Source organism: Dysidea avara, chromosome 3, assembly GCF_963678975.1.
Source record: "Dysidea avara chromosome 3, odDysAvar1.4, whole genome shotgun sequence".
NCBI classification, from domain to species: domain Eukaryota; kingdom Metazoa; phylum Porifera; class Demospongiae; order Dictyoceratida; family Dysideidae; genus Dysidea; species Dysidea avara.
In genome coordinates this window covers 25,356,156-25,500,334 of record NC_089274.1, presented here as the reverse complement: position 1 = coordinate 25,500,334, position 144,179 = coordinate 25,356,156, and the positions used below count along the sequence as shown (strand labels likewise).

Genomic DNA, 144,179 nt, shown 5'->3' with positions numbered 1-144,179 from the left:
TATTATGCTTAAACATATGCTCAATACTTACCCATTATGCTCAAATTATGTCCAATTATTTATGCTTCAGTTCCCATGCTCTAGTAATAATTTCAAATTTATGGATAAATAGTAAGTGGCTGAAGCACAAACTTACTTGTCAAAATGTATATCACAGAAAAGATCGATATACTCTAATAGAACAGTCAGTTATATGATTGTTCTATTAGAGTTACTGACTATCGATCTTTTTGTGATAGCTATTTTGATAAGCAAGAATTCATACTATTACACAAATATTCTACCTATTATGCTAGCATTATGCTCAATGCTTTCAGACACCTATTATGCTCATAATTATGCCAGCATAATCGGCGGGTCCCTAATTAATTTATGTCCATAATCGATTTCAGTCAGAGTCTTCATATAACAAACAGGGTGGTATCACTATACCTCATCCAAATCAAGGCCATGCTTGCTTTGATGAAAGTGGCTTGCAATTGCTCTTTGAAGTGCAATCACTTTCCCAGGATACATCTCAATGTACGCCAGTGTGTCTCCCTGTGAAGAGGTATTATGGCAAAAGTATCCTCTGGAATTCCTTTGATCTGAGGTGTGGAAGTGTTACTGTCTCCCTATGAAAAGGTATACATGGCAAATGTATAGTCCTCTGGTATTCCTTTGATCTGAGGTGTCAAAGTGTCTCCCCAGCTATGAAAAGGTATTCAGGGCAAATACATCCTCTGGTTACACTTTCAGATGAGTCAGATCAAAGCAATTCCAGAGGGAGATAGTAACGTTACCTTTTTATATATATGCCATATAAAGTTACTGTCTCCCTATTTTTATATGCCATGAGGTATATGCCATGTATACCTTTTCACAGAGAGACAGTAACTTTTTCATACCTCAGATTATTGACTCATGTCCTTTTGTACAACCCACAAAATTGATAATACTAATATCATTTATTCATTATAACAAATGTAGCTACAAAGTTATGTGCTGCCTTGCCATAGTTGAATCTTTTAGGCATGCGTATAAATGAATCCAGTGGTTACACTACTCACCCTGACAGGATAGTACAAATGCGGTTCTAGCATTTTAGAAGAGAGGTGCTAACAGAATAGTTGGTTGGCTAAGAAAAGCAACAACTGGTTAATACAACTAGCTATAGTGTGTAAAGCACTGGGGTCTGGGGGCATGCCCCCACAGAAATTTTGCAAATTTAGCCTATCCAGTATTAAAAATTGACAAGATTTTTGACTGAAAAATGATGCCACTTTGTTTAAGTGATTCACAATGCACAAGCATTGTGAGTCACCTAAGTATAATAATGATGAAATGACGCCATTATTCCAGAACAGTTGTAATACTAGCTGTCATTTGCATATTAGGGCACAGCCAGTAACTAAGAATATATTCTTTACATAAAGAACAGGAAGGAGAAGGAGGCAGCTACACATGATCAATGCTTGCCATTAATTTTGTGTTTGAAATACCTTAATTTAGTGGTACATTAAATTTAACAATTTTATAGTTTGGTTTTTTGCTAATTGATTACATTAATTCACAAATTAATAAAATATATATATCAATATACAAGATCGCTAAATTTAGTGTATTGCTTGGCTTAAAGTATAGCTAGTGTGCTTTACAGTCTCATGGCTCAAACTATAATGTCCAAACAGTAACAATGGGGGTGATGCTTCCTCAGGAAATTTTTGGAATATACTGTAGCTATCACAAGATTGAATCTGGAAGCTATTTTTAACCAAATACTCTATTGTACTGAAAGATTGTGGGAGGATGCATTCAGTTGTAAGCAATTCTAGAAAAACAGAACTACACTTTTAAATGCTATTGGATTATAAGGCAATACATAATAGTGGATTGTTAAAGACATACACAGGATTGGATCTTAAGGTCACTGCAGAGATTTAAAATGTTCACAAAAATAACTTCAACTTTGTAGCATATATAGCCACAGCCTGTAAGTTCTAGTCCTATTTCAATCTGACTTTTTGCAACTATATGACCCCATATATGCATCACCATATTATTTTTTTACAACCAGAGTCCAAAGTCACTTATATATACAACTTATTTTTGGCCGCAACTAACCCCTTTATAACGTGACAGTGTAAATGCTGTGGTATCATTTGAACTTATGAAGTTGAGCTTCAAGGGGTTTGGTAGTGCAAACCCTGTATTACATTAAATTTTATTAGCTTCAAATTGATGCTAGATTCAGATAAATGTAGCATGGAACTTTGGTACTGATAAAGCAAAAACAACAGTTCTCAGATACTACAGCCTTGCTAACTGTATACATGCTAAGAAATTAACTGTTTTACCTAAGCATGTCAAACCAAGTATCAATGTAGCAACAACAGAAAATACTCACTATAATATTAAACTATTTGACAGAAGTTGTTCTCAGAAAGTGATATAGTATATGGAAGGATGTTTGGAGGATTTGTAAGATAGCAGTGCACAGGTCAAGAAAACACACTGGTAACTTCTTGAAAAAAAGATATTATGATGGATGTTCTATTAGAGTATTTCGATTTTTAGCAGCTTTTAGATTAAGTCTCACACCAAAAGTATAATTTGAACCCCTCTTAGTAATTCTAAGTAAAGATTAGCTATTCTCCCTTCTCTATCCATCTTTTCATTGCCCATGCATGCAATTGCATCTGTACTGCAACTTCTAGAGGCTTCCTAGCTTGCACATGGTAAAATTATGGAGGGGTGTGTGCTTCAGCACCCCCCCCCAAATCCGCCCTTGTATTAGCCTGAAATATAATTATTAGCTATAACATGGGCACTTGGGATTTTATGCCCTCAGCCCTCAGGCTTAGGGCATGCATATCAGGAAAATCCATGTTACACATATATTTGTACTTAGTCATCATCTAATAGCAAAAAATAGGTATGAAATCTAGCAAATTACAAGTAAACCAAATGTTCAGTGGAACTTCTACCGATTTCATCATCCAGATATGCGTTGATAGGACTTTTAAAGTTATCAGACATGAAGAACCAATAAAATTGGTTGAAGACCATTTTGGTGAAAATATTAACGATGGAAATGATAACCCAGAATCCTATAAAAACCTTGCCGATCTGATGGATAATGTTTGTGATGAACTTCAATCAGTAATCTGAAATGCTTGTATGCCATGGCCAAATAGTAATGAAGATCTATATGAAATAAAGCAACACTTAGAGCTTCCTATTGAAGTTTATAAAAGTTGTCAAAATGTAGAAGCAGCAATAAAAATAGCTAACAGAGATATGAAACAACACTTAAAACAATTGATTAAACTGATGGATAAGTTATCTGCAGCAAGAAACCCACAAGTGAAAATTGATATATCAATAGATACCATGTTACAAAAACTCCATCTTCAGGAAGGTGGTTCACATAACATAGATCAACTTGTGCAAGCTGTTAAAAAATTAAACAAATCATGTGCTACAAGTTCTACATCACGATGTGATGTTATGGAAAAAAGCCTGGAAAAATCATACATCGGTGTAGTTAGCCTACTGCACTTTCTGTTTGCAAAAATGAGCAATACATTTGCCAGATATTGATTGAAAATATACTTCCACAAGAAAATAACAAGTGTGTTTACATGTGCACATGTGGTATATAGCTACAATGTTAAATTTGTAGTATATAATTCTGATTGTATGAAATCACATAATGCTAATTAGGACACATGCTATACAGTTTCCCTTTTTGAATAGCTACCTGTATCAGCGAACTGAATATTCAATCAAATTGTATTATTAATAATATTTCTCGTACCTCCAATTGCATCAACACACACACACACACACACATGATCCCTGTCATTATTGAAAAAAACATGATTCCTTTAAGTTAACAGTGTTCAAAATGGTACCAATAGTTAGTTACAGTTTTGTGAAAGTGCTAACAACAAATTTGCCTGACATTACCTGAGTGTTGAATTTGGACCACATTCATTGTGGTTTTTCAAAGAATAGAAATGTTTATAGTACGGCATTTACCATTTCCTTGAAAGATATCTTGTATAAATATTAATGCCAGGTGGCTACCCATAGTGGTACAAAATGTGACCAGTCAATCAATGGATGTAGAGTCACTCATCAAAAATGCTTGCAAGTGTCATTGAGATTGAATAATGGCAATTGTATTAAGGTTACAAGTAAATGTACCCCTATATGTAGGAAAGGGAAGGCAAGTACATGCTATAGTGCAAAAGAGGATGTCAATTAGAAGTGAGTACATAAGCAGGCGAATATCTACTCATTCTACTACAATATATATAATGCATTCATACGCACACACAAACAGTTATCTAACGTCCAGTGATTATACATAAACTTACTAACAAACAAAACTGCTTGTATACTCGATACCACAACAGAGCTCATTTACACTGACCAGTACCACAAACACTACACAACAGTTATTGCATGGTAATGACAATAGGAGAGTCTATACAAACCATACTTGGGGCTGAATACAATTGTATACCATGACCTTGCCTAGCCAAGGTCTGCCTGTTAAGCGTAATTACTTTGAAGAGTTCAAGGAATGCTAGTGTTGCACACTCTTACTAACTTTATCTCACCCAAGATCCCACCACAATCTAGTCAAAACTTTCCTTCATACAGCTATAGTGCATTTGACAACCTAGTGACCATACTGCACCACATGCAACTTCTTACTTTGGTAGCAATAGTTTATGAGTTCAGAGTTTCCCCAGAAAAATGAAATAGGGCAGTACAACTATCAATTTTCCACTAATATCAAAGTTAATTTGTTAATTATACACACCCCATTTACCACATTAAAGTAGAGCAGTGCTGCACAGCTCTACTGCTCTTTAGAGAAGACCCTGGAGTTACTGGTATCTTTGATTTTATTCATGAATTCATTGATATAATAAGGTATGTACATGTATGATAGCTAATGTGTTTGAAGATATCAACTCCACCAGCTTGTCAGTCCCAGTCCATAATCTGCAATTGTGCCCTAAAGAAAAAAAGTTACATATATTTGGACTGTTATTTCACTAGACAGGTGGACTGTTATTTCACTAGACACGTAGCAGTATAGATCTACAATCTATTACACTATCCCATGCATCAACGTAGATTAAATCTGTCAGTAAGAAGAACAAAGACATAAATTCTTTGTGATTTCCTTATTTTGTAGCCACACAAACTCTAATCGTGAAAATAATAAAAATCTTGATATGCATAGCATGCATCAATGTCAGATATCCAAAACATTATAACTCTGTACTCTCTGATAGCACACTACAATTGTTCACTTACTGTAATTGTATAAGGAATCTGTTTCTTATCTGGTATAGCCCCACCCACCATACTGGGAGGTTGATCAGAGTTGGGAACGGTGTCCACAAAAGTCTCATCAGTAACACAGAACCTTATCTCCTCATCTGTATCCATGAACATGTCATGTACTTCTTCATCTTCATTTTTGTATTCCCATACCCACAACTGCTCTCTGCCATCACTAAAATCACTAGTTAAGTTATTATTTTCAAACAAATTAATACGCTACAGTAACCATGCAGGTGTGAACTTAACTCACATTATACTAAAAACACAGCATTGAACGCTATATAAAAAAGCTTTGATATGCAATATAGCTCAGTACTAAAAAACGTGACAGAATTTCATATACTTCAATATAGCTAATTTAAAATTACATGCAGTAAGTACAGTGTGTGGATAGATCAAAGGCTGCTGCAAAGTGTTACAAATTAATCATAAAGTGGTTGTAACCATAGATAATATATCTATAGGCATATTATCTATGTTGTAACACACTTATGCAACATTATATAGTTATACAACGGCCACGAGTGCTCTGCCTGATATAAACGCACGAGCCTGAGGGCCGTTAGGCCCGAAGGCAAGTGCGTTTATACAGGCAGAGCACGAGTGCACGTTGTATAACTGTTATGTACCACTCACCTAATAGGTGGGGAGAGTCTCACAAGACAGCTGTAACACTTATAAAGGCCAGGTTTCTAACATCGATTGTGGGTAACCAAGCCGGACGTTGCGATGACATTCCCCCTGCAGTACTGCAGCCACCTGAGATATTGAAAGCTAGTACGCTATGGGTTATATCACTAACCTGCATTCGCTGTTCGACTCTCATCATGTAGTGCTCAGCATGCCAGCGTGATCACTCAATCGCCATATAGACTAATCGCCATAGTGATTCTCTCGAGCGAAAAAAGTAGCTAAATAGACGTTTTAAGTAAACAAAACCTAACTACTAAACGATATTAGTCTAATTCTTACTATTCACACTGGCTAAACTCGAATCTGGTGGCATGACAAAACTGGTTACCACAATCAAACGTATAGGTTAGTATTATTTAGAATATATTTGTTTTATTGAGTCATTGTCGAAGTGGACTACAGTTTAATCTGGCCTAAGATGGCACCAGACTAGTAAGGTGTATAAGTACGTTTATATATATGTAGACTAGAGTTGTGGCCACCCGTGTTGGCTTTTTTGATCGCCATTGGCTGCTTGTAAACATTATACGTATTGGTGACGTTATGGCCCACAATCGACCTTTACATGTCAGGCTATAAAAGAATTCGAGTGATCTGTGAAGTGTCTTTCCACCTATTAGGTGAGGTGTCGTAGTGGTCTTCGCCACTGGCACTTGTGCTATGCTGCACATGCAAAACCGCAGCCAGTGCAATATCTGTATATTGCACTGCGGTCGGTGCATTATAACTTATAATGCACTCGTTGCGGTCTACAAAACCGCAACCAGTGTGTTATAAGTTATAATGCACTCGCTGCGGTCTGCAGCAGTGCAATATACAAATTATGGCACTGGCAGTTCCTTTGAACTTCCCACGCAGAGTGGTACATTACATATTATTATCACACTAACCATGCACCACATTACTACTCAGCACTGACAATTCACTGCTTTGTAGTGAACAAGCTGAATTGCCCATGAAACATACCAAAGTATTAGCTTACAAGGACAGCAAGATTGTTTCTTGGACACAGAACAATACACAGCAATAACGAAATACAGCAACTACATTGGCATTGATATAGTATATGAATACCTATCAAAATCAAAGTATAGCCATAGCCTATTCTGTGTTACAGATGAGTACTGCCTTTGATCTATGCATGCATTACATATGTCCACAAAACAGTTGGTGTCATGTACATGTTTGGATCTGCTGCCCTTAGGCCCGCTGCCCTTAGGCCCGCTGCCCTTAGGCCCGCTGCCCTTGTGTTTGCAAATCAGGCACAAATGCCATGAGTCTAGAGTGTTATATTTGATACATATAATGGTCACCTGATAAACCAATTATATTATTATTTAGGATACAATCTTGATGGATTTTGTAAAGAGCTTGCTGGTATCTTAATGTCATCAAAAAATCCAAGTGACACTGTGTAAATATTTATAAACAGTTAAATATCAATCACTGAATAATACAACATTATTACCTCTTAACCCATCACTACTACTGCTCCTAATCTTGCCTACTAATACTTCTCCAATAAATGGTCGAAACACAATGAACCTAAAATGAACTGAAATAGAGAATACAAATAAAGTCAGGAAACAGTACTGTAACGCATAAAACCAAATTTCAATCTTAAATAGTTAAATAATTAGACATAACAATGATATATACCATAATGTAGCTAAATGTGGTAAACACTGAAGCTTAAATTCAGGTAATGCTAAAGTTTGCTCGATTCTGAATTGACTATTATAGACATTAATAAACAAAACTTAGCTATGTATAGCAGCTATATAGGCATGTCGATGTATTGTCAGTTGCAAACACAACATTCAGACATCAGTTACACAATAAAAATTAAATTGTTGCTAACATCATTACACATAGCAACCATGTGATGAGCAAATGATCAATTGAAATGTTTATGACGTATGTAACTGCATTGTAGGCAATAACACTATTTGTCAGTTAATTGTGTCTTGTATTAACTTGTAAATGCATACTTCTCAATCACTGGTGTTTGTAACACTGTTGAATAGAGAATGAGAAAGGTTGATGGCTTGTTTTGCTCTACTATCCATTGTTATCCTTACTACAGTCAGTAAGGTAACATCACTTCACTGTTCTGACCAACAACTACCAGCTAGTGGCAAAGATGGCCTCCAACAATTCACTACCCTACAATACTGCCTGGTTGATAACTGTACCATCATTGTGATTGATACTGGAGAGAAACTGGACATTGTCTACACTACTGATAGTCTCATTGTTACTACCCCAACAGATGGTCACACTTCTGTGGTGATTGCTAAACTAGAAAATGAGCTGCCTTGTTTCACACCTTCTACTACTTCAGATCATGGTATCAACGGTAGGAACAGTGGTGTTAGCTATACTGATAATGATTGTGAGTGGGTACAATGCTGTCGTTTACCCGGTATTTAAAGAGTTATGCAATACATTTGGGAAGCTGGTAATACTGTATAGCCTGTCACAGTGTTGAAACCGGGTCATTACTGCTGACCCAGATGACCCACTGACCCGGATTAATTAAAGCTGAGGCGTGCGATAAGTGCTGTTTCAGGTAGTACACTTTGAGCGGTCAATTCATGTTGAGTAAACGAGTAGTTATGCGATAACTAAGTCGGTAAGTTTATAACTTAAAATCAGCTAGTGGGTTTTGGTTCACGTAGCTACTGAGAGTTTACAGATAGCAATTGGGTGTGGCTTCGTGCATACCTAGTACAGCGGAACCTGTCTAAAGCGGTCACCTTTGGGCCAGAAATATTTGGCCTTTATAGAGAGGTGGCTGCCTAACTCAAAATCCTCTATAAAGCAGCCATAGGCAACAAACCAAGGTTTGCTTTTATACGAAGATTCCTGGGATTATAGCTATCCTCACACATGCCTACATTTCAATCCATTACTTACATAGCTAAAAGCCATAAACAAAGTAGCAGAAAGGATGACCAACAAGAGCCAGAAGATACTGTATGGAGACATTATCACTAGGCTGCCTTGTTACAAAGCCAGTGAAGGAAAAGCTGTAGTTTAACTTTTATTTTAGACTTGAAAGACAGTTAGCTGGTAACTGCACAATCGTAAATTCAGGAAGTTGTGAGGACTGATGAAGAAAGTTTCCGGAGTGGGAGGATGGAGCAGGGACACACGTGAGCTGCCACGAGGCAGATGGACGTACTTTTTTTGTGTAGCTGTAATTGTCTCAATAGTTGTTGTATTCTGCAGTGATTATATGGTAAAGGAAACTAATAATCACACTTGTTGTGATATATTGAATTCGAAGGCCGCTGAGAGTAAGAGCGACCTTACAAATCAACATATTGTGAGGTGAAATTTATATAGAATCACGCGAAGAGACAAAGCCATGGAGTAGTTATAAGCTTACCTATACAGAACACAACTGTGAGTATAAACTGTTATACTAGTTTACTCACCATCATGGCTGTTGCTGGCCGCTTTGTGAGAGGCTTTTTGTATAATGAAGTGCTATTTGGGACTTAAAAAGCTGGCTGTTATACATGTTATAGAGGTGACCGCTTAATGCAAACTATTTCTGTACAAACTGATTGGGAATCGGTCAGGGCCATAGTCACGTGGCCGTTATGCTGAGGTGACCGCCCAACTCAGGTGACCGTTAAGAGAGGTTCCACTGTATTACAATTTCACAATATATTGAAGTGGGTGTGGCTCACAAAAGAACTTATCCTGCTGCAAGACTAGATTATATACAACTTGTACAATAATCGATTAGTGGGAGTGGCTTAATGTAAGCTTGCAGACAGCAACGGACACAGTTTCGTACTACAGACTGCACTTACTAATAAATGGGCATGGCTGAACATATGTTTGTAACGTGATAAGTGGGTGCGGCTCAGAAAGAGGTACACGACTAACGTTTATAAGTTTCCATGTCATCAAACGAACAATTTTGTTTCTCATGTGATCCAATCTGGGTCAGACCCGGATAATTTGTAAACTGGGTCGGACCCGGATGACCCGGAGAAAATGTGACCTGGTTGACCCGGATGACCCAACCTGGTTTCAACACTGACCTGTCAGTAGTCTCAGTGTGCTATGTTCACCATCATGTTAATACTGCACCATGCTATAGCAGTCCAATCATGGGTAATATGTCAAATCACTACTGTGACTTACATGATCACAACAATGAGTGTAGAATGCTTTGCCACCTGTGTTCTGACTCATCTTGCTTATGTCCTTTACTGCAGTTACAATCATATTTCAAAAGTGTCCACAAGAAGGCACTCTAAGCACCTCTTTAGGAGATACATTACCTATGCAGTCGACCTAATGATATTCTTTCTTGTTATCATAGTAAGCTATGATACATTGACTGGTACTGGTAGAAAAACACTACAGTCAGATAGACACTGTATCTTCTTCGTGAGTTCTTACACAACACTTGTTATCTTGCAGATCAATACTATCACAAACAAATTTGCTCAAATTGTGATGTTTGCCATTTACCTTACTTATTTCTATAAAATCAATAAAACTGTTCAAGGCAACACAGCCACATACAAGCTCTCAATTGTTGCCATTACAATGGGGACAACTATTGGGCTGTCTCAGCTCATCTGGGTAGCCAATGGAATATCTGGCAGTGAATGCTCGGCTACTGTAGAATGTACATGCACACTTTTCTTATTACTACAGCAATGTGTGATTACAATCAATTTTATGTGTACAGATAAAATGTCTCGACTTTGCAAGGAATGATTCCAGTGGCACCAATAAATTAACAGCATACAAACATATTCAGTAAGTGTGCACACACATACACACACACACATGCAAACTCATGTACATACATTCATCTCATATTGTAACCACTGGAGAACCACTTATATATTCCTTGCACATAATACAGAGTATGGGCCTGGGGCCTTGTGATTACAATTATTACAGTTGTTATAGCAATTGTTGTAGTCCATTCTGTGCACCAAGTGTAACATTATTCAAGCAGCGAATTTTATTGTACTTAATATTGTTGTACGCTATAATAATCAATTCAACATGCTAATGATAACAAAGCAGTTGGCATTAATGCCAGGTAGGTACTTCTATTGGGAAGAGAAGTGATCTAGTATGTTGTATGTACAGGATTGTATTTTCTACAATTCCTAGTAATAATATTACTTGAGTTACCTAGTGATGAGTAATACTTTTAAGTATTTACGCAACACTGTGACTTAGATTCATCATCTGTTATATGAACTGTGCATGGGAAGATCAAAGTAAAATGCAGTTCCATATACTAGTTAAAACACTGCCACTCACACAATACGGAAATAAAAGCATGAGGGCATGGGTAAGAGACTAATATAGCACGAGGCAAAGCCGAGTGCTATATTAGGCTCATGACCATGCCTGGGTGCTTTTTATTGTACATGTATAGTGATGCTTTAACTGGTTTAAAGTGCTGTCTTGTCGCCTTGTTCGGAACGTTCATTTCGTTAACTCAAATCGTGTCGGTTTTCAGTCATCAGACAATCAGTAAGTGTTTATGTAGACAAATAAATGATATCTTTTTGGCAACTATATGTAGAAATGTTATGTATGTGACCTTGTTTTTCGTAAATATTTTCGAATCAATGCATACCTGTTCTTAATCTTCCAAACCAACGCATAACTGTACTTTATTGTGAGGCAAATGGAAAATATAGCACACTTGAATGCGTTATGGAAAATAAGCACACTTTTTGCTTTGATCTCGTCCACGCAAATTACTTTAAATTTGCCATATTGTACTTTGCGAGGGAGCAGGGGCGTAGGAAGCATGGGTGCCATGGGTGCTTGGGCACCAATAAATATTTCCAGTGGCGTAACTAATGGGTGTCAGCACACTGCACTACATATTATTGAAACTGAGGACTGAAACGATCGAGATACTCTAATAGAGCAGTCAATGACTCTAATAAAGCAGTCACAGTATTCATTCAGAGAAGTAGTGTAGTCAACTATGTAGTTATAAATATTGATTTTGATTATCAGCAATAGAATATGCAGCCATTGCTATCAGTTCAAGACCTTTTTTTTTGGTCTACCCATAAGTTAAATATCTTCCTATGCCCCTGGGGAGGATCAAAGCGATTCCGTGTACCATATAGTCCATACAGCACTTTCTAGCTGCATAACTGTACTGTATGAGTCATAAAGAACAGTTATGCAGCTAATTGGGCAAATGCAGTACAGTTATGCTGAGAATTTATGCAAGGAATGTTATGAAAACCACACACTGTAAACTGCCAAAACCAGCCAAACTAATCCTACCAGTTCGTAAATAGATTGTGTAAACACTTACTGATCATCTGATCACAAAGCGACTCCACTAAGATGGCATGATTGATCATGTGCATGACATAGTAAATCGCTAAAACTAGCCAAAATAATGCTATTCGTTCATTCTACAACTAGAAATGTTACATAAATAGTTACTGATATCCTGATCACTGAAAATGAAAACCACAGTGGTTTGGGTACTAGAGTAAATAGCTCCAAGCCAGATGACCAGGAAGTACAATATAATACTTAAAGCACTGCCTATGCTTGTGTCGCAAGGCAAATACAGCACTTGGCTTTGCCTCGTATTGTATTAGCCTCTTGATATGCCCCCTTGTGCTGTATTTTCCGTACACACGCACGCGACGGTGCTTTAACTATAACACATAGAATGGTTTATGCAACCACAGTTCTATATCAGGTAGTTGTATGAGCCATCCTATATTCCACTGCAAACTACAAGACAAACTGTTAAGTAGTGTTGAGTGATATTGCCTTTTTGATAATCTAGATTACTCTTTTAAAAATAATTTCAATTTCCGATTAAATCTCGATATATGGTTTACTGATAGTATACAACGTACCCCCTCTGCATCAAGGAATGCCACAAGGTCTCTATCAATCATGATGGTTGTTTTGTTTACCAACAAGCTCAAATTCTTAGTATGCAAAGCCCTTTTCTGTGACTAAAAGAACTTTAACAAGACCAAATCTATTAAGGGTGGGGCATAAAATTTAACCAGCTGCACCGTCATGCTCCACCAGCAAAATTGATGTTCGCTACTTGACAAGATGTAAAATGGTTTAGTGACTAATATCTGGATTTAGTATATAGATTAGTGACAACTATCTAGATTATTTAAAAAAAAATCTAGATTAATCAATTAATCACCCAACACTACTGTTAAGCTGATAGAGTACCTGATTTACATGCAATGGGTCATGGGTTTGAATTCAGCTGGTGGTATAGTTTTTCTTTCTATCTTTTTGCACACACTTTTCAAAAATGAACTTTTAGCTGATGGTTCCTCGGCACCTAAAGCACTCATTGACCAAGAAAATATTCATCATCTGGCAACTCAAATGATGTTGCTGTATGCTTTTGTTCATTCTTTACTACTCTTTAAAGGCACTGCATGGTGTACAGAGTAAAATGTTGAGCTACATTCCTGTCAAAACCACAGAAAACAGCTCTGGTATTTTCACATCACATGAGTTATTAACCAACCTGGAGATATGACATATCACAACATAAAAGTACACAAAATAATACCATGTTTTTCAGGTTTCTTGTGAAAATATAAATTGGAAAAAGATCACGTGCATACATTCACGTGCAATTATTTGAATTTTGCCGGAATGGCTACCATGTTTTTCAGGTTTAGGAACACCATACAAAACTTCTCAATAACTTCCTTCTCCACCAGGAATAAACTTTAAGACGTTCTCCACCTTCTCTAGCGTGCAATTATTCATGTGCTCACACACCAGGGATCATGTTTATGTTTTGATTTTCGCAAGAAACCTGAAAAACATATATTCCTGTATGTTGCAATACATGTGAGGCCATGTGCACAAGTGAATAAGAAAATATGGCTGCTTAGTCCATGGAATTAGAATGACTCGATGGATGCTAATTGGATGCTTACTGTTTCTAGTTATAACCAACTACACATGTACACCACTCATGATTACAGGTGCAAACTATCTGCATGATTTACACAGTAGTACCTGCCCTATCACGAAGGTTGCACATTGTCATTAGTAGTAATGAATTACTATACAACCAAGATCTCATGGTATGTACTGATTGTACATCTATAAACATAGATGCAGATATTCTGGCTAGTATAACTAGCACAAACAAACTTTCACATGCGCATAGTACTAACACACAGATAGACCAACACATATGCAACTTGCCTGCCCTGCTCAGGAATGTCTTAAACAGTCTAATAAAATGGGTATAAAAGACAAAAAGGTGTGTGAAAAAATATTCAGTGAATGAAAAAAGTTGCGGGTATTGCATCACAACTATCGTGGCATTCCTACTCACATCCTAGGATGGTATAAGGTTGGGTACTCCTCAAAATTATAGTACTGTATAAGACTTGCAAATGGTACGGTGTTGATGTTTAATACTTGGGTTTCATGTATAACTGTTGTATATATAGGAATCAACTTAATGTCACTGAAAACTTGATTGTGAACGGACAACCAACCATGCTACTACATACTTTACTGTGCTTTAATATTATCATACATAGTGTTACAGTCACACAGCACATCGTGCATACAAGGTGCTTTCTATGATTTGTTTACTTGCCTCTTGTGTGAGCAGCTCCGGTGCCAGCTATTATATAAGGATCACCAACAAGTGTGACATCAAATAATATTATGCATAGTCCAACTCCATAAACAACCTAGCAGAAGAGACAGCAAATATACCCTGTTACTTTGTTACTATAACTACCCAGCTAGATACATAGAAAATGAAATAACATACAACAATACAATAAACTAGTGGAATTCCAATTTGGTAGATGCTCGTTTTTCCAGCCATCACTAGTTCAATATTGAAAACAACTGTTCAATTCAAAAATTTTCTAAATGTACCCATATATATAGTAGTTAAAAGGAACTACATAGGCTTTATGTACATATCCAAAAAACCGGAACACCTTTTATCATTGCTTTAGAATACCAGCATTTTGGATATCAATGGTTTTGCTGTGTAATACAAATGGAGAGGAGGTGAGTTTTACAAATTTCTCTACCTATAGTCTAAGATATGAGAGCTCTTCCTCAATTCTGAACTACCATTTCACTGAACACCAAAATGATTGCTCCAATAGTGTGTTAAAATTTTTATTTATGACATGCATATGCACAGTAATACAAAATGTAACTTCACTTGGTGTGCTTGCACAAATCTATTACATTTTTTTGTTATGAGCAAGTGTGTGTAGTGTGCATGTGTGTGTATCATGTGCATGTGTGTGTATCAGATGGGTGTCTTCCATAGCCAGATTGCTTTTCCTTGGAGGGGAGAAGGATTTGGGGATTCTCAATAGCCGCCATTATTTGTGCTAACTTTTACAAAGGCACACTGTTAAAAGGTTATGTGAATCAAATTGGCCTGGCCATAGATACTACATCCCCCACGCCAGATCAAAACTGCATCGAAAAACGGTCTGGTCGGTGTAGGTAGGCCTAGCTCTCAGTGCATTTGTGCGTGATAACGTATACTTAGCCAAGCCCGGCAAATTCTAGGTACTGACTAACCTTATTTGCATATTTACTGTTAAGCTGGTGAATCACTTCCTTCTCCATCTTGAACTTGAACCGATCTGGTTCAATGCGTATAATGTCTTTCATTTCTGTTAATATGAACATCTTCACGTCCTGCTTCTGCGCTTCAGATCTTCTCAAACACTCAAGTATCTAACAAACTTTTGATTATGGGTTTCAATTATCATCATTCAATTGTGGGTTTGAGTTTCTGCAAGACCATTCTAGCCATAGATAGTTGGCTCCTATCAAGTTCGGTGAAGATTCAAGATTGAACATTTAATGTTGTTGTTCTAAACTGTCATAAATGGCGCTATTTGCGCGCCTATTGAGAAACTTTGTGTTTGATACCGCTGCACCAAGAGTCAGATGGAGCCGCTGTGTTAGCAGAAATACGAGTACCTTCAATGTATGCGTAGTGGGCAGTGGACCTGCAGGATTCTACACCGCCTACAAGCTACTTAAGGTAATGCTGTAGTCTTGCAGTTTGTATAGGTCTAAATAGCCAAGGCAGAGATTGTGTGCTTCAGATGTCACAGTGCATCTATCAGTGTTTAATAAGTCCCCTTGCTCCCCAATGAGGGCTATGTAGGGCTTACATGGGGATTTGTCAACTTGCAAGAGCAAAATCCTGGGGTGTAAGAGTTTGTCTATTGATCTAATTCCTGCCACAGTCATGGGGGATCCAGAAGTCTTGTACAAGCTCATGTGGGCTGTAGCTTGTACATGAATATACGTGGCTGCACAACTTGATGATTTTTAAACATGGAGTCAAAAGTCTTAGGACCAGGGGAAGACTTGCCTGTCAATCTTCAATATTCCCCTGTTTAGCCCGTACTGGGGACACTTAGGGTTACAAATGACACAGTATTTAGCATCTACCATATAGAGGGAAACTTTGGCGTGGATAAACTTAGGCGAATGGCAAACTAAATCGCATTTGGCAAAATAAACTTTGGCGAATTCAAGCTCAATCTATAGCTATAAAGACACTAATCTCAAGCACTACGAGTAATTGGCAGGTAAAACTTTGGCAAATTTGTAGCAAATGGCCAAATTCGCCAAAGTTTTCCCTCGCCAAAGTTTCCCTCCATACGGTATCAAGAAAAGCTTCAAAGGCTGGAAAGTCACATTGGACTAAGCTCATTTTATGGCCATTTATCTTCTCAGCAATGATTGGGATTGTACTATCAGTTAAGCTATACTATAGCCTATAAGGGAAACTATGCGGGTAAAATAGTGGGACATTTGTGAAAGTTATTCTGTATTGGACTAAACTCTACAAACAGCAATGTAGATAACAACTGAACCAACTCTTCACCCAATGGATTATAAATCAATGATACTGTTTCAGTGCCCACCATATCAGACTTTAGAAAGAGTCTAGATGACTTGTGGCTGGTCACAGGATATGAATTTTGACAAATTGGATAATAAATAAATAATATACGTACATTTTCCTTCACTGAATTGAATTCTTTGTCCAACAATTGAATAGTGTTTATGGTGGACCTCTTATTCCTTCAATTTAATTTCTTGCTTTCTGGGCACTGTCTTGACCATGCTCACGATTGCTATTAATCGTAATAGCAGCAAGTGTTAGTCTGATAAATGATGTCTTGCAGGATAATCCTGATGTTAAGGTGGACATATATGAGAAGCTTCCTGTGCCATTTGGATTAGTACGATATGGAGTTGCTCCTGACCATCCAGATGTGAAGGTGGCTGTGTACATGTACATAGTGAAACTTCATTAATGTGGACACTTATAATGGACCCAAAAGTATTGTACAAATGTTAGTATGCTTCAGCCTTGTTTGGGACCTAATGGAGGTTGCCAGCATAAAGATGTGGCCTTATTTGTGAGGCCTCCTATGTTTGGGTCATACAGATATTTGACATAATTCCACTAAAAATGAAGTTTCATTGTTGCAAAATAGCAAAATAGTATTGTTTGTATTTTTTTAAATGAAATCAGGCATTATGACATATGTATGACATCATCACTGATACGATTTGAATACTAGGTAGTCAGCAATGTGCTGATGATTGGTATGTCTATACCTGCAGAATGTAATCAACCAGTTTACAGAGTTAGCCCATTCTGGACGGTGTACATTTGTCGGTAACATATCCATTGGTACCCAACTGACTGTGGATGACCTCAAGCACTACTACAATGCTATAGTAATGGTACAGGGAAGGTGTTGGTGTGTATGTGTTATCATATCTACCATCATTTAGGCATATGGTGCCAAGGAGGAGAGAAAATTGGGCATCCCCGGTGAAGTATGTATGTATATAGTGTATTCTCAGTTATCCATAGTTTGGTTATTTAAACATCTCAATTATCGAAGTGACTGTTCTCTTATCATTAGTGTACATTTATTTGAATACAGGTATGTACTATTAGAGTATCTGAATGAGCTATGTAGATAAAGGTTCATTTATCCGAGCAAATTCACACTTTACAACTTAAGTAGGTGTTCGAAATCCACTCTATAAAAACTCCTTAATAGAACAGTCACTTATTCCATAGTGCACACCTTTCAGCTTATAGTAAGTAGGTATGTACAGAGACTTGTACTTATATTAGTAGTATTGGCATCTATGGTGGCATGTATGCATTCATTGTATATGGTTGGTTGGAGATAAAACTATCTTTATAGGATCTCCCTGGAGTATACTCGGCAAGAGCATTTGTTGGGTGGTACAATGGTCTCCCAGAAGAAAAGAATGTATGTATATACATACACGTGTGTGTGTGCGTGTGCGTGTGAGCGTGTGCGTGTGGGTAGGTGTGTGTGTGTGTGTGTGTGTGTGTGTGTGTGTGTGTGTGTGTGTGTGTGTGTGTGTGTGTGTGTGTAGATGTGTGTGTGTAGGTGTGTGTGTGTGTGTGTAGGTGTGTGTGTGTGTGTGTGTGTGTAGGTGTGTGTGTGTGTGTGTATGCGTGTGTGTGTGTATGTGTGTGTAGGTGTGTGTGTGTGTGTGTGTGTGTGTGTGTGTGTGTGTGTGTGTGTGTGTGTGTGTGTGTGTGTGTGTGTGTGTGTGTGTGTGTGTGTGTGTGTGTGTGTGTAGGTGTGTGTGTGTGTGTGTGTGTGTGTGTGTGTGTGTGTGTGTGTGTGTGTGTGTGTGTGTGTGTGTGTGTGTGTGTAGGTGTGTGTGTGTGTGTGTGTGTGTGTGTGTGTGTGTGTGTGTGTGTGTGTGTGTGTGTGTGTGTGTGTGTGTAGGTGTGTGTGTGTGTAGGTGTGTGTGTGTGTAGGTGTGTGTGTGTGTGTGTGTATGCGTGTGTGTGTGTGTATGTGTGTGTAGGTGTGTGTGTGTGTGTGTGTGTGTGTGTGTGTGTGTGTGTGTGTGTGTGTGTGTGTGTGTGTGTGTGTGTGTGTAGGTGTGTAGGTGTGTAGGTGTGTGTGTAGGTGTGTGCGTGTGCGTGTGCGTGTGTGTGTGTGTGTAGGTGTGTGTGTGTGTGTGTGTGTGTGTGTGTGTGTGTGTGTGTGTGTGTGTGTGTGTGTGTGTGTGTGTGTGTGTGTGTGTGTGTGCAGGTGTGTATGTGTGTGTAGGTGTGTGTGCAGGTGTGTGCAGGTGTGTGTAGGTGTGTGTGTGTGTAGGTGTGTGTGTGTGTGTGTGTGTGTGTGGCACTATGCATTATGCATGTACGTATGTTATGTACATTTGGGCTAGACATACATACTTATCATTTACAGTGGAATCTTGATTATCCGAACTCATTGGGGGAAAGGGTGTTCATACAATCAAATGCTACATAAAACTGAACTTCCATACATTTATATAGTTTTTTTTTTGTTTTTTTTTGCTCAACTACTCTAATAAAGTATACACCTGTTGACAAAATACCCTAATTGAGCAGTCAATTTGGTGTTCGGTAATCAACAGTTCGGTTAATTGGTGTTCAGATAATCAACAGTTTGGTTACTTGGTGTTCAGATAATCGAGGTTCCACTGTATCATCATTTTCTTCCCCTATTATTGTGATGGTGGCTTTGTTAGTTACATCCAGATCTCAGTGGAGAGAGGGCTGTGATATTTGGACAAGGAAATGTAGCTGTTGATGTTGCCCGTATATTGCTCACACCGGTGGAACTGTTAAAGGTGACTCTTTGTATAATTATGTGTACAGCGATATTAGCCAAACACACACACAACACACACACACACACAAAACAAAAATGAAGCCTTCAGCTGCTGTGCTGGCATGGTCATGTCTACCCAGTGAACCAGCACTGGGACACCTGTGCACTACTCAGGTGCTGGGAGTCAGTGCAGGCAAATCTCCTGGGACAGGACTAGTAACCCTCGGGGGACCCACAGGTGAAGACGTGGCACCAAAAGTCCCACCTGGATTTTCACCCTCTGTGTGAGACATGGACAGTTGACATTTGCTTTCCTCAGTTAATACCAGGTACCCATTGATGTTACAGCTGGGTGGGCTGCTTCCCTAGTTGACACCAGGTCCCAGCTGGGTAGACTGGAGCAATGTGAGTAAAGTTTCTTGCTCAAGGAAATAACAACAACAATACCTATTTGGCATAACCAAATGTCCATCCGGGAGCCTTTCAAGTACCAGGCTGATGCTCTAGCCACTGGGCGGCCATTAATAGCTGTATTTCACATGGCTGCCATAGGCTTTGCTTTGTGTGTGTGTGTGTGTGTGTGTGTGTGTGTGTGTGTGTGTGTGTGTGTGTGTGTAGATAGTGTAGTGTGTGTTAGTTTGCAATTTGTATTCACGTTATTATATCTTTAAAAGCTGTTAAAATTTACTAATCTGTGAAAAAGTCAAAATACTTTCTGAGTTTCTAAAATCTCTAAATTTTCTTAAAGGGGCAGTCATATAGTGTATGGACGAATTGGCAATTTACTAATTTTGACTATATTGCAAGATGTTCCCATTTCTGTCTTCGCGTGTTTTGGTGATTGCACTATTAGAGTATTTAATGCGCACCTCTACTTCCCAGAGAGATACTCTTTAGTTTGTTGTGCCATCTCGTCCACAGAACACGGACATTTGTGCTCATGCATTGAATACTCTGGCACAGAGCAAGATCAGAAGAGTGGACATTGTAGGGAGAAGAGGACCACTTCAGGTACTAATTCTGTGTTGTACAGTTGCAATCAAGGTTTTATTATCTGGCTAAAGTCAAGTCTGTGGTATCCAGCAGAAGTTGCTATTTTAAATGCAATACCTTTATTCAGTAGTTCAGTTATGTAGTGCTGTAATAACTAATGAATTTGTGGCCTGAGAACATATATCCAGTTTGTGTCATACTTGTTGCTTTCTGCAGGTGGCTTTTACTATTAAAGAATTACGGGAGCTTACAAAGTTACCAGGGTGTTTTCCATCACTTGATCCAAGTGATTTTGATGGCATCCAACCTAAACTCTCTGGTAGTATGCACACATACAGCTTTTCAAATGTTTGTACATATTACTTTTTGTAGAAGTTCCCAGACCGCGAAAGAGAATTACAGAACTTATGATAAATGCAGCTAAGTATGTTGTCATGTATGTACAGTAGAATCCCTAAAAAAGGTGTGCTGTGGACACTTTTATAGAATGCTTGTCCATGATATGGTCCCATTTGTATTAATATGTTTTAACCCTGACCACCTCTTTAATAAGGACACCTTGGTAATCAGATCACTTGTCCACAGTCCCGTTTGTATACATACACTTGTAGAACTGGGTGCAACTAAGCATGTTCTCTACATTAGAAGGGTTTCACTATAGTGATGTGTTTTATTTTGTTCATCTGTATCTGCTTCAGTAAAGAGATAATAAACACTGAAGGTTTAAAAGAATGGACACTAACATTTCTTCGTAGTCCAGTGGAATTGCTTAGTTCTACTGATGGTACAGTGTCTAGTGTTAAACTAGAGAAGAACAGAATTGAGGTGAGCTAGTTATTGCCATTATCAGATATGACAACTGCTGTAGGATAGAAATGGTGTGCCGTGTGCTATTGGAACAGGAGAAATGGAAACTAGAGACTGTGATGTGGTATGTTTGTTTGTGCTAGAGCTTGTAGTGTAGCTTTATTCTCCACTTTATAAACGAAATTGTGTGAAGTGTAGCAACACTTTTCAGTGGCTGAAAACTTTTTAGTTATGAATATTTGTAGGTATCAAAATTTCCCCCAAGTATATTTATGCTGTACAGTATTTTTCTAATTACGGTCATATATTTTTAATACAGGTCTTCTGTAGTATTGGATACAAGGGTGTACCAGTGGATAATAGTGTTCCATTTGATAGTGACAAGGGGATTATTCCCAACAAAGATGGCAGAGTATTGAACAGTGAGCTGAACTAATAATTCCCAGCTGTATAATGTGACATACATTTGTAGATGAAGGAGAACATATTCCAGGTAATATGCTTGTATCTATTGATTTGATTGTGCAATGCTTGCTCCTTGATTTTTGATCTAATTTTGATAATTGTTATGTTAATCCTTTACCTCTCTCGTACCCAACAATACTAACTCACAAGATCAGTAAGAGTATCAGTAAGAGTCCATGGTTACAGTTAGGTATATTAAATACTTATTCTAGCCCCAATATTCTAGAAATTCTCATGTGTTTAGTCACACAATTAAGCACCACGGAACATACAACTGTATATAAAAACTTTAGACGGAATAATCATATACGGGTCTCATGGGGGACTCAGTGATTTAGTAATATTTATACATTTTTTTGCTTTGTGCTAGCTAACTCTACAGGTCATAATCACATGGGTAGACTAGTTTTCTCTGTTATAGCATGTCCTTACTCTAAAAAGTGGCTTGAGCTGGTTAGTATTGCCCTCTCATTCTAAAATTCCATCAACTCTTTGCCCACAATCACTCAATTTGTGTTTTGTTTGTCCAGCTTATGCTAATTTTGCTGCACTCACAATGACTGCTAGCACTGCTTTACTGAAGAAGCTATTTCCCTGGAATAGCTGTCTGTCTAAACCAGCTTCTATAAAGCAACTTGCTTAGTTGGCGTAATGGACTAGTGTACTCATCATGCACAATGGATGGCCTGTGCTTAAGTGTAGACAGAAGGTGGTTAGTGTACAGTCTACCTGATCATGTGTAGGTGCCACTAGTCATCAATAGTAAACTTTGGGTGGGTTAAGCAAGAGTTAATAATAGTGGGAAGAGTTGGTACAAACATGCAGACCATGGACTGGGGCCCATTTTTTTCTTCTCCATGCAAGTTTTACTGATATTTATATGTTTATACATTGTACTAGCTAACTCTGCTGGTTTAGATTGCTTGGGTAGACCCTCAATCTAGAGCTCAATTAGTTCTCCTACATAGAATGCCATATCTTGTTATGTACACATATTTGCATTCAGGACTGTACTGCAGTGGTTGGGTGAAGAGAGGCCCAACTGGTGTCATTGTGAATACCATGAATGATGCCTTCGCCACAGCACATTTAATACTAATGGATTTCAATGATGGTATTAGCAACTGTAGACTTGTGAACACTATTATAGCCCTGGCCTACTGTTTTCTTAGGAAAGCTACCAGTTGCTGAATACAGTGGAGAGGCAACTAAGAAACTGCTGCCAAGCATAAAAGGTGATTTATTTTAGATTTTTTCTTCTTCGTATTTGGTTTTCCATTACAGGCCTAGACCCTATTACTTTTTCGCAGTGGGAAAAGATAGATCATCTTGAACAACAGCGAGGTAATGAACTAGGAAAGCCTCGCGAGAAAGTTATATCAGTAGAAGAAATGGTAACTGTGGCAACTACTGAGTGAATAACATGCTATAAAAATTTATCTTGTATTTATTAGCTAATTCTTATCAATTAGCTAGCACACGTGCTATAAATAACTTTGGCTACTGCAAAACTGTTGTTGGTTGTATATTGAGTTCCTTTTTCAGGAGCTCTTGTACAATTTTAGCAATGTTTTCACATCATCATTACCACTATGGTGTCGCCCATCAAGAGTGAGGTTTAGTTTTTTGAACATGCTGGTCATTCCACCAACAATGTAGTACTTCATTATCTTTGCAAACACTTTCTTAATGTTGTCTGGTAAGAGTTTTTTATTGAGGGGCCGTACGCTAGAACAATTTTTATTGCAGGTTTACTGAGGCCAGCTACCACATTGCCATTAATAAATTTTTTAGCTACCTTTACTCTTTATGTTTTGATTTTGTAGTTTACTTTTTGTGTTGTATCTTTTGTATCGTTAGCTTAGTGTACCTATTTTTGTATACAGTATGATAGGGATCATGGAGGTTCGGGTTTTTCTGGCCAAAAATATCACCCAAAGCCAACTTCACAATACCTTGGCAGTATTGGTTAGATATAACCAAGCCCAAAAGTTCTACCCCAATTTATTGCTACAAAATTTTATTCAGTGGAATTTTCTACTGGCTAACTGCCTGCCTGCCTGCCTGCCTGCCTGCCTGCCTGCCTGCCTGCCTGCCTGCCTGCCTGCCTGCCTGCCTGCCTGCCTGCCTGCCTGCCTGCCTGCCTGCCTGCCTGCCTGCCTGCCTGCCTGCCTGCCTGCCTGCCTGCCTGCCTGCCTGCCTGCCTGCCTGCCTGCCTGCCTGCCTGCCTGCCTGCCTGCCTGCCTGCCTGCCTGCCTGCCTGCCTGCCTGCCTGCCTGCCTGCCTGCCTGCCTGCCTGCCTGCCTGCCTGCCTGCCTGCCTGCCTGCCTGCCTGCCTGCCTGCCTGCCTGCCTGCCTGCCTGCCTGCCTGCCTGCCTGCCTGCCTGCCTGCCTGCCTGCCTGCCTGCCTGCCTGCCTGCCTGCCTGCCTGCCTGCCTGCCTGCCTGCCTGCCTGCCTGCCTGCCTGCCTGCCTGCCTGCCTGCCTGCCTGCCTGCCTGCCTGCCTGCCTGCCTGCCTGCCTGCCTGCCTGCCTGCCTGCCTGCCTGCCTGCCTGCCTGCCTGCCTGCCTGCCTGCCTGCCTGCCTGCCTGCCTGCCTGCCTGCCTGCCTGCCTGCCTGCCTGCCTGCCTGCCTGCCTGCCTGCCTGCCTGCCTGCCTGCCTGCCTGCCTGCCTGCCTGCCTGCCTGCCTGCCTGCCTGCCTGCCTGCCTGCCTGCCTGCCTGCCTGCCTGCCTGCCTGCCTGCCTGCCTGCCTGCCTGCCTGCCTGCCTGCCTGCCTGCCTGCCTGCCTGCCTGCCTGCCTGCCTGCCTGCCTGCCTGCCTGCCTGCCTGCCTGCCTGCCTGCCTGCCTGCCTGCCTGCCTGCCTGCCTGCCTGCCTGCCTGCCTGCCTGCCTGCCTGCCTGCCTGCCTGCCTGCCTGCCTGATGCCTTCAGACAAGCATAACTAGATAACAGCTAAGGCTATGGGCTCGATTTTTCACTGTTCGATGTTGTTTCACCTAACATGTGCCTTTTGGCATACCGCAGTACATACAATGCGCATCATAGACTTACCTTTGTCCTCCTTTGTGTCCCATTTCTTTTCGCTGACAGCCAAAAGTGTTGATTCATAATAGCGCGATGGCTTCCCTATGGGAATTGTTCGTATTTTCCATGGTGACTGGACTGATTGCAGAGGCGCTTCTCTTACTGCTCTTCATTTTAGCTCTGTGAAACAACTGAACATAGCTGAAAGCGAAGCGTAATGACCACTTTCACTTTCGAGTCAGTAATTGATAGTTAGGTGGCATTTTTCGTGGTGACTGGATAGGCGTTTCTCCTACCTGTTATTAGTTTGTAGTGCTGTGTAATGGGCTGAACATACAGAGTTGAAAGCAAAGTGTAATAGCCACTTCATTTTTGAGTCAGCGATTGATATTTGGGCCACATGTTCAGTTGAAAACATTACCTTTGGCACCATCCTTTCTTTTGATGCGGTATGCATGAGCTCACCAGTCATAATGTTACAATAAAGTAAACAAACAATAGCATCTGCAACCACACTGTAACTGCATGTAGTTTATGTGCATTATATATAATTAAAACAATTCACTAGCCAGTTAAATGTTGTACCATTACATAATAGCTAATCACCATCCGCTAAAATCCACTAAGAACTATCATCTAAACATGCAGCATTTAAATACACTTACACTATCACAAAAAAACATAGTTACAAATTGATTCCTTCACTTGTGGCACATTTCATGAGGCCAAACTCAAGAATAGTCAACTCTAAACAGCAAAATCATCCTCATTTTTGAAACCAGCACCTTTTTTTATCCTAAGAAGTGCTTAACCTACTGATATAAGTGCAGAAAAGGTCATGAACTGCAATAATTCAATGGTGCCACTTCTCCAATACAAATTTAAGTATGAAATAATTTCTATTGAAAAAGAATGGTAAGTAAACTTTAGCTTAGGATATTTTCGTAATAAATGAGCAGAATTTTACAGGGTAAATTTTAAAACACACCTAAAAAAATTGAAATTGCTAGTACAGCTGAAAATGATGTAGATTTCTATAACTACTAGCACCGTTTTGTATAGGAGGTGTCAAAAAGATAAGTTCAAGGTCACTAATTCAAGGCTTGGGAGTAGTAATTTGTGCTGGAGAAAAGCAGTTTGTGTAGTTTGATCACTATAGAAGTTAGAATAAATTATTATTCATTATTTATCAATAATGTACAAACTCAACATGAGTATATATCATGTAGCTACATATTACAATAATTCCAGTTGACCTATATTATGTAGGGATTGCAAAATGATGTTTTAGTTTGTCTTTTGAAAATTTCAATGTCAGGTGATAAAACAATGTCAGTTGGTAGAGTATTCCAGAGTACGATATATGAGGGGAAAATAACAGTTTGTATGTTTGTAATCTGGCTGACGGAACTTTTAAGTAATGAGTACGGTGGCTGCCTATTGGATAAGGTGGTATGGATTGGATTAAAATATTGTGGGTTGAAATATGAAGGGTCTTTTCTTTTGTTTTTAATATAAGTCCATAATTGCTTGTGCCATCTAGTTGAGTGTGGATCACGGAGGTTGAATATATACTGATTGTGTGCCTGCCAACACTCACACTGACTTATTTTCTTTATGTTCTGAAAAGCTAACCAATGTTGTGGCAGATTAGTGGTATGATTTCTGTTGTAGAGGTGATGTTTCATTCTAGTTATTTGCTTGATGTTAGTATTGATCCAAGGATGGTTGTGTCATTTGGAAGTCAGTCTTCATGGTATCAGATTTAGATATTCTTTACAAATACCTTTAAATTTGTTCCACAGTTCCTGAATTGGTGTTTCATTTGAATTCTGTTATACAAACTCTCTACACTGTTGAAACATAGCATCGTTAATATGGCTGAAATCAGCTCTGCTCCACAAGTAGACCTTTCTCTGGGTGGGAGGAGTTATGTACACTTCCAGTTTTGACTCAATGTATAGAGCCCCATGATCACTGACACCTGGTACAACAATATATACATGAAATAATATGGGATGGTTGATTTGTAGAGAAAATATGTTTATCATGAGTACGGGTATCAACCATTTGGGTAAGGCCACCAAAGCCAATTACATCCAGAAAATGATTGCTATAATAGTTATTGGATAGTAATAGCCACATAGAGACAGCTTGTTCCAGTCAATGTACACCTCATTTTTAAACTTAAATTTTGCTTACTGTTTTACGATTACCAAAAGAGCTTCTTTTTTTTTTTTTACAGAATTGTTAAACAATGGAATGAACTACCCCCCTAATGTTATGACAGACTTTGTAATTAATGCACACACTTTAACCAGTTACATGTAATTACTTCTCCTAATCCTTTTTATCTTTACTTTTTTTCATTGGATGTAATCAGCATTGTACTACCTTTCCAATTACCATAATCATAATAATTTTTTCGATTAAAAGAGCTGACTGCATGGTTTTTAAAAACTGGTGAAACCCCCTTAGAACCGTGCCTGATGTGTTCTTGGCAGTTGCATTTTGTACATTGCCTAGCTGTGTTGTATCTGAAGATTGCCTAGACTATCTATATCAAAAACATAGAAATCTAATATAAAAGTTAAAATGCACTATATACTACTACAGCTTAGAGAATTACTACAATTGTGTATGCATTTCTGTCAACCTGTGCTTATACCAATTTAGTAAACAAAAATAGCCTCAGTACCGCAAAACAGTAGTTGGTTGGATGTTAGGCTCTTTTTTCAGTAGTTTTCGTAAAATTTTAGCAGTGTTTCTTGCATCATCAATACCACTATGGTGTCGGCCATCCAGTGTGAGGTTTAGCTTATCAAGCATACCAGCCATTCCAAACGATCTACATTTCATTATCCTGGAAAAAACTTTCTTAATGTTCATCCACTTCTTGAAGTATTGGGGCACGTTGACTCTCAAGTAAGCACACTGGCCAGGGAGCATGGTCTTGAGGTCCCAGTCTCCACATGTTACAAAACAGATGTTAGGATTGTCCTTTAGTTTCTCTTTCACCATCCACTCGTCAAACATCTCCAGCACTTTCAACAGTGACGGTTGATCAGTCACCATCTTTTGAGTGATTCCAGTGAGCCGTGTGCAGAAGGCTGTTAACTGGGGGTGGACAGTGGGCGTGACGTACGTGTGGAATGTTGACTCTGTTTCCAAAGTAGTTGCATTAACTTTGAGCACTGGAAACTCGATTATTTCCTGTGGTCTGGATGTCCTCTTCTCATCACAAGTGGCTTCAAAATCCAACACGAGGTAATACTCGATCTTTTCTACAAACTGTGCCGCCATACGTTCCGTGAGTTTGAACTTGTTTGGTTTCAGTACCGGCGTGACTGAATAGCTAGCTTATATAGGTACAGACCCGGATACAATTCACGGCGCACTACGTAATGCGGTTCAGACGCACTCGCAACGTCGAGGATGCGGTTCAAAACGTACTCGCAACGTCGCGGATGCGGTTCAAAACGTACTCGCAACGTCGCGGATGCGGTTCAAAACGTACTCGCAACGTCGCGGATTCGGTTCAAACCATAGATGGGTATAGTGCCACTCCTGGTGGTTGTGGAGAAGTTGCAATTACATTTGTCCGTGGGGATGTTGCAAATGCATTTGTCCGCGCGGGGACGTCAGTGCGAGTGCATTTGTCCACGGCGACGTTGCAAGTGCGTTTTGCTAGAGACAGATTTGTTCAGTCATAAGCTGCCCAACTGAAAGTGCGGCATTGCGTAGCTAGGTCTAGTGCGCGTGAATTGCATCCGACGTGCTTAATAAATGGCCTAATATCTATTTGTCTAGCTAGCTAGCTATAGAGCTACTCGTTTTAAAAAAGGCAGGTTATATAGAGCCGGTACCGGTTACACTGTTTTGCCGGCAGTAAAGTGTATAATACTTAGAATGTTACGTGCATTTCTAAAAAAAACTTGTACAAAAAGCCTAAGAAAGCGAAAAAAAAGTTGTCTAAGCAAGGGCTCGAACCCATGCAGGCATCCGTACTCATAAGCAATGCTTGTAACGATTATACCACCGGTGCTGCAACTATACTCATCTCCCTTAGTTTCTACCTTATAAACATCTGACTGAAGTGACTTCTATATATAACAAGAGTGAAGAAGAAACCAAAGCTGAACCCTAGCCTACCCCTAACGCTAAGGAACTACTTTTCGCGTCCCCTAAAGTTGAATGCTCGGGGCAACCTACTAGATGCGTGCCCTAAAGTTGAATGCTCGGGGAAACCTACTAGACGCGTGTCCTAAAGTCGAATGCTCGGGGAAACCTACTAGACGCGTACCAACTCTAGCTCGCCTAGACACAACTGGTTTGTTTGATAGTCCAGCAAATGATGGACTTGTGCCGGTAAAATAGCCATTCACGTTTGTAACCGGTGCCGGTGCTATATCCACTTTGTTTTTAAAAAGGCAGAGCCTGTAAGGTGTTGCATGCAGTGTTCACCATGCATGAACCAAGGACTATATATAAGCTAAAATCTTTAACTAGCTAAAGTGAAACAGGACAAGTGCCGGATCTAGAGGGGTTTCGGTATAGTTTCGACAGAAACCCGCTTTCAGAATTTCACTTGTAAAAGTGATGCTGGCTGAGTAACCCATTCTTCTGCTGTAAATAGCCCTTTATATTATATTATATCATAAAATAACATTTAATTTACAGAATGTCTTCTTTTTCACCTCTGTGGCCAACTAGATCAAATGCACCGCAGCTCTCCTGCTCACTCGATAATTATTTTTCAGGCACTTATCTCTGCGTGAGTTCAAAATGAGAAAATGAAAGAAAAGAGAGCCTGATGAGAACTTAAAATAAGGAAAAACCATGCATTATCTTACTTTGATAAAAGAGCAAGTAAGGTTCTCTAAATGGTATAGCACAATAGTGCATGCATGCAGCAGTGCTAGCTACATAGCTATACATAGCTATACTTAATGTTATAGTTGCTAGTGCTGTAATCAAATGGCTTTTATGGAGAAATATAATTCACCTTCCAGAAACCCCCTTACAATGATCTTAGATCCGCCACTGCTATAGAAGGGTTTGAAAAACACTCATGGTCACACCAACATGCAGCAGCACTGGCTGGCACTAAAAGTTAAGTTCATGCATGCAAGCTCTCAATAGTAATGTATCAATATTATTTTGCAATTTGTACTAATGTGTATAAATTATATACAAGGCTTGTATAAATAGCTAGATCAATGATATAGCCATTCTTGATAAAAGCAGTCAACTGCTATAATAAAACAATCACATTATTATTATTATTATTATTATTATTATCAATTTTTCCAAAGATGGGTAACACAAAAGGCAATACTGCCTGTACAAGGTGATCCCCAACACAGAACATACATTCACATGTACAATTACACACAAACAAATACAAAAGGAACATGAACTACTTAATTACAACGCTGTGCCTAGAGTCACGGCAATCACGTGAATAAAAAAAACAACTAAACCTGAACCCTTACCCTAACCCTAACTCTAAAGTACAAGGCGCATCCCCTAAAGTCGAATGCTCGGGGCATACTACCAGGCGCATCCCCTAAAGTTGAATGCTCGGGGAATACTACTAGGCGCGTGCCCTAAAGTCGAATGCTCGGGGAATACTAGACTCTGCCAACCCTAGCTCGCCTCAAACTCAACAAAAACTTACCTTCATACAACTACTGTGTGAATTCTGGTTGACTGCGCCGTGACTTTAGCACCAGTCACGGTGCCGTGACTCTAGGCACAGCGTAATTACAAAATCATTAAACCTAATTACAAAAAAAGATAATGTTTTAACCTAGTCTTAAAACTGCCAGCAGTCCTTTGAGATAAAATTTCAAAAGGAATTGAGTTCCAAAGAAAAGGTGTAGTCACAAAAAATGAGTGCCGAAATGCGTTGATAGTTGACGACGCAAGATTTAATGTCAAAGTATGTGACCTCGTAGCCAATGACGGCAATGTGTTAAAATGAAAATACCTTGAGAAATTGATGGCAGTTCTTTTATGATAAATGGAGTAGAGGGTCCAGATAGATATATAGCTTCGACGTGTTTTAAGTGAAGGCCATCCCAGTTCACTGATGCAAACCGACGACGACTTAGACCATTTTTGAGCAGCTGCATCCCAAAAGCTTTTAATCCAGCGTGCAGCTCTATTTTGCACTGATTCCAGCAAACTAATATCCTGTGCTGTGTACGGCGCCCACACTACGCAAGCATATTCAAGGTAGGGTCTAACCAGTGCTTTGTAAGCACTAACTTTAGCTGCTTGGGTACAACCAAACATAGCACGGCGTATAGCTACGGTTCAGGCACTTAGTAGCTTTACTGACTACATATCGACAATGATCATTTCCACCTAAGTTTTGAGCATTATTGTATCTAATCAAAAAAGTTACTTGTAAAATGCTGAAAAGAAGTCAAAATAGCCACTCTCTTTTGTGTTTCTAAATGTTCTTAAGGAGGCATGCCCCATGTATAGCTAATGTATGCATGCATTTAATTAAACACCATGCAAACTTATGTAAGGCTCAAAATTGGCAATTCACAATTTTTGACTCAGTATTGCATGCATGGTGTTCCCGTTTTTGTATTTACATGTTTAGGTGATTGCATGCACTATTAGAGTATCTGATTTTATTTAATGTCTGCACTTCAACCTCCTAAAGAGATTCTCTTTAGCTTGTTGTGTCATCTCGTCCACAATTTGTGTTAGTGCATTGGATACTCTGGCACAGAGCAAGATCAGAAGAGTGCATGGACAGTGTAGGGAGTTAGAAGAGGGCCACTTTAGGTACTGATTCTGTGTTGTGCATGCAGTTATATTCAATTCTTTGGTATCTGGCAGAAGTATAAAATCTGAGCCCTGATAAAATTTGGCAGAAGTTACTATTTTAAATACAATACTTACATACTTTTGTTTAGTAGTTTAGTTATGTAATGCTGTAATATAACTGATAGATTTGTGGCCTAAAACAGCGTTGAAACCGGGTCGGGTCATCCGGGTCACATTTTCTCCGGGTCATCCGGGTCTGACCCAGATTGGATCACGTGAGAAACGAAATTGTTAGTTTGACGACGTGGAACTTATAAACGCTATCGCGTAGCTCTTTCGTGAGCCACGCCCACTTATCGCATTACCAACATACGCTCAGCCACGCTCATTTGCTAGTAAGTGTAGTATGCAGCACGAAATTGAGGGTATCTATGGTGAGGGGTAGCTATTGTCAGTAGGTGAAGACTTTTTTTTTTTTTTTTTTTTTTGGTCTTCAACCAACAGCTAGGCTGAAGTTGCAATATTTACTCAACACGAATCGAACGCTCAAAATGTAGACTCGTTCGCTCACTCGAGACTAGCCGAAACACGTCTCGGCTTTAATTAATCCGGGTCACATCCGGGTCAGTGGGTCATCCGGGTCAGCAGTAGTGTTCAACGTTGGCCTAAAAACATATATATATATATCCAGTTTGTATCATACTTGTAGCCAAGAAAGCTGGTGCAACACCACAAGTATTATTGACAGGAAGAAAGAAAACAACCTTTTCACCATTTTTGCACTATAGCTGTCCACTAGGTAGGGCTGTACAAGGTTTTGCAATCTAACAATAGGTTGGGCCACACAGCAAATTTGATTAAATTCACAACAGCCATTTGCAAGATATGCATGTTTAAAGGTTCGATTTATGTTACAGGGACTCACTCATCAGGAATAATATACCTATCCAAGAACATTCAAATAGATTCAAACAGCCATTTACAAGAGTTAACTCATTAAATATTCCTTTTACCCAGATGCAATTAAATTGTGGAACAAATCACCAGATACTATGCTATGAATTACACAGTAAGAATTTCCAGTAACGCTCACTATTTGCCACAGTACTGATTCTCACTACTTATTTTTTACTGTGTAGTTATAGAACATTACAAAACTCTAAAGATCTAATCAACAGTTATATAATATTTGCACACATGCTACACTCACTTGTCGAGTTTTCTGCATTACATATAATAAGTATAAATAATTACAGGGTCTTTAATTTATTTTCGCACACTTTGCAAAAATTGCTGTAAAATTGTAAACTTGTAACGGTTTGATTGCTTTGATCTTTGGCAAAAAGGAGAAAAAGTCTTTGGCACTAGTGGGTATATAAAGGTACAATTGTGTCAAAGAAAGAGCAAAGGCAAAGGACAACCACTTTTTGTTCGGTTGTTGTAAATTCATGTACTAAGTTTAGTGTGAATCTGATAAGTATCCAAGGAATTATTATTCACGTAAAAAGATCAAGTTTCTGTCATGGCTATATATACAGGTAAACCAAGTATGAGAATAAGTTGAAAACTGGTGTGTACATAGGCTGATCATCGTAGCAGTCGAGTGTAAAAAAGAGCAGTCACAACAGGGTAAAAAAGTGCACAAAATGCTACCAACGTTCAAACCAGGGACCTCCATATCTATCACCCACATCCTTAAATTTTGCTTTATAAATGAAAATTCTAGTTTAAATATACATTCATAGATCTACCAATGGAAGTACTAGATTGTTCTAAAACACTTTGTTCTTTAGAAGTCTTCAAAAATGTACGTTCTATTAGAGTATTACAATAATATTTCCAAATATTGAAATAAATTGTGTAGTGCAATACATTATAATTATGTCTGTCTTCAATATCATTATTGTGTTTGTATAGAAAAGAAGAAATGTGAGTAAAAATAAATTCCAAAGGTAGCCACAGTTTTTCTGGTTTTGGGGCCTATAAAGTACAAAAAAGATGTGAAATCCACATGCAAAATGCATTAACATTTATTAGCATTAAAATCATTGCAGCCATTTCCTGGCCACCACCTTTGATTCACTTTTTTCACCCAGGCTTTTTAAGGCCGCACAGTTTTTTTCTCAGCTTGGCTCTTTTTGTGTGGGTATTAATGCAGTTAAGTATGTTGTCATACATGTCCTCAAAAGAAGGTGCACTGTGCTTGGACACCTTTAATAGAATGCTCACCAATGATACGATCCCATTTATATGTTATTAATGCAGACCCAGGTTCAACTTAGCATGCATGCTCTTTAAATTAGAAGGGTTTCACTGTACAAATGTTTTTCAAGTGATATGTTTGTTCATCTGTATCTGCTTCAGGAAAGAGATAATAAACACTGAAGGTTTAAAAGAATGGACACTAACATTTCTTCGTGGTCTCGTGGAATTGTGAAGTTCTACTGATGGTACACTAACAGTGTCTATAAACTAAAAGTAGAACATGATTAGTTGCCATTGTCATGCAGAGATGACAGCTGCTGCAGGATAAGTGTGCTGTTGGAATGGAAACTATAGAGACTGTGATGCGGTATGTTTGTTTGTGTGAGAGCTCATAGTGGAGCTTTATACCTTTCATTTTGTAAATGAAGTAGTGAAAGTGTATCATCACTTTTCAGGCTGAAAACCAATGACGTATAGAAAAACTTTTTAGTTATGAATATTTGTAGGTGTCAAAATTTCCTCTATTCTAATGTTGCAAAGGGTTTTCTTTAGTGTTGGGTACAATTAGAGGTAGTAAACCTTAGGAGAGAAAATAGTCAGGTTTACTATGTCAAAAAATACACTTTTGTTCAAAGTTTATGGGGATTAGCAAACCTATACATTTTTGGAAAGCTTAGAGCATGAGGAATCTGAAAATCAATGTTTACATTTGCTCAGATTCCTGCAAGGTCAGCATTTTTTAATTTCAAAGTGACAGCTAAGAATAACAAATTTCTAATATATCAAGTTTAATTTTGACATAAAAGATTGATAAATGGACTCAACAAATTCTCTGGTGACATTTTTACACCTCTATTCATTAGAAGTGACAGTTAACCATGAATAATTGAAAGTTTTTGCAAAGGGAATAGAAGAACGCCCATTATATGCTGCAATAATTCAGGAATAATTTACAGTGAAAAAAGTTAACGAATATCCTGGAGTATAACTGGTGCAAAGTGTAATTGGTGCAACATATAATTTGACTTCTAATAAAACAGTTCAAGCCTGAAAATTTAGATACTCTAATAGAGCAGTCACATAATCTAGTAAAGCAGTCAACTTTTTTTTTGCTAATGTGTTTATGCATGTTTAGCATAATTATTACTAGATAAATTTTAAAACAATGTTCATTTTCAAAGACAGTAGTTGGAATTTGCTTAATAGTTTTAAAATAACAATTGGCAAGAATGAATTCACGCTGATTACTAAGAGCAATTTTTTTGCACCAGACAGACTTGCATCAACAAGTTAAAATTGATATATACACAATCTTGAAAATTAGTATCCACTGTAAATCCAGTGAAAATTTGCTTTCCAGATTGTATATCAGACATATTCAAATAATCCAAAGATTGCCATTGTCAACAAATTGATTCTTATCCGAAAATAAACAAAGGACATTTGGCACATCTAGTCAAGACATTTTTAATGACTGGCTCACAAGTAACTGATTTAAGCATAAAGTTGGATTAGGGATCAAAAAAGTAAAGAAACAATTAAATAGCTAAACAGTAATGAAACAAAAGAGGTTGCCTATATACTGCAGATGTACTAGTGGACATGTAATCTGCAGTATATAGGCATGCAACCTCTCTTGTTTCACTACTGTTTAGCTATTCCCTTGTTTCTTTACTTTTTTGATAAGTTTCTACTTATTTGTTTACTGTTTTTGCAACACAATTATGACTGGTGGACCCGCACATATGTTGCATCAAATGGAGGACAGGCACCTGACGAGCCATATGTCTGGATGCATGCCCCAAGTATCAGTTATGTAGCTAAAAGGGAGGTAGCCATGATGCTTCATTTTCATCTACAGTATGCTTTGCCGATTACACAACATTGCAAACAAAGAACAGCATGAGAAGCGTCTCAACAATCAATCATATCAAGAGGGGAGGATACTCTTGATCATATTGCTTATGGAAAATACAGCCACAGGGAAGCCGTATCACAATATAATATAGCATGAATTGACACCTTGCATTGTCAGTGAAGAGAACTGGAACACAAAGGAGGACAAAGGTAAGTCCATGATGCATGTATATATTGTATGTTGCCAAAACCAAGCCTGTATGTCAAGTTATGCTTGGCAGGGAGCATCAGTCAGTACATCAGTCAGTCAGTCAGCATAAATTTTTGTTGAATAGAAAAGTTTTAAATGCTGTAGAAACTTGTTGGAAGAATTTGGAGTTGACATTTTGGGGCTTGGCTGTGTCTAACCAGTGCTGCCAAGCTGTCATGAAGGGAAATTGAGACTGGTCTTAGGATGATATTTTGAACTGGAAAAGCTCAATTCTGTATGATCCCAATATACAGTATACTGTATGATGCATTTAAAATGACAACAGTGACACTGCTGATGATTGTTATGTATATGTACGTACGTGCATAGACATGATGTCTTCATATGTAGCTATACCCTATTTCTCAATGTTAATAACTCTTTGTTTCATGCAATAACTATCTGCCAAATAAATTGCTTTTTTTTTAGGTTTCTTAGTGCTTTAGGGGCCATTAAGTAATGGATTCTATATGGGTGTGAGAACATAGAAATGGTGTTTGTTTCACTTTCAATAAGAGGCTGATATATGAAGAAATTAGCACCATAAAGACTGCTATTTTCAAACTGCTGATTGACTACCATGCAGGCATCTGTATACAGCATTAATTGATTTTCACTGGTCTCCATGTATTCTCCATGCTCCGAGCTTATGTAGGCCCATAAATTTTGAACAAAGTTATCTTTGACATAGTTATATGACTATGTCAATGCATATCACCAACTGACAAAAGTTCCAGTCAGGGTGAAATCATAGTTGCCAATTGCGAATTAACAAAATTACCTTTTAGGTGAGAATATTTTATGTAAATTCCAATCATTCTTTCAAACCTAGAATTAGCTAATCTCCTGAAATTTATGCCCAACATAAGCACACTAGCTAGGACTTTCACAAAAGTGACTGCTACATTGGAAATATGGAGTCAAAAGTTGACTGCTTTATCAGAGTAAGTGACTGCTCTATTAGAGTAACTCAATCTTTTCTGCTGTTTTTAGGCTTAAATTGTTTCTGTGGAAGCCAAACTAATACTTTACACCAGTTATACATATATCTCATCCAATTAATCTGGAATATTCCTCAATTCTTTTCGCTAAAATTTATTCCTGAGTTATTGCAGCATAATGGACGCTCTTCTATTCCGTTTGTTAAAACTTTTAATTTTTCATGATTAGCTATGTCACCTCTAGTGAATAGAGATGTAAAAATGTCACCAGAGAATTTGTTGAGTTCATTAATGAACTTTTATGCCAAATTAAAATTGATATATCAAGAATTTCTTACTTTATTGGCTGCCATTTTGAAATTTAAAAATGCTGACTTTGCAAATGTAAACAATGTTTTCAGATTCTTCATACTCTAAACTTTCTGAAAATATATAGGTTTGCTAATCCCCATAAAATTTGAACAAAAGTACATAGTGGACCTGACTAAAAGGTAAATCCACCACCCAATGTTTAGATGAATTTATTTTTTGTGGACAAGTGGCATCCAAAATTTTCATTAACAGATTGGCTGTTGTTTTTGTTGTTGTTTTTTTTCATCATGATGCCTACCATGTACAAATTATAAGCACCTACTACTGTCTGCGCTTGATAGCACAAGCCTTTCATTCTTCATGATGAGTAAACTACGTATATGCCACCTGCTACAGTAATCAAGCTGCTCAAACAGAAACTTTATTTAAACAACTATTCCAGGGAAACCATGCAGTGCTAGCAGTCATTGCAGGTGGTAGCTATGCAGCAATTTAACAGCTAGCATGCACAAGCTGCTAAACATGACTTGAGTGATAGTGGGGAGGTAAGTGATATAGCTGTAATAGTGACCCGGAGAGTCAAGGTTAAAAATTTATGAATAGCAATATGACAATATATATACTTACCAATATATTGTCAGATACGATAGTTAAAGGATTAATATGACATTTAAACAATCAAAATTAGTAACTGTAAAATCAAGAATAAAGGGGCAAGCGGCACTGTACAATCAAATCAATAGATTCATCTACAAAATAATGTGTACATTGTTGTGTATTAGCTACAGCTAGGAGTTATCAGTTCAGCTCACTGTTCAATATATACTCTGCCATCTTTGTTGGGAACACTACATTGTCCACTATTCATTACACATTATAATTTATGTGTAATATGTAGAACTAACTCTTCAAGTTTATAGATTGCATGGATAAATTCTCGATATATATGCATCCAAAGTTTAAGTAAGATATTTTTGGTGGACAACCAGGCTACCTACAATGTTTGTCAGGACTTATTTTTGTGGTTTAATTTTGGGGACCTATAACTTAATTCTACATATATAGAAAGCCTTATTGTATTATATATACCGGTATATACACATATTCACAATCGTGCAGGACTGTACTGCAATGGTAATTGGGGTAACAGAGGCCCAGCTGGTGTCATTTTGAATATCGTGAATGATGCCTTCGCCACAGCACAATACTGAATGGTATCAGCATGCACAGTACTAGTGAAGGTCACTACTAATTTCTGCCACAATACTCAGTATTTTTGTGTAGTGACGTTCACTACTTTTGTAGTGACCTTCACTACTCTTTTGTAGTGACCTTCACTACTCTTTTGTAGTGACCCTCACTACATAGTAGTGAATGTCACTACATGGTACCAATCAGTAATCCCATAATCAATCATATTGTAAAACATTTTGTATGCATGTTTCATATGTGCGTTAATCCTCAAACTGAGGCTGCACATTTTTGGAAAATAAAAGTTCAATCAGGAAAAAAAAAATGGTAATGATGTTCACTACAAAATTAGTAGTAAACGTCACTACGCAAAAATATTGTGGCAGACATTAGTAGTAATGTTCACTACATTTAGTAGTGATCTTCTTGCTTTAGATTTATAAACACTACAGGAAAACTACCATACAATGAATACAGTGGAGAGGCAACTAATTCCAAGCATTAAAGGTGATTATTTTATAGCTTTTCTTCATCAAATTTAGTTGCCATCCATCACAGGCCTTACATTTTATCAGCGGAAAAAGACTGTAGATCACCTTGAACCACAGCAAGGCAACAAACTGGGAAGGCCTTGTGAGAAAGTTATATTAGTAGAAGAAATAGTAACTATTGAGTGAATAATACGATAGTCTTGTAATTTCAGCCTGTATTTAGGCCATCATTATTTTATTCCTTGTTTTCCATCACCACCCGCATCAATTTTTAAGTACCTACATCAAATTTTATTTATTTGATTATAGGTCACGTGAATGCACTATTTCATGATGGAGGGAGGCACAGGATGACCAAGTGTTAAGATAAATGTATATTAGCTGTGAATATAGAGTAACTAAAGGGTTGGAACCTTCCACTCTTGTTCAACACTCAACAGGGTGCATGGGTACACAGTCTTTGGACCTTTCAAGATCAAATACTATAATAGAGCAGTCATGTACTGAAATAACAAAGAGTCAACTGTGTAACTAATAATCAATAACCACCTCCCACCCGCATCAGTTTTTGCTGTACTAACAAGCAATATAATAATAATGATGGCCTAGCTTATATTCAAATAATACATATATTTCTTATTGCAATACAGTAGTTGGTTGTATATTAGACTCCTTTTTCAGTAGCTCCTGTAAAACCTTAGCAATGTTTTTTGCATCATCAATACCACTATGGTGTCGGCCATCCAGAGTGAGGTTTAGTTTCTCAAGCATACCAGCCATACCAAACATTCTACAGTTCATTATCTTGGCAAAAACTTTCTTAATGTTCATCCACTTCTTGAAGTATTGGGGCACGTTGACTCTCAAGTAAGTACACTGGCCAGGGAGCATGGTCTTGAGGTCCCAGTCTCCACATGTTACAAAACAGATGTTAGGATTGTCCTTTAGTTTCTCTTTCACCATCCACTCGTCAAACATCTCCAGCACTTTCAACAGTGACGGTTGACCAGTCACCATCTCTTGAGTGATTCCAGTAAGCTGTGTGCAGAACGCTGTTAACTGGGGGTGGACAGTGGGCGTGACGTACGTGTGGAATGTTGACTCTGTTTCTAAAGTAGTCGCGTTGACTTTGAGCACTGGGAACTCGATGATTTCCTGTGGTTTGGGTGTCTTCTTCTCATCACAAGTGGCTTCAAAATCCAACACGAGATAATACTCGATCTTTTCTACAGACTGTTCCGCCATACCTCCCTCTTACCAGCTGTAGTGTAGGTTTTGCGAATTTGTAACGTCACGGCATGATAGTGCAGGACGTGACAGTGCATTGACCATATATGTAATTGTGGTACAACCCCGCTACATTGCGTTGGATTACGTAATCATACATCACTATCCTGACCTCTTATATAGCGCAGTATAAAATAATTAATGTTATTTGTTTTATGGTAAAGGGGCGTGGACCTCGGGCTAAGACTTATGATGGGGAAGATAATTCGGTTATCGGTTGTTGTAGGGATAGCAATAATAGTGGTGGCGTCTACGGTGATTTACTTTCCACATGAAACTCAAAGGATTCCATCAAAAGTATCCAAAATATTTCAAGTAGGATTATCAACAGGTCAGTATGCAGCACCAAATCACCGTGATACTATAACGAACAACGACAACACGAAAATCATTTATAGCACAAATGTAACGGTAACGCCCAAACCTCAAGCCAAGGTTATCATTACAAAACTTAATGAAAGTGCCGCAAAGAAGCCTCATCCGAGTACACGAAAGCCAAGGCGCGGTAATACAAATACTCCAGTGCCAGTTTTACTAAAAATGAACAGTACTCACGTTGGAAACAGAGTGATGGAACCAGTGGATGCCAATTATGCAGAAAACATTTTCTTCAGTGTGAAGACTATGAGCAAGTACCATGATATCAGATTGCCTTTTTTACTGCTGACATGGTTACAGGCTGTTAAAAACAAGGTCAGTGTTTGTTTTCTGTATAAATTTGGATTGAGTGTTTACTGTAGTCGTGTAATTTGATTTGCAACAGAAGTGATACATTGTCCATGTATCTGTGAAAGCAATAAATTATAGTTTAACCCTAGCAATGGAAGTTATATCATATGAGTGGAATTTTTAGCATGGAGTTAAAATTGGTAATTTGGTGAATGCTTACAAACTCGCCAAATTAAAATCTCTAAATATTTTATTATTAGTGTTTCTACTATACATTTTAACCAATTGTACAGGATCTTGAGTTCAAGCTGGCAAGAACTAGCAAGCTCATCAAGTATGGTTATATTGAAGGTTGTCGAAAGAGAAGTACAACCTTTGTAAAATCTGATACAAATTAAGTACCTAATAGCTAGCAAGATAGTGAAATAGCTAGCTATAAATACTTTACCTGCTTAGGAGGCACAGTCTGCACTAAATTTTTGTTATCAATGTACTGAAAGTTAATCAAAAAATCTGATTCTACAATTGTCTGTAATATTGCAGGTCATAAAGTCCTACTCTTCTGCTGGAAGCAAGCAAAGATGCACACACCAGAGATCTTGCAGGTTATGGATTAAATAAATCTCTGTCCTCGATCTGTTAGCATTCCAAATGAAAGAGTCGCTCTCCAGTACATGAGCCAGTACATAGGTAAGCATTATACATCTTCGTAAACGAGAGCCATGTAGCTAGCTACAAAATTTGTACCACATGATGGGACTCCACTTTTTTAAATATGCATTTTGTTAAATTAAACTCTCGCCAAATGCAAATTATTAAACGAACTCCAAATATTTTGCTCACCAAATGCCAAATACTCTGCTCACCAAATGCCAAATATTCTGCTCACCAAAATTTCTGCTTATACGGTGTTTGGTTGGGTACGTATATACAACCATGTGAATTTCAGTAAAACAGTGGTATGCGCTTATTTTTACTGTCTAAATTTTCAATAGCTGTTCACAGCGATGAATACAAGGATGATGTATACATAATACTGTTTAAACCATATTTAGTGAATGTCTATGATAGCTATCTACTTTGCCTGGCCTGAAACTGGAACCTGTGTTAACAGTCAGTTGAATTAAGTAGCACTAGGTCTCAAATTTTCAAATATTTGTCATGTATTGTAATCAGCATATCACAATTATTTTGTATCATCACTATTAACAGTAGTCACTGCCATAATATATGTATTAGTTAGAATGGATGAACAAGGTTTCTACACTATTTAGAGAACCGAGGACGATGTGGGTGAGGCTACCCACAAACTTAATTACCGAGGCCGCAGGTCGAGGTAATTAATTGTGAGTTGCCAAGTCCACATCATCTGAGGGGCTCTAAATAGCATAGAAACCGATGTCGACCCATTCTAAGTGATTTAGAATTTTTTTTTAAGAAAGTTAGAGAAAGTGGCAAACTGTGCATGCTATAGCATTGGAATTTGTTCTTAAGTCGAGTTGATCATGTCAGTGTCACTGACATTCATAACCGGAGTTCAGTACGTGGCTATTGTGCCGGTATCAAGCAGTTACTATATGCCGGGCTAGAAAGACGCTTGTCTTGTCCAGAAAGTAAGATATTAAGGTGCAAATTGTGAGTGCTAGCATCAAGATTTATCCTTCCAATTTGTTGTGTCAGTGCCACACCATGCCAGACATTGTTATGGAATTGGAACACTTAGCTGAACGCTAGTGATGCCAGAAAGTAAGTAAGGACATTTTATTTTTGGCTTTGCTGATTTTCATTTGATGAATGTAGTAAACAACCACTGGCAAGACCACAGATTACTAACTGTTTAGTAATCCCTCCACAGGTTTCTATTGGATTTAGTAACCTCAGACATCAAAGGAAATATTACATAAATTTTCTAAGAGCAATTAAACAACAATCTGTCTATAAAATCAAACTATTGGCACCATTTTAATTACCATGGCAATTATTACAATTCCTACCTTTAAGCAAACTGTACAAAAACAGCCAAGTTGTGAAAAAGGTGCAACCTTAAAAAGCCTAGGTGAAAAAAGTTGTGAAATCAAAGGTGGCGGCCAACAAATGGCTACAATGATGTTAATGCTAATTATTTTAACAATGACCCAGGTTTTTTAAGGCCGCACCTTTTTTCACAACTTGGCTGTTTTTTGTACGAATATCACTTCTTTTTGTAACTGCAAGTTCCAAGGCCAGCCTATAGTTGGCCTTGATACTTCATTTTTAACTTTTTTCCTCCGGCTTTGCTATAGGAATCATTGAAGACTGCATGGCTATTATGTATTTATGAAGAACTGAAATAGCTAAGGTGAATTTTGAAGGTGCGAATATCCTGATGATAACTGGGTAGATTCGACTCAATTCCTGACTCAAATTAGGAATGAGAAATTCCCTACCCTGATGAAGCTTCCACAGCAGAAATGGTTAGTTATACTGTTCAAGCCAAGGTTCAGGCACTATGGAGCTATGGATACATGAAAGTGGCATTTTCTGGCTCCGTAAAATGAGTATGTCACCTACCCACACTGGCTGTACTTGGCCACACGACACACTTGATATAGGCTATTTGTAGTACTGTAATAGAGCACACATGTTTTCTGAGCACTTCAATACAACGTTTCCACTGATAGATCTACGAGTTATCATTCTAGTGTACCAAACCAGAACTTTCATTTGTAAGGTAGACATTAAGTGAAGTGAGCAGCTGATAGCAGTGGCAAAGTGGTAAAGGTTTGGATATATGGGTGTGGAGGTCCCTGGTTCAAAATCAAGAGAAATTTTTGACATTTTTTGTGCATGTTTTTTTACTTCTCAGTGACTGTTGTATTAGAGTATCTCAATCGCATTTTTTTATCACATGTTTGGTTTTGCTGTATATCTCCTTAGGTAATGCTCCCAGTACTTTTAAACCACAAAAGGTTTGCAATACAATAGTAACTTCATGTACAGACTGATTTTCAAGTTATTCCGTCAAGCTGATTACCCTGTAGGTGTGACAACAAATCGCTTTTGCAAGTTTCAAAATTGTACATAATTCTGTTGCTCTTAATGTGATCTGTATGAAAACTGGGCTGTCAATGTGCTTCATTGTGCTCTTACAAATTTGAAGTCAATCAACTAAAGCATACACGAGTTGTTGCAATTTTTCTAAAGTGTACGAAAAGAAAATTTACGTAAGAAGATTAAGAAGAAAAATACGAAGAAAATAAGATGAGCTTTGAAGGCGCATATCTCAGTAATGGCTAGTGGATTCACCTCAAATTTGGATAGAGTTTCCGCAGCAAAACTGGATAATTTCCGTTGAGTTACGAATATGTGAAAACATTGATTCCTGTAAAATGTCTGTTGCACGTCTGCACTAGCTGTACTTGGCTGCACGACACACTATCGTGTGTCCTGATACTATACAATTTAGCTAGGTTCATTGCTTCAAATTATAATTATTCAATGGTCATTGACAACATTCATGACAAACTCACCTTACTCCTTCTATGCTGACAAATTGTTTATGAAATGAAATACTGTTACCATTTATAACTATTATTACTTATTCATTCATATAGTATTGTTCAAATAGTTAAATAGTTGAATAATCAATTATTGCAGTTGGCAAAGGCCTGATGTGTAAAAGTTGCATTAATTACCCTTTTATAACAACAATATAGTCATTAAACACTTTCAATGGTCTGTAAAAAGACTGTATTAAGGGTAGCAATGCCGTTAAGATGCTTGAAATATTCTACCAGAGGAAACCACTGATCAACCAGTGGAAGCCTCTATTTAGGATTTATATTTTGTATTTCAGGTGTCCATTGTCACCGACGGTTCACACAATAACTCTTCTGTCAGCCTGATACAAAAAGCAGGTAGGACCTGTTAACCATTTGTATTGCTTTTACACATATAGTTCATGCTGTATTGACTATGGTGAAAGGTGCAGTGTGTACTAGTATATTAATTTAAAAATAAAATAGAAATCCAAGCCTATAAAAGTAGTGAAACAAGAGATGAATGATGGTATTACAGCTTAGCTCGGTAGGAAAATCCCTACATTGGCATGTTATAACAATCTTTTTGTTTAATGTCAAAGTAGGGATTTTCCCACCAAGCTAAGCTGTAATACCTTCATTCATCTCTTGTTTCACTACTTTTTTGGATCCCTACTTCATTTTTAAGTTAATGATTTTTAATATACTAGTTTGTTTGGTTGTTTTGTTATAGCATACAGCCACACCCTTGTGACTGTTCTATTAGGGTGGTTGCTGTTTTAGAATATCTTGAGTCAGCCAGGAAGTGTGTCGCTATTTCATATTTTCATAGTGTTAACATTATGAATACAGTTAGAGCAATAACAATGGGTAGTGCCATCATGATCAAGTAAATAGATTGTTAAGAAGTGTGGTCTCAGTGTTTAATCAACCAAGATCGCATTGATAGGCGTGGTATCAAACCTATCGTGAAGCTACAGGTATCTACCAAGCAGAAATGCTTAAATAAGTTGCAGCATCTAAATATGCTGCTCAAGGAAAGTGTTGAAATTAATGACTCAATATGGTTTCATTACATGGAGAAGGAAGAAGACTAACCTGATTGAATATAAAAGGAAAGACAAGGCGCAGAGAGCACACACTTGTCGCACATCCCACTGTAGAGTTTATTATTGTGGCATAAAATAGTGGCTGTGCACTGCTTCGTTTGGCCTCCAGCCTTGTGATGTGGTCAGGGAGGCAGGCTAACAGTCAGACGAAAATTCGAATTTTGATGATTTAAAAAAAAATTCTATATCCGGCTGCCTGTGTTTTCTTGTTTTTAATGCTGTATTGTGATGTTAGATGGTCTGATATTGTTTCATAAAGGTGATTATTGTCATGTAGGATGTTTCTAGGATGGTTTTTAAAGGCAGAATTTTAGGTGGTACGCCTCATTTTTGGGGGATTCCTATTTAAACAGTACTACCGTACTGCTTAATACACAGATTAACTATACTTTCAGTCCATCATGGTTAATGATCTTGAATATTAATGGTCTTACTCAACTCAAAAGATAACTAAGCTATGTATGTATATAAATATTTAACTATGTGAATTACTTCATTGCTGTATGCTTATTGAATTGATCATGTGGCTTTGCTGATGTTTTACTTTGTCAGGGTTTAACATGATTGTTACTGATTGCCCTTTAGTTCGTGCAATGTAAGCTGTGTTAACACATGATAATAGTAATGACGACATTCATTTTTAGTGCAGGAATTTGTTGCAAAATTGGAGCAGCTTTTGCTGCATACTACCAAGCAATGGAGCAACACAAAGATGACAGAGACAGGTGTGTTAGTTGTGATGACTACAACATCACATGATAACGTTCCACACAGCTACCAGTGGTTCTGTCATTTTGATGATGATGTTTATGTGAATGTTCCGCAACTGAGTAAACTACTACAACAATATGATCCACATCAACCATACTATCTTGGGAAATACCCACAACTTCACCGTCGATATAATATGCCTGTATGTTGCATTCGCAATATGTTTCCAGGTTATTTATCAGTGTTACATTGTAGATTAAAGCAACTGCACTGGACAGATTAAAGGAAAGAAACTTGGTAAGAGCTACAGTTCTTGACTGTATGGCGAATGTTTTGATTTCAGACAACGAAGTTGGACAAATATAGGTATGCAACAGGAGCTACTTATTGTCTTAGTCAAGCTCTGATGATGGAGGCTAAGCCATATTTGAAGTGAGCTCCTTATTATTTGCTTTGTATGTGACTTTGCAATAAACTCCTCTATCTATAGTGGCAAGCACACCTACTATAATAGTTGTAGACTTACATCCTTGCCAAATTCAGATGATATACCTCTTGGATTTGTAATAGGTAGTTATGTTGTGTTGTTGTCAAGTGGGGTTGAAGCAGGGCAGGACTACGATGTGTTAATACATTTCTACTCTTTGTCAAGCTAATTAGTTCACATGTGATCCACTCTGGGTCAGACCAATCCAGTTTCAACCCTGTGTAATTCTAAAAGCACATCTTAATTTGTATGGGGTTTTGTAGGCTCTTTTCTGTAGGAATTTGTTTGTGTATTGTAAACCTAGAGATGAGAGGGTACAAGGGAGTATCATTAAGAACTTATCATAAATATTTTAATGAGATATCAGATATGCTTATGTAAGCAAGCAGGGTGGTTTCTGAGGTTCTAGAAACTGGTCAAGCAAGACTGAGATACCCTAATAGAGCAGTCACCTTAATACAACAATCAAGCGTTTTTATCCCATAGATTTGATGTTCTCAACACTGCAGCCTTCCTTTCGACATAATGTTAGCTATAATTGCAGCTATGCTCTGGAATCATAAAAGTCTGGATTGGAAGCTAGCCACTGAAAATCCTGGAGCCACCCTTGTGTAACATTTAACCTCTCTCACAGCTCCTCAAACCCCTACATACTTCTGCCAGCACAATTTATAATGGTTGCAAATCAATCACTTAACTGGTTATAGCATGTTGACTGTAATGAATATTGATGTGACTGAATTTTGGAAAATCACCCATATGGGCACATTGACACGTAAAATATTGAACGATTAAGTAACAAGCTTCTTGGTGTGTTAATGATATTAATCAATTCCCTATTCCTTGAATTACAAGAAAGCTTTTGACATATTTTAAAAAACTGGACCATGCACTTTAAAATCTAATTATTTCATGCATAACAATATGGGTGATTTTCCAAAATTCGTTCACATAGGTTGTCTTGAGACTGCAAATAATAAGGTGACATAAATAAATAGTGAGACATAAACATATGTATTAGATTCAGTGATTAGCTATAGCTTCAATGCTAATTTATTGAAAGTTTGTAATTTAATGTTTGGAATCCACTGGGGTGGCAGTTGATTGTAGAGAGCTAGCTATATACACCACACCCCCTTGAACTCGTGTAGCCATCAGAAGTCCTTCGTCTGACCTTGGACTTAGGGGGTATATAAGTGTAGTCACAGAGTAAGCAGAAATGCCTGATATGACTCAAGCAGGTAACTAAACTAGCATTGTTTAGTATCAAGTGTTCAAGTCAACTGCAAGCAATGTTCACAACTGGTCCAACCAGATTAACCAGTTATACAAGCACACTATTCAGGGCCGTCCAGCTGACCACTTTTTCAGCATTAATTTTAAAAATATGTATCAGAGTTGCTGATAGGCACTGGCCGATCAACGCTGGCATGTTTTTGGGAGTGATAGATGTCTAAAGCATCATGCAAGCATTGTGATAATGCCAGTAGAACACTTACATCATGCTGTTAAATTCTTTCCTGTGACAATCAGTCATGGAAAAGATCGAAACACTCTAATAGAACAGTCACCCTAATAGAGCACTTGGGCATTTTACTGATTTATTAGTCAAACACTTTGTGAAGCTAGCAAATACGAAATATACATATCTTTGGTAGATGAATATTTGAGCATTGCAGCGTAGCATGATAGGGTAAGATTAAGCATACAACTTAGTGCCTAGCTAGCTATTCACTGAGTTGTGACTTCACTTTACAAGTTATTTAGCTATCAGTTTCAGATGCTAGACTCATGCTGCATGCATATAGTAGCTATAACAATACTGTATTTACATGTGCTACAACTGTATAATGTAAGAAATTAATGTGAACACATGATGTAGTTTCATGCAGTGAGTTTAACACAAGTGTTGGTCAATAATTTGCTAGGGAATTTACAGCTGAAAATAGTCTCAGATTTAATCTCAGAGCATGCAATTTTGAAAATTTTCCTGGGGGGAGCATGTCCCTAGACCCCCTACCATTCACACAACAAAGTGTTTAGCATTTCATGGTGCCTACCCCTTGGCCTTACCACTTTAGAATTACTTTCTCCGGCCCTGCTATATTTCACAATTGCAGGTAGCTTACCAATACTATAACTGTAACTGTATACCCAGTACGAATACCAGCAAACTGTTCACCAATTAGCTATTAAACTTCATTCAAAGTAATCTATAATATTTTGAACAAACATTCAAGTTGTGTTTCTATATCGATTGCCTATATTTGTTCAAATCAAGTAGTCAAGGTGTAATTCCAATCAAAGGTGTAATGTACCATACTGGATCCCCTCAAAATGACATGTATCCCTAGGCATCCCCTCCCCCAAAATGTTTCCTCCAAACACCATCATGGAAACATTTTATGTGATGAAAGGCTTCTTTACGAAAGAGTCATACTCCAACTAATGAACTAATGTCAAGTATAACATTGAAAGCGAAAAAATATTGAATAAAATAATTGCCTAAATCCAAATTTTGGTCTGCCTGCCTACCTTCTTGTCACACTCGAAAGGCAAGAGACCATAGAATACATTGTATGATCACTATTACAAAATTCACCAGTGGAATGTGCTTTTTTGGGGTTCCGACAAGTGTTTGTCCTCTGTGCCTTGCCTTTCCTTTTTTCTTCAGTCAGGCTGGTGCAACAGAACCATGTTGAGGTGTTAAGTTTCTGTATCAACACCTTCCTTGAGAAGCATATTTAGGTGAAACAAAATTATTTAAAGCACTTGTAAGAGGTACTGGACACCAGGTAGATACCTGTAGCTTCACAATGTGTTCAAGACCACACCCCTTATAATGATCTAGGTTGACTAGTGGCTATCAGGAGTGGAGACCATACCTCTTAGTAACCTATTTACTCAAACATGATGACCACACATCTTATTGGGCTAGCTGTATTTGTAATGGTAGCACAGTGAAAATAAGGCATACTGACCATGCCCTTTTAATATCATGTAGGCGAGAGGCTCACTCAAGATACACTAATACAGCAGTCACCCTAATACAACAATATTCTAGTGGAACAGTTACATATGTCTGTCATCACCGTATGCCATAGCAAAAACTAGAAATTATTAGGAATAAAAAAGTAGTGAAACAAGAGATGAATGATAATTACAGCATATTGTAGCTCAGTAGGAAAATCCCTACTTCAGCAATGGACAAATTCCATAATAAGGCTTTATAGCATATAATAATAACAGTTGCCCCTAGCAACCTGAATTTCCCATTGTTTTTAGGTGATAATCTCTAAAGTAACTTCTCTAAATTTTGAAAGGATAGCATGTATAGGTCATAAGATATGGCAATTTGAAATTTGTGATTTTCCCATACATATCTATGTAAGGGGGCTACAGTTGCCCCTTCTGGGCAATCACAAAAATGAGGTATTTCACCATATGCAAAAACCAAAAATTCAAAAGTACATATATCTCAATTTTACATAATTTGTAGGTGTGAATGTCAACAATAATCTCTCCAAGTTTTAAATGGATAGTGTATATAGGTCATAAGATATGGCATTCTTTAAATCCCATGATTTGTGTGATTACTGAGAAGGGGCAACTGTTTCTCCTCTCATTGACAATGTATGGGAAAATTGCAACTTCAAAATGTCATATCTCATGACTTATATATGCTATCCTTTTAAAACTTGGAGAGGTGACTTAAAACATTGACACCTACAAATAATGTTAAATTCAGGTTACTAGGGGCAACGGTTGATTTTTTTTGTTATTATGAAATTTGTCTATTGTTATGACATGCCAGTGTAGGGATTTTCCCACCAAGCTATGCTGCAATACTGTCCATCATTCATCTCTTGTTTGACTACTTTTTATTGCTTGATCTCTACTTCATTTTTATTCGTGGTTATGACAGTTACTACATGATTATGCGTAGCACTTGTTGTATTACAGGTGTTTTGTTGGGTTACAACCTCACCATCATTGATACCATGTGCAGTCAATATGATGTCTATGTCAATACCACTGAACAGCAATTGTTGAACTACGTATGTTAGTCTACATACATGTGTATCATCATTGTAGTCTAATTGGGAATAACCCGACTATTTTATTGTGTACATTTACTGTTTAGTTTAATAAACTTAACAGATGGCTGTATACAGCTATACCTTCACAGTATAGGCTCTTAATCATCACTTTCTCATCCACCAATACTCAAAATAGCAATGCAGACAGGAGTTTTATTTATTAGGGGTGGAAGTGACTTTCTTTGTCTGCTCCAGCTCAAAAAGTTGCTGAATTGAATGGTATTAAAACTAGAAGGAAAATGGTAATATGGGTTTGGATAGATAAACTAACTCCTTAGGTAGTACTTTTTACCCAGGGTTTGAAATATGATGGGGAATTACTGAGTTATTTTATAGTTATGCTGTCCACATGTCAGGGTAATCTTCATATATGTGCCCGTCTCAGCAAAAACCCGACTTGTTCGCACAACTTCCAATTTTTTTTCTCAGCATTATCTGCAGTATCCAAGGAATGGATCACCAAAGTTTCAGCCTTCTGTAGTGAGTAGTTTTGGAAGTATTGCACCAGACAATAGGAAGTGCAAGATAATTGATTTGTACAGCAACTGTACAGAGCATAAACTACAGGCACTTACATTCACAGCCATAACTTCTGTTTGCATTAGTCAACAACATTGCAATTTGGCTTAAAATGTTCACCATGGATTAGCAAATCAGCCAAGGTAGAGTGTTAGTCCTGTAGCTACTTACACATATGTGTATGAAGGTGGTTTAGTTGAAGAAATGACAACGATCTCGTTTGCATTTACCGCATCATAAACAAATGTATGTGACACGCGTACTGTTGGGACTACAGAAACGAAACAAAGATTTTCAAACTCATGAGCAGGCAAATAAGATGGTGTATAGTTTTAATCGATTAGAGTCTTCCTTCTCTGAGAACTGGCCCAAATTTTGTCTTTGTAACTTGCATAATTTTACGTTGTTTTTTTTTAAATTTTAATTTTCTCGATATGCATGCTTGTGTGAACAAGTCGGGTTTTTGCTGAGACGGTCACATATGTACGTATAGAGTAGCTGTTAAAAATTACCTCACTATATATAGGTTATAGTTCACAAGAACACTTGCATGGTTTTAGTGACATTAAAATAGGCTTGTGCCAATTATGCCAGCATAATTTCAAGCATAATCGGCTAGCAAAAGCATCAAGCATTATGCCAGCATACTAGGATGATTTTCAAGATTTTTAATTAAATACGCAATTCGTGCACTAAAAATACAGCAAAACATGACCACAGTACACCTTATACTGCATTTCATATTAAGAAAATGTGCAATGTTATTATTTTTATTGTTTTTTGGCTGATATTCACACTTCACGGAAATAAGCTAGAGATACTCTAATAGAGCAGTCCCTTACTGTAATACAGCAGTCTGGAAAGGCTGATATACTCTAATAAAACAGCCAACTGTAGAGCATAATCGTGATTTTAAGAGCATAATTTTGAGCATAATAGGCTGGATTTTTCAGCACTGCTCAAAAGCATAATAGGCCATTTTCAAAGCATAATTGGCTCAAGCCTACATTAAAATCTTCATTCACAGTAATCATTAGGGGTTAAAATCTCTATCTACAGGCTACAGCATTGTTGGTATTACTAGTAGAGTGGTCCAACATCTGAAAATAACAATTAGGTGTTTATATACTTTTACATGCTCTTCCAGGTCACCATTAGTTACTTGACATCAAAAAATAAAACCACATATGGCCACACTGTCCCACTCACATCACGATTTAAAGATGATCCAACAAGGTAACTATGTACTATGGTATAAGAGTTCATATTATTCTCTTGTTGCTCTTGATAGTTCAATTGTATTCCACTTCCTGCAGGTTCATGACATACCACTGTCTGCTGTATCCAAAAGTGTCATGGTGTCATAGATGACACAAGGAGACATCAAATAGGTGTGGCCATGTGGGGGTGATAGTGAATAAATGTACATGTCTTGTGTTTGAGCTAGTGGGTAGATTATTAAACTGACATGTTTTGCAATCTTTTTATTTTGTACATTTCTACATTTTCAAACAGTATTTCATTAATTCAGAATTGCTCAACTTTCAGTTGCATTATATAAAAAATCCCAAATGTGTATAACACAATGTTTTGTAGTTACATGTACAGTGGATCCCTGGGTTACCCAGACTTCTGTTACCCAAAGAGCAAATATTTGATTGTAAACTGTTTGCTCAATTAGAGCATTACATTGCAATGTTTTATTGAATGAATCTGCATAATGAATGGGTTGCATTCGTCAAAAGAGATCCAGTTACCTGGAACAATGGAGTTTGGGTATCTGTGAGACAATAGATATTCACAGCTTTAATATTACAAGCATTTTTGTTATACCAATAGCACAAATTATACTAGCAGAAGTTAGGTAATTATATGCAATAATGGACTACGTATATGGTCACTGTGTCAGTTTCTGTTTGAATTTATTCCATTCTAAATGTGAAGTAGTAAAATCCATCTGTGAATTAAATTGTTTGTTGGAAAGGATTTCATAAAGTTCTGCAGCTCTCTCATCAATCAGACCATTGATCTGTAGTTCCTGTTGGACTAGTTCAAAGTTGGAACTATCTACGAAGTTTGCTGAAATGGCTAAGGATTCTTCCAAGTTCTCTACTCTATGGGGGCATCCAGCTGGAACAAACAGAATCTCACCAGGACAGAGAATGCATTCTCGTGGTGTAACAAAAGCCAGTGCAGGATAGTCGGCTAAGTTGGACTCAGTAAAGTCTATGTCAAATGTTGGGTCCATTGTAGAATCTACCCGAGGGTACAAACAACAAGTGTCTTCTGGTGAAAAAAATGTCCACCTAAATGTGCAAATAAATGAGGACATATTATATGCTCACATATACAGTAAGTCATATACTCAAAAATTGAAGAAAAAAATTGTAGCTAAATTAGGACATAATAAAAAGTATAGTGAAATAAGGGAGGTTGCCTACACCTGCAGATACACTAGTGGTTTTTATACCCATGACTTTTCGAAATTTTCCTTCTCATTTTTGTAACATATAATTATGACTGGTAAACCAGTGCATACTGCATCAAAAGACAGAACAGTACCATAGTCTGAACATGTGTTCCGACTATCAATTACTCAAAATTGAAGTGGCCATTACATTTCATTTTCAACTGTTACAAATGAAGAACATTACAAGAAGCACCTCTGCAATCAAATCCAGTCACAATCTCCATTACAAATGTAGGGAAGTCATCATACAGTAAATCGACACCCTTTTCTATTAATATTAATGAGAACGCAAAGGTAAGGTGCATGATGTGCACATTGTACATGCTGTGGTATGCCTAAAGGCACCTGTTGCAACATCTAACAATGAAAAAATGAAAAAAATTAAGTCAGTAGCCTTAGCCATTATCGTGTCTCAAGGCATCAGGCAGGCAGGCAGTTAGTCATTAGAAAATTCTGTATATTTTTAAATCCCATAGCAACTGATTGGAAGCATTTTTGGTCGCTCTGAAGCTTAATTCCTAATCAACATTGCCAAGGCATTGTGAGGCTAGTAACATTTTTTGTAAGAAAGTACAAATCTCTACTATACCATACTGCACGATATCTAAATATTTGTGCTATCGAATCAAATAAAAGTCTACTAACATGCAGGGTTGCAATACTCATATGGTACAGAACTATGTAACTCAATCTATCTATGAGTTTACCTTTTCCTTCCTTGGAATAATGCCATCCAAAAGTTAGACCCAAAAGCATCAATATGCATTGCACTGAAGACGTCTTTTGGAGCAATGAACAGACTGGGCCAGCTGTTATAGTACATGCTGTCTGTCCCAGTACGTTGCAGGAAATCATTGGCAAAATATTTAGGAATAGTTAACTCTTGAGCCAATTCTGGTGCATAAAGGGGAAGACTCCAATCAAAGAGATAGCGAGTTTCTCCTTCCTTTGTAAGAGACGATATGAATTCTTCAACTGTGCAAGTATCAGCTGGCTCTAGTTTGGCCCACTCTGCTGAGTCTTGGACATGTCTTTTAAGAGGAGCCACTTGAGAACCAATAGCCTACAAAGAGAAAATATACTCACAAAAATTTTTTGTGATAAAAATTATATTTCCGTATGATTTACGTGAATGACTGCTCTATTAGAGTAGTTCAATCTTATGTAAAATCTTCCATTATAATTTTATGTATTTGCTACATCAAAATTTGCCAGCTTAGCACTATAAATTATGCTTTGCCTAAGCTTGCCATGACACCAGAGTTTCTTTAATGCCAACAATAAAGCAGTTTGCTATGTGCAATTCCTTACCAATTTAACATAGTCGATTGTCCAGGGAATTTTAGTCATGTGGCCGACCAGTCCAGTGATTATCACTGGAACATGGGCACTGGCATATGATGTGAAGAACTCTTGTAGTGATAAATCATCAACACTTCTTCGTTCCACCTAAATCAATACCACAATTTGTTATAACTACACATTAACTTACAAATTGACTAGGGGCCAGGAGCTGGCAAAGGGGAGGGGTACAAACAAGTTCAGGTCCATACCATTAAAAAGGGGAGGCCACTCTGAGCAGCTAGTATGTAACTAGTTACAATCTGTTATAGTTGATGTATACATATAGCAGCAAATACCCTCTCAGTATAGTGTTCACTGTTGAATTTTGCCACTTAGGTCATTGCAGAAGGTTATGAAGTCTTAAAAGCAGTTACAAAAGCTAATAATGGCTTATAACGTAAACACCTGCAAAATAATAATTATTTTTAGAGGCGCTTACTACGTACAGAGGTACTGGGTGACAGTTTGAATGTAAAGGGAGACGATATGTCTGGATTTTAATCTGAAAGTCAGTAATTCTAGAGCAATAAACTGATATTGGCTCTAATGGTAAATATAGCTCTTCTAAAAGGAAATGGTGGAGGGATGGGGGATGCATTTGTCCCAAATGCCCCATGCTGGATTTGCCCAGGCCATTGTTGACTGCTAAATGTACTAGTATTGCTGAACATCTGTTGGCACTATGTTTTAAAGGACACTTCACAAGTTTTGCTTTTTTAGTGCCTTGGCATATAAATGTGGAAGTAGGAGAAAAACAAGGTATAAAGAGCACTACACTCCAATAGAGCACTACACTCCAATAGAGCACTATACTCCAATAGAGCACTATACTCCAATAGAGCACTATACTCTAATTGAGAATTCACTGCTTTTACAAAAGACTTACACAAACAAAATACATTAGTAGTTTAGATGAAAGATATTTTACTTACATGCATCCACATTACAAAATTCCTTTTAATGAGGTGAACACTGAAGCTTAATTGATGGGATATTAATATTAAATTTCATACAATCAAACCTCTCTAATCCAATGCTCAATGGGAACCATAAATTTTGCTCCTCTGTAATCCGACATTGTACAATATCTAGGATTATGCAGTAAATTACAGGTAAAACGGATCACACAATGTTAGAATTTGCAAGTATTACAGCTTTTCTACTATTATTGTCAACCAATTAAATGCTTTGGTTGCTTAAAAATTATTTTCTGTGATTGTTTTAATGCTGCCATTGGATTACAAAGGTCAAAAACAATGTACTTCCAAGTCTAAGGAATCAAGTTTTGTGTCGGATTATGGAGTACAGAGGTGTCAGATTACAGAGGCTGTTTTCTATACAAAAGTGTAGTTAAATGACATTTTGGTTGGATTAAAGAGGACTCTGAATTACGCAGGTGTCGGATTAGAGAGGTTTAACTGTACATATTTACACATTGTATATTGTTTCAACTGGTAACTTACTGGTACAGGGACAGGTAGTTTAGATGACACTAATGATGTAGAAGACAGTCTCAACTCCCTATCGTGATCAAATTTAATTTGTTTCTCCACTAATCTACAAAACCACAATGCCTTTGCCTCTTGCCTAATCTCAAGTGCCTTCTTGATCTTCTCTAATGCTTCACTGTAGTGGCCCAGCCGGGACAAGCAACCACCCAGTGTACAGTAGGTTGAGAAATCATTTTCACTATCTTGTTCTGATAATAAACTGTTCAAATGAATCACACAGTATGCTAAAAATTTCTTTGCTTCTGTTGACCTGAAAACAAAAGGAAAAGACAAAGTTTCATCTTAAATACTGATAGCTAATGTACCAAAGTAGGGACTTTTCCCTATGCTGTAATACCATCATTTATCTCTTGTTTCACTACCTTTTATTGCATAGGTCCCTAGCATAGGTCCCTACTTCATTTTTAAATTAACAATTTTTAAAAATACTAGTTGGTTTAGTTTTTTGTTGTGGCATAGCTAGCTACAGTGTAACTTGTATTAGTCCACTTGTATTTTCCATATCTGTAGGTATGGGGAAGGCAGATACCATCACTTATAAACATCTTGCCCATTTGCTCAGTGAGAAGTGGAGAGTTCCCCATATTCTGTGGTTATGGGCTGGCTTCGCTGTAGTTTGGAGTTCTCTTTGCTTCGCTCTTCAATAATGTGTATCAGGGGATCACGTTCTAGATCCAAGCATCCCTGTGTGCCTCCAGATGTCGACCTTACTGTTGTTGAGGGACACCTATTTCCTTAGAACAATAATGTTTTTATATTGTGCTTGCTTCTTTTTCTTATAAAAATATGTCTACCAGAACGATGGGGTTGGCTTTTTGTCAGCCCTTCTAGGTAGCTATTTGTCCCGTTTCACTTTAGGATATTTAGCTCAAAAATTTTCGCTTAGGCTCCTGGTAAAGAGGATAAGAATAAAGAATAAGAATGCAACTTGTAACTGTTCTATCATACATGACTGTTGTATTAGAGTATATCTTGAGTCAGCCAAGCTAGCTAGACCAATAAAGGGTGAGGTGATCTTGTTAGATTGTTAAAAGGTGGGGGCTCCATTATTAGTTCACCTACATCTTTATTTGAGGGGTGTGGTCGCAAACCTATCACGAACAGGATCCCAATCATGAAGTTGCAGATATCTAACTAGTATACCTCTTATAGAGCCAGGACTGATGAAATCCAACTCTGAAATAATTCTGTGGTGTTTAAATATGCTGCTGAAAAAGTGTTGATATGGAAAATTAACGCCTCGATATGGTTTCGTTGGACGAAGAAGACAAGCAGCCTGATTGAAGATAAAAGAAAAGACAAGGCGCAGAGGGCCTACACCTGTTGGAACCCCAAAAGGCACATCCCACTGGTGAGTTTGTTATTGTGGCGTAAAATGGTGGCTGTGCACTACTGCGTTTGACCTCTAGCCTTGCGACTGTGATCAGGAAGTCAGGGAAAGTTTTGAGTTTTGGCGATTTTTAAATTCTATATCCCACCACCTTTAAGTGTCATATGTATTATATGGACTAGTACTATTCTGTAAAGGTGATTTTTGTCGCGTAAAATGTCTCTAGGATAATTTTAAAAGGCAGGGCGGCGTACAAAATTTTTGGGCCAATTCCTACTTAAACGGTACTACTGTACCATTTGATACAAAGACTACATACCCAGAGACAGTTACTGTTCACAGTACGTTATTTCAAGAGTACACATCATTGTTGACAAATCGTGAATAGTAGTTCACATCAGAATTGCATTCCATACCTTTTGTAAAAATCTTAATGTACATCTCAGAAAGCAACTATAATTCATCTAGAAACAACAGTAAATGGATATATATATATATATATATATTGTTTTTGTCACAAATGAAAATTGCTGTTTTGCTTATATCCATGGTTTTCCCTGTTGTCAAGAGTTCATAATATAATATTATATAGTAGTAGGGGTTTATGATGGGTCAAGTTTACGATCTGATGTTCTTTATCCCATTCAGACAGCAAAGGACCAGTGATTTTAGCTTCATTGATATTTCACACTTTACCAGCTATCAGGTGAGACTGCAATGAAATGCAGCAAACATTAGAATACAGATGGCACTATAGTACCTAGTAACAAAATTTCAAAAGCTATAAAGCTTATAATGGCTTATGTGGTAAATTTTCTTTCATTTCTGTTTTTAAGGTGCTACTACACAATCCTTGAAACTATGTCACTATAATAATTTCTTGTTACAACTTTATAGCCTGATGTTGCATCCTGTGTTCATGACTATGTCCTTTACACATAATGGAAAAATTTAAATTTCTGTTTTCCTCACTCATGTGTGAAATATTGCAGTGGTTTTGTAAAGTGATGTGAGGTGCTGCAAACAGTCTCTGAGTGAATTCAGTACAAGATAATACACACAAACCAGTTTTCTGAAACATCTCAACCTATTCATGTCAACAAAACATGTAAAGTCTGTACTCTCCACACTCCTTATAGTGTCTTCTTAAGCTTACTTCGGATTTAGCTTACACCATTTCTGTTAGATTGTGCATGCTTATGTACCTAACCAGTAACACTGAGAAGTGCATTAACAGTACAGGGTTGCAGTATTTATTATAAGATCATAACAAGCTGTGCGATGTAGAGCACATGAGATGTAACAACAAAGAAATTAACATGACAATGAATGAAATGGTATTTTATGTGTACACATAGTGCTACTGCTACTAGTCAGCCATAAAGTTACGTATGCTATCTGGTACATCCTGGTAGAAAAATAACATTCTTTGTGGAACTATTTTTACGAAATACTTCCAACACTGAAATGTTAAACATTTTACAGATGTTCTACCAGGACTAGACTATATGCATTGTGTTAATTTCCATATGGCCAAACAATTCATTTCACAAATGATCCAATCTATATTCTATAAAATGGGTCTGATGGACAAAATGACCCGATATTCCAACCAAACCATATATTTTGTAGTGCATAGCCAGATCCTATAACTTGCTGGTTAAGGATGAAGCACCTAGTTCCATTTTTCCTCTACATGGCACCTATCGATTACAGCTATTATAAGGGTGTGCTCTGAACAACAGAACTGATTGTTACCTACAGAATTGTCAACAGCACCTGTATTATCAGCTTCCAGGGTACTGGTGAAGGACAAATGACACAGAACTCAGTCTAGGTGGTGTTCACAAATTACTGCCAGAACAAGTTCAAGGGGGTGTCACTCCAATACCTTCTGTACTATGATCTGCGACCATGGCCAAAATCAATTATCTCCCTTGACTGTCATCAAAATTTTGTCTTGACCTTTGGCTTTATTCTGTTTATTTTTTGTGCACCACTTACTTGTGAAGATTTGACCGTCTTCAGAAAACGTCTTGATCATTGTCCTTTGCTTAAAACAGGCCTTGTCCATTGACCATTTGTTTTGACCACAGTTGCAGATCGTGGTACAGAGTCACCCCATTGAAATTACTATTATTATCTATGATACAATTCAGTACAAAACTCTATCCCAACAGATTTATATAGTACCCCAGGTATGTGGGGTTTATAAATATATGAGACCAAATACTGCACTTGTAATGATGTTGACAAAACGCATACGATGTGTCCTATACCTGGAGATGCATCTTATCCGAGTTCTGGGACTAATAACAGTAGAAATGCTTGACTGAACAGTTTGCCCATCACGTGATCTCCTCCTCCACCATCGTGCCAGCAGCACATCCACATCGCTCACATCACCTTGCAACAGCTTAGCGTCTCGTGGTGAAACAGCGTCAAGGAGGTCTTCAGCACTAAATCCGCACAACTGTTTGCAATCTACGTCGGTAAATTTTGCAGTCTTCTTACAGCTTGGGACGAGGCCCGGGCTGTCCGAACAGTTGGGACGTTTAAATCCTCCTCTGATCATACTCGCATCATTATGCTGTTATGTGCTCATTGATCGTTTATTGAATGTTTCAGCCGAGATTTAAGCGCATCTCTTATTGACGCCGTACAACGCAACGTCTTCTCTGCAGTAAACGGATCAGTTGGAATATACGGCACCTGCTCCAAGCGCATTTGATATAATGAGATGGATATCTAGTGATTACCAAGGTCAACGTAAAAACATGTGATTCAATCTACTATGATCACGTGATGCGAAGTTTAGTAAAATAAAATGACAAACTGCGCTTGTATGACATCCATTTGCTTTTGAGACCGATCAAGTCCTCGTTGCCTCCTTGCTTTCCTCTCTCTTCTGTATGATGACAGGTGAGATATTATGACAGATGAGTAGCTATAGCTACTAGCTTTAATCATGCTGACATATAAATCAAAAGCAAGGTAGCTAGCTAGCTATGTATATAGCTAGTTTCTTCAATTGGAGTCTTAATAGTGTGTAGTGTAATAGATAATGTTACAAGTCATGGTGTATATGACATATATGCATAGTGTTGATCATCTTGCATTTTAAACATTAAGAGACCTCAGCCGGTATAGAAAGAGGGAGGCTGGGTAGTTTGGGGGCTAGAGTAAGGAAATATACAACTATACACATTTATTGTGACTAGAATAGCGAATTTTTGAGACTAATGTATTGTTGACGTGGTGTTGTGTGTGAGACTGGTATTCACTGTTAAACATGGGTGCATAGATGCCATGCATAGTATAGCTTTAATGCTAAGTCATATTCTATGCATTTATTGTGTATGAGTATACATGTGTAAATATCTGCACATTTTTAATGTAGTGATTATTTGACCTGTTAAGGTTACTATACTGACGGTGCACTGGATGCCATATTCTCAACAATTAAGTGCGCGCCCGTAACATGGGCTTACGAATAAATGCGTCATGAACATTATGTTTAAAGCCTTTGATCTTGTATGGCTTCTTAATCAACAACCCAGGATTCAGCTCAACACGAACGTACTATATGTATACTGCTCTTCGTAGATAAGATATGGAATTCACATGTATGTAATGTATTCATGGCTTTTATAGGCACAGGCTTGGATTACAAACCCCCAATTGATGAGGCATATCCAACAGCACAAGGAGGAGGTAAATGTGTACTGTGTTGTCAAGTTGTGATTGGTTTACTTCCATGTATATTAAATTTTTTGGCATTGTATATATCACCCATGCATGCATATATGCATGACCACACACATTGCATAAGTTCTTTTCTTTCAAGCTCTCCTTCGAGCTAGTATTCTTGCTTACTGCTCTTTTAACTAAGGATGCCACTACTGCATCAGTCTGCACATTGACCATTTAGTCTTGATATGCTTTATTATTTAATACTGACAAAATTCAAGTGCATGTAAGTCCCACTGTTTTATAAAGATGTTATAAAAGCAGCTTTTACCACAAATAATGTGTGTACCTGCAGGTTCACCTTAGAGTGTTATTTTTAGTGATGCATCGATAAGAGATTTTGCTGATTATTTGATTAGCCGATATTTAATTTCACATGCCAATATATCTGATCTGTACCATAATTTAACATTTGTTTTTCTAAGTTGTCATTTAAGATTTTTGTCTTATTTTTATGATAAGACTATCATCAGGTTGAGTAAAAGTAATTGGCTAATTAGTCTACTAATAATTACCTATACCAATATTGCTGAAGTTCAGCTGATAAACCAATTTCCAATTATTTACTGATTAGTCGGTGCATCACTAGTTATTTAATTATGTATTCAATGTTCCAATGGAGCTAGTTATTGTGCTTTTTAAAAGATGCATGCACTGTAGACAGCTTTACATATAGGCATGCCAGTAGTGGCAAAATACATGCAGATTTAGACTTTTCAGTCTGATGCTTAACCGACAAAAAATATTGGGTCTCTACATGCCTCTTTGTGCATGTTTGTGGGTGTGTGTGAGTTCATAAGTGCACATGAACGCGTATAATGGTTTCTAACAAAACCAGTCTGTGTAACGCATAAGTGAGTGTGTATTATATTTTGACACTCTATTACATTTACATGTAAGACACTATACCAAGTATAGTTCTGGATATCAGCTAACATATAGAAATTAGATACTATATAGTTAATGTAACAATAAACAATACAGGTACATTACCAATTCAAAATCTATGTGCAAATATTAAAGATCTGGAGTCATGTTTGAACACACACAGACGTGTCAAAGAACCCACAAAAGCTGGAATCTGGATATCCCTTTGCATTCAACCTAAATTTGAATGACATTGACTTCTCAGTGAAAAATAAACCCTGTACATAGTACAGGCTTGCACTTTCTGGAGGAAATAATAGAGCATGTTGGGCCGATAGACCTCCTGAAAGTGGCAACTAACATCATTCAATAATACAATACCAACTCACCAGCAATATCTCATAATCGATTGAAGTATGTAATCTCTACCATTGATGAAAGTGTGTGCAAGTAAGTGTCCATGAGGCTGAGCTAAGGGTTGTGCATCTGATTAGACTCCTTTCGATTGCCTTTATAAGAGTAGTATGTACTAAAGATTGGACACTGAGACATTAATTGGGGCAACAATTTTCCCAACTTTAAGAAGTAGATGACCATTGCCAAATATACTTGTCTGAATAATCAATAGAACTGAGTAAACCAGTAACACTTTCCCAGCACTCATACAACAGATAATGTAAAACACCATGAAGTAATGTGGAACAGTTCCAACTTGATTGATTAAATTAATGGGGGCTTGCAATTTATTAAACATAGAAATTTGAAAACAAACACAACAGACGTTTATTTAAAGCCCTAGTCTAGTCAAGAGGGTATGGTTGGGATCAGGTTGAGATCAAGCTGATTGTAACAGTGTATCAACGAAGACTTGCCCACCTTGATGTCATCACCCATGAGGATGAATTTGAGGTAAATGTTTACCTTCCCATAAGACATTACTTGACTAGATGACGTCGAGTTGATGAGGTTGTCTTGTGTCCCTGTGAGTGCAACCTGCTTGTTCTACCTTGTTAATGACAAAGGGTATGGCACAAGTGTGAATTATGTAATGGATAGTTCAGCACAGTTTGACACACACAAGGGTATCATAAAATCTTTATCTTGGTATATTGTAGTTATAGCTGAAATAAAAGTGGTTTAGGTACGTGTTACCAGAAGAACTGCATCAAGGAGCATATTAAGATAATTAAATTGAAGTTTGATTACTGTGGTTTCATCACACATTATGCACATGTTTGGTTTATTCTTATTTGGCTACCATTTGTATGGACTAGCTGGAATAACATTTTTACAATGCCATATGGCTTTGCTAGTCACAAACAACAATGAAAGGGGACTGTAGAAACCCTTATACTGTGCAATTGAATAATTAAATTAGAAACCCTTGATTGTTGGTTCCACAATGTGCCTGTTATAGCCACAGTCACAAGTTTTTTGTGCATACTGACTTGCCAGCACACTAGTACATGACGTATTATTCAGTAAGCTACTGATCTAACTACATATTAACTGAAATGTTGTAATGGCATCTTATCTGGCATTGTATCATTGGTGATCATGATATCAAGAGTACATAATGTATAAGAAAATATTTCTTGTATATGCTACAGAGTATCCACCACCTCAAGTTGGATATCCCCCACCTCAAACAGGGTACCCCCCACCTCAAGCTGGGTACCCCCCACCTCAGGCTGGGTACCCCCCAGGGTATACTCCTAACCAACAAGCAACATATCCACCAACAGAGCCAGTACCACCTCCATATCCTGGACAAAGTGGGGACTACCAACCACCACCCCCAGCTCCTCCACCAGAACAGCAACCTCAAGTGAGATAATTACCTTTAATACAATGTCACTTTTCAACAACATACTTCATTGTACAGCTAGTAGCAATGGTTATCAACATTGCCTAACGGAGGGTTGCAGCGCTCAAGATATATGCAATATCCATCATTTATCCGATAAAGCTATTAGCGCCAGTTATCAGTATGACTTAAAATATCAGGGCACTTGCTACAGCTGTTACTGTTACAACAAGAGTTTTGTATAGAAAACCACTTGGCAGTAAAATTAACAACATTGACAAAACTGCACCTCAGTTGTATTGACAGAAAATTAATTGAATACATGCAGTATTCATTTTCAGTTCAGAATGAGTGTTTGAATGTTGGAGGATGAGAATAATAAAGTTTATGAAGATTTTTTCTATTGCATCATTAATTAGTTTGTTAATATGTCTGAGCTGCTTGTATATGTGATATAGCAACAATAGTAAACAATTCTGTATAGTGGAATCTCTCGGACACTTTGGGATCCCAGCTGATTTCAATGAAATTTTACTGTAGTTGTCCTATACTCTCCTATTTCAGAGGTAACATTGTATTGGTAGAGGTCTATAAGGGGCTCAGAAACTTTCCTTCATAGAGAGGATAAATGTACAGTGTCCTTAATATACAGAGAGTCCTTTAAGAGAAGCTTCATTGTATATAATCATGGTCAGGTGGTATGCTAATTTATCAATAAGGGAACAGAATGATGTCACATATTTTTTGTCTAGTCTAATATCATCGTCGTGACTCAGCCAACTCAACCCACAATTGTACATCAAAGATCCACCATACCTGACTATACTGTACTGTCGATCGTCATGACCGTTGTGTGCATCTTCTGTAACTTGTGTGCTCTTGCCTGTACCATCCCTGCCATCTTCCTTTCTGTTCAGGTATGTGTGAGAATATAATGTATTGTAAGAATGTAGGATCTGCATAACAATGATATTTGTGTAACAATACGTACATCAGTTTACATATACAGTGTTGACTTGTTACTTTAAACCAACATTTGAATAGTATAATAGTGTGTTTTGGAGTTTTAATCAATAGCTATGCATGCACACTTAGGCTCAGTGTATGGTATGGAGTATTCTCTTGTGTATTCATTGTTCTGTTTCTGCTATTATTGCATGTTTTGAGACAGTCTGTGACATGTTTATCAAGTGCACACTATTACTATCTGTTACTAGCGTTGTGTAGTTGCAGGTGTAGGAAAATAGTTGAACTGAAGACACATCACTGTAACAAATCATTGAAAAAAGTTTCCTAACTATATAATAATAAAGTTCGTATTTCTAGATAATACTTTCATTCCTATTTTTAATACTGTATACGTACAAATTTTTGATGGACATGATTTTTGCAGATTTCACGGTTGCTTGGCTTCAACAAAATTTCATCCTTGAACATTAACAGTTATCAGGGCTAGCTGGTTAGCCAACTCTATGCTTTCTAATATGCAAGCTAATAAATTTTCCAAGCTAAGTACCCCATTCATGCCCATTGCACACTGTTATATTTAAAAGGCAACTCCTTATTGTTTTAGTGTAAAAATACAGACCTTCTTATTAGATTTAATTAAATGCATGATTGGCCAATACCATCAATGAAAACAGTGACCCTTGAAAATAAAACTGCAAAAATTCTGAGGTTTGTTGATCCGCAAAAATTATGTAAGCTTACCTCGAAAATTTGTTGCAACCACCTTGAATTTATGTAAATCACCATGTGCTGTCAATATCATTGTCGTCATTGCAATTTCATGGCTGCCATATTTTGATTTCATGATTATTAAAACATTATGCGGCTTCTCTGGATTGTTTACAGCTTCGCTGTTGGCATGGATAGCTTAATATGTTATCATGATAGTATAACTGTTGACTGTAATTGTTTGCAGGCTAAGGAAGAAGAAGCAAAAGGAGACCATGTCAGTGCTCTACAACATGCAAGAACTGCTTTGTACCTCAATATTGCTGCTGTGATATTTGCTGTTGTGGTGTGGATAGTTTGGATTGCAGCTGTAGCAGCTTCTGCCTAACTGAATAACTAGCACACACTGATGCACTAACTAATTTGTAGCTTTTAAGTATGTGGGGGCAAGTGGATTTAGCCGTTATACTGTTAATTTTTTTCTTGTATAAAAGGTGTAAAAATAATATAGCTAACACGTTATAATTTTACAGTTTAGCGGTGTTACATGGTAAAAGTATAAGCCTGTTAAAAATGTCCTGGCCATATGCTATCTGATCTGAGCTGTTACAACTTTCCCCACCCTGGGGCTATAACTTTTGGAAGCTGCAATAGCAAAGTCAAATAGAACACCTTGCACATTATGAGGTGGGGAGATAGTGGAGGCTGCATGAATGATTTTTCACACCAAAATATTATATGTCATAATACCTTGTATCGTCCCATGTAATAACACCCTCAGGTGGGGCATATCATTAACCTTGTATAGACACTATAGTCTAGATCAAGTGTTTTGATTGTCTTTATATCATTTACACGCACACACCTATACACAATGGCACTATACCAAACAACACATGTCACAAGGAGTACTACATAGCTATAATAATGAGGGAAAGTCTTGAGGAAGGTTTCGTGATGTGATGAAAACTTGCATTGTGTGATTTGGGAATATGCTGCTATACACTAACTTGCTCAGTAACGTATATCATGTACAGGCACACACACCAATAATGGTGAGATCTTTATTTCAATTCAGCTAACTGTGTACATGTGTGGCTGGTGTACCAGAAACTACCATGCACTTGGGATGGTTCTATGTGAATGGATGGTTCCAGGAGACGATATTTTATCTTACACTGAGTGTACTGTTTGAACTTGATTAGGTGGAGAGTATGCCGACAAATTAAGTATTCAGTGGTTTGTAGAATTTGATTTGTCTGTGAGGTAATGGCACTTCTATTTTTCTTTGGGACCCCTTTCTGTCAAGCCAATGTTGATACAATGACAGTGATAATTTTTTCACAGCGTTACTAACAAAATAATAGGAGGCTAAAGCGTTTTCCTGTTAGGCATACCTATCTCTTGTTGTATTCCAAGAGGAATTACTCTATGTTCGCTGATGAAGTCATACATGACACACGTGTTGTACATTGAGTGGATGTTCTTTCAAGTTTATACAAGTGTACGTGGGTTATTTTCAGGAGGGTGTGCCGGTGTGTGCGTAGTGTGGTGTGTGTGTTGGAAACTTCTGTTTTAAAGAGTTCTAGAAGCCTTTGCTATTCAGTGGGCTGCAGCACTGGATTGGAATACTTACTTGTTTCTCATCCTGTCCACATATTCAACCCAGTGCCTCAAATTGCTTTGTAAATCACAGCATAATTTGATACATGCGCATGCTGGATTGCCGATCCCTTTGCAGCACGGAAAATATCCCTTAATTGCTGTATGAAGACATATTTTGGACCCAAATATTACTGTTTGTCATCAAAATTATATAGTGCAGTGCCTAAGACCTCCTCTGATTAAAGAACCAAAATTTCTTACGGGGTTTGTAGCATGTGCATGTACTAGGTGATTTTAGAAGGGGAGGCACGTAAAGAAGTCCATTGGAACCCTATTTATTGGACTTTGTCAATAAAACTATTTGTTTACATGGATAGCAATCTATTACTTTAATAGCTGGGTGCAGCTGCAACATGATGGCCCCGCCAATAAAAACATGTAATTAAGCGCGCGCCCCTCCTATTCCCACACCGGATACAGTAATCTGTGATTTCTTTGTGGGACGAGTTGAGTGCGCAACCGTGAAAAGCAACCGTGAAAAAAGATGGCAGGTTAGTTCAACTGTTGTGTAACGTAACATGTAGTGGCGCTAGTGCTACTGTTATTGTATTGAGTCGGGCGTCTCCGTCTGCCAGTCGTGTTTTAAGAGCTCGTACATTCTCTCTCTCAGTTGAAGGCAATATCGTTATCACGTTTAAACATTAAACTTGGCCGCTTTTCACATGGAGTTTTCCCGATAGGAGAGACTTGAAGTTGAAAATCTGTTTCCAGAATAGCACCCTCTTCAAGAAGTCTAGTCTCGTGCCCAGACCGCTTTTTTTCTTTTTGTGTGGGGGCGGAGAAAAAAGGGTCTGGTGGATCTCCAATACATTTTTTGTGCAGCCGGATCTACAACTTTTGGGGATCGTTGATTAGTTGTGATGAATAGCAAAGGCTTGTTAATGAAGCGACAATAGGAAATACGGCGCGTTTGCTTGGCAAGGCTGCATCTTTGGGTACGCGCGCCGTATTTACTATTGTCGCTTCGTTTGCTATTCATCACAACTAATCAACGATCCCCAAATGTTGTAGATCCGGCTGCACAAAAAATGTATTGGAGATCCACCAGACCCTTTTTTTCTCCGCCCCCACAGAAAAAGAAAAAAAGCGGTCTGGGCACGAGACTACAAGAAGTCTACATTAAGAACGTTCTTGAAGGTGAAAATGGCAGATTGCGTTAAAAGGGTGTGAACAAGTTACCGTAATAGCCGAAGTATTTCAAGGGGCAAATTTTTCGCACACTCCCGGGGATATTAGACTATTATGGTCTAAATACAAGGGGTAGTCACTTCCATACCGCCAATTGATGCGCTCGCGACCGGGATCAAAAAGTTTGATCGCCAAAATATTGCCTTGATCACTTGATTTCATCTATTCAAGAGCCTTGATTCTTGATCGTCAACCGTAAAAGCTAGTAAATTCTCGTGTTTCCCAAAGTTAGCTTTCCAAAGGTGCTTGATCACCACTTTTACGAACGTCTTGATCGCTTGATTCAATGCAAAAATACCCCTTGATCGCTTGATTAAATCTTCCGGTCGCAAGCGCATCAATTGGTGGTATGGAGGTGACTACCCCATGAAATATTTCGAGGGTAAAATTTTCGCTGATAACACCCAAAACTGCGAAATCAACAAAAATCTCCCCCCCCCTCGAAATATTTAGGTTACACAGTATGTAACATTGCGCGACGACTATGGTTGCACAAAACAATGACATTACCATAAAAATTGTGTATTTGCTATAGTTCAAGTATTAAGCACTACAGTGTTACATTCACTTAATACTAGGACGAGAATGTAGCTGGTGTGGTCTGAAATTACGATAAAAGTCTGTTTTTGCTGGATCCAGATGCCTTTTAACCTTTACCATTGTGTTAAAAGAATTTGACACAGTTGTAAAGAAAGAAAGCAGTTCAGCCTCGCCATACCAATTTATGGGTGGACAGTTCCATAAATGTGTTGGCAAATACATGCTGTTTTCACCATATAGCCAGGAAGCACCGGCTATGCTCTCACATCTCTAGTATGTTAGTACCTGATAACAGATGATTATCAACACCGTCATAGTTTGGTCACTCTACAATAGCAGGACAATGAAGTATACAATATTCCAGCTGTACTAGTTTTTGCTAGTTTGCCACACATTTCAATTGAACACCACACCTGTTCAGTTGAACACCACACCTACAACTGCTCTATTCTGGTGTATTGCATGTGGGTGCAAAAGTGCTGGCTTGTCATACTCTAAATTTCATAATTTGGAGTGTAAGCAGGCTGGGGTCTTCAGAGTTGAGTCTGTGGACATTTAGATATAGTTTCTTGGAATTGTTTACAGAGAGATGCTTTCACTCAATTGATAACTTTTTAATCAGAATATTTGTAAATGCTTGTTTATAGCTGTTTGTTTAAATGAATCCTGTATAGTCATCATGTTGCTGTGTAGCAACTTGTGTAGTGAAGTGTCAATGGTACCCGTATCAGAGAGTTTTATTATTCTGAAATGTATAACTATAGTGTTTGTATTTCTTCAACAGTACAATATGACGGGTGCTGCTCAAAATTCTGTCATTAAAATCCATCATAGAAACATCAAATGTGATGAAAATCACTTTTATGCAATGGTTTTAGTGTATCTAATAGTAACACTATCAGATGGCCAGATATTGAGTTTTAAAATAAATTGTCAAAACCCGATGTTTGGTCTCCCTACCTGCCTGACCACAGTCGCAAAAAGTGAGTCTGCGCATAGTCACCATTTCAAACTCACTGGTGGTATATGCCTTTTCTAGTTCCAATGAGTGACTGCCTTGCCTTTCGTTTTATCTTCAATTACATGGTCATCTTCATGCAAGGAAACCATATGAAGGAAACCATACTGAGGTGCTGCATTGGAATTTTGATGGTGGTACAGTATAATGGAAAACCTTATGAAGCAAAGCCATAATATTATTACCACAAGAATTTGTTTTATTATATCACTTATGTAATAATAATATGGCCAAGTTGCATGTTAAAAGCACATGACTTTGTTGTAAGAAGAAATTTGTTGTTGTTTAGTGTATTATAGTAAAAGAATACATTCACATAAGTAGGTAGAGTAGTAGTCTATAGAAACTTAGTTTAAGGGAATTCATATCCTTTGTACGAAAATTTAGCGGCAAGGGTTTTAGTATGGTATCCAAATGGTGAGGACAGTTTTTCTGCATCAGTTTTCTCTAGTATACTAGTGAGATAGACCTCTGTATTTGTGCTAGGTTGTGTAATATATGTAGGTGTAGTGACCAGTAGTGTAAAGAAACAGCTTCTATTACTGTAGTAAGTAACATTTGTGATGTTTTCACAACTTTGCAATGCCAAGAAAATTATAATGGTTAATAACTCTTGTGTGTTGAAAGCTACCTAATCTTCTCTTTTGCTGGGCACTAGCTAGTAGCCTATACTAGCATACAGTGTTGTGATCACAAATCTGTGGGTGCTTCCTTCGTTGGAATTTGATGCCAAGTGGTTATTTCGAAGGCGCATTTTACGCGTGGTGTAAGTCAGCAAGTAAAGACCCCACTTCTCTAAACTTGTAGCCAGGAGTAGAGGGTACATTACTTCTTCAATTGCAATATGACTTGTGTGTGTAACCTGTAAGGTCTGTGTGCTGAAATCTCCTTACTGATTAAAGCGTGCGACCCCTCGATGATCTAGCTGTTACTACCTGCAGTTTTGCTGTAAAACTAAAGACATGACAAACCATGGCAGTAAGTTATCGTTTTTGTTCAGTGAGATCATCAGTCAGTTAGGCTAGCTATGTGTGGGAGAATATCCTGTGGTCTGCCAATAAACATACAGAAAGGATGTTTTTGTTTCCAAAAGCTTTTTAATAGGGTGTGATGTATTTTGTGGATTAGTGGATTGAGCTGGAAATAGCCTCTTAACGATAATCCAGACATTATCTAGTTATTGTAATGCTGGAGACACCATTATGGAGCTACCTACTTGTAGTTCACAGTGTTTCACAACATTTCTGCCTCAAGTTTAAAAAAAGCTAAGTCTCCTATATAGATAGGGTACATATGACTGAGAGTAAATAGTGTATGTGAGTGATTGCCTTCCGTATTGAAAATGGGCTAACTAGTTTGTATATTAAAGTGTCAATACCTATTATTGTCACACTGAACTCTCTACATCATGTATAGCCTATTTTCAAACCACCTGTTTATTTAGTACTTTCTTCGTACCTCAATGGATCTAGATACTCGTGTTATATTCCTGATTCTTCCAGATGAATGAAAACAAGTACTGCAATACCCATGGATTATACAGTACTGTATATTAGGCAGGTTTTCACATGCTTACAAGAAAAAAATATTGTCCAATAGGTTACTATGATTTTTAAAAGTTGATGATTTGACAAGGGCCTGAAGTTAAATCGTACTTATATGAGTGAAATGAGCAAATGTAACACTGGTATTTCTCTTTCTACACGCGAAAATACAGTAATTGGTAGCTCTATACAAAAATAAATAGAAAAACTGGGTCCAATATCCGGTCACACATGCGCTCCAGAACCCACTTCATTTGCTACCACCGTAGTGAGCCTATAGAGCAAATAACATGGGAGGGGTAATAAATAAAATACATGTAGGGAATGGGCCAGTGTTACATGTACATTGCTCATTTCACTCATATAATTACGATTTAACTTCAGGCCCTTTGGGCCCTCGTCAAATCATCAATTATATTTTGTGAAATTCGCTGCATGTAACACTGGTAGAGTTTAAAGCCTACAAACATATTGTTATATTGCAGCGAATACACATCTGCGGTTACCGCTATGTATACGACAACAAAAGGTACCTAGTCACTAATAAATGGCCCAAAGGCCAATAGAGTATGCCACGAAAACCAATAACATAAATGGTATGGAAGACAAATATTGTGAGTGGCACAAAGGTCAGTAATATAATGTGAAAAGAGGCACAAAGGCCAACAGTGTTAAGGTTACGGGATACTGAGCAACTGTCAAACAAAAATTTTATTACGTAATTAAGGCGGCTTGGTATTGTTGTGTTGCGTATCAGCTGGTAACAGGCTAAATTGTTGGGAGAATCATAGCGTGCTGACTGGACAGGTACAAGGTACAAGAAAACACACGTAACAGTACAAGATAACATAGAAACAACACACTTAGCAACTGGCGCACCTGTAAGCGCATGCGTAGTTCAGCAAAATCAGGACTGTCAAACTAGTTGTTAACATTTTGTATAAACAGACTACTAGTTTGGCTTCTTGTCTAGGTCCTGACGGAGCCATTTGTTAGAAATAATGTTTCTAGTGCTTGTGATATCAATTAAAAAATTAATTTTGTGACCACAGTGTCTTGCTTTAGGCCATATTGTAGTCATATTTCAGCAACTATACACATTATTCACAAATCCTCTTGTCAGTCCCTCACAAGTGATGTTCTTCAAATCTTAGAATTGTTAGTAAGTTCTCATGTTTCTTCATTGGTCTGATTTTTGGTTCATAGTTTTCACTGATTGGGGACAACTCATGTTTCCATAACAACATTGAGAAGTCAAGAATGCATAAATATTTGATAACAATGCATTAAGAAAAATCAACTCCTAATCATGAAAAATGATTGATAGTGTACATGTGGGGTTTACAGTATCCCGTAACCTTAATGGTACAAAGACCAACAATATCAATGGCACAAAGTCCAATAATGTAAGTTATTGCTACAAAGACCAAAAATGTCCATGTCACACAGACTGACACGTGTCTTGAAGTTCTATGAACACTGGGATTGATCTGCTCTTGGTTGGAGCAATGTCTGAGCATAGTTATTTGTTTGTACAGGGCAGTAGTAAAATCGTCGGAAGGTAGAGTCAGTGCTCCAATCTGTGGTACGAAGTATATCTTCAATCAGGACTCCCTTCACAGATGCCGCAGTGCTAGAAGCACCTCTGACTGAGTGAGCCTTGAACACTGAGGTATCTATCCCAGCTTTTCCCAGAATCTCCTTTAGCCAGTTAGCTAGGCGTTGTGAGGTGACTGGTTTATGAGGCTTGATGTAAGACAAGAAGAGTAGTTGGGGGGTTTCTTGGATCACTCTCTCTATGTTCAAGTGTAACTGCCTCGCATTGCCATAAACAACTCATTACGCATAATCGGCTGTCATTAGGAAAGGCTCCAAATGTAAACTGCTTAGGAGGTGTTCCGGCTTTCCTCTTCTTGCTTAAAGTTGGCAGTTGAAAACAAACACCTTCTGGTCTGTAAGTCCGGTACCAAAGATCTAAGGCTTGTAACTCTGATACCCTGTTTGCTCCTACAAGGGCCATCAGCAGGGTTAACTTCTGTGTCAGTGTCTTCAAGAGTAAAGTATCATTCTCACCAAGTGACTGTAAATACTTGATAACCACATCAACATCCCATGTAGTTGAATATCTGGGTTGTGGTGGGCGAGTGTTGTAGACACCTCTCAAAAGCCTTGAAACTAGTGGGTGTTGACCCATAGGTAGTCCTTCGATATGGTTGTGAGTCATTGAGATGGTAGACCGTATGGTATTTATTGTTCGATATTGTAGTCCTTCCTTGAACAAACTTGTTAAGAACTCCAAGAATGGCTGGATAGCACATGAAATGGGATCAACTTGCCGTTCAGAGCACCAGCTATGCCATCTCCTCCAAGCACTTTCGTATGTTGTGTTTGTGCCCCTGCTCCAACCTGCTGCCAACAGCTGTGAAGCCTCGCTTGAAATTCTGTCTGGCTGCTGTCTATGCCTGATACTTTCCAAGCAGCTAGTTGTAGCTGGCCTATTGCCATCAGAGGATGTGGCTTGCCAAATGGGTCTGACAAGAGCCTCGAAATTCGTGGGAGCATTAGGGGAAAGTCCACTAACAGTTCTAGTAATGCTGGATACCACGGCTGTGACCTCCAGACTGGTGCTACTAGTATCAGAGAAGCCCTGTCCTCTCTGACTTTCTTGACACATCTGCCAATTAGGCAAAAGGAAGGGAAGGCATATCCCTCCCACCTGTTCCAGGGCAGCTGTAGGGAATCGGCCCCCACTGAGTCGGGATCCGGTCTCCAACTCACAAACTGTTTCAACTGAGTATTGAGGCGAGTTGCAAACAGGTCTATGTTGCAGTTGCCGAGGTATTCCAGGATCTGTTGAAATATCGGTCGGTGTAACTGCCACTCTGCAGTCGATTGAATCACCCTGGATTCCTCGTCTGCCACACAATTGTCTATCCCAGGGAGATGCTCTGCTGTGATGGACAAATTCCTCTCCAAGCCAAAGTTGAATTGCTAGGCTGCTCAACACTGGGGAACGAGTCCCCCCCATTCGATTCGCATAGAACACTGCTGTTCGGTTGTCCATCTTCAGATGGATATGAATGTTCTTCCTGTCCTTGGCAAGTGCTTTCACTCCGAACCAGGCTGCGAGGAGTTCCAAATAATTGATGTGGTTCTTCCGTTCCATCTGAGACCATAGTCCCCCTGTTCGTATGCCCTGGCAGACTGCTCCCCAGCCCAGCATTGAAGCATCCATCTCCATGGTGAGGTCAGGTTCCTGTGTCGATACACTCTTCCCATCCATTAAATTCCTCCTGATTGACCACCAGTCCAGCTCCAGAAGGGCCTCCTGATTCAGTGTCATGGTGGTCTTGAAGGACTGGGACCTCTGGTATGTCTGGTTCTTCTGACACTGAAGCTCTCTGTACCATAACGGGGCTGGGAAGATTGCAGGGAGGGTTGCTGTCATCTTGCCAATTAATCTGGCTAATTGTCTCACTGATGTGGATCCCTTCTCCCTGACCTTCCTGCAAGCTGTTGAAATTTGTGTTGCCTTCTCTTCTGACAGCCTGATCTTCATCTCCTTGGAGTCCACCATGAAACCAAGGTAATGAATCACCTGGGCTGGTACCAATTGAGACTTCTCCCTGTTGACCACAAAACCTAACAACTCTAGAAGAGATATTATCTGGGATAAGTGACTCTCTAGTTCCTCCCTGCTCTGTGCCATCACCAACATATCGTCTAAGTACATTATCAGTCTGATGCCCTGGTGGCGAAGCCTTGCAAGTACAGGTTTGAATAGTTTGGTGAAGACACGTGGCGCACTTCTCAGACCAAAGGGAAGGCACTGAAACTCGTATAGACTGTCCTGCCATAGGAATCTCAGATACTTCCTATGACCTTGCCATATCGTGACCGACAGGTAGGCATCCTTTAGGTCTATTGAAGTCATCCAGTCGTCATCTCTCATCAGGTCTCCCAGACTCTCCATCTTGAAATGTAGTTGGTGAATAAACCGATTCAGAGGTCTCAAGTTGATCACTAGCCTTGCTGAACCATCTTTCTTGGGGACCAAAAAGATCTGGCTGATGAATTGATTCACACAGGAGGTGACTTTCTTCACTGCACCCTTGTCCATGAGCTTCTGTATCTCCTCCTCCATTGAGTGGTGGCCCTTGGCTCCTAGAGGTCTTGGTGGGAAATTCTGAAATGGGGTTGACATCAGCTCTAGCTTGTACCCTTTCACCACTTGGATCACCCTTTGGTCGGATGTGATTCTGAGCCAATTGTGCAGGCAGAGAGGGAGACGACCTGCTGTTGGAAGGAGTGAAACAACAGGGATAAGGGAAAAACCATTTATCAAAAATTGTGAACTGATTGTGTGTGCATGAGTCAATTGTTCCTCTGTAGGTGCTTGGGTGGGAACTTGCCCCTCTTCTGGTCTCTCCTCTGGAACTTGGGTGGGTATGGCTGTTGGCGCTTGATGTTCCTGCCGCCGTATTTTGCAGGGGCGCCCTTCTCCAAAAAACGGCAAAGGTCATGTGGATCCCGGCTCTGCTGGCGTTTGTGGGGAGGTCCATTTCCTGCTCCAGCTACCTTCGCTAGTGCCTTCTGTTCTTTGATTCTCTTCGTGGCTCTCTCCAAGAAGCCGCCACCAAACAAGGTTGTCTCCTTCACCTTATCTTGATTCTCATCTGTGTCCTCTGGTAAGGCACCAATACTGGGATTGACTCGAGACCAAGCCACACGCCTCCTTTCTTGGGTGATAGTGTGGGAAGCACTTCCCAGGAGAGTCAGTGTACTCTGTAAGAGTAGGATCACATCTTTAGGGTTAACCGTAGCACCTCGATTGAGGAGGTCTGCCCACAAACACGTGAGAGGGCCTGATATGTCCAGGATTTGCTACTGAAGGTTGTACAAGTGTTTTTCAACACCATAATGGGGGTCCTTGCCTGCCCTCTCTATCTGCTTCTTGACATCCTCATCCAACTTTGGGGCAAAGAGAGCTTCAATCTTGGGCTTAGGATAGTCCTTCATGATCCCATCTCTTGCTGTGGGTGTAATCACCTGGGTGAAGCTCTTCTTAATAAAGTTGTTGATTGTGTCACAGGCCTTCCAAGCATCATCATCATCAACAACAGGTTCAAATTGGACCAGTTCCAAGGCTTCATCTTCATCCAACAGGTCCAAATAATCCTCTTCTTCCCCTTCCTCCTGGCCCTGCACACGTGAGGAACCAGGTTGGCCCGACCCAAGTGCGGAACCATGGGGGAGTTGGCTGCTTCCAGCTCCGGTGACCACGGCTGGGATGTAAGATGACCTCCACGCTGGGTAGGGTACGAAGGGAAATTGTACCGGGAACGCTGGCCATCCTCCACTGCCAAACGGATATCCGCCCGGCATACTGCCGTCCTTCTTCTGGTTAGGCGTGTTCTGCTTCGTCACGTGGCCGCCCTCTGTGAGCTTCTGGATCAGCGAGTCTCTCAGGGTAGAGTCGCCTAACAACGCAGAGATTTGTTTCTCCCGTTCTTGCGCTTCTCCGTCTAGTTCTATACGGTTGTCGTCCTGATTTCCCTCAGCCGCCATTGTCGAACTACTAATCGCGTGCAGCGAAAGAAAAAGTGGGTTCTGGAGCGCATGTGTGACCGGATATTGGACTCAGTTTTTCTATTTATTTTTGTATAGAGCTACTAATTGCTGTATTTTCGCGTGTAGAAAGAGAAATACCAGTGTTACATGCAGCGAATTTCACGAAATATAATTTAATTTTCTTATTGACTGATTAATAGACTGACTGACTTGCTAATACCTTCAGACAAGCATAACTCAATTGTAGCTAAGGCTTTTGGCTTGATTTTTTTCTGTGTTTAGCCCAACAGGTAGGTCATCAAAGTACGTAGTATAATGCATGCATCATTGACTTACCTTTGTCCTCCTTGTATCCCATTTCTTGATGGAAAATGGTGTTGATTTGCAGTAGTGCACCATTGCTGACTATCTCTTTGTAATGGTAATCATCTGTATTTCCATAGTGACTGACACAGATGCTATTCTTCTTTGTAATGCTAGCACTGTGTAACAGGTTGAATACAACTAAAAAAACAACATATGGCCACTTCACTTTTCAGTAATTGTTAGTTGGGGAACATGTTCAAATGCAAACTTGCTTCTATGATTGTCTGACACTATTCTTTCTGTGTGAGCAGGTTCACCAGTCATAATAATGTTTCAAAACAAGGTGAGAAAACCTTGAGGTTACCCTTCATTTAAGTATGAAACATGCCCTTTTTCACCTTGAAGGAATTTGTCATTCCTGGAATCCTAGATACACTTGTTTTATGCCCATATTTGTGAAGGGCATTCATAACATATTCAGGAACCTACTTCACCCATATTTCAAGCTGGGATGAGAATACTGACACTGTATAACCTTCATTTCTAACATATAGGCTAGTGTTTTATCAGAAAACCTTTTGCTCATGTGGGAAAAAGGACAGACACACATGATTTTTTCCAAAATGGTTTTTCAAAAGCGATATTTTAGCTGTGGGGCAGGCATGTGCCTGGTAAGTAAACAAGTAAATGCTTAATATTTCCTTTAGGTAACTAAGGCCAAGAGATTTTTTTATTAGCACAAATGACCTCATTTTGTCATGTGGCTTAGCACAGGAAGTTCATGTGGGTTTGTTAAATAAACTGTCAACTATATGTCCAGTCATGTTTGTGACTCAGCAATGAATATTACTTTATGTCATTATTTGAATATTATTGTAGTCATGCACTGTACTGTTCTGGCTTCATTTTAGAAGTAAGTTCTGTAGTTATGGCTTCATAGGTATATAGTGCATTTTAGTATGATTCTTAGAAAATCTGTCTTGGTCGTAAATGTCAGGCTGTGCTACCCAACTGCATAATAAGATCTGCCTCAAACTGGTTGGGTTGATTTCATTGTTTGAGTCTGAAATTCCTCATTTTGGTCATTGTTTGCTTTATGAAACATCTGGATCAGATTATTGGGTCACATGTGATGATCTTGATCATACTTGACAATGTGGATGCAATGTAATAAGCCTTTTCCGTAATGACCTCACTATTAATAAATGGCGATCTCTATTTGGAGTACTCTAATATTTTTGAGTATTGGATTCTATGGGTGGTAAATGAAGATCGATTGTTTGTGTAATCCAGAAAGTATCGATATCGCGATATTTTGTTATTAACTATCGTGATACCATGCCTGTACATTATTGTCATTAGAAATCCATTTGTTATGCTGTACTAGGCTCAAGAATCCTTGTAAGTCATAACCTGGTTACGCCTGCAGAGAGGTGTGAACACCATAACATAACCTCAAAGCATGTGTTACAATAACTGTTACTGTAAACAAGGATGTTGATGCTACTTTTAAAGACTTCCTGCAGGAATACCGAAGAATACACTATGTAGCACCAGCTATGATGACTTATTTGTAAGTATTGTGAACTATTCAGTATCGTGAATAGTGGTTTTAGTATCGATCGTGATACTAAAATGGTAGTATCGCTCAGCCCTACATGTTAAAACTGGCAGGTATGAGTACAATGCTATGAATGGAATTCGTTTATGCTACTTACAAAATTTCGGCTAATTTTCTAAGTAGAGTGGAAACATTACTCTGTTAATTACCTACAGTAGTAACCATATATACCTGATCGCTGTGCCTCGATATAGGATTCATTAATGTGGTAATAGTGAATCAAAAACATTCGCGTTGTAGGAAGCAGTACTAGAAAATATACCAGATAGAAATTAGTGTGACGTCGTTATGGAAAAGGCTTCTTATTGTACACATTCACTAAAGTGTGACATGCTTGAATGCAAGGAGCCATAGTGTAGTCCTTCTGTCAGGGTGGTGTTTGCAGATTAGACATTGTAAATTCCTTTCAACAACAAACTCAACTCTTTGAAACGCTTGCATCTCTTTCCCCTTTTGTAGCGCTTAAGCCTTTGAAGCAAACCACAACATTGTGGTAATGGCAAAGATCGATGGTCAGAAAGTTGTTTGTAAAACAGTGTAGCGTAAAAGACATTGTACCTCTTTATGAAAGTGGCCATAACTCCTTCGACCTTTGTGCTACAATGACTAATCAACTTATCACACGATTGCATATCATGGATTCACATGATAAGCTTAAAGGTCAAGATGGTGTGCCTCTTTCTCAAGCAAAGATGCAAGCGAACATTTATGGTGATGTGGCTGGTGACTTTTTTAAATCTTTGCTAGAACCATGAATTTGGTTTGTTGCTCACAATGAGTAGGCCAACCTTTACTATTCTAGTGTGGCAGCTTGTGATGTATTAGTTTTTTATGCATATTGTAAAGTTAATGTGCACCAGCTAAAAGAATATGAACTGGGGGAGTCAAGCTGAAGTCCAATAGTAGTTTAGCATCATGAACAATCACTCTATTAGTAAGAAATGGATGTTTATGTCTTGCTGTTTGTAGGCTTATCTGGAGTCATGCCTGCCGATCAATCATTGACAAGTACAAACAAGCTTGAAAGTTTAGCTCTCTATCAGTCACAACTGTCATATGGCAGATCAGTTTAATACCTTATGCACGGATTAAAATTTCGACTTCACTACAGTTTGTTTGTGCATTTAATGATGTATCCTGAAGTCCTCATGCCCACATGGTCCCGGTTACTCGGGTAAGTGGATCCCTCGCAGATTATTGTACGAGAGTTACCTTACGTAATTACGGAAAATGTCTCATCTTGAAAGAAGACTAGTTTGTTAGTGGTTTGAGTTGTTAATTGTGTCTGTCATTAAGGAGTGAAAGGAGACAATCTGTAACACTGGGAACAGTACTTTTTGAAGACACATCATGGTGTCCATGTGTTTCTTTACGCATGCACATTGGGTGAAACAGTAGAAAATTTGAAGAAACTGCGTGTGATGTGAATCACTGAATTAATAACTTTAGAACAGTATTGAAAGTAGTATTATGTACTATCAGCTAGTTAGGATTGTTTTTATTGCTTTTGTGATTTTATAGTAATCTTGTAGTTAATGCTGTGTAAGTGTTCAAATAAGTGAATTTGTTCGGATAAATGAAGCTCATTTATTTGTATACAGAGTTGTGTTCAACTACTCTAATAGAACATACACTTACTTTCACCTAATGACGAAATACTCTAATAGAGCAGTCACTTATACTGTTCGGATAATTGAGGTCCCACTGTAATATAAAAGCGACATGTGATGTGGCCGAAATGTAACTTGACTCATGCCTCAGTTTTAATTCAACTAGACCATATCCAGATAGAACCTGAATTACCATCAGGATCACTACTGACATGGTTTTAAACCTGAAACCACCTTATAACAGGGTAACAAATCATCTTTTATACAATTATATAGTTACTGTACAATATTGTTACCTGTATATACATCATACTTTTAGGCTCCCATCAAATCAATTTTATAATTCAACTGTAACCCTACGTATATTCTTATCTTAAGTACACCAGGCTTAGTGTTCCAGGCTTATAGAATTAGTATGAGTACATCTGCAAGTACCCCACATGTCACACAAGCTTAATTTAGTAGAATGTATTAAACACAATGCTGCTGAATGGAGTGAAATTCTTATGAATTATTAATTTAAAAAAAATCTTTGAGTACTTGTTTCGTGATGAAGGAAGGCGCTAATGGCAATCATCGTATTCCCAAAGCAAGAGGAATTCAATTATCTTTGTTTCATGTCAGTGTCTCAATATGAGCATTTGTTTTCCTTGCATAGGACGTGCGGCTTACTCTTATTTTTTTCTCGCAGTGTTTGCCTTTGCCTTGGTCATAGGAAGGATGTGTAAGACATGACTTACCCAGTAAAATGGATTTACCTGTGTGTGGAAAACGTGATGCCAGTTACATCTCCATACAAGACTACTTTTTAAAGTTATAATTGTTTTATTGAGCACCTGTGGTTCATCTTCCACATTATCACTGATCTTGTAGCACCATAACTCTTGGCTTCTAGGCTGAAACTTCATTTGACCATTCTAAATAAAGGAAATGGAATTCAAAAAATACATTTATTTGCAGATCTGGTCACAAATGTTAGTAATTCTATGGCAGACATGACTGGTCACACTTGTCCTAAAGCCTAAAACTACACATTGACCGAAGGTCTGTTCAATCGGTTATTTGGAGAAGTTTAAATGAGTGTTGTAACGAGATGAACAACAACTACTTGCATTTCGAGTTCCAAAGTTCTTGTCATGTGTTCAATTTTGATTGTGGGTTTAATCATGTCAGTCATGCATGGCCTGATATAATGACAAAGCCAATTGAAGTTGCCGAAAGTTTGATAGGAGTGAGTTATGGATCATTTTGTAAAGGTACATGTAAAGGGTTTGCATGTTTCCTTACCAAAAAAGTTACTTACATGGCTAGTTTTGGCCTCACTGTTTAGCGTTAGGGTGAAACCCTAGGTATCGTTTTAATAGTTACAAGTAGAATGACATAAATTGTGTAGCCATAAGATGTACACTTACAGTGAGTGTGTATTCAGTTTTTTGGACTATGCAGGTTTAACTTAATAACGGCCAGCTACACAGCATAGTTATTTGGGATCCATTGTTTGTTCAGGCTGGCATTTACCAAAGTTTAGACCTTGATAACTTTGTTGTGGTTACAGTTACGGTTATGTAAACAAAAACAGCATAGTCGACCTCCTTAGTTTATAGTAAGTATTTAGATATATGGTTACTAAGTAGTTCTGTGTATTGGACAGTTAGTATGAAGCGATTTGACAATTCAACCAGTGGTCCCTGAGAGTTTGGCCATGAATGGGTTAATTAATTAAGCACATGTCACATTCTTATGTGATCAAATTATGGTTGTCATAAACTAAATCACTACACAGCTTCATTTCATGTAAACACTTCTGTCTTTACCAGTACTGTTGTTCTGAGTTTCACTTCTAGACTTGCTAAAGCTTGCTCTTGATCTTTCTCCAGATTTCATGTCTACTAAAAATATTTGTGGTCTTTCCTGTATACTATTCCATTGTAATTCAAACTACTTATTCTACATTTTGAATATTGAACAAATGTTCTAATCCTGCTAAGAGCCTAAACTTTGACAGAGGTATTATAACATTTTCCTCATAGAACATTATTACCTATTCGAGTATTCAAGTCAACCTAATGGCTTTCAGCAAGGATGGAAGCTGGTGTGATTTATTGTGAGTCTAAATCTACTGCTAGATTCTAAGCATACTCTAGATTACAATTGAACTGACACCACCATCCTGTGGTTTATACCATAGATAATATATACCTTCGAACATATCCGGAAGTATATATTATCTATGTTTATTAAGGCTCAAACGAACACTGGTTTACTGTATTTGAATATTCGCTCAGCTCTAATGAAATTAGTCGAATAATCCCGTAAGGGTTCATTGCAATTCAGTAATTAAGGTGGCCAAACACTACCAAGAAGCCTACAAATAACCACAAACAGCTTTGTGGCTTCGTATGAATAACTTTACTAAGAAAGAGATGCCGTAATTCCCTTTCTGAAAGGATTATCACAGCAATACTGTGATAGAAAGTGCTTGTAACAAAGTAGAAGTACCTGGAGTAAGCCACAAATCCGTACGAAGTCTTGCATTTACGGCAATTCACCGTAGAATTAGTACATCTTCACCAATTAGTGGCTGCCCAATTCTATTACTACTCTTCACTTTATCACCATAGTCCTTTCCTCTTTGTTACTTTAATTAGCATCATCTTCACTTCGTTAATTACTTACAACTAATCACGTATCACCAGATAAATGATCACGTGTGAATAATCGTTTGTTAATTTTATTATTCGGCTACAAAGCAAACGAATAGTAATCCGAATATTAATCCGAATATTCGACTAATCGTTTGAGTCTTAATGTTTATACCAAAACTGTTGTTCTTTGGTTGACTGATGCAAAGGAATTTGGTACAGTGGGTACTAAATTGGTGTGAACCTGTATGCCCTGTTATACAGACATGTGGAATCATAGATAATAGAGTAAAGGGATAGGAAACGCAGGCGATTTCCGGTTTGATTTCCGTTACGCGTGACTTGATAGGACAAGACAGTTTTGTGCTCAAGCATGAGAATTAGTGTTCTAAGCAGCGTAAATAGTAATCCAACAGACTACAGCAAGTATTTAGGCCTGTGTGAGAGATTTTGGCGAGAGAATTCAGACCGTAGATTTTGTAACAAAGCGTATCGCATTAACCGTGGTTGTTACACGCTGTCACACTTTCGCTCATAGTACCTTCATGCCTCGTTCATACCGCTTCTTTTATAGCCGGTTCCACTTTCGAAACTTGTGGTAAGCTAGGCGTGTCACCAACACAGTCTTTTACCGTTGCGTTGTACTGCAAGGTGGTTTAAACTTTTGGTTAAAAATGGAAGATACTTAGTCGTTTCTTCAAGCAACAGTTCCTGTTTTGCTCCGATATTTCCTCTGGTTCCCTCTGTTAAATGGTAAGGAATAGGTTTATCACAGTTAAAAGGATAGAATATATTTACGAAGAAAATAAAGTGGTTTAAAGTAATTTTTGGGCCGTTTTTTTCACTTTCAATCTCCTTTAATTTTGCATATAACTTCCTTGAGGGTTGGTACCATCCTATTTCCCTCGATTACTTACTTGAGTTCACTGTAGCGAAGTTTCACAGTCGTTGGTTACAAAATTCTGTCGTTACAACAATTTGTTTCTCTTTGATACAAGCGCAGCAAGCGTAACGAGTATGTTCGTGACGTAATACACGAAATTCCAATAGAAGTGTATGTATTTTGTGACGTCACGTTATTGCGTTTCCTATCCCTTTTAAGTACTCTATTATCTATGGTGGAATCAACCTTTCTGCTTACATGTGTGGCTTGTAAACAGGAGACTTCTAGAGTTCAAGTTAGCCAGATAGTGACCAGGTTTCTATAATATATGGTGTACCAGTAACAATTGTAAGTATAGTGTGTATATGCATGTGTGCTGCATACATGTGTGCTGCATACATGTGTGACATGTGTGCATGTGATGTGTATGCGTGCATATGTTTTTGTCTGTAATGTATGCATCTGTTTATTGACAGTAGGAATTCGTTCTAAGTTGACTTCTCATTTTACAGATCAGCAATATCCACCACCACAACCAGGGTATCCTCCTCAAGATGCGGCATACCCCCCAGCACAAGGGGGATACCCCCCACCAGATGCGGGATATCCCCCACCAGATGCGGGATATCCCCCACCCCAGGCAGGATATCCTCCACCAGATGCAGCAGGTTATCCTCCTCCACAGGGAGGATATCCTCCTCCTCAGGCAGGGTATCCCCCTGACCAATCTGGGTATAATCCACCACCACCCCAGGGATATCCCCAACAAGCTCCTCCTCCTTACTCTATTAATGACAAGGGACCACAACCACAGCAGCAGGCACAAGTGAGTTAACACAGTGTACAGGTAGAGTGTATAATGTGACCATCTCATCCGCCTAGTTTTCACAAGCATACTTTTAAAGAAAAACAAAATTAAAGATAGGGTGAAATTGCTCATGCTACAAACAAAATAATATGCAAGTTTTAATTTAGCCAATATAGCCATTAAACCTATACACCATCTTATTTGTGTGGTCATGGAGAGTTCAGTATTTTTGTTCCATTTCTGTAGTCCCAATGGTAAATGCGTTTATTTATCATGCAGTAGATGTAAACAAGATCATTGTCATTTCTTCATTTGAAATGCCTTCATACTTGTATGCACAAGTGACTAAAGGGCAAAACTATATCTTGGTCGATTCACCAATTCATGGTGAGCATTTAAAGCTAAATCCCAACTGACTAATGCAAACAGAAGTTATGGCTGTGAATTTAAGTGCCTGTAGTTTATTTTCAGTATGGTCGCTTTACAAATGGATTTCTTTGCTCTTCCTACTGTTTAGCACTATAATTCCAAAACCACTCACCATAACAGGCTGAAACTTTGATGACCCATTCTTTGGATGGTGTTGATAATATTGGGACAATAAAAAGAAATTTAGAAATGTGCAAACTAGGGGTCCCAAGAGATATGCATGTAGTGTGTATGAGATTCTTGTGTTATACGCACGGACGCACACGCACACACACATGCATGCACACCACATGCAAATATCTTGCACTAGTTCACAAATATGTGCACATGTACACAAAGTACACACTCACTCATGCACGCATGTCCTGTGATACTAGGTAGATGGTTTTGTTGTATTGACATTTATCATTGTGTTATATTCTTCCCTCATTAGAGCAATGTTGTTGTGGTGACAGCTCAGCCTCAGGTGACCACCACAGCAGTTCTTGTGACCGGAACTGGTGTTCCTGACTACACTGTACTATCAATTGTGCTGACCATATTGTGCATCTTCTTCAACTGTTTTGCCCTTATCTGCACTATTCCTGCAATTTTCCTTTCTGTTCAGGTACATTGAGATATTTGTAATGCGCTACAGGAAAAACCTGCATTTTTGCAATTCACTTTGTAGTTATTCCTATTAATCACTTGACTTAATACCTAAAAAAAAAATTATTGCATTTATTAGGGCTGTCGTGATTAATCAATGAAAAAAATATAATTGGTTTATTATTTTGTAATCTAAAACTGTAATTAGTGAGCAGCTTAAAGGGAGCAATTTCAGTAAGAGAATGAAGCATTGCTGTCACTAATGGTTGGCTCACCATTTAGTAGCAACATCCATGACAGATCCTGGGCTCTTAAACACTCCATATTGTAACCTGTAAGTGCTGACAACAATAGCTAGTGTTGCCAGCTAAACTACTAATTGTAACCTAGCCACTAATCAACTGCTACCATTTGCTCAACTCTCGTTTTGCCCACTGTAACATTGTGCTAGATGGTGTGTAGACTACCACTACTATACTGTACACAGTATTGATTAAGTGTATATGCATGGTGTTTGCTACTTATAGAATAATCAGTTTACTGATTGATGATTAATCAATTAATAAATTAATCAAAACTGAGAGCCCTATAGCAATAATTATGTAGTTACTGTGATGTGCTTACTTGTTGACATTAACATTGTGTACACATCACAATGGAATATTTTTCAGTGCGGGTTGATTTATAAATGTCTCTTGCTATACAGGCTAGGGAGGAAGGATTGCGAGGTGATCGTGTTGTCGCTCTTCAACACGCAAGGACGGCTCTCTACCTCAACATTGCTGCTGTCATTTTCGGTGTTGTTGTTTGGGTATTATGGATAATAGCTGTAGCAGCCTCATAACCGCCACAAACATTAAAAATTGTATCTAAACTACAAACAAGACAGAGTAATAGTATTGTGTCATTGTTTACTCTTATGCTGGTATATGTACATTTGCAGATGTTCAATTTTTTGGTACACAAGTTAATGTGTAAAAGGCAACCCATTGGATGAGGTGGAGATTTGAAGAGTTACATCGTATTTACTATCTTACACCACCAAAATAGTTCAGTTGTGTAGTGAAGTGTTGGTTGGTTGGTTAGTGGCAACGCATTTAATATGACCACCTCATTTAGATAGCGATGTCTAATACAGTAGCTCCTCTACCTCCCAAACATGGTTACAAGTATATGCATGACAAGAAGTATGTTACCAAAAGATTTAGTGCACTTGATAACATTAGTGATATATTGAGATTATTCATCCTTACAAAAAGCGACTGTCATATTTCATTTATAAGGTGGTACAAGTTTGATGGTTCACACATTAACATATTTGTTAACAATTATTGATACTATTATTAAGGTCACTGCCACAATCACAGCTGTTATATCCAACACTGTTGCTAAACAGAGATTAAATTTTCCACGCTTAACATTTCCGTTGATCAGTTCAGATTTTGCCTGTTAAAAAAACAATATGCATGACAGACATTTAATTGTATATGTACTTTCAGCTACGGCTGAAACAAATACAACTTGATATTCACTTGGTGAGATATGGACTGAAGTACTTGTAAGGTTGCATATCTTGCCAGTTCACACAGTGTTTTTATCAGCAAGAAATCACACCATGAATGCAATGGAGTTTGTAGCCTTTTCTTGTCAGGCCTTTATATGGGTACAGCGTGTATCATTGCTGTTGGAGTTGTCAACAGCATGTCATGTGGTCCAGTATAGCATATGTCACAAAGGTATAGCTATTAGTGTGTAGTATTCAGGAATACTTGATTTTTTTTATTAGACCCTACAGCTTTACATGTCCAGCTTTTTTATTCATTAAAGCAATTGCGTGGGCGAAGATAAAATAAGTAAGAGTGCTATTATTTCCATACAGCACTGAAAGGAAAATACAGAGCTGTTGTTCAAGTGGGTAACATTTAAAATCGCCAGAAGTAGCCAAAACGTTTGTTTTATAAACCAAACTTATACTATATAGACACTTACTGGTTGTCTGATGGCTGAAAACTGACGTGGTTCAAGTGTACAAATGCTCTGAACAAAGATGACCAGAAAGCACTTTAAACCAGTCAAAGCACCGTCATGCTTGTATATGAAAAAAAAAGCACTCTGGTGTGGTCTCAAGCACTCAGCTTCGCCTTGTACTGTATTAGTCTCTTACCCACGCCTTCCTGCTATTTTTTCCATAGCACACTCATGGTGGTGCTTTAGCTAGTAAACTGCTCAATTCAGTACTGTAGCAAGTACAGGATACAGATGAACAGGATTTAAACTTGGGTGCTCATGATTAACAATTAAAATTTTAGTGATATAATACTCTAGCTTTTGTATAGCAGTGCACTAACAAAATGGGTACTTGTTCTGCAGTGTGCACAGCACATCCTTAACACAGGGTATTTATACTGTGTGTGCATCTATTAAACACACAGACTTACAGCTGTTGATGCACCAATGGCAGGTAGGGTACACACTAGTACACAGGGGCATATGAAGAGACACAAAACTGACAGACCAATTGAGGACAGGCACAACAGCTCGGGTACACCATTCAGTAACTGCTGCTGCTGAACATCAATTACCTGAGGGAAATAATTAGAATACAGTGAAATCTTTATACCTACCATGGACTCAAGTAAAGATTTTTGTGATGGACATCTCACTTAAAACGTGTGGAACCAGACCTGTTGCACTGTAGCCAGCCATTGTCTGTAACATTATGATGGTTTTTGTTCTATTGAGTACTTTAATTCAGAGAGTTTACTGCAAACAAGGCACGGTAGTCCCTTCATTTTATCTGGCAATCAAATAACCAAATATTCTCTTCTATTAGAGTATTTTGTCTAAAGTGTGTGAGTTTAAGCAGGGCTCTGTAAATAAATGAAAGGGTTCAATTTTATGGGGCCCAGAGAGTTTGGATAACAGAGGAACCATGCATTGTACCAAGTCCTATAGAACTGCACAATCCCACACATCACGTACGTACTGTTATTGTATATAACTTAGGGTGGAACCTAGCTCTTGATACTATACAGTCATTTCAACTGTGACCAGGAACTTTGGTTCATTTCCTCTACAAAAATAATGGTTTACACTTTCAGAGGTAGAATGTTTGAAGCCAGAGCTGTTGGAGTCAAACTCTACATTTATTTTGAATCATTAATGTAGGTTCATAAGTCATAAATCTTTAGTTCTCTATGTTTTACTGTGTACTGCATAGCAGGAAATTTTGATGGAAGGAAACGTTGATGAATCCACAGTTCATCAGCTTTCACAAATCGATGCAGAAACTCCAGAAATACATCTGAACACTGTTTTTAAAAGCGACATTTGACAAATTTAAAGTTGCAATTTATCAGCTTTCTCTTTTGTCAAAAATTTCCTGTTGTACAGTAGCATACATTCACATGAACAACTTATGGATTGTGTGATTCTGTTTGCAAACTGTACCTTCATATATTTTTATTCATTACCCATTTTGATAGACACAATATAATCATTGTAAATGAAGCCTTTACACTTTCGGCCAGTCATAGTTTATTTCGTGAAAACATAGCAAATATTTTGCATACATTGGGATATATACCATAGCAATTTTTTCCAAGGAGAAAATTTTGCAACTTTCGCAGATTTGCAGCCATCCATGAAAATTTTCCTCTTCGAAATATGCAGCTTGGTCAAAATGGGCATTGAAGAATCCTAAGCAAAAAAACACTACTTTGAAATTTTGGATAGTGGTCATTCGTGAAATATTTCCCCTCTAACATATCCCACTGTACGGTAGTTCATGTTACAAGTACCTGTACTCTATGTGATTGTGGTTGTGTTTGGATTGGTTCTTGAGGTGTCTGGCCCTGACCATCATCCGCTATCTCGCTGCAGTATTCTTCGTAAGATGGTGGTGGATCAGGATACAAATCTTTGTACTGTATTGGAGGACTGGCGGCAGCTGTATAACATATTGGATATATACGTGTATTACAAAATGCATGTATAGCTACAGTAGTACATTTGCACATATACTCACTTATGTTCTCATTGCTTGTATTTTCATTGTTTGTGTTTTCATTGATCCTGTTTTCGTTGATTGTATTTTCGTTACTTGTGTTACTAAATGTTCTTTCCCTTGGTTGGTTGTATTGTTCTGGCAATCACAATGTTAATAACATGAATAATATAAACCATAACCATGCGTATGCTACATGTGTACATGCATGCTTAAACTCACTGAGGACATGTATTTACAAATGGTTAGATTTCTCAGTAGTCTGGTTGGAATCTATATACTTTGAGGGGTGAGGGTTCGACACCGTGGTGATAATATGGTAGGCTGTCTATGTTAGCAATTACATAACAGCAAAATAGCAGGCAAAGGGCCCTGCACGCAAACAACGCATATATGAGCAACATGATGAAGATGACAACACGATTAGACTGCTCACCAGAAGATGCCATTATGAGTAGAAAATAGGCGAAAACGCACGCGTGTATCCCACCGTATTCTTAGCAGTATCCTAGCAACAAGCGTGTGGGGGCTCGCGTAAAATGATAATGCAAAATTTGAGGCGCGCGTATAAGTGCTACCATTACTGAGCAACCAACATGGGCAGTCAGGTTGGGATATTCACCACTATAGCGATGTTACTCGTTCCATCGTGTGCGGGGGTGGAGCTGGCTACGTACGTACGTGCGTTTATATTAACACCTAATTAGTCTGGCGCCCTCCGCATGTAGTAATGCAATGGGGCGGGCGCCGTCAGACTGGTATATTTCCCGACCACGCATTTATTCTATATCCCACTATAAACACCGTTATGCTTTCATGCAGTGCTCCACTCATGTACAAAAAAAATAAAAATAAAATAAGCAGGGGCGGATCTAGGATTTTTTGAAAGGGGGGGCAGGGACATAGGTAACTAGCCAGACATTAGAAGATACCAAGCCTTCTCACAACGCCCTAATGGTAAGATTCATGTAGTATCCATGGTCAAAATTAGCTATTTGGAATAATGACTACATTAGTGTGGTTTGCATGCTAGCCTAGGCCGGGGAGTCTGGGGGCATGCCCTTCAGGAAATTTTTGAAAATTAGGCCCTCTAAAGATGAATCTGAGTGTTTTAAGCAGTTTTTCAGTGGAAATAATAGAATTTCAGTTTATCAAAACACTTTTACTTTTGCATTAAATCAAGACTGATCGCAATATGCATGAGTATAGCTATCATGCATTGCATGCATGATAATCTTTTCTTTTGTGGCTACCGAGCATTTAGATATAGCTAGCTATATATCATAATGCATCAACTCCTCTTCAACAGCCTCAACTGCCTATCTTACTGATAAAAAAAATGTTGTTGGATCCCACTGGAAGGTTGGAGTAGATTATTTCACACACCATGAAGTTGGAAGAATTGTGGAAAATGCTTACTCCAGCCTCAACATCAACAGATTCAAGGCAAACTCTCCGGCTTTATGGAACACTTAACTATCATCTTCTAAAGACCCAAGGGCGGATCTAAGATTTCAGAAGGGGGGTGCTAACATCATGGTTGGTTGGCTAAGAAAAGTGACAACTGGTTAATACAACTAGTTATAGTGTGCGAAGCACACTCACAGCATTAAAATTTGGCAATATTTTTGACTGAAAAATGATGCCACTTTGTTTAAGTGATTCACAATGCTTGTAAAGCATTGTTAGTCACCTAAGTGTAATAATGATGAAATGACACCATTATTCCAGAACAGTTGCAATGGCTGCGGGCAAACTATAATGTCCAAACAGTAACAATGAAGAGAGGGCTTGAGAGGGCAAGTATACACTCACCATCAGTGCATAGAGTATGCATACGTAGAATTTTCCAGCTAGGGGGGTCTGGAGTGAATGTTCCGTCTGGAAATTTTTGGAATATAGCTGTCACAAGATTGAATCTGGAAGCTATTTTTAACCAAACACACTATTGTGCTGAAAGATTGTGGGGGTACAAGATGGATGAGTTCAGTTATAAGCAACTTTAGCAAAACAGAACTACACTTTTAAATGCTATTGGATTACATAACAATGGATTGTCAAAGACATACACAGGGTTGGATCTTAAGGTCACTGTAGAGATTTATAATGCACACAAAAATAACTTCAGCTTTGTAGTAGATATATATAGCTACAGACTGTTCTGTTACTATATCAATCTGACTTTTTACAACTATATGACCCCATCACCATATAACCAGAGTCCAAAGTCACTTACATATACAACTAGTTTTTGGCCACAACTAACCCCCTTATAATGTGACAGCATAAATGCTGTGGTATCATTTGAGCTTATAAAGTTGAGCTTCAAGGGGTTTGGGAGTTTTATTAGCTTCAATTGATGGTGTAGATTCAGATAAATGTAGCATGGAACTTTAATACTGATAAAGCAAAAACAAACAGTTCTCAGATAGCTACTATATACAGCCTTGTTAACTGTATACATGCTAAGAAATTAACTGTTTTACTTAAGCATGTCAACCCAAGCATCAATGTGGTAACAACTGAAAATACTATACTAATATTAAACTATTTGACAGAAGTTGTTCTCAGAAAGTGATTAGTATATGGCAGGATGTTTGGAGCAATGCTAAGATAGCAGTGCACAGATCAAGAAAGCGCACTGGCAACTTCTTGAAAAAACACACTATGATGGATGTTCTATTAGAGTAGCTGACTGTTCTAATAGAGTATTTCGATTTTTAGCAGCTTTTAGGTTAAGTCTCACACCAAAAGTGTAATTTGAACCCCTCTTAGTAATAAAGATTAGCCATTCTCCCTCCTCTTTCCATCTTTTCATTACCCATGCATATGCAAGTGCACCTATATACTACAACTTCTAGAAGCTTCCTAGCTTGCACATGGTAAAATTTGGGAGGGGGGTACTTCAGCACCTAAAGCACCCCCTTAAATCCGCCCTTGAGGCCATCTGGGATTCATCAACATTGGGTGACTATGACTACAAACTACACAAGTTTGACTGTGATGATTTTGCAGTCTGCATGAAGAATGCTGTTTCTAAATACTCCCATGATCAAACAAAGCCAGACAATAGGGGAAGCCTTTGTGGGATAATGTGTGGAGAAGCATGTATAGCTAAACAGAGGCAGAAACATGTATAGCTAAGTAGTAGTGGTGTTGAACGTCACAATTATTAGTATGCATGTTCCTTAGCCTAGTGATACTTTGTTAGTCTTAACACCAATACATTGTACAGAAAGGCAGAATGCAGTGAAGGGTACTAGTAGCTATTAGCTAGTCCACTGGAAATCCTTACTTCCTTAGTAAAGTGCAACTATATTTGCTTTTATGGGATTTCTGAATTTACTGTTGTGATGGTTAACTTATTTCTAGATCTGCTGGGTTATGAAGACTGACAAATACCAGCACCATAATCCACAGCATGGGGTCATATCAGAAGGTAACTGATACAGATTTTATGTTCATAGACAAAAGTGCTATAGCTGCCTAATAAACTTATAAAATACCAAAAGACTACAGTTTGCTAAATGGCTGAGTTGGTAAGGCCACTCCAATTGGTAATTATGTTTCTGGTCCTTTGAAAATTAGTTTTAGGTGCGGGAGGGCGGAATTCAGCAACAAAGCAACAATGAAGTGACTGCTCAATTAGAGTATTTTTTGTGATTTACTGACTGTTCTATTAGAATATATGATCCGTACTATGCACTTTGCCTATTTCTTGCAGGTTTTCACTGATAAAATACAAATTATAACACTTAGATAGTCAGATTTAGCATACTTATTGCAGCCCAATATTTGTTTCTGAAAATCAGGTTTTTCAAAATGCTCATGCGGGCATTTTACTCATGTATTTCTGAAATTTCACATTCTCCAAAAAAGGATGCGGGTGGTGGACCAGAAACATAATTACCAATTGGAGTGGCCTAACTATATATTATACTGAAGCTGATAATTAATTAAACCAACTTATAGTCATAGTGGAAAACACTGCTAATTATCTGAATAAAACAAAACCCACAATTACAACTTTTGTAACTAAAGATGCAACCCACAATCGAAACTTTTTCTTGAAGAATTCTTGAGGAAAAGGAAGCTGTACTCTCCTGGAACAGGGTTGAACAATAGGTATAGTTGCATAGTTCCTGAAATAAGCCTGCTTTTGATACACATAGAAGATTTAGGGTTTTATTGGCCAAGTACTAACTTAGAAAGGAAAGGGGGGGAGGGGGGGCTACAGCCCCCTTAGCCCCCTCCCTAAATCGGCCCCTAATAAGATATCTGGGAAGTTATGATCAAAAGTCACTAGTAAGCTCAGTCCTATCATAGATTTTAGGCTTTACAGCACAAGTGCCAGGGGCGGATCCGGGAGCTGGCAAGGGGAGGGGCACAAACAGACTAAGTTGTATTATATTATTATTATTGTTTAATTAGCAGGGCCCGCCTGGGGCATAAGTGTTAATGTACATTAAAATTAAAAGTGCTTGTATAATAATTGTTTGAAGCTGTCAATAGTTTGTTGGTTGATGATGTCTTGTGGTACTGAGTCCATTCCATTCTGGTATTGTTCTTGGAAAAAATGAGTACTTATAGTTGTCTATTGATGTATGATAGTGTAGGAATTTCTGTTCATGATTAGATCTTGTAATTGTGATAGGTGATAATGTTGGTATATAGCTGTTAGGTATTTCAGTTAGGTTGTGGATAATCGTGTATAATAGAGTTAATCTTGCACATTTCTCCTTAATTGGAGTGGTGGCCATTCTAATGATGTTAGCATTTCAGTTATACTATCTCGCATATTCCTTCTCCATGGTCAATTCAGGACAAATCTAGCTGCTCTATGTTGTATCATTTCTATTTTATTTATGTCCTTTAGGTGGTATGGGTCCCAAATTGCAGCAGCATATTCCAGCACAGGTAAGATAAATTGTTTATAGCTTAGCTCTTTAAGTGCACGTGAACAGTTTCTTAAGTTACGTTGTAAAAAACTGATTATTCTGGTAGCCTTGTTGCGTACATGGTTAACTTGTGGTCCCCAAGAAAGATGGTGATCTATTATTATTCCAAGGTAAAAATGCTGTTCAACAACTTTGAGGGGTTTGTTTGACGTGTGATAAAGAAATGTTGTTTTATGGTGCACGTGGTGTTTGGATAACTGAAGAATGCAACACTTGTCAACATTAAATTTCATTTGCCATGTTTTAGCCCAAGTATTTAGTGTATTTAAGTCTTGTTGTAATAACTGATGATCGTTAGGAGAATTTATTGGTTGATAGATAAGACAGTCATTGGCAAATAAATGAACAGTGCTCTGAATATTTTGTATTAGAGATCATTAATATATAGTAGAAATGGTGTTGGTCCTAAAACTGTACCCTGAGGTAGAGTATGTACCCTCAATGACTACTTGCTGTGATCTGTTGTGTAGAAAAGATGTAATCCACTGAAGTGTTTTCCCTCGTATTCCGTAATTGTCTAATTTCTTCACAAGCCTGGCATGTGGAACTTTATCAAATGCCTTTGAGAAGTCCAGAATTCCAATGTCGACTTGTAACCTGTTATTTAATGCACAAGAAGAAGTCACCTTGTAGAGTGTTCAGTTACAAAGAAACCACCATGTAGAGAGTTCTGTAATAAATATATGTATTATATATATATATATAATTTGTACATTTAATGATAAAAGTAGAAATATTAAAAATATTTAATATCTGCTTCATCTTTTCTTCTTCCTGTGGTAAAGAAAAAAAGATAGGTTAAAAAAGCCCCAAAGCCAAAAAAGAAGTGAAATCTAATCCAAAACAGCCAAGCTGTAAAAAAGGAGTGCGGCCCTCAAAAAGGCTATGGTGAAAAAAGATGTGAAATCCAAGGTGGCGGCCAAGAAATGGCTGTGATGGTAGGTTAATGGTAAAATTTTAATTATGACAATTCAGGTGAATTTTGTGCCAAGACCAAGCGGCACCAAAATTCACCTGAATTGTCGTTATTAAAATTTTTACCATTAACCTGCCATCACAGCCATTTCTTGGCTGCCACCTTGGATTTCACATCCTTTTTCACCATAGCCTTTTTGAGGGCCGCACTCTTTTTTTACAGCTTGGCTGTTTTGGATTAGATTATCATATGATGGCCAAGTTATCTACTGGATTGAAAACAGCATGCAAGTAACAAGTCTTACTTGATGGGGAATCATTTGATTACGTCCCTGTAACATCTGGAGTACCTCAGGGTCCACTAGTGTTTTATATCTATATTAATGACATTGTTGAAAATATTTCGTCTTAGTAAAACTTTTTGCTGATGAATGCCTATTTTATCAAGTCATTAAAACAGAGCAGGACACTGTTTCATTGCAAAGGGATTTTTAACACCATATCCTACTGGGAATTGGTCTGACAAATGGCTTGGTAAATGTACTGTTGTGAGATGTTCATGATTAAGGTTACTAAATCCCATAACTGCAAACTACTCTATCTACGGGTCCATTTTATCTGTAACCCATCATCATGATATATACCTTGGAGTGATGTTGGATGATCACCTTTCATGGTCTACCCACGTTGCTAATTTTAAAACAGACTACTTTTCCCTGGGTTACCAGCACCCCTCGCCACCACCCCTAACACTAAAGATGTTAAAAGTACTAGACATATACTGAGATCAAATTTCAATCTATGAGCTGGAGCCACCTGACCCTCAGCTAGTGCAAGGTCAAGTGCTCCCAGCGAAAGCGGACAGCCCTGATGTGATCTAGCTCCTCTCAAACACATAATAGGCTATAGCAGAGTGTAACAAAGAATAACTAATCCTGTAATGCAGCCATGACATCACAGAACTATATGACAGCTCTTTCCGAGGAGAGACAAGGAAATCAAGCCTTCTGTAAAATACAGCAGCAGCATGACCCATACCACCAAATGTTGAAAATACAAGTGGGGTAAAAGAACCTTCCCTAATACGTTGTTATACTTCGATTGTTTCTCATGTTCAAAACATCGATAAAGTGAGGATACATGGGTACCACAATATGAAGGTGCATTAGCATTAAATACTTTGACATCAAGCAATGTCTTCTGATGTTTACCTCCCCAGACTCCTGAAGCAGAAACATCTACACAAGTTCCATCCTCATTATTAGCTGTTGCAAATCGAAGGGTCTCACCTGAAAGGGGGTTCGACCCTCACATCACTACACACTTCAGTTAGGACAGCAGCTGTGAAGTCTCTCAACTCATTATGTTGGAGAATGGGGAATCCTCTTTTGGGGAAATTTATGCCATGTTACTAATGTTGCTAGTAAGGCTACAAGGATGTTTAACTTTCTCAAATGCCACCTTACTAAATGTTCAACTGATATCAAGGCATCTGCATACTTATTATTAGTTCGACCATTAATGGAATATGCATGTGTTGACAGTGTTGTTTGGGACCCACATTACATTGTACAAATATCACTTAGAAAAAGTTCATAGGCGTACTGCAAGGTGGGTCCTTTCTGACTATAACTATCACAATAGTGTCAGTACTATGCTGCATGGAACAGCTCAATTGGTTGCCATTAGCAAAGAGAAGGAAGCAACAAAGACTAAACATCTTTTACCAAATAATTCACAGCATGATCGGCTTATTTCTACCTGACTACTATCACTTTACCACTAGACAACATCACCTATTTCACCTGATGATGCCATCCACAAGTACCACTACATATATGACAAGCTTTTTTCAGAAGACGATCAGAGAATGGAATGCACTACCAACACCACTGATAGAAATGGACAATTTAACTAAGTTTTCAGAAGTCATTATTGAATGTTTGTAACGTGTACAGTATGTTTATTTGTACCTTGTAGGACCTAATCAGCCTCGGCTGTCTGTCCTATTTAACCAATTCTAATAATAATAATAATAATACTCCAATAATATAGAACACTGTTAATCTGATATGATCTGCAGTCTCAAAGACCAAGCATGCATCTGAACAGAAGAGCCTCAAAAACCCTGAATTAATATTAATGGGATTTTTATCCCAACAGGCCTGGCTTTACTTATGAAAGGGGAAAACTCAATAACAATATATGGGCTAAAAATTCCTGCATGGTCCAAACTATACAGAGATTGACAGATTGCAGCACTGGCAGATGCTGCAGTGTTATTCAATTTGGATGTATGTCAGTGAAGTCAGCATGCAATTGCAAGCACTATAATTTTAAAGAATTAAATACACAATGGCGCTGCACATAAAGTTGATAAATAGTAAATGATAATTTGCGAAGCTGCGTATCACAATCATTATTATTGCCACCCAAACTATCCACACTCTTGTATATGCTAACGGAAACATACAGTTATCTTTTCAGGTAATGCTTTAGCCAGCAATAACATCACAACTCAATGTAAATTTGCAGTCAAATTTGTTACCAAATTATAGCTAAATGTTCCTTGCCCCCATGCGAGATTCATTCCACGCTTTGCATTTCACAGAGCATGCTTGTGTACTAGTGTAGCTACATAAAATGGCAAATTTCTAGCTAGTTGGATTTATCTGACAATTTTGTTCCTCGACTGTGACCTGTAGCTAGCTACATGTATAGTTACATTGTAATGAATTACTTGAGTATAATTATCTGCACACGTTCAAATTATTGTTTGAAAGCCGGCACTTTGCAGTTAACTTAGTGAATCTACTTTTGATATAGACATCCAAACAGTAACAATGTAGCACTGAAATGATTATTCAGATGTATGCATATAGCTATGACTATTCAGTCAGCATGCTCCTGGGATTATTCAATTCATGTACATATGCAGTACATTAGCACTTACTGTGCTCAAATGGACGAACCAACCTTGGAGCTGAATAAAGTGGCCTATTCATACTGTAAAAATACTATTTTAGAAGAGCCCTTAGGCTTTTGTTTACTTCTTATATACAAAGGTATCAATACATGCTGACTGCTTATTCAATAGAAATATGTGCTTAAAGAATAATAATATTGATCATATATTTGATCATTATGTTTACAACTATTTTATTTTCATTTCAGTGTTGACTTTAACATGCATAAAAATACATATATGGCATACACAAATATTAATTTATATTGTCTTTATATACAATAGAGTTACATTTAGTTACATACATTATGTTGTATATCATACAGTACAGTGTGGTGTTTACACATTGTATATATTTAGACTGTTACTCTGAGGATAATAACAAGTGCAAGTAATACAATTCCAGTCAGCACTGATAAGAGATTGAGAATAATTGCCAGATAGTTGAAACGTCTTGCTCCCACATCATCCCCATGACTGTTGTAGCGATCACGTGCCTGTATACAACATTATGTTGCAACATAGAGCTTGCACAAACATTCAAACAACTTACAATTGCTGCAGAGACTATTGCCGGTAGAGAACAAACCAGAGTAGGTAAGCTCACAAAACAGCAAAGGATGGCAACGACAATGGAAAGAGGCAAATAATCATGATGAACATAATCACTTGTTGCTATCACTTGTATTTGTCTTGGCTGTTCTACTATTATCTAAAAACACATCATTAGTAAGTTTAGCCATTATTAACTACATGCAGTAAAACATGATCATTATTTTGTGTTTGGCTTAAAGGGTTGTAATTGTGGTATATAATTCTGATAGGTGATAATGTTTACTATGAAATCTGCAAAATTTTTATACTTATATACTAATGCTGACTCCTTGTCTAACAAATTCAATGAACTACAATCTAGACTTACCATCGACAAACCTGACATAGTGGCTATTACTGAGGTAAACTGCAAATTTTGTGGCCCTAATATAGAATTTAACATTGATGGGTACAAAACTATACAAAATACTACTAACTCTCAACAACGTGGCGTATGTATTTTTGTAAAATCAGACTTACAGGCATATAAGGATGATGCTCTGAGTTCTAGTTCATTTTTGGAATCCATATGGTGTCGAGTTTCCTTGACCAACAAAGACTGCTTATTATTTGGCGTAGTCTATCATTCTCCCAATAGTAATATCGATAATTTTAATAACTTATGTTCCTTACTTACACAAGCTACTAATACAGGTGTATCACATTTACTTATAGCTGGAGACTTTAACATGCCTCATATAAATTGGAATACACTGACTACAACATCAAATTGTGGTTGTGATGGGGCATTTTTATCATTACTTGCTGACCTTTTTATCACTCAACATGTTACATTTCCAACTAGATATAGAAATGACTAAACTCCATCTGTATTAGATCTTATCTTAAGTACTGACCAACATGAAGTGACAGATCTCACTTCATTGCCTCCACTTGGCAAAAGTGATCATGTTGTTATCAGTTTTGAATTTTTGTGTTATCACTCTATAGAATGTGTTAATGTGCTCAAGTATTTATATGGACGTGGAGACTATAGATCCATGACACATGAATTACTTGATACTAATTGGGCACAACTATTTGAAGGACAATATATGGAATCTATGTGGCTGTGTTTTCATACTAAACTATTAAACTTGATTGACAAGTATATTCCAGTTAAAACTGCTAGCTCTAAGTCCAAACCAAAATGGCTGGATTGGCCTACACTCAAAGCAATCAAGCTTAAACATAAAACATGGAATACTTATAAGGCCACCAAACGCCATGTAGATTACATCTCGTATAGTAAGTGTAGAAACAATGCTACTGCAGCTGTTAAACACGCCAAGTCAAAATTTGAAACCAAATTAGCAAGAGACATCCAACACAACCCCAACCTGTTTTGGAAATATGTCAGAAGTAACACCAAGCTAGGTACGAGTAGACGTAGACAAATTACTTAAAGATGATGGTACCTTAACTTGTTCTGATCATGAAGTGGCTAACCATCTTAATGACTTTATTACTAGTGTGTATACTGATGGACCTACATCTGAGGTACCAACATTACCTGACAGATCAAACGGCAGTACTCTTCAACATATTGAGATAACTCATGAGGATGTCTTACATCAGCTCAATTGCCTTAAACCAAACAAATCATGTGGTCCAGATAAATTCCACCCGCGAGTGCTGAAAAATGTGAAAGATGGACTTATTGTACCACTCTATTACCCTTACAACAAATCCTTAGAAGAAGCAACCTTGCCATTAAGCTGGAAAGAAGCTACAATAACACCGATATTTAAAAAAGGTGACAGAAAGCTCCCAAACAATTATCGCCCTATTAGTCTAACCGCCATCTTCTGCAGACTTTTAGAAGCCATCATCAGAGACAAGATAATGTCATATTTTGCATCTAATAATTTCTTTAGTAATGAACAGTTTGGATTTAGAAGCAAAAGATCCTGTGAAGCTCAATTGTTGACAATTATGGAACATTGGAGTAGAGTTATTGAAGATGGTACAAGTATTGATGTAATCTATTTAGATTTCAAAAAGCATTTGACAAGGTGCCACACAGACGTTTAATGACTAAATTGAAAGCTTATGGGATTCAAGGTAATGTGCTTAATTGGTTAGAAAATTTTTTTGTCAAATAGAAAACAGAGAGTCTCAATTCGTGGATCTTATTCTGACTGGACTAATGTAATTAGTGGCGTTCCACAAGGTAGTGTTTTAGGACCTACCCTTTTCATCATATATGTTAATGATTTGCCAGATGCTTTACTAAGTTTCTCAGGTCTGTTTTCTGATGATACCAAATTATATCGTCCTATCACCTCACCTGTTGATACTGATCTGTTGCAACAGGATTTAAGCTTTGTGCTTGAGTGGTGTGGTACTTGGTTGTCATTTCTAAATTTCCCTAAGTGTAAGCACATGAGTATTGGCCCCAAATCTACATCCAGGCAGTATTACGTTTACATAAACAATAATGCATATCCTATTAGTACTGTTCAAGAGGAGATAGATTTGGGTGTCACATTTGATGAAAACTTGCATTTCAAGACATATATTAACCAGATAATACACAAAGCCAACAATGTGTTAGGCACCATTAAACGAAACTTTAATTCCAGAGATCCTGTTTGTAATACGCATACGATTACTTTACACTACACTTGTAAGACCAATTCTAGACTATGCCTCTACCATATGGAATCCTCATCATTTGGGAAACATCCGTGAGCTGGAAAATATTCAAAGAAGAGCCACAAAGTTGATACCTACCCTTCAAAACTTACCCTATTCTGACAGACTACAAAGCCTCAATTTACCTAGTTTATCTTACCGTTGAAATCGTATGGACTTAATTATGACGTATAAAATTTTGAATGGAGCGGTTTTAGTAAATAAAGAATATTTTTTACAATGAACACCAGTTGCAGTACTAGATCTAATGGATTTAAGATTTATAAGAAATTTAATAAGACTTCAATACGACGCTTTGCCTTTTCACTGAGAATAATTAATAACTGGAATTCCTTACCCTATGAAATTGCCACTTCTCCCAATGTACTAAGTTTTAAGACTAATTTAGATCATTTTTTGTATAATCATTTGTATGATTTAATTGAAATTGGTTTTATAAGACTCTGTCTTCTTTTTGACCAATTATACATAATAATAATAATATGTACACCATAGCAATGATTTGTACTGCATGACTGCTGCAAATGTTAAACCTCAACTAAACTTGTCTAGTCATATTAGGTTTCTTAACAATGTGATCATTATACGTAGTTTTATTGAAGAAAAATGGGTACCATTAAGTGAGGCTTCACTGCGGGTTGGATTAATTGGTTTTCAAGAGTCATGACTTACTTCTGATGGTTGACATTGTATCTTTTGAGGATGCTGCTTGCTGGGATCAGCATCATAAGCTGGAGGTGGTTGTTCTTGAGGAACAGGAATATCTATAGATTTGGAAACAGCAACAATCATCATACACCATCAATGCTGCTACTGTCATATACACAGAAATGTTTAAGAGAATTGAAGCTTGTAATTTCTGATATACAATATGTATGAAATGTGTGGCTATATGTACACAATCCCAAAATAACTATGATAAGCTGAGTACTGAAATGTGTGCTCTCATGATTATTTAACTAGGCACAACTTACCCGCAGGAGGCAAAGGAGCTCCATTAGGGATGCTCTGATTGTATGGTGGCGGAGATGTAGGGGGACCAACTTGTGTGTTATCCTGTGACTGTGGTCCTGGAGTTAATGACACTACAATTGTTTTGGATCTTTCATGGTGGTATACACTGTTGTCTGCTACTACATCCTGAGGGGTTGTGTTTTGTTCTGTAGAAGAAGATAGCCAAATATATAGTTATGACTAATAACATACATGTACATATCCATGAGTAAACACATCACCAAAATACAAGGTACAGACAAACTGAACTATGGAAGTTTCTGTATATTTCACAACTACTATCTGTATGTAATATATAATGGTAAGTGTGTGACTCAAGGAAACCCAAAACTCCATGATCCTTAATATACACTACTGTATGATGTATAACATTTTTCATGGAAGCAGTTTAGCTGTTTTGGGCTCATAGCACAATAGACTTTATTACAAATCTTTGTGTATTGAATACATCAAACCTTCAGTAGCCATGCATCTTATATAGGTCCTATAGCTAGGATAGTATATTATGTACACAATACTATAATATTATATGCATGTATTCCTTAGAATCTTATATGTATGACTTGCCATCAATAATAACACAGAACACATAATAGGTATATTTTTGTATTCATTGATTTTCCATTCACAAAAAGTATGCGGCTATAGAGATTAAACCTTCCAACAATCCAAAAGTCTTGCAGCCACTTAAAGCTGTGTACAACACATATATTTCTACTTTATACAAAGAATCATGAGGCATTGTTAAGTTCATAATTATAGTCTTTGTGTATCATTTATCCTTATAAGCACAGAGTGGATAGAATTGAAATAGTTCATAATTTTTGTACAATGAAAAAGCGGTCGAACTATAATAATGGAAGAATTTCATGTGACTATCTTTCTTATCATATCAGCCAGCATTTCTGTAATGCAAAGTTTCTACAATACTATATGCCACCTTCTTGCTACTTCATACACAAATGCAGGTAAGCCACAATCATTCATTCATTCATGCATAATTTTATAGCTACATACCTGTCATAATGAATGGGTTTGATGCCAATGTCAAATTCTAATGCTGCTTTAACTGTATCAATCTGCCTGACTGTTATATGGAAACAGCAAGCTTGCTATTTTATATTTGTGTCATCCACATGTATTGGATTACACCACGTCCTGAATGTAAGGACATGACCTGCCAGGAATGTGTAGGTCTTCTGTTGAAGTGAGATATCACTAGTTAAGGTTGTACAACTTCTCCCACAGATTTATGAATTAGGAACCTTACAATAGTTCACATGCCTGCATGATGGTAATTCATGGAAGAACTGCATTCATGCAACCATTCATGTTAGTACAACTATACCATAAACAGTGATTATAACATTTACAATTGTGACTTAATTACACCAATGTATGTATTGTTATAGAGAATACTGGTTAGGTCATTCTTGTGATTAAAGTCTAACTGAATCAGTATACACTGAAGATAATGTATATCATAATACTTATGCAGGGGTAGTGGATCTAAGATTTTAAAAAGAGGCTTCCAATGGTAGTAGGATTCAAATAAGGGGTCTGGGGACACATCCCCTAGATGCTGACAAAGTTTTAAATTTTGTATTGAATAAAACTTAATGTTTAAAACTACATATTAATTGTAGCTACAGATTAGTTTTTGATCTACTGATGCTCACTATTATCAACTAATGCCATCACTTTTGAATGCTTCTTGAACTTCTGTGATGCAGAGGTGTCTTGACTAACTTATCAATCTGAATTTTACCAGAACTTACAGTATAGTGTATACACTCTATCTATGCAGGTGTGATAAGTATGCAATCCTTTCATATTCAACAATAAAACCATGTTTGGTTATGAGATTGATCACCTCTTTGATATTGCTATATTTGGCGGGGCTCAGGTGAATGCGAACTGACTACTTAAAAACACTACAATTGGACTTTAATGCTTAAAACTTCTCTTTATCAGAGTTAAAGCCTTCTTCCAATAAATTGTGTTTGCTACCCTCAGCTGTAGCTACTCTACAAACTAAATTGCAGTTGGGCTACTATACGTAGCTAGTGCTAGCTGAATTTTTATACACCAATAGTTAGTACTAGTAGTTGGATATCAATGCCTAGGATAAAATCTACTGAATCTTTATTATTATGGTTATATAGCTTATTTAGCCAACTGATTATACGTAGCTTATACCACGATTCTACTTATTAACTCTTTGCTACTTCATACTTGACATTTATCCTCATTTTTTCTGTTTGTTCTGTATGTACTCTTGGAACTAATAATGTACAATCTATAACAATGATGACAGGCATTAATCAGAAGTTAAAAACTTGGGATATGAATCAGATCCATATTTTGTTGCAAGGAAAAGTGATAGTGATCAGCTACGTAGGTGATGGGGGTTGGTGAGCATAATTTGTGTGTCATTGTGTCCCATGGGGTGGTTTAGTTGTAGTTAAGGAAGAATAGCTGATTAAAGCCAAGAAACCTTGAAAGCCCCTAAAAACTGCCCCTGACTTATGTGATCATTTTATATGACTGTATTTTGAATAGCTGTATAATGTATGTACGTAGCAATAGTGTCTTACTTAGTAGCATATGTTTAATGGCCGGAATATACTTGATACTATATGATGAAACATGTAATCTATAAAAATATATTAGCATAAAACTGAATATGCCCCTCATCAAGTTTCAATTGCTTATACTTATCTGAGAGTAAGTTGCACTATACATACACTGTTAAAACTGATTGTTATGGTAGCACCTAAAAGTGCTAAGTTTGACTGCTCCAATCAAAAATAACACCTCTAGGTGCTACCATAGCACTTTTGTGTGCTAAATTTTGACTGTTCCAGTCACAAAATAACACCTCTATTGGCTATATAGCTAGGTGCTACCATAGCACTTTTAATTTGTTAACAGTGTACATGTTTAATAGGGATGGACTCTTGATACTATGTAATAAATGATGATGATGAATAATGATGTCACATGTGGATCTATAAACATAACTGAATATGCCTCACATCAAGTTTCAATTGCTTATACTTATGTGAGAGTAAGTTGCACTTTACATACCAAACTATGCATTTAATGCAATCCAATGCTGTCAGGATATCCACCAGATATCATCTTGCTGTAACCATTAACTTCTATTATCTGCTATAACCATACAATACTGGTGCATATACTGCCGGGTATGCTGTCACGGATGTTTATTGTGAGGATATATGTATGTGATGTAATATTGACTGTGCATGTATGAAATTTTTGAATAGCATAAATTTCATGTATTGTATAGCTATGAGTTGCAATTGTCTGTCTGTAGAATGTATAGATTTTACCCCACATACATATAGTGTTCATGGCAGACACCCTTACCTTGTACTTAAACATAAACATCAACATAGTTATCAAGATTCAACATGTCTGCATGTCATCATCAGCTGTGATGTTTTTATATTTGCATGCATAGCAATAGTCAATTCAGTGTTTGCATGACAAGTGGTGGTGCACATCACTGCAATAAGCCAGTTCATGGGGAGTAGAGGATGTACTATACTGGATCCATTTCCTTTCTGTGGCCAATTTTCTATATCAACTTATCAGTATAGCTAAGTTAAGTTTCCTTAAATTCTCCAATTATATTTATTAGGTTAGGTAATCCGGGTGCTCTGTACAGTTCGACGTACAAGGCTTCCCAAAACATAGTCTGTTTTGTACTAAAAGAAATATTATGGTCACTTAATTAGTCTGTGACATGTTGACGCATTTTAGTACCTGTAAATTAGGTATCCCATAACAACAAGCACACGAATCTTGCTATTCTACACCCTATCACTTAAATTAGAACTACTCCGTCATTTTTAATCCAATAGACATGAAATTTTCACACAAGCTACTTTAGTAATTTTACCAAAGAAGAGCGTTTGCCATTTTGAAATAGCAAGTTCAGATGATGAATAGCGTAGAAGTAAAAAAAGGATTTCTGGGACTGTCAACCCGAAAGATAAATATGTGATGATTGAGAAGATAAAAGACAAAAATAAAAACGCACAATGGTTTGTGCTGTTTAGCATAGTGTATCATAAAAGTATCAAGGCTTTTGTGCATAAACTGTAGGACTAGTTCTAGTATAAAGGGAAAAACTGCAACTCATGTTCTAAAGCAAATTTAGCAGTTGGGTTTGGACTAAACTGTGTACTAGTGTTAGCTTATATCCAGTAAAAAAGTACAGGACATTTGCTAAAACCATTTGTAAGTTATAGAACAAATTAAATTTCACGGGAAGCCATATAAGCGGACTGTACAGAGCACCCTTAATTTTAACAATGCACATTATTAATTTATTAGTATTAACATCATTGCAGCCATTTGTTGGCTGCCACCTTTGATTTCACAACTTTTTTCACCCAGGCTTTTTAAGGCTGCACCTTTTTTAACAGCTTGGCTGTTTTTTGTACGGATATCACTTTTTTTGTAATTGCAAGTTCCAAGGCCAGCCTATGGTTGACCTTGATAATTCCTTTTAACTTTTTTCCCTTTACTACAGGAATCATCGAAGACTGCATGGCTATAATATGAAGAACTGAAATAATATGCATTTTGAAAGTGTGTATACCCCAATGATAGCTGGACAGATTTGACTCAAACTAGGAATGGGAGATGCCCTACCCTGAGGAAGCTTCCACTGCAGAAATGGTTAATTATACCATTCAAGCACTATGAAGCTACAGATACATGAAAACTATTTCTGTATGCATGATTGTAATTGCGTGCATTTGCATGCATGATCATTTTCCTAAATGGGCTGAAATATTATTAGGCTTGTGTCTATCATTGCATATATTTTTAGAATTACAGCAAATTCAACTTAATGTTTCTTCCACAATCACATGTATGTTAGAACACTATACCAAGGATGCAGCTGTTTGTGAATTAAATATCATTATTAAACACTGTATGATATAGAATCTATAGGTGATATTTTTACTGTAGAGCTAGTGAAAGCTACAATCAGGTGAAATTGCATCTTAAGCACACGTGGACAATGAAAAGATGAAAAGAGTAAGAAGGGAAGAGCTAATATAATTTTCCTAAACAGCTGCTAAAAATTTGATACTCTAATAGAACAGTCAATTATACTCTAATAGAACACTCATCATTAAAACTCTTCTAGGAACATACCTTTTTCCATGGATCACATGGCACCAATTCTTCTTGAAAGGCTATTCTGAGAATAACTCTTTCAGTTGAGAATATGGTAGGTGTAGTTTCAGTTGTAGCTACAAACTCGATACTTAGGTTATAAGATATGGATATATAGTTTTGGTTGTAGCTATACAAACTAAGTTAGCACTTACTTTATCAAGTTCCACATTTTCCTACTTTCAGAACAAACAAAATGTGGCCAGTGTAGCTATATATTTCTTCTACTCATATTTTTTTTTGAAAATACATAAAGGCGTGTTCTTTTTGACAAAGTACACTGTCACCTTAAATTCCAACTATTTAAAAGAGGTGCTTTACAATAACCACAGTATGAATCAGAAATTCCCAACCATAAATTACTATCTCTCCTGATGAAAATAAACTGAAAGAAAGCTCTTTGAGAAGTAGCTGCAGCATACATAGATTATTGCTGGCCAGGCATGGTTTTGTCGTTTAGTGTTATGCATCAAGAGTGCATAATATTATGGACTCTTGATGCATAACACTAACAAGAGTCCATAATATTATGGACTCATGCATAACACTAAACGACAGATTTATTATGGGCTCTTGCTAACATCAATTTAGGCTATGCTAATAGCTAGAATTAAATGTCTTACCTTCTGCTTGGAGGTTGCACTGTTAGACCTTCAATTATGAACTCAAACCATACTGCAGCATTTATGCTGTGCCCTTTATATGAAAGCTGTATTATGCCACTACCAGCTACAAAATATTGTTTTTTGATTTTGCTTAGTTAAAATGCTTATGCTAAATAAAGTTCAGTCAAACCCCTAAATAAAGCATGCACTGCATGCTGACTAGCTAACTGCTAGTTGCCACTTTTCTAGATGCCCCTAACTTAGCACCCCCTAGATTCCCCCTGATGTTTCTGATTTTTATTTCTGCTAAATGTGATAGTGGCATGATCATTGGCCTCAATGTATTGGGAGTCTCCTACATTTGTCAATGAAAGTAGTAGCTGCATGATGTTACTTGTTCCTGCTAAAGGGGGTTGGTTAGCTTGGGTAGAACTGCTTTCTAGTGCACCTGGATTGGTACAGTGGAGGTCCCACCGAGATCTACCAGGAAGACACTACCCCTATACTCCAAGAAGAGACCTAGAAGAGGTTAGACTGTGAGAACTGAGACTGTTAGTTAGAAGAAAGTTTTTAGACTGTAACAAGTAATAGTATTATCCACCCCAAAAACACCTTCGCTGTAAAAAATGGCGCGCCCAAGAAACTACAAGTACCTGGAACCCAATGTAAAAAACAAAAAGAAAAATCAGCTTAGCTGAAGTGAAAAGTAACTGGTAACTTAAAGAGCTGATATCTGAAGCGGCCAAGAATACAATTACTAAAGTTTAATCCATGCAAGAACACCTTGGCTATAAAACAGGTGTATACATGAAAGTAACTGGCAACTGAAATGGCTGATATCTGAAGCGGCCAAGAATGAATGGTCATATACAACTAATTCAAAAATTTAACACTGAACCTTTATAATTCAGCTGTGTTCTATATTCACTCTTGCTGCATCGTAAAGTAATTTCTTTTAACTCTAATTGGCTGGTAATTTGGCCGCCTTTTTTTTGCTCTATTATACTGACTATTAAAAAAGGCGGCCAAATTACTAGCCAATTAGAGTTAAAAGAAATTACTTTACGATGCAGCAAGAGTGAATATAGAACACAGCTGAATTATAAAGGTTCAGTGTTAAATTTTTGAATTAGTTGTATATGACCATTCATTCTTGGCCGCTTCAGATATCAGCCATTTCAGTTGCCAGTTACTTTCATGTATACACCTGTTTTATAGCCAAGGTGTTCTTGCATGGATTAAACTTTAGTAATTGTATTCTTGGCCGCTTCAGATATCAGCTCTTTAAGTTACCAGTTACTTTTCACTTCAGCTAAGCTGATTTTTCTTTTTGTTTTTTACATTGGGTTCCAGGTACTTGTAGTTTCTTGGGTGCGCCTTTTTTACAGCGAAGGTGTTTTTGGGGTGGATTGAAGTTACATGCATGCTGCAGATATAGCACTATAAGAACTTGCACATAATTGCTGTGACCTAAGTGCACGCTATAGCGTAAGGGTGCGCTATGATCTAAGCATGTTGAGATGGCTTCAAGTATTGTGTAATCGACAAACAGGTTTGTGGTCACGTGACACACCACGTTCTCAAAAAGTGAATGGCCTAGTTAAAGAAAATGTTATGTGATTAGCATTAGGAAAAAAAGTAGGCAATGGTGCGGTGGAAGGGTGGATAGCTAGGTAAATAAATATATTATATATATATATGAGCACATATGTGTAATTTAATCTTCTATAAATGGTGGCGGTTGCCACTATTCCCAGGGGTGGGCCCCAGCAACCAACATGTTAACTACACTATATTTAGAGACAGAGTAAGCAAATAGCTTTCCTTTTACATCATAGGAAGTACTAATTGATTGCACTTGCATAATTTATTAAATTGCATATTCTAGATTGTGTTACTAGCTAGTTCTTGTTACAAAAGCAGCTGACTATAGCACTTTTGCATGTATTTTAATATAAAAGAGTGACTTACTAAGCCAGATTGAGAGAGAAACTGACCATGTCTGATAGGACTATACTATAAGTGTTATATACTTCAATATTGTAACTGTTCTTATGTACCAGGCACTGTTATATTATCTATGTTCACTGTATACAGCAGATTACGCTATTGTACTGTAAATCACTTTAGATATTATTGTTGTGTCATACATGTACACATACACTCAGCACATTCCAACTGTTGGAAATTACAGTACAGTTCTTCCTGAGAGTCTTCAATGATATAATTATACCAGCAGCTGGTCATAAAGACCCCAAAAGAACACTAGATACACAGACTATGGCATAGATACTTTGTCAACATGGCTATAAAGATGTTGAACACTAGTGTAGCTGCTGTAATACATGTCAACAGGCTAAGTTACCACTTCCTCAAAAGGCACTACTGATATCTGTTCTGAATGGAGCTCCATGGCAAATTATAAAACTATTGTTGTTGATATTTTGGAAGTTCCAATATTTACCAATTATAATTGTCACTTGCTTGTAGTACAAGATTATTTTACAAAATGGGATGATGCTAGCTATCCCTTTACCCAATCAGACAGCTGCCCGCTAATTACTACACAAATTATTTTATTTATTTGTTGACCACACCTATGATTCGGAAAATTTTACCAGCTAATCAAATATCTACCATTTTCCATAAGTGTGATCATCAACCAAAAAATCTGGCCAGAATTTTTATCACTGCAAGGTTTTGATCTTCATATCAAGCTCACTTACATGCCAAACGTACTAATTGCAAAAGTCTGTGAAAGCAAATCTTACTGCTGCTGCAGCCAAGCAAAAACAATGCCTATGACTTCCACATCTTATAAGGAGGGACTTTTGTATTGGTAATCTAGTTTGGTTGACAGTTCCAACTGCTCATAAGTTTGACCCTAAGTGAGAAGGGGGTGAAAGGTGACTATCAAGAGTTCTGTGAGCATGGAAATTTCAGATGGATAAAGAAAAAAAGCTGTTCATTACAATATTGCAGACAGTGTAGTCATCAAGATGGAGGAGAGGCTAAACCAGCAACAAATTGGGAGCCACCATGGGCAGAACATTACACCTCACCAAGCAGACAATATCCTATAGTAAAGCAACCACCAGATAGATGTTCATGGCAAGTTCAAGATGAGCTTACCAAAGGGAGAGCATGTGTGAGCGACCTGTTTACTCTATGTATATGATATGCATGTATGCATATATTATATAGTTATACAACGGCCACGAGTGCTCTGCCTGATATAAACGCACGAGCCTGAGGGCCGTTAGGCCCAAAGGCAAGTGCGTTTATACAGGCAGAGCACGAGTGCACGTTGTATAACTGCTATGTACCACTCACCTAATAGGTGGGGAGAGTCTCACAAGACAGCTGTAACACTTATAAAGGCCAGGTTTCTAACATCGATTGTGGGTAACCAAGCCAGACGTTGCGATGACGTTCCCCCTGCAGTACTGCAGCCACCTGAGATATTGAAAGCTAGTACGCTATGGGTTATATCACTAACCTGCATTTACTGTTCGACTCTCATCATGTAGTGCTCAGCATGCCAGTGTACCATATAGACTAAGCACCAGACTAATCACCATAGTGATTCTCTCGAGCAAAAAAAAGCAGCTAAATAGACGGTTTAAGTAAACAAAACCTAACTACTAAACGATACTAGTCTAATTCTTACTATTTACACTGGCTAAACTCGAATCTGGTGGCATGACAAAACTGGTTCCCACAATCGAACGTAAAGGTAAGTATTATTTAGAATATATTTGTTTTATTGAGTCATTTTCGAAGTGGACTACAGTTTAATCTGGGCTAAGATGGCACCAGACTAGTAAGGTGTATAAGTACGTTTATATATGTAGACTAGAGTTGTGGCCACCCGCGTTGGCTTTTTCAATCGCCATTGGCTGCTTGAAAACATTATACGTATTGGTGACGTTATGGCCCACAATCGACCTTTATATGTCAGGCTATAAAAGAATTCGAGTGATCTGTGAAGTGTCTTTCCACCTATTAGGTGAGGTGTCGTAGTGGTCGTCGCCACCGGCACTTGTGCTATGCTGCACAAAACCGCAGCCAGTGCAATATCTGTATATTGCACTGCGGTCGGTGCATTATAACTTATAATGCACTCGTTGTGGTCTACAAAACCGCAACCAGTGCATTATAAGTTATAATGCACTCGCTGCGGTCTGCAGCAGTGCAATATACAAATTATGGCACTGGCGGTGCCTTTGAACTGCCCACGCAGAGTGGTACATATATAAATATACATTACAATTTTTGTGTACATGATAACAATAAATATATATTAGAGTACATCTTAGTTTAGGGACTAGGTCTTACTGCGTTTTTGCTACCAGCCATAAAATTAATATAGCTAGCATTTGTGCATGGTATTTATATAATGTAACAACTCTGATCACAATTCAGATTAACTCTCCTTGTATACAATGGTGTGCCTCTATGTAGTGCTCTTGTGCAAACATAGCAAATTTCAATATTGTAAATTACTTTCATTATAATATACATTATGCACACATAAATTCAGCATATTCTGGAGGCCATTGTGATCAGAGTTGTTATATTATAATTACCATACACAAATGCTATATTAATTTCATGGCTGGTAGCAAATGCAATAAGACCTAGACCCTAAACTAAGATGTGTTCTAATGTAGAAAATTCTAGAATTACATGGACAATGGACACACAGCTTGTTCCCGTTAATTCCAGATTTTTATGCTTGAAAAACTATATTTCTTCTGCATGCAGCATCCACAAACCATCTGTAAACCAAAATTGAATGAAGTGATCCCACCATCTTATTGTAGATTGTTTCTGGAAGATGTTGCTGTATGCCTGATCGAGCATTATCAAACTGCATTTTAAAGATAACTCAGGCTTATGCCCCAAAGGTATAACATAATTGTTAGTATTACAACTACTGATAACCTTTCAAGTCAGCAAATATAGTAACAAACATATTATTCAAAAAAACCATGTACATAAATAATTGTGACCTCAGATTATCCTGGAATAATCAAGATACAGAAAGGCTAGCAGCTGCTTCTTCTAGAATAAACATTCTGTATGCTTTGTGGTAAGACTGAGTGGTTAAGTTATCCAGATTTGAGTAAAAACTATATCATCTTAGTGCAAGAAAGAGTTTGGGAACTACCATAATTATATAATATACAGGGGCGGATCCAGAGTTTGGAAAGAGGGGGGGCACCTTGCTGAAAAACAGTTGAAGACCAAAAAAAAAAAAAAAAAGGTCACAACAATAATAGCTAGTTATCCTTTACCAAATATATCATGTCTGTTATGTAAAATAAAATCCTATTTATAGCTTCATAGGTAAGCTACACTACCTCATGAACATTGTGACTGCTTTATTAGAGTAATCGACTGCTCTATTAGAGTATCTCGATCTTGTATGCAATTTCTTGAAGGGGGGGGGGGGGGGGGGGACATTTGCCCCAAATGCCCCATCCTGGATCCGCCATTGATATAGCCAGGCTGCTGCTGAAGAACTCAGATCCTGATTCCTGAGATTGAAAATATTATATCTACTTAGACCATACGCACAAACGGCACAATCCAATAAGTTATGTGCATGATCATGAAATATTTTACATGTAATGAGTATAAAATTTCATATACTGTATCTATACTTCAGTCTAAAGATTAACCCAGTGTTGCTCCTAAAATAATACAGATTAAAACAAAAGAGACACTGAAGAAAATCATTGCAAGTGTATTCAGCCGCAGTGAACACATGCCATATTCCTGGCTAGCTTGACTATCTCCTTGATTATAGGCCTCAAGACTCTGGAATACAAATGAGTACTATAATGCTTGATACACAGCATATTCATAAAAACATGCATACATACATGTGTGGTATTCAATTACATAGGTAGTTCCAGGATTTTTGGGTAACTGGTTTCTGATCAAGAGAATAGCTAGACTTTTAGTAAAAACTGAAAAAAAGGTAACTGCCTGCTGAGAATAACTGCCCTCCACTCACTATATATTAATATCACTGATAAAGTACATAAAAATCTTTAATTATATCTACATAGCTTACTATACTGATTCTTTGAATACATGTGATTGCTTTATCAGAGAGATGGACTGTTCTATTAGAGTATCTTGATCTGTACATCTTGTGCCTTTGCAAATCAACGCAAAAAATGTATATTTGACTGCTTGAATACACTTGACCGGTTTCTGGAAACTCAGAAACCCCCCTGGAGCTGCTCCTGAATTAAGATGTATAGCTTTGTTTGTATATGCATGTAATGTGTATAACTGTATAAATAAGAGAAGAACTGACAATCAAACGGTACAGTAGTACCATTTAAGTAGGGATCGTAGTGAAAATTTGTGCACCGCCAAAATTCCGCCCCTGACAAATCATCCTAGAAACATTTCACGCGACATACATCACCTTTATGGAGTAGTACTAGTCCATATAATATACAATACAGCATTAAACATAACAAAACACTCACAGGTGGCCGGGTACAAATTTTTTTAAAATTGCTAAGACTCGAATTTTAGACTCACTGCCTCACTGACTGACCACAGTTGCAAAGCTAGAGGCCAAATGAAGCAGCAAACGGCCACCATTTTTACGCCACAATAACAAACTTACCAGTGGGATGTGCCTTTTGGGGTTCCAATGAGTGTAGGTCCTTTGCGCCTTGTCTTTTCTTTTATCTTCAATCAGCCTGCTTGTCTTCTTCTTCATCCAACGAAACCATATTAAGTTTCCGCATCAACACTTTCTTTCAGCAACATATATAGATGCCACAGAATTGTTTCCGAGATAATTTCAGAGCTAGACTTCAGAAGTACTTCAGTTCTGGTGCTACTATAAGACTAGATACACTGACTGTATGAGCAAGTCTGCGATTGGAATCCCGTTCAATATAGGTTCGTGACTTGTCCATCAATTAAAGATCTAGGTAGACTACTATTGAAAGAGTATGAAGACCACACCTCTTAACAATCTAGCTTTTCACTTAACAGTAAACAAAATGACCTCATCCTTTATTGGTTTAGCTAGCTGCACACCTCTTGGCTGACTCGAGATATACTCTAATACAACAGTCACTCTAATAGAACAGTCACAAGTTACATTGTAGCTAGCTGTACTACAACAAAAACTAAACAAACTAGTATTTAAATTTAAAAATGAAGTAGGGATCTATGCAACATAAAGTAGTGAAACAAGAGATGAATGATGGTATTACAGCATAGCTCAGTGGGAAAGTCCCTACTTTGGCATTGAGCAAAATATATAGCCAATGTGCCAAAGTAGCGACTTTCCAACTGAGCTATACTGTAATACCATCAGTCATCTCTTGTTTCACTGCTTTTTGTTGCATAGATCCCTACTTCATTTTTAATATTTACAATTTAAAAAAAAATACTAGTGTAAATTAGAAGGTGATGGTATGAGCAGAGCAGTGTGTGTGCGTGCATGCGTGTGTGTGTGTGTTGATACAATACTATATATATATACTGTGGTTTCAGTTGGATCCAGAATTTTCTGGATTACAATATACATCATGACTTACTTTGCATGCATAGATTGCTGCAGGAAGTGAACAAATCACTGCTGGTAAGAAACATAAAATACTTGATATTAGACATGGCATGGCGAATCCAAGAATAACATAGACAGAACCTTTCTGCCAATTTTCAGGTAGTTTAGCAACAGCAGCAACACTGTTATTGTGTGCGTTCCAATTGACAGGTCCACGTGGTGGTTGCTGTACAACTACCTGCATAAATTGCATGTCAGATGATTTATACACTAGACTACAGCAATGTGTACTGAGATGAACAGCAATATCTACAGACACTAGACACATGGAAGTGTGTAATGTGGTCCAAGAAGCCAGTGTGCCACTCCAGTGTGTCATGAACAGGAAGAACATAGTTCTGCACTTCTTTTATCCAAATGGGATGATTTTTATAGCAGAATTGTTTGCCAGCTGAGGCAGTCACATGCCAAATTTCAGCAAAATTACCACAAAGATATTGATAACAAAGTTTACTTTTGCAAACTTTACAAAAGCATATAGTGGATATTCATCCATTTCCAGATGACAAAGTATGTTTGCTATTCATCCAGCCAGTATCATCACTATAGTTGTACGAAGGTAAGTTTATGGCTAGGTAGGGTTGGAGGGTGTCAACACTAGCTTGCCTTGAACTCATCAAAATCTTTCCTTTATACAGGGAGTGAAAGACATCATTATATGCTCATAAAGTTAGTGTTAGGGTTGAGTTCAGTTATGGCTTCTTCTTCACTGGATCTATAGGTTTTTTCTTAAATAATTGTTATACAGGTTACTTGAATCACATAGAAAACTAAGGAAGATACATAGCTGGCAGTGTCAACACACATGTAAGTTGGATTGGGGGTTTACGAATACACAAAAGGAAATATTTATACCAAAACAGCCAAACTACTAAGAAAGGCGTATTGTTGCAGTCATACATGCATGTAGCTATATTATTACTGCCATAGCTATACCACATATGATTTTTGCAACTTTTTAACTCATGGCTTTTTGAAGGAAACATGCTCAACTTGGATAGCTGGTGTAGTATATGTAGGCTGGAATGAAATATGTAATAGTTATATCATGTACTCGAGTGATTTGCCTGATATGTACACCCAAGCTCGAGGGCCATCAGGCCTGAGAGCGTGGGTGTACATATCAGGCAAATCATGAAGGCACGTGATACAACTGATATGTACCATGCCAATGCAGGCTAAGAGCCTGCGGGTGATTAATCACCCAAACCAATGCGAAGTAGACCACCGAATTCATTATATAGACCAACTTGTGAAATTTGATCATGGGACAGCAACAACTAACGTTGTGACTACGTTTGTTAACATAAACGGGCAAATCCTACGGATATCACGGAAACACTCAATTTAGCGATTTTACAAGTGTTTCAAAGTTGCTACATCACTTAAACACTGTTTACACAGTTTACACAGTTTTCTAAACATCCAAGGGATAAGCTTCACTGTAGAGTGGTTACCTCGTGATATACGAAAAGTGGGCATGGTACGTAATCAAACAAGCGGACCAGCGCTTGTAAATTACCTATGACACTAGTTCTCACCTTAAACCTTCGTTTGTCAACTCATAGGGTGGTAAGGGAGTCGAATCGCCTCCGTCTGAGTGCTGTAGGATGGAAAATCGGCTTCATGGTTTTCATCACGTAAGCAATAATAAACTCCCACAATTGAATGCTGCCAGGATTCTTTAAAACCAAACCAACATTACCTCACCAGATATCAAGGCCTTAAATAAACCATGGCCAGCCATGGTTTAACTTAAATATACCATGGCCAGCCATGGTTTAACTTAAATGTACCATGGTAAGCCAGGGTTACCCTGAAATTTGCCTTTGAAGTTAGGTCGCTTCATCAATACCAGAAATTTGAGGTCATGGGCCTACTGATTAAAAATTAAATTGACATACAGTGTTGGATTGGCAATACATCTCAAATAGCGGTGTACAATCGGTGGCGGATCCAGGATGGGGCATTTGGGGCAAATGCCCCCCCCCCCCCCCTTCAAGAAATTGCATACAAGATCGATATACTCTAATAGAGCAGTCAATTACTCTAATAAAGCAGTCACAATGTTCATGAGGCAGTGTAGCTTACCTATGGTAGGATTTTATTTTACATAACAGACGTGATATAGTAGGTAAGGATAACTAGCTATTATTGTTGTGACCTTTTTTTTTTTTTTTTTTGGTCTTCAACTGGTTTTCAGCAAGTTTTTTTGGTCTTCAACTGTTTTTCAGAAAGGTGCCCCCCTCTTTCGAAACTCTGGATCCGCCCCTGACAATTTCCGCTCTGCAGTGAAGGTGATGAAATTTTGTATAATAGAGGCTAAATGACCCATTTGGTAGGATTGAAGTCCGTCTACATGTGGCAATACAGACTATGGTTCGGTAGGCCCAAATGTATGGGTTTAACATACAATAAACTCACTCACCCTACGAAGTCGGTTGAATCTGTATGTAACCAATCATTTTCACCTTATTATTAACGCGTAGGCTAAAACCTTCGCTAAATACAGCCATCTACTTGTGGTTCCAGGCCGTCCATAAATGTCCAGCGGTGCTCCAACAAATTAGAAACTGCTTCAGTCTATGACGTATTGCCTACGTCATTCGTCATTAATAGGCAAATCCAGCACTGACCTTACTTACAAAGCTCAATCCAACTAATTATAGGTGTTCTGTTTTCTCCAGCAAGTAAACTACGAAAGTAGTAGCTAGCTGAAACTGGCGCCAAATGAGATAGTCTACTTTTCAGGGTATATTAAAATCACGTACATCGAACTAGAAAATGCTTGTAATAAAATCAGCAGACTATGATGGGTGCTGTTTTAAAGTAAGGAGTTTTGAGCATATATGCACGTACACAGTGCAAAACCTAGAGCATGCTCTCGTCTAGGGGTCTGGGGGCATGCCCCCACAGAAGATTTTTTGAGAATTTACCCATCTAAGGTTAAATCTGGTGTAAATTTGGACCAAAAATTGCTCGACTAGTTATGCTAGCGATAATAACAAAGCAAAACGACTGAAGTATGATGTGATAGACCAGCTTCCTCCAGGACAAGACACTTATGGCGTACGCGTTGTGATATAGACTACATTATAGTCAATCAACTCAATTAATTTAAAAATACAATAACACTAAACATGCACACATGCATGCACATTAGAAACAATCATCAGTTTAGTCGGTGACTTGTGGCTTCCGGATGAATGGTTTTGTATAGACGAGCTGCAGGCTATAAAGGAACATGTACTTGTAAATTACAACAGAAATTGAAAAAAAAAAAGAAACAAACAGTTTATATCTCACACAATGTTCCTTAACTGAGAAAGTTAAAGCACACAAACAGTTATTTCGAGTATCCCTTTGATGTGGTTAACACTCTAATTTATGAGGTATAAATGTGCCATGATTAAACCATGCAGACACAGACACACACTACATACACAGTATGGCTTTGAAGTGTACTAAGTGGAAGCACATTTTGAGGTTAGTGCAAGATAATATCGTGGTTAGGGACTAAATGGCTTCAAACCCTTTGGAATGTGTTGGTTTCAATCATAAGACATTTATTCCAACATATGCATAGCTTTAAAAACATCGCATTCAAAAGTGATTGTATTATATGAATATTTTACACAGGTTGTCTACACTAATGCACACGACCAAAAAATGTACTAAATTTCTGGTATTGGGCGGGATTCGATCCCACACCCTACACAGCAGTACTTCAGGGAGGTGCTTTATCAGCTGAGTTGTTTATCGTGTGGTTAGCAGTGGAATGCAGCTGAAGTTTTCTCTACATCATGGCCTTTAATGTGCTGTAGCGGACGAAGGAACACACGTAGAAGCTTGCAAGTCCCGTATCGATACGTGCTTTGGTTGTTGAGTTAAGGGCGTTGGAGACAGACAGACAGACAGACAGCTTTTCAGCTTTATATATATAGATTAGTATTATTATCAATTTTGTCAAAATGACAGGGTCGTACAGAAGGACAAGCCTGCAAACGTACTCCCCACAATTACACATACATACATACACATTAAATGCACACGAATACAACACCTAAGATGAGACAGATAGCTAATAACAGAACAATACACAACAAGATAAAAAAGAGAAAGTTATTGAATAGAAATCGGCGAAGGGCAGCACGGAATAGATTTGACTTCTTAATCTGTAGGATGGAATGTGGTATGGTGTTCCAAAGAAAAGGACTGTTTACAAAAAAAGAGAAGCGATATGAAGAGCCCTGGAGAAAATATGTACTGTGGCTTTTTCAGTTGTAAAGCACTGTGCATGCCAATTAAAGTAATCAATTCCAACCCAACAAACTCTACTGTATATATACAAGTATAAGGAAAATTAGGAATTTTAAGCTCAATTAGAGATCATAGAAAAAGTTGGGAAACAATAGAGGTCATCTACACCTTCAGATATACTATTATTATTTATTACAGGTAATTTATAAGGCTAAACAGCCTGTTACACCTGATCAACAGGTAAAAAAAGTACAAGTAGACTAATTACATACATTTATACATAGTGTTAGATGAATATTGGTCAATCAATATACTAGTGGACATTTAATCCCTAATTTAGTCATGGGTATAATATACCTAGAGTGAATTAGGGATTAAATGTCCACTAGTATATCTGGAGATGTAGGCGACCTCCCTTGTTCCCTACTTTTTTCTAAGATCCCTAATTGAACTTAAAATTCCTAATACTGTCTTGTTAATTTTTTTGTAACATTATTATGACTGGTGAACCTGCACATACCACATCAAAAGAAAATAGAGTGCCAGAGTTAATGTTTTCGTCTGAATGTGTGTCCCAGCTATCAATTACTGACTCAAAAGTGAATGGCCATTACGCTTCACTTTCAGCTATGTTCAGTCCATTACACAGTGTTACAAACGAACAACAGTAGCCAGAACATCTCTGCAATCACTATGGAAAATATGGACTATTCCCATAGGGAAGCCATTGCATCAGCTACTGCGAATCAACACCTTGAGTTGTCAGTAAAAAGAAATGGGACACAAAGGTAACTTAGGTAAGTCCATGATGCGTGCATTGTACGTACTGTGGTATACCAAAAGACACATCTTTGGACAAAGCTATGTCAAACAGTGAAAGAATCAAGCCGGTATCCTTAGCCATTATCGAGTTACGCTTTTCTAAAGGCAGTCAGTTAGTCAGTCAGTAGAAAATTCAAATTTCGTAGCAACTTTTTGGAGATCGTACAGCTCTCGTGCTTGTATGTATATATCAGGCAAAGTGCTTGTGTTAGTAGTATAACTATTGCATATATATATGAGATCGGCTATCAATACTTTATTTATTGAGCATATAAAAAGTCCACTTCCATAATTTAAAAGTTGGGCTGGAATGCCTAATACTAAGATACTAGCTACCTTGTGGAACTCCTGATAAAAGTGGTAGGAAGTCAGAATATTTTTTTGTTGATCTTTACACATGCATTTAATTGTTTACAACTTTATATAGTATTAGAACAGTTCAGGCACACAACCATGTTTACAACATGAAAACATTCATTTCAGTTTCAGTGCAAAACCATTGGAAGTGAACATGTAGCTATTCACTTCTATAGCATGTTTTCATGTAGCTAGCTATAGTAGCTAAGAGGTGAATACATGTTCAGTCCCAATGGTTTTGTACTGAAAACAAACATGTTGTAAACAATTTTAGTTTGCAAACCTGAACAGCCCATGTATGGGATATTTAACTTAGCTACTTGTTCTTGCATGCCTGTATCAAAGTTTGATAAACAGTTCTTGTGTTTAAAAGGCCACTTCACAGTGACACCATTGAGGTACTAGCTATAAATGTTTGGACAGTTGGACCATGCAACAAAAGTTACTAACAAGAAACAAGGGCTCTGATGAACACGAACCAACCGCACATAGCTAAGATTTATTTTGTGGCTATAGTTATAGCTATACGTGTAGTGACACCATTTTAGCATTTATTATTTATTATCTGCTGCACATGCATGCAATCAAGGATTTAGTTGCAATGAACAAAACTGAATAGGATTGATGTTTCTTAATAGCTAATGCATGCAGCTGATGACAGCCATCACATCACTGCTACAATTTTTTTCAATAGTACCTAAGTAACTATGTAACTAAAACTATACATTTAGGCAAGCCAGTAGCTATGTATGTGGTAGCATGTGACATCACAGGCCATTCAACTAAAACATGTGGCAGTTGTACAGCCAGGTGCTGGTTTTTCGTAGTTCTGCTATTGTAGAATGACTAACAGCCAAATTACATTAGTGTTGATAATCGTCCATTATAAGGTACTAACATACTACTAGGCATTCCAGTATTTTAAAATTAAAATATTCTCTGTATATTCCCCAATAAAACTCAGGTACAAAATAACAATGCTCATTAACTTGGGATTGTTTCGTCATCCGAGCTGCAATGGGGATGAAAATTGCTATGGGGTTTGTCCACATGCTGATCATGGTAATCTTCCTTTTATTGTGTTGCTTTACATCTAAGTAGCTAATTTTGTGTTGTTTCATAGTCTTTTAAAACCTTGTATGCTTGCAGAATGCTATGTAACTTTAAACAACATACCATCAGATAGAAGGTATTCACTGGTGACTTTAAAGTACATAGGTACTTTGCTCGTGTTAGTGATTTTAAACTGCACAACAATTTTCTGATGATTATGTCACCAACTCAAAAGTATAAACTATTCCTAATGAAAGTTGGCATAACAATGCCATTTGAAACCACAGCTCAATAATATAACTATTGTTGCATCATTGTGATGCCTCAAATTTACCCTTATAAGCTATTAACTTAAGGCCACTCCAAATAAATTCTCTGTTTCCCGTCCTCCTCTCAGGAATCCTAGCATGTACATGGACAGTCCATTTCCATTTTTCATTATGCAATTTAACTAGGTATACAGCTGTACCAAACAACCTAATAACACTTTTCAGCTTATACCTTCATCTTTTATGTTGCAAGAATAATTTGTACTGACTTGATAGCACACTGGACAAGTGAGCTGGCAAGCTTACAAAAGTGATTTTACTAACTATAGCCTGTACAGTATGCAAGAAAAACCAGAAAATAATGGAAAAATACAGAATAATGGAACTTTTAGATCTGGGAGTAAACAGATGCAGGCGGTGGAAGGAAACAGAGAATTTATTTGGAGTGGCCTAATCTTGAGATAAGTTACTTGCCTATGGATATGCACCATTGTACTGACATGTGTGCAGTAGGTGAAACATATTTGCTTACCATTATGGCAAAGATCGCTGAGATCTGATTGATAAACCCTGAAGTTACAGTACAAACTTGCAGCTAGAAGCAACTGCATGCAGTTTCAAGACAGTGTCCAGGTTACTAGATGGCTTCCTAATTTAATTGTGCCATTTTCCTTTAATGTATGAGGGAGAAAAATGTACCATCTTTTTAAAGCACTGTACATGCCAAAGTAGCTAATTCTGACCCTGAGATCAGTAATCAATACTCTGTCTATTGAGCATAAAAAAAGTCCTAAATTTAAAAATTGGGCTGATACTAGCACGGGCGGATCTAGGATTTATAAAAGGGGGGGCTAACTCAAGGTACTAATTTCTTGGGTAGAGGTGTGCAAAGCATGCTGGAACTAGGGGGGTCTGGGGGCATGCCCCCCAGGAAAATTTTGAAAAATAGATGCTAAAATACTGCCATTTGGAGACATTTCCATATACAATTCATAATATTTTCTGCCTGTAGATATTTTATAGACTGCCTTTAGATTATAGGTATGGCTCTCTGAAGCATTTTACTAATGGAAAAGTTTGGGTAGGTACAGACAACCAAGTACATGATGCACCCCTCTCACAATTGCATAACACTGAATAGGTGCATGTTAGAATAAGAATGTTGAAAGTGGAAAATTTTGAAATTTGAACAATACAAGATTGAATCTGAGAGCATTTTCAATGGTAATTGTGTACCTGAATTAAGTATTGTCATACATATTAACTACACAAGTAGATGAATGAAGCCCTTTAAACAGACCAATGCACTTCATTGTATGTATAGGCGCAGGCAGATTTGGAAAATTTCTATAACAGAACCAACTACATGTTTCCAGTGAATGTTCTATTAGAGTAGTTAGCTGACTGCTCTATTAGAGTATCTCGATCTTGTACACCTCCAATGCTGATCCAGGTCCTTGTTGCATAAACTTTAGCATAAATCCACTGATAATACCTTGGAAAAATATTTATAAGGTGGTTTTATGAGTATTTGTATTATTAGTGATCATATAATTATGCTAAGACAAAATTTCATTATAATACTCAGCATATTGATCAAGTAAAGCCTAAATATGAAGGGGGGCTTCAGCCCCCAAAGCCCCCCTCCCCTCTGGATCCGCCCCTGACTAGAGTAGTAACAGCATATCTGATCTGCTTTCTGGCTACATGATGAAAATAACAATCCAAGAAGATCTACAAAAGTTTCTACATGGGCTGATAAATGGAAAATGAAATTCAGCATCAAAAATACTGTATCATGCAACTGTACAGACACCACCATAAAACGAAATTTTTCTTAAGACTGTTGAACAGCATTATTTTCTATTAAGTTTAGGAGTTATCATTGATCACCAACTCCTTTGATTGTTAATTTAAACTCAACACATTTGGCAGGGCTGTTCTTCCATGTAATACATACAACTAATTAAAATACAACATAAATAGCACTCATTTGATTTTACGCTACAAACTTACATATCAATCAATAATCACTACTATAAGAGTTAAATCAAGAAATGACATGAAGTTGCTACATTATCAGCCAACCACAGATTGTTTTAAATATTATTCTTTTTTTCCATGAACCATTCCTGAATGGAACCGACTGCCATCAGACATTGTCACGCCAATTCAATAGACAGTTTTAGGAATAAATATGTATTATAATAATATTATGTAATTGTACTCATAAACTAGCTTTATGCCCCAGGTCTGCTAATCAAATAGTATAATAATAGCAGCATACATTTTCCCATGCATTTTTGAAACAGGTCCACCCATGATGCCATAAGTTGTGAAGCGAGGCTGAACTGCTTTCTGTCTTCATATATAACTGCATCAGAAAAACCAATGCATAAAGGTGAATAAGCATCTGGCTTTGTGAGCATTCCACAAGGAATTTTATCACAAACCAGACCAGCTACGTTCTCCTCCTTCTGCAGCTGGCTATTACATTAATACCTCATAATGGTTGAATGCAACACTGGTTAAGCTATCTATACTTGCACTGTTGCAGTAGAATCAGGTACATAATTTTTTATGTACAGCATTATGACAATGGATTCTTGCCACATGTTTTACCAAACGTGTCTAATGTAGTTATTTGTGCAATCGCTTTATAGCTATGTAGGCTCACAGTTAACTCAAGCAATTGCATTTCCCCCTGAATTTTTTAGACAACTGCATTGTGACAACTGTTATGGTAGGCTGATATCAGAGATGAATATTGCCAATGTAAATTGTGGTCCTATTTAGCTAGAAGGTATGTTGTGCTCTCCTTTTAAAATTTGGAGAAGTTACTTTAGATATTGTCACCTACATATTATGCAAGATTCAGGTTGCTAGGGGTAGCAGTTACTATTATACGTTATAAAGCCTTATTATGAAATTTGTCTATTGCACTTGCATCCTTTTCAAGAGCCAGGCTTAGTATACTACAAATTATAGTACAGACTATGAAATACAACATTAATTTTTCTATTCTTTATTATACAGTTGTCGTTTACTAGAGTCTCTGAAGCATTTGACTAAATTCAACCAGAATACTTATTCAAACACCCTCCCACATGCTTTCATAAACCACAAAGGTTGATCAGAATGTGAAGAATAAATTAATGTACTCACATAACATACTGCTTGTCTTTCTGTTCATGGATTTTTGTGTCTACAACTTTAAAAACGTGACCTAAATAAACCATCCGATGTATTTGACACTTCAAATCTTTCATTCTTATAAAAGAATGGTACGATTTCCATGTATTTGAGCTTTGTGGTAGAATCAATGCTATAAATAATCAATACATGAAATAATAAAAGGTTTTCTCTATTAGCTTCATGCATGATGGAAATTAAGATTCCAATTATTTCATTCATGACAAAGTGATTAATCTAGTGTAGATTGTTAGAGCATATAGAAAGTCAAAGTTGTCTAACAAGTCCCCTTCAATTGTACTTTTTGTTTCAAGTGTCTATATATTACATAAACATGATATGCATTATTTACACAAGCCAAAAAAATATTAGTGGTTACCTATGACAACTATTTAATTGCAAGTGTCTGGCATGCATGTCTTCTACTTAGCCTAGCTGTAGCCACAGCCTGAGTAAGCATGCCCCAGCTCAGGTCTTTTTACCCACATTGAATACTTTATGTACACTGAGTATTGCAAATCAAAGCAACCCGACAATGTCACATCTATGTGATATTCCACACTCACATAGGTATTTAAATAAATTCACAGCAGCACATAGCAAACATCCACTGTTGTCACATGACATTAGAGAACATGATGCATATATAGACCACAGCATGGCTAAATTAGCCACAATGATGCACGACAGAACACTCTCATGAAGTAAATGGTTGTTTGTCATTAGCTATTCTACTACTATGTATGTGTGTACTACATGCACAACATTCTGTAAGAAAGTAATGATATTTCAGTCTTTGAATACTCAATAAGCTATTCATACACGTAAATCCTGTCTATACCAGTAACTCATAGATTTGAGTCACTTTTTCCAGAGGCTTAATCCATGCCATCATAGCTAGTTGGCTACAACTATTAATTAGTCCACCACTTCATCAACTCATCAAACAATGCATAATATCAATTTGGTTTGTATCTGTAATTATAGTGTTAGTCAGATTCCACAACACTGCAATTGTGGTTCACACTAAATGTACACAATTTATAACAATTCAGTTGCATAAAATAATCATTAAGTTCTTGTTTACATGCACATGTTCTCTAAGCAAATGTCATTTAGCTACAGTTGATGAGAAGTTATTATATGAACTAGCTAGAACATACATATCACTAACAAGTTCAAAATTAATTTGAAGCCACTTCAATAATAATTATGATGATAACCAGTACAATGAACGTTAGAATAGCAGCAATGTTGAGCCCCAGTGACCACTTTCCTTGTTTCTTGCCATTTTCAATGTCTCCTCTACTGAAACTAGCATTACTCTGAAATAAATATTTATTGTGAAGTACACAACAAGGAGAAATATTTGTTATTTTAAAACTTGTACAACAGCTTGGCTCACATGCACAACAGCTTGGCTCACATGCACAACAGCTTGGCTCACATGCACAACTGCATTGAGGCACAGCAGCAATTATCATGCACCCAAATCTCAATTTTTAAAGTAAAATTAAATAAAAATTATCAATTTAATAATGAAGTAGGGTTCCACCAATAAAAAGTAGTTGAACAAGAGACGATAGTAGCTATGAGGGAAAATCCCTACTTGGCATTGTAGCAATGTGTTGAAATCCCTAAATTGGCATGTTTCAAATGCCAAAGTACCCACCTTAACAGGTGCATGGCCGTGGCAGCCTAAACACTAACTGAAGCCTGCATTAAATTAAATTTTTGGCCTGAAAAAGCCAAATCTCCATGATCCCTAACATATACTGTACTGTATGATGCAATTCACCCTTGGTGAAAATTGTTGTTTTGTCATATACCGTAGACTCCAGTTATTAGGCGCACATGGTTATTAAGCACATATTGCCTGTTAAGTGCATATGGTCTACTTGTGCTAGACACCTGTTTGTTAAGCGCATATGGTTGAAATCGCCTCTGCAACCTCGTACTACATACAATTGCAGCACAAAATTGTCAGAACGAAGCAGACATGTCACAGCACACTCGATGCCTCGCCAGGCCCGTGTCTAGCAGATACTGCCGTCTGTAATAACGATAGCTGTAGCTACCTGACTTCTAAGGATTTCTGTTTCCACGACTGAAGCAAACTACAGTGGAACCTCAGTTATCTGGACCCCACTTATCTGGATTCTCAGTTAACCGAACCACGGAAATGACTGCTCTATTAGAGTAGTGACTGTTCTATTAGGGTAGTTGAAATACTGATATTTTCAAAAATTTTCTTCATGCTATTTTAAGGTTATTTATACACAGTTTCAGAGATACAAACTTTTCAGAATTGTGGACCACCTCTGGTCCCGAGGGGTTCGGATAACTGAGGTTCCACTGTATTTACTGGACAGGTGTTTAAATCACTTGAAAACTGTAGTGGGCACAACTAATGCCCACCCAGCAGAAATTCCTTACCGCAATTCATAAGCATATGCGCTTAACAAGCATAGTAAATTTCAGAAATAATTCCTCCAAAAATTATAAGCGCATGCGCCTAATAACCAGAGTCTGCGGTATGACAACAGTCACGCATTCATACAATACAACTATAAAAATTCAACTATTTCTACAATTTCTCAAGTTATAGACAAGTTTTCTACATACACTGTGTAAAAAATCAACTAAATTATGAGATAGCCATTTTCAAAGTGGAAATTCTATGCACGAGTGCCAACAAAATGATCACAAATAGAGTAACAGATTAATGGTTACCATAGTAAGGTCACACAGAATACATAACATACTTACCAATACTGAACAGATCAGTGCAGGAGTTGAACATATCAGCGATGGCCAAAAGCACAAGGCACTTAGCACTACGCATATAATAGAAAATACAAGGAAGCCCTGTGCACTTGCACCAGGGTAACTTGCAACCACAATTGTACGTGGCTGCTCTTGTACGACCATCTATATGGTGTTAAAGGGATATGTATATACATGTTTGCAACAATAATAAACAACTACAATTCTACATGAAAGAAACTAGGAAAATTGGATGAATGAGCACACAGCATTCAAATTATCATAAGTTAAAATCTTCCAGTCTTGCACCAATTGATGTAATATAACTGCGTGCTGAAATAATCTGTTAAATTCACTGAAATTTTAGGTACCTAACATTCCTACAATAGCTACATGGTTTTGATGAATAAATAATTCCACAAATGACTAACAGCAGTAACTGATCCGATACCAAAGCCAAAGAATTCATGCAATAACCAATAAATACTGATAATTGCTCTACAATTTTGTGCTTGCTTGTTAACAACTATGACTATATAAAGTCGTATAGTACTTGTACAGTGTTTTATAACAAGTAAATTCCTTCCAAGTTAGGTATGCATTTGTCTATTAGGATTTTATATTTTGCAGTGACTGTTCTATTAGAGTACCTCAATTTTTTCATGTAATAAGTTGTAGTTGCTCAACTTTTAACAAAATAAATCCTGTATCCTTTAACGCTAAAATACGATTTCCAGGATGTTGTCACAAGTTTGCTGGCATAGCACTTATGGACAGCACCTGGTGTAACCAGTTGCAGGATGATACGTGGTTGTTGTTGTACAGCAACAACCTGTATGATACACACATGTTGCTATATAACCATAAGAAAAACTTACATGGCAAAATTTCTATATAACATTATGATTAATAGACACATAATTGTAATGACAGTTAGACTCCCTACTTAAAACTGCTAGTCTTAAATAAGAAAAAAATAATGTCAGTATAGCTAAATGCTACATGGTTTGACTTTATGATGAAAAGTATAGTGTGGAAAAAAATTTGATATGAGTAAGCTTAATTTTAATATGTGTGAGCAACAAATTTATGGGGTGAATGATTACTCGGTAATGGCCATAAATGTTGGTCTATATACCAAGTTAATAAAATTCAATCAAAGTTTAGTTACATATACATGACTACATATATACGCACATGTATAGCTTGTGGCTCTGCCAAAGGTTGTACACCCTTCTGGATATCATATGCTGGGGGTGGTGGCAGTGTGGGATAAGGCAGCAGATTCACATCTTGGCTTGGATACGGTTGTGGTGCTTGTAGTCCAGCATTTGGATCTTGATACTGTTGAACAGGGTAAGGTTGCTGTGGATACTGGGGTGGTGGATAGGCATCTGAATAAATATATTGCATAAATTACAATTTTTTACTTTTTCAGACAATTATACTGTATAGAGCTATATCATAAAGTACGATAGTACTGTATGGTAGGGACAACAAAGATGTGGGCGTGGTCTACGAAGATAAATCAAACCAAAATCATCTTTTCAAACCCTTCACGGCCACTTGACAGTATTGGTCAGGTATAACCAAGCCCAAACATGTCTTCAGAACGACCAGAAACATTTTCGATTAGGTGCTACGAAATTAAAAAAAATATATTTTCGCGAATTTTCTACTGCCTAATGCACCTATCAATGTTATCCCCCACCTACCTGCTACGAAATTTAAAAAAAATATTATTTTCACGAATTTTCTACTACCTATTAACTGCCTCACTGCCTGATGCGTTCAGTCAAGCGTAGCGGAAAATTGGCTACAGCTACAGCCTTAGCGCCGCTACTTCTTTGGTGGAAATGCTTCTAATAGACGATATGCACACTCTATTACTCGAACGAAAAATGATCAATTAAGCGTAGACGGCGCAAAACTCGACGGTACCTTAAAAGCGGAAGTCCCATACAAAAGTATGGGAAGCAAATGCGGCTCGAGCAATAACTCACCACTCGAGCTAAGGACAGGCCGTCTTGCTTGCCATACACTTCTTTGGCACGGAAAGAAGTGTATGGCAAGCGAGATGGCCTGTCCTTAGCTCGAGTGGTGAGTTATTGCTCGAGCCGCATTTGCTTCCCATACTTTTGTATGGGACTTCCGCTTTTAAGGTACCGTCGAGTTTTGCGCCGTCTACGCTTAATTGATCATTTTTCGTTCGAGTAATAGAGTGTGCATATCGTCTATTTCATGGAGATGACACTTTTAGTATTTTAAATATCCTACAATGTATGCTCTATTGCTTACTGATTTTCCTTTGATCCTTCTTTATCGTGGCAATTGCTCAGCAGTAGGGCTTCCATAATCATTGCAGTGTGAATACACGTGTTATCGCACCAAACTTTTAGAATACGTTTGTGATTTGACGTTTGGTTTATACAGGATCTATCGTATGTCGTCGACAAGATACACGCGTAAGACATCTTGTTTAGTATTAGTGTGTTTGTTGTTTAGCAGCTAGGTTTAACTGCTTGCGTTTCTAAACGCATTTCAGGGGCGGATCCAGAGTTTCGAAAGAGGGGGGGCACCTTTCTGAAAAACAGTTGAAGACCAAAAAAACTTGCTGAAAACCAGTTGAAGACCAAAAAAAAAAAAAAAAAAAAAGGTCACAACAATAATAGCTAGTTATCCTTACCAACTATATCACGTCTGTTAGGCCACTCCAAGTCATACCTTAGTTTCTGGTCACTCCCAAGCCTACAAATGGATGCGGGCGGGCGGATGATCAGGACTTCAGGACTATAGACTCTACTGTGACAATATACTGTACGGTACTATTATTTGCTCAATTTAGCAAATTCATGTTGATTTTGTTTTTAGTCAAACTTAACCAACAACATAAGTAGTTGTGCTTCGGCAAACAATGCACTAGGAAAGTTGTTGATGGATCATGGCTAGCTATACACTGATGTATAGCATTTAAGTATATTTATTTATTTATTTAGAATATACTATAGGAAATGTTTTGCTCATGTAGCTACTTATGCTTTCCAAGTGAAATAAATGTCTCATTAGCTATGTCAGGAAAGTATTACTATGACTTATAGCTAAGTTGTTCAAATGATCATGATCCAAAATGAAATTTAACTTCTATTTTCACATCAGAAATTCTTCATTCAAATGTGAAGTCTTAGCCCACTAGCTATGTGTTTCCAGCCTTCTATTCAGCAAACTTTGAGAAAAGTAACTGTCAAAGTTTTGAGTCATTGAATGCTCCAGACTAGTGTTTTTAGTGATCATCTGGGAATGTTTAAACTATAAGGGTTTCTACTTGCCAATCTAATTCTAGTTATGGAAAAGTTTAAGTTTAAGCTCACCGAATGTTGCCGGCTTTCCATACCCCTGCAGTGTTCAGTGATAAAGAATTTGAAGTTACTAGACTAATCATTAGAGGACTACATTTGACTTATAAAGTTAAAGCTATGGCCCATCTGCATGCCGGACTAGTAGTTAATGCTACTGAGGTTACAGAAACATTAGTAACAGTTATAATCTGAACAGCTATATAATCAAGGACAAAACTAGCTATAGTTAGAAACATTTTATTAGTGTGGCATATATACCTAATATTAGAGTTAAGAGTAGTGTGACTGCTCTATTAGAGTATCTCGATCTTTTGCAGTAAAAAATAAGTGTCTTGCTGGGTCACATGCACTTAAGCACCTGCAATATTAATAATAGTCCTCATAAACTAGGGTTCCAGGTTTACCATGCGGGCGGGTGACCAGAAACTAAGGTTTGACTTGGTGTGGCCTTATGTAAAATAAAATCCTATTTGTAGCTTCATAGGTAAGCTACACTGCCTCATGAACATTGTGACTGCTTTATTAGAGTAATTGACTGCTCTATTAGAGTATCTCGATCTTGAAGGGGGGGGGGCATTTGCCCCAAATGCCCCATCCTGGATCCGCCACTGCATTTCTTTGCGACTAACATTCTTCGCTGTTAGCTACAGTATTAACACTTCTTTATGTATCCTTGCATGTGCTTACTATTGTCTACACAAGTCAGCAAAACCATATACATACATGATTGGAATAGTGAAATAACTATCTAAAGCTGTTAACACTATTAAGTGTAAAATGCATATACAAAACTTCTAATTCAATGCATGAATAATAATGTATTAAGTGCATAATCTCATAGAAACCCTGCACATTATGCATGTTTTGTCACAATTCCTTGTCAGTTGTCAGTTGCTCCAGCAGCATCGTCCTTATGTGCAACAATTACTTGTTGTGTTCCACCATATTCCCACTACAATGATCAATGTGTACTGTATAGCTAACCTATCACAGGTACAAAGAAAGCATAGCTTATTTGGTAAAATCATTGTTAACAAAGTTATAGCTAACGAATGTGTAAAAGGTAGAGTAGGGCTTATCATACAGTACGATAGTAACTCAGTATAGTAGGGACCACAAAGGAGTAGGCGACCACCCAAACATCAGCCTCAATTTTCCCTTACAACGATGAGGCAGTATTGGTAAGGTAAAACTAAACCCAAACAAGCTTTCAGATCGACCCGAAATGCTTTCAACAAGTTCTTGATTAAAATGCTGTGTAACGGGTAGAACATAGCTGACAACGAAGTGTAATGGTAACTTCACTTTTCACACGATAATTGATATAGCTGGGTCATGCGGTGCCTTTTCAGATGCGGTATGCGTGGGGTCACCAGCTATAATAAAATTATTTACAAAAAAAGTTAACAAACAAGTACACGAAAAAATTTGGAATTTTCAACTAGAGTAGGGACGACAGTACATTGATAAAAAGTACTGAAACAATACTAAAAACAGTTAAATAATAAGACGTATTATATCCCTACTGTGCTTAAGATGCCATAATGGAAATGCACAGTAGGGATATAACACGTCTTATTATTTAACTGTATTTTAGTATTGTTCACTACCCCTATGCACTTGTTTCAGTACTTTTTATCAATGTACTGTTGTCCCTACTCTAGTTGAAAATTCCAAATTTTTTCGTGTACTTGTATAACTATAGTTTGCTATAACTATTAAACTGGTTAGCTAATGTATTTATCTATTTTTTTGACTGATCAACTACCATAATAGAGATTCTTTCAAACATAGTGAACTAACATTTGTGAGCTTAGCAGGGGCGGATCCAGAGTTTTGAAGGGGGGGGGGGGGGGGTTGTACTTTGCTGAAAAGTTGAAGAGCAAAAAAAAAAAAAGGAGGTCATAGCAATAATGGCTGCCCTTTACCAAATGTATAATATATCATAACACTGCATGTGACTGCTTTATTAGAGTGACTGCTCAATCTTATATGCAATTTTTTGAAAGGAGTGGGTGGGGTACACGTGCCCCTTGTGTCCGCCCCGGATCTGCCACTGCTTAGCTACATGTTTCAGGCTTATTGCAATAAGGTATAGTCTATAGTTTTATTCTACATGCTATTTACTGTGACATGCAATTGGGACAGAAAATCTGCATACCACAGTTCTCTTTATCAATAATATATAAATATTGTCTTGTTACTTAGCTTTATGCTTTACAGTTATTTCTAGCTATATAGTTCATACTGTGTAATTTATATAAATTGCACATATTTATATAAATTGCACATAATATTATTTATATATAAATTGCAACATGCATACACTATGTACTAGTGAGAAACAGACAAGCTGTGAAAAGGGGTGCATGCAGCCCTTAAGCCAGGATGATATTAAAGATGGCTACAAAGAAATTGCTACAAAGAAATTGCTGCAATAATCGTACTGCCAATGTAGAGCAACACCATGCATCGTAAAACATAACTGGCATTGTTGAGACCATTTATTTCTTATCCACGACTTTGATTTCACCCTGGCTTTCTGAGTACTGACACTTGTTTTTGCAGCTTAGCTGCTTTGCAAACCTCAACGTCCATCTTTAACTGACTTTTAACTGCCTGTTATTCCTTTCTACAAAACAGTGCAAATACTGTGATCAAAAGAAGGACAATTGTTGCATGCATATCATATTTGTTGTTATTAATGTTATCGTGATTTTTTTCTTGCAATTTTTTTGTTAAGGTGACTGCTCTGTTAGAGTATCTTGATTGGGCATTTTTACACATGCATGGTTTTTGCATTGTAGAAAGCCATGTAGAGTACGCACACTACTTTGAAACTTTAGAAAATGTACTGTCAGCTAGACAGAAGGCATTCACTAATGCTTACTTTAAAGCATATAGTTATTTTGCTTGAGTTGATTTTCAGCTAGACTACAATTTTCTAACAGTTGTGTCATCAACTCAAAACTACAAATCACTTAAAAGTCTGCATAACGATGCCATAGTTGAAACCACAGCTCCACCTTCTGCATCATTGTTTACTTGAGATAGCTACTCTTGCCTATGGGTATACACACCAGTGATAACTGTGCATTTGGTGAAACATACTTGCTCGCCACAAAGTATACAAATATTGCTGAGATCCAATAACCCTGAAGTCACTCTCATTACATATACAAACTTGCAGCTAGAAGCAACTGCAGTTTCAAGACAGTCTCCAGGTTACTAGATGGCTTCCTAATTCAATTGTGCCATTATTTAAAATGTATTAGTATTATTATCAATTTTGTCAAAATGACAGGGTTGTACAGAAGGACAAGCCTGCAAATGTACTCCCCACAATTAAACATACATGCAGTAACATTAAATGCACACGAATACAACAACTAAGATGAGACAGATAGCTAATAACAGAGCAATACACAACAGGAAAATAAAAGAGAAAGTTATTTGAATAGAAATCGGCGAAGGGCTGCACGGAATAGATTTGACTTCTTAATCTGTAGGATGGAATGTGGTAGCTATGGTGTTCCAAAGAAAAGGACTGTTTACAAAAAAAGAGAAGCGATATGAAGAGCCCTGGAGAAAATATGTACTGTGGCTTTTTCAGTTGTAAAGCACTGTGCATGCCAATTAAGTAATCAATTCCAACCCAACAAACTCTACTGTATATATACAAGTATAAGGAAAATTAGGAATTTTAAATAATAGTTAGACTACAACTCGTTATTGTACCTTGTAAATGGGAAATGTATCGCTAATTACTAGAAACAAGCCCTCTACACCTCCCTACATGGCGGAACCTCAGCGTGGCTGATGCTACCCGTTTAAACGCCCATGCGTTGCCAATGTTACAGGCGCGTGCTATGTATCGAAGTACTGGACTCAGCGACTGGACTACAACTCATTGGCTGTTGTTGTGCCCCGACAGCTGCTTGTAAGCAAGTAATGTAGTGTTGATTAGTACAAACAAGCCGAATACACCTCCCTCTAATTCAGTACGGCTGTTACTAGCCATTTAAACGCCCATGCGTTGCCAATGTTACAGGCGCGTAATTATCGTGTTTCGTATCGCCTCAGAGCGTGGTCTCTATTAGACATGACCGTGGCTCTACGAGATTTAGAGACCACGTTTTCAGCCAATCAAATTTCAGCATCAAACTTTTTGTAGTCTAAATAATAGTTAGACGTCAAGAACCACTGGGTTCTACGGGATTTAGAAAACCCTCAGGCCCTTGGTAGCGCCCTCGCTGCGCTTGGGCGCTACAGCCCAGGGCCTTCGAGTTTTCTAAATCCCGTAGAACCCTGGTTCTTGACGTCTAACTATTATTTAAAATTCCTAATACTGTCTTGTTTATTTTTTTGTAACATTATTATGACTGGTTAACCTGCACATAGCTACCACATCAAAAGAAATTAGAGTGCCAGAGTTAATGTTTTCGTCTGAATGTGTGTCCCAGCTATCAATTACTGACTCAAAAGTGAATGGCCATTACGCTTCACTTTCAGCTATGTTCAGTCCATTACACAGTGTTACAAACGAACAACAGTAGCCAGAACATCTCTGCAATCACTATGGAAAATATGGACTATTCCCATAGGGAAGCCATTGCATCAGCTACTGCGAATCAACACCTTGAGCTGTCAGTAAAATGGGACACAAAGGTAACTTAGGTAAGTCCATGATGCGTGCATTGTACGTACTGTGGTATACCAAAAGGCACATCTTTGGACAAAGCTATGTCAAACAGTGAAAGAATCAAGCCGGTAGCCTTAGCCATTATCGAGTTACGCTTGTCTAAAGGCAGTCAGTCAGTTAGTCAGTCAGTTAGTCAGTCAGTAGAAAATTCAAGTTTCGTAGCAACTTTTTGGAAGTATTTAAGATCGTACAGCTCTCGTGCTCGTATGTATATATCAGGCAAAGCGCTTGTGTTAGTAGTATAACTATTACATATATATATATGAGATCAGCTATCAATACTTTATTTATTGAGCATATAAAAAGTCCACTTCCATAATTTAAAAGTTGGGCTGGAATGCCTAATACTAAGATACTAGCTACCTTGTGGAACTCCTGATAAAAGTGGTAGGAAGTCAGAATATTTTTTTGTTGATCTTTGCACATTTAATTGTTTACAACTTTATATAGTTTTAGGACAGTTCAGGCACACAACCATGTTTACAACATGAAAACATATATTTCAGTTTCAGTGCAAAACCATTGGAAGTTAACATGTAGCTATTCACTTCTATAGCATGTTTTCATGTAGCTAGCTATAGTAGCTAAGAGGTGAATACATGTTCAGTCCCAATGGTTTTGTACTGAAAACAAACATGTTGTAAACAATTTTAGTTTGCAAACCTGAACAGCCCATACCTAATTGAATGGGATATTTAACTTAGCTACTTGTTCTTGCATGCCTGTATCAAGTTTGATAAACAGTTCTTGTGTTTAAAGGGCCGCTTCAAAGTGACGCCATTGAGGTACTAGCTAAATGTTTGGACAATTGGACCATGTAACAAAAGTTACTAACAAGAAACAAGGGCTCTGATGAACACGAACCAACTGCACATAGCTAAGATTTATTTTGTGGCTATAGTTATAGCTATACATGTAGTGACACCATTTTAGCATTTATTATTTATTATCTGCTGCACATGCAATCAAGGATTTAGTTGCAATGAACAAAGCTGAATAGGATTGATGTTTCTTAATAGCTAATGCATGCAGCTGATGACAGCCATCACATCACTGCTACAATTTTTTTCAACAGTACCTAAGTAACTATGTAACTAAAACTATACATTTAGGCAAGCCAGTAGCTATGTGTGTGGTAGCATGTGACATCACAGGCCATTCAACTAAAACATGTGGCAGTTGTACAGCCAGGTGCTGGTTTTTCGTAGTTCTGCTATTGTAGAATGACTAACAGCCAAATTACATTATAAGGTACTAACATACTACTAGGCATTCCAGTATCAGAGATTTTTAAAATTAAAATATTCTCTGTATATTCCCCAATAAAACTCAGGTACAAAATAACAATGCTCATTAACTTGGGATTGTTTCGTCATCCGAGCTGCAATGGGATGAAAATTGCTATGGGGTTTGTCCACATGCTGATCATGGTAATCTTCCTTGTATCGTGTTACTTTACATCTAAGTAGCTAACTTTTGTGTTGTTTCATAGTCTTTTAAAACCTTGTATGCTTTCAGAATGCTATGAAACTTTAAACAACATACCATCAGTTAGAAGGTATTCACTGGTGACTTTAAAGTGCTTAGGTACTTTGCTCATGTTAGCGATTTTTAACTGCACAAGAATTTTCTGATGATTATGTCACCAACTCAAAAGTATAAACTATTCCTAATGAAAGTTGGCATAACAATGCCATTTGAAACCACAACTCATTAATATAACTATTGTTGCATCATTGTGATGCCTCAAATTTACCTTTATAAGCTATTAACTTAAGGCCACTCCAAATAAATTCTGTTTCCCGTCCTCCTCTCAGGAATCCTAGCATGTACATGGACAGTCCATTTCCATTTTCCATTATGCATTTTAACTAGGTATACAGCTGTACCAAACAACCTAATAACACTTTTCAGCTTGTACCTTCATCTTTTATGTTGCAAGAATAATTTGTGCTGACTTGATAACACACTGGACAAGTGAGCTGGCAAGCTTACAAGAGTGATTTTACTAGCTATAGCCTGCAAGAAAAACCAGAAAATAATGGAAAAATACAGAATAATGGAACTTTTAGATCTGGGAGTAAGCAGATGCAGGCGGTGGAAGGAACAGAGAATTTATTTGGAGTGGCCTAATCGTGAGATAAGTTACTTGCCCATGGATATGCACCATTGTATTGACATGTGTGCAGTAGGTGAAACATATTTGCTTACCATTATGGCAAAGATCGCTGAGATCTGATTGATAAACCCTGAAGTTACAGTACAAACTTGCAGCTAGAAGCAACTGCATGCAGTTTCAAGACAGTGTCCAGGTTACTAGATGGCTTCCTAATTCAATTGTGCCATTTTCCTTTAATACATAAGGGAGAAAAATGTACCATCTTTTTAGTTTTAAAGCACTGAAAATGCCAAAGTAGCTAATTCTGACCCTGAGATCAGTAATCAATACTCTGTCTATTGAGCATAGAAAAAGTCCTAAATTAAAAAATTGGGCTGATACTAGCAGGGGCGGATCTAGGATTTATAAAAGGGAGGGGGCTAACTCAAGGTACTAATCTCTTAGGTAGAGGTGTGCAAAGCATGCTGGAACTAGGGGGGTCTTGGGGCATTCCCCCCAGGAAAATTTTGAAACATAGATGCTAAAATACTGCAATTTGGAGACATTTCCACATAAAATTCATAATATTTTCTGCCTGTAGATATAGACTGCCTTTAGATTATAGTATGGCTCTCTGAAGCATTTTACTAATGGAAAAGTTTGGGTAGGTACAGACAACCAAGTACATGATGCACCCCTCTCACAATGGCATAACACTGAATAGGTGCATGTTAGAATAAGAATGTTGAAAGTGGAAAACTTTGAAATTTGAATAATACAAGATTGAATCTGAGAGCATTTTCAATGGTAATTGTGTACCTGAATTAAGTATTGTCATACATATTACGTAACTACACAAGTAGATGAATGAAGCCCTTTAAACGGACCAATGCACTTCATTGTATGTATAGGCGCAGGCAGATTTGGAAAAATTCTATAACAGAACCAACTACATGTTTCCAGTGAATGTTCTATTAGAGTAGTTAGCTGACTGCTCTATTAGAGTATCTTGATCTTGTACACCTCCAATGCTGATCCAGGTCCTTGTTGCATAAACTTTAGAATAAATCCACTGATAATACCTTGGAAAAATATTTATAAGGTGGTTTTATGAGTATTTGTATTATTAGTGATCATATAATTATGCTAAGACAAAATTTCATTATAATACTCAGCATATTGATCAAGTAAAGCCTAAATATGAAGGGGGGGGCTTCAGCCCCCAAAGCCCCCCCCCCCCCCCTCCCTGGATCCGCCCCTGACTAGAGTAGTAACAGCGTATCTGATCTGCGTTCTTGCTACATGATGAAAATAACAATCCAAGAAGATCTACGAAAGTTTCTACATGGGCTGATAAATGGAAAATGAAATTCAACATCAAAAATGCTGTATCATGCAACTGTACAAACACCACCATAAAACGAAATTTTTCTTAAGAATGTTGAACAACATTATTTTCTATTAAGTTTACGAGTTATCATTGATCACCAACTCCTTTGATTGTTAATTTAAACTCAACACATTTGGCAGGGCTGTTCTTCCATGTAATACATACAACTAATTAAAATACAACATAAATAGCACTCATTTGATTTTACGCTACAAACTTACATATCTATCAATAATCACTATTATCAGAGTTAAATCAAGAAATGACATGAAGTTGCTACATTATCAGCCAACCACGGATTGTTTTAAATATTATTCTTTTTTTCCATGAACCATTCCTGAATGGAACCGACTGCCATCAGACATTGTCACGCCAATTCAATAGACAGTTTTAGGAATAATTATGTATTATAATATGTAATTGTACTCATAAACTAGCTTTATGCCCCAGGTCTGCTAATCAAATAGCATAATAATAGCAGCATGCATTTTCCCATGCATTTTTGAAACAGGTCCACCCATGATGCCATAAGTTGTGAAGCGAGGCTGAACTGCTTTCTGTCTTCATAAGTGCATCAGAAAAACCAATGCATAAAGGTGAATAAGCATCTGGCTTTGCGAGCATTCCACAAGGAATTTTATCATGATTTCACAAACCAGACCAGCTACGTTCTCCTCCTTCTGGCTATTACATTAATACCTCATAATGGTTGAATGCAACACTGGTTAAGCTATCTATACTTGCACTGTTGCAGTAGAATCAGGTACGTAATTTTTTATGTACAGCATTATGACAATGGATTCTTGCCACATGTTTTGCCAAGCGTGTCTAATGTAGTTATTTGTGCAACCGCTTTATAGCTATGTAGGCTCACAGCTAACTCAAGCAATTGCATTTCCCCCTGAATTTTTTAGACAACTGCGTTGTGACAACTGTTATGGTAGGCTGGTATCAGAGATGAATATTGCCAATGTAAATTGTGGTCCTATTTAGCTAGAAGGTATGCATCCACTATAGCTACTTCATACCACATCATGGAGATGGAGTTAAGCAATACTATACTGATGATACTTTTCTGAGCTATACATAACTATACACAGGCTAAAACTGAGCTAAAGAGTTTGCTGCATGGCAGTTACATTCTATTACAAAATGTGGAGACTGAGGTACAGGCTCCTGCTTCCTGATCACTTTTGATATTATAGCTATATAATATAGTGAAGTAGCTATGTATATGCTTAAACATACTTCATGCAGAGATTAAATGCCTTGAAATTAGTATATACCTCCAGGTTGTGGCTGGTAATCTGCTGATGGTGTCACAGGGTTTGTAGCCTGATGAGATTCAAGACAATGATCTTGATTTTCTATAGTAAAGAAAATTGAAGTACAATACGGATTAATTTACATACCTGTAGACATTGCTGGCCTTATAGTTGCACGTCACTACACTAAACAGCAGAAGTTTAGTTTCAGAATACAAGTTGATGTCGACTGATAGGATAATCTTTTATTATCTGTATTAACAGTTACATATATACCTTTCTATATCTAACCACAACTTCTCCAAAATCACTCTTGTCAAACCATATAATATATAGCTATAACCAAGAATTTCATGTAATTTAACCATGAACACTGCATGCACTACCATGCATGCATGCACTCTTGAATGACTGCATGGTATGCCAAACCCTAATTTAACCCTGCTGCACATGTACACTTAGCTACATGTACGTATAGAATTTATATGCACACATCAGCGTTGAAACCGGGTCGGGTCATCCGGATCATCCGGGTCAACCGGGTCACATTTTCTCCGGGTCATCCGGGTCAGACCCGGTTTACAAATTATCCGGGTCTGACCCGGATTCGATGACGTGAGAAACGAAATTGTTCGTTTGACGACGTGGAAACTTATAAACGCTAGCCGCGTAGCTCTTCGTGAGGCAAGCCCACTTATCGCGTTACAAACATGCGCTCAGCCACGCCCGTTCATTAGTAAGTGCAGTCTATAACACAAAACTGTATCCGTTGCTGTCTACAAGCTTACGTGGAGCCATGCCCACTAATCGATTATTGTACGAGTTGTATGTATATAGTCTAGTTTTGCAGCAGGATAAGTAGTTCTGTGAGCCACACCCACTTTAATATATCGGGAAATTGTAATACTAGGTATGCACGAAGCCACACCCAATTGCTGTCTGTAAACTAGAGTTGCACCGATAATCGGTTGAATTATCGGTAACAACCGATATTAGCTAATTTTACAAGTATCGGTATCGGCAACGAAGCGGAAATAACTTGCCGGTTAACCGAAACCCACAATCAATCATTAAGTTGATGACAATGAACAGGTGAAAGTAAAGAAGGTGGTGAATGTAGCAGTAAGTGGTTTGTTGTAACTGTTTTGTAACTATTTGAGTTTGTTTGTTTGCACAAGTGTGGTTGCAAGGCTATAGTAGGCTGTGTATATTTATCGGCCGCCCACGCAATTAGTTGATCACTCTTCACAAAGGGTCTGTAGTCCCACTAAAACACTGTTTGATTAGCTGTTTTATAACTACTTGGCTTCCTTTTCCATGAAAGGAGATAGTAGCAAAACTGTAAAACATTGTAAAAGTCGGCCGCCCACGTAATTAATTACATTGATTACATTATCATTACAAATGCAGTTTATACGCATAAACTTTAGGTGATTTTCTGCTCCTCCTCCTCTGTTCTGAAGAAATGAA

General features: G+C 37.6%; 11 protein-coding genes and 3 long non-coding RNA genes across 20 annotated transcripts; 5 read left to right on the top strand and 9 right to left on the bottom strand.

The window, feature by feature from the left end:
• Positions 1-4,886: 4,886 nt before the first annotated feature.
• LOC136250465 (DNA-directed RNA polymerase III subunit RPC8-like) lies at positions 4,887-15,826 on the bottom strand. The gene is made up of 6 exons (XM_066042673.1): positions 15,640-15,826; positions 14,681-14,777; positions 7,511-7,597; positions 7,389-7,452; positions 5,320-5,521; positions 4,887-5,014 (listed from the first exon to the last, which is right to left on the bottom strand). The coding sequence occupies exons 1-6, from the start codon at positions 15,748-15,750 to the stop codon at positions 4,967-4,969; spliced, it is 609 nt and encodes a 202-aa protein (XP_065898745.1). The 5' UTR covers positions 15,751-15,826; the 3' UTR covers positions 4,887-4,966.
• On the top strand, positions 15,826-23,512 carry LOC136250464 (NADPH:adrenodoxin oxidoreductase, mitochondrial-like). 2 transcript variants are annotated; one of them, XM_066042672.1, is made up of 16 exons: positions 15,826-16,111; positions 17,271-17,366; positions 17,716-17,838; positions 17,890-17,934; positions 18,315-18,383; positions 19,654-19,755; positions 20,658-20,747; positions 20,946-21,048; positions 21,102-21,153; positions 21,428-21,554; positions 21,598-21,660; positions 21,856-21,958; positions 22,009-22,029; positions 23,008-23,115; positions 23,174-23,236; positions 23,286-23,512. In XM_066042672.1, the coding sequence occupies exons 1-16, from the start codon at positions 15,953-15,955 to the stop codon at positions 23,417-23,419; spliced, it is 1,458 nt and encodes a 485-aa protein (XP_065898744.1). In that variant the 5' UTR covers positions 15,826-15,952; the 3' UTR covers positions 23,420-23,512. The 2 variants fall into 2 exon arrangements, with proteins under 2 accessions (XP_065898744.1, XP_065898743.1); XM_066042671.1 differs by having other exon boundaries at positions 20,946-21,051.
• Positions 23,513-26,185: 2,673 nt separating this feature from the next.
• LOC136250463 (uncharacterized) lies at positions 26,186-30,800 on the bottom strand. Its single transcript, XR_010698555.1, has 2 exons — positions 30,708-30,800; positions 26,186-27,011 (listed from the first exon to the last, which is right to left on the bottom strand). It is a non-coding gene; the product is annotated as an uncharacterized lncRNA (long non-coding RNA).
• On the bottom strand, positions 27,590-28,388 carry LOC136250462 (ERI1 exoribonuclease 3-like). Its single transcript, XM_066042670.1, has one exon. The coding sequence runs from the start codon at positions 28,328-28,330 to the stop codon at positions 27,719-27,721; it is 612 nt and encodes a 203-aa protein (XP_065898742.1). The 5' UTR covers positions 28,331-28,388; the 3' UTR covers positions 27,590-27,718.
• Positions 30,801-34,190: 3,390 nt separating the features above from the next.
• On the top strand, positions 34,191-39,333 carry LOC136250461 (uncharacterized). The gene is made up of 3 exons (XR_010698554.1): positions 34,191-34,388; positions 39,008-39,079; positions 39,131-39,333. It is a non-coding gene; the product is annotated as an uncharacterized lncRNA (long non-coding RNA).
• Positions 39,334-39,640: 307 nt separating this feature from the next.
• Positions 39,641-40,403, bottom strand: LOC136250459 (ERI1 exoribonuclease 3-like). The gene has a single exon (XM_066042668.1). The coding sequence runs from the start codon at positions 40,306-40,308 to the stop codon at positions 39,700-39,702; it is 609 nt and encodes a 202-aa protein (XP_065898740.1). The 5' UTR covers positions 40,309-40,403; the 3' UTR covers positions 39,641-39,699.
• Positions 40,404-40,488: 85 nt separating this feature from the next.
• Positions 40,489-53,010, top strand: LOC136250458 (beta-1,3-N-acetylglucosaminyltransferase manic fringe-like). Of its 6 annotated transcripts, none has more exons than XR_010698551.1 (12): positions 40,489-41,043; positions 42,091-42,132; positions 44,855-44,915; positions 46,199-46,241; positions 46,291-46,371; positions 46,421-46,559; positions 46,613-46,654; positions 46,701-46,789; positions 46,848-46,927; positions 50,791-50,902; positions 52,611-52,699; positions 52,780-52,832. XR_010698551.1 is itself a non-coding variant. In XM_066042664.1 (12 exons), exons 1-12 carry the CDS (start codon positions 40,540-40,542, stop codon positions 52,828-52,830), a joined length of 1,341 nt encoding a protein of 446 aa, XP_065898736.1. In that variant the 5' UTR covers positions 40,489-40,539; the 3' UTR covers positions 52,831-53,010. The 6 variants fall into 6 exon arrangements, 3 of the variants coding, with proteins under 3 accessions (XP_065898736.1, XP_065898738.1, XP_065898739.1); XR_010698552.1 differs by having other exon boundaries at positions 52,755-52,805; XM_066042664.1 differs by having other exon boundaries at positions 50,808-50,902; positions 52,755-53,010.
• Positions 53,011-53,234: 224 nt separating this feature from the next.
• On the bottom strand, positions 53,235-60,931 carry LOC136250457 (lysine-specific demethylase 8-like). Its single transcript, XM_066042663.1, has 5 exons — positions 60,398-60,931; positions 56,741-57,038; positions 55,245-55,382; positions 54,641-54,996; positions 53,235-53,769 (listed from the first exon to the last, which is right to left on the bottom strand). Exons 1-5 carry the CDS (start codon positions 60,691-60,693, stop codon positions 53,361-53,363), a joined length of 1,497 nt encoding a protein of 498 aa, XP_065898735.1. The 5' UTR covers positions 60,694-60,931; the 3' UTR covers positions 53,235-53,360.
• On the top strand, positions 60,752-66,725 carry LOC136250460 (calcium-binding protein P-like). The gene is made up of 5 exons (XM_066042669.1): positions 60,752-61,040; positions 61,773-61,832; positions 64,346-64,563; positions 65,295-65,459; positions 66,467-66,725. Exons 1-5 carry the CDS (start codon positions 61,031-61,033, stop codon positions 66,605-66,607), a joined length of 594 nt encoding a protein of 197 aa, XP_065898741.1. The 5' UTR covers positions 60,752-61,030; the 3' UTR covers positions 66,608-66,725.
• A 1,555-nt stretch (positions 66,726-68,280) lies between these two features.
• LOC136250454 (calcium-binding protein P-like) lies at positions 68,281-87,603 on the top strand. Its single transcript, XM_066042661.1, has 4 exons — positions 68,281-68,375; positions 85,320-85,633; positions 86,478-86,651; positions 87,339-87,603. The coding sequence occupies exons 1-4, from the start codon at positions 68,369-68,371 to the stop codon at positions 87,474-87,476; spliced, it is 633 nt and encodes a 210-aa protein (XP_065898733.1). The 5' UTR covers positions 68,281-68,368; the 3' UTR covers positions 87,477-87,603.
• A 233-nt stretch (positions 87,604-87,836) lies between these two features.
• Positions 87,837-91,168, bottom strand: LOC136250456 (uncharacterized). Its single transcript, XM_066042662.1, has 5 exons — positions 91,075-91,168; positions 90,660-90,776; positions 90,433-90,581; positions 89,071-89,214; positions 87,837-88,078 (listed from the first exon to the last, which is right to left on the bottom strand). Exons 1-5 carry the CDS (start codon positions 91,085-91,087, stop codon positions 87,935-87,937), a joined length of 567 nt encoding a protein of 188 aa, XP_065898734.1. The 5' UTR covers positions 91,088-91,168; the 3' UTR covers positions 87,837-87,934.
• An 8,496-nt stretch (positions 91,169-99,664) lies between these two features.
• Positions 99,665-105,066, bottom strand: LOC136251870 (uncharacterized). The gene is made up of 5 exons (XM_066044273.1): positions 104,760-105,066; positions 103,703-103,888; positions 103,401-103,492; positions 100,030-100,188; positions 99,665-99,973 (listed from the first exon to the last, which is right to left on the bottom strand). The coding sequence occupies exons 1-5, from the start codon at positions 104,764-104,766 to the stop codon at positions 99,833-99,835; spliced, it is 585 nt and encodes a 194-aa protein (XP_065900345.1). The 5' UTR covers positions 104,767-105,066; the 3' UTR covers positions 99,665-99,832.
• Positions 105,067-115,102: 10,036 nt separating this feature from the next.
• On the bottom strand, positions 115,103-119,785 carry LOC136251869 (uncharacterized). Its single transcript, XR_010699233.1, has 3 exons — positions 119,608-119,785; positions 117,151-117,357; positions 115,103-115,393 (listed from the first exon to the last, which is right to left on the bottom strand). It is a non-coding gene; the product is annotated as an uncharacterized lncRNA (long non-coding RNA).
• An 8,325-nt stretch (positions 119,786-128,110) lies between these two features.
• LOC136250452 (uncharacterized) lies at positions 128,111-143,149 on the bottom strand. The gene is made up of 6 exons (XM_066042660.1): positions 142,986-143,149; positions 142,857-142,938; positions 142,731-142,811; positions 131,096-131,292; positions 129,902-130,063; positions 128,111-128,457 (listed from the first exon to the last, which is right to left on the bottom strand). The coding sequence occupies exons 2-6, from the start codon at positions 142,864-142,866 to the stop codon at positions 128,317-128,319; spliced, it is 591 nt and encodes a 196-aa protein (XP_065898732.1). The 5' UTR covers positions 142,867-142,938; positions 142,986-143,149; the 3' UTR covers positions 128,111-128,316.
• Between the last annotated feature and the right edge of the window lie 1,030 nt (positions 143,150-144,179).

Bases quoted from the DNA above. Each gene is read 5' to 3' on its own strand.
- LOC136250465 (XM_066042673.1), bottom strand. From the start codon at position 15,750: ATGTTCATATTAACAGAAATGAAAGACATTATACGCATTGAACCAGAT. The intron at 5,522-7,388 runs GTATCCTAAATA...TAGTGATTTTAG, and splicing joins TTACAAAATCCATCAAGATT to TGATGGCAGAGAGCAGTTGT. The intron at 5,015-5,319 runs GTAAGTGAACAA...TTTTTTCTTTAG, and splicing joins AGATTCCTTATACAATTACA to GGCACAATTGCAGATTATGG.
- LOC136250464 (XM_066042671.1), top strand. From the start codon at position 15,953: ATGGCGCTATTTGCGCGCCTATTGAGAAACTTTGTGTTTGATACCGCT. The intron at 18,384-19,653 runs GTATGTATATAC...TGGCTTTGTTAG, and splicing joins GTCTCCCAGAAGAAAAGAAT to TTACATCCAGATCTCAGTGG. The intron at 22,030-23,007 runs GTAATATGCTTG...ATTTGCATTCAG, and splicing joins TGAAGGAGAACATATTCCAG to GACTGTACTGCAGTGGTTGG.
- LOC136250462 (XM_066042670.1), bottom strand. From the start codon at position 28,330: ATGGCGGCACAGTTTGTAGAAAAGATCGAGTATTACCTCGTGTTGGAT.
- LOC136250459 (XM_066042668.1), bottom strand. From the start codon at position 40,308: ATGGCGGAACAGTCTGTAGAAAAGATCGAGTATTATCTCGTGTTGGAT.
- LOC136250458 (XM_066042664.1), top strand. From the start codon at position 40,540: ATGATGGGGAAGATAATTCGGTTATCGGTTGTTGTAGGGATAGCAATA. The intron at 46,372-46,420 runs GTGTGTTAGTTG...CGTTCCACACAG, and splicing joins CACAAAGATGACAGAGACAG to CTACCAGTGGTTCTGTCATT. The intron at 46,928-50,807 runs GTAGTTATGTTG...GTTGTATTACAG, and splicing joins ACCTCTTGGATTTGTAATAG to GTGTTTTGTTGGGTTACAAC.
- LOC136250457 (XM_066042663.1), bottom strand. From the start codon at position 60,693: ATGATCAGAGGAGGATTTAAACGTCCCAACTGTTCGGACAGCCCGGGC. The intron at 57,039-60,397 runs GTATAGGACACA...TTTTGTTTTCAG, and splicing joins CGGATAAGATGCATCTCCAG to GTCAACAGAAGCAAAGAAAT. The intron at 54,997-55,244 runs GTAAGGAATTGC...TTCTCTTTGTAG, and splicing joins CAATCGACTATGTTAAATTG to GCTATTGGTTCTCAAGTGGC.
- LOC136250460 (XM_066042669.1), top strand. The intron at 61,833-64,345 runs GTAAATGTGTAC...TATATGCTACAG, and splicing joins TCCAACAGCACAAGGAGGAG to AGTATCCACCACCTCAAGTT. The intron at 64,564-65,294 runs GTGAGATAATTA...TTTTTTGTCTAG, and splicing joins CACCAGAACAGCAACCTCAA to TCTAATATCATCGTCGTGAC.
- LOC136250454 (XM_066042661.1), top strand. The intron at 85,634-86,477 runs GTGAGTTAACAC...TTCCCTCATTAG, and splicing joins AACCACAGCAGCAGGCACAA to AGCAATGTTGTTGTGGTGAC. The intron at 86,652-87,338 runs GTACATTGAGAT...CTTGCTATACAG, and splicing joins CAATTTTCCTTTCTGTTCAG to GCTAGGGAGGAAGGATTGCG.
- LOC136250456 (XM_066042662.1), bottom strand. The intron at 90,582-90,659 runs GTGAGTATATGT...TATGTTATACAG, and splicing joins TACAAGCAATGAGAACATAA to CTGCCGCCAGTCCTCCAATA. The intron at 89,215-90,432 runs GTACTTGTAACA...TATTTCCCTCAG, and splicing joins CACAATCACATAGAGTACAG to GTAATTGATGTTCAGCAGCA.
- LOC136251870 (XM_066044273.1), bottom strand. The intron at 103,493-103,702 runs GTAAGTTGTGCC...CCAAATCTATAG, and splicing joins AGCTCCTTTGCCTCCTGCGG to ATATTCCTGTTCCTCAAGAA. The intron at 100,189-103,400 runs GTAAGTCATGAC...ATGTGTTTTTAG, and splicing joins TACAATGTCAACCATCAGAA to ATAATAGTAGAACAGCCAAG.
- LOC136250452 (XM_066042660.1), bottom strand. The intron at 131,293-142,730 runs GTATATACTAAT...ATATTTATTCAG, and splicing joins TTACCAGCCACAACCTGGAG to ATGCCTATCCACCACCCCAG. The intron at 130,064-131,095 runs GTGCGTATATAT...AACACCATATAG, and splicing joins CAGAGCCACAAGCTATACAT to ATGGTCGTACAAGAGCAGCC.